This window comes from Chaetodon auriga, chromosome 17, assembly GCF_051107435.1.
Source record: "Chaetodon auriga isolate fChaAug3 chromosome 17, fChaAug3.hap1, whole genome shotgun sequence".
Classification (NCBI taxonomy): domain Eukaryota; kingdom Metazoa; phylum Chordata; class Actinopteri; order Chaetodontiformes; family Chaetodontidae; genus Chaetodon; species Chaetodon auriga.
The window spans coordinates 22,281,235-22,420,823 of record NC_135090.1 but is presented as its reverse complement, the minus strand read 5'-3'; the positions used below and the strand labels follow the sequence as shown (position 1 = coordinate 22,420,823).

Sequence of the window (139,589 nt, the reverse complement as noted above, 5' to 3'; positions counted from 1 at the left end):
ACCGGTTCAATATCTGGGTCGAATCCAGTTTCCACAAGATGAATGCAAACCTTGTATGTCGGCAGATTTAAAGTATTAAGGTTTGCTGGTGAAGCAGTTAATGGTTTACAGGTGAAGGTGAAGGTTCTGTGAATATGGTCAAAGTTATTGAACGGTGCTTTAACCAACTAAAAACTGTTGATGTCAGTTGAGCAGATTTTGTACACTTCTGAAATAATGAGGAAAAAGTTCATCATTGGGTTTAATGAGAAACTTAATTGTAAAATCTTTGCTGAGGAGTTCTGCAGAGCTGCAGGACGAAGGTCACCGCCTGCAAGACGATGCAGTGGGTCTCACTCTGCGGGCTGCAGTCAAAACAAGGGTCGTTCGTTTTTTAATTAATGAATGAATCAGGTGAGCTTAAGTACTTGTGCAGAAGTGTTCTTCATGTTTTGTCACTTCATGTATTATTTTCCCACTTTTCCTTTCCTCATACCTCTGATGTTCCTGCCTTCATCTTTGACTTTTCACACCTCCAAGTTCTCTTCAACATACCTGAAGTCCTTCAGCACTGTGGGTCATAACCATGACGACAGCAGCAGACTGATGCTGCCATCTCGACATAAACATCACAGTAACCTTCTCAACCGTCACTATGGTTTGTTGTGTTTACAGATGAGGAGTTGTGACAGTCAGGGGTGACGCGTCACTCCCAGTAAACACGTTTTAATCCTCCAGGTAAACACAGAACACGCAGCCAGTTTGTGAACAAAAACAATGGCGTGACAGCTGCTGGTCGATGTGACGCGTGTACATCCTAAACATACCATATTCCAACTGAAACTATGGTGACGGTCTCGTATTTATTTTGTGTGCTCCTCCTCTTCATCGCTCAATTTTGTTTTCTTATTGTTTTCGGTGTCTTAAGCATCTGTGAAATGTGCTGTATGTTACTCATCTGTCCTCTAGTTCTGTCTTATCACAACATGTGGTACTGCATCAGTAAACTGACGACTTCATCAGGTATAACTGGCCATGAACGCACCTTCATCACATCATCGTCATCATCAGTCTTCATTAATGTTTCATTGAGTGGATGAAACCACTCAATGAAACACATTTACACACAAGCTCACACATCTAGACGCCACCAGAGAGCAGCAGCAGCAGCTGATGAGACAGACGATAATCAGGCGATCACAGAAAATGAAGCTTTGATGCAAATCAAACTGAATCAAATCCAGTTTCTAGAAGATCATAACTGCAGCTGGTGTGTCAGCGGATTTAATTATTCATTTATAATCAATAAATGGTTTAAAGCTGAAATATCTGATCTGCTTCCTCTAAGCCTGTCAGATCTGAGGGTTAGAACAAAAACAGTGGAGCAGCTTTAATCCTCCCAACACTTCTTATCTGAAACGTTAAAGGATCCGAAGTGTCCGTTTAAATCACAGCTAAGTTAAATTAAATTCATTAAATCTGACATATTTGTTTCTGCACATCTTAAATTTCGAATCTTTGAATGATTTCTTGCTGTGCAATTTCAAGCCATCCGCTTCATCATCTGACATCTGAACCAATCAATTAGAATAATCCTAATTATAACGATCATTTGGAGCATTGTGAACGTTGGACGACGGCAGCTGAAGAGAAAGCGTCTCATACGGGCTCCAAATGGAAGCTCGTGCATCTGTTTGAGACGCTGAGGGTGTGACAGAGCGTCGGCCTTTGATGCTCTGGGAGTGAAAGGCTGGCTTATCTGTCACACTTGTGTGCGCTCTGCATTGTGTGATGAGATTACAGCCTGAAGTTTTAAATGATGATTGACACTGAATGAAGCACATATTTGGGCGTGTTCCCATTTTCCTTTGCTTGTTTATTTTTGGAAGAGATGATTGTTTGGAGCACCTTTGTAGACTGGAAGTGCTTCTGGTGAAAAGTGCAGCAGGTGTGCTTTAAATTGCGTTGTCCTCTTCATCCCATCATTCACTGTGCATGTGTCAGTCATTAATGGTGTATTCAGGGGTCAGCTCACACAGTTTGGAAAAATCAATGCCAGGTTTTAACTTTGATTTGGTTATGAATCACTGTTCAATACCTAATTTAAACTAGACAGATGGAAAAGTGTTTTATTCATATATTTACTGTTAAACTGTGAATTATTTGCCAGCTGTCCGTCGGGTCCTCTACAATCTTTGAAGGATCCAAGACTGAGTTGAAGAAACGTGCGGCCACAGCGCAGTATTTCCACCTGAAGAAAGAAAACTTCCAACAATTTGCATGTCGCAAAACCGCTTTGGTTACAAAACACATCTCATATGGTCATTAAAGAGGCCCTGAAGTCGCATTATCTCGCACAGCAGGTGTGTGTGTGTTCCAGTTACTTGCCAGAAGACAAAGGAGACATTTTCACGTTATTCAGGCGCGATTTATGACACAAAACAAAAAGGACAAAAACTGCAGTGAACGGACATTTGAGTGCTTCCAGGCTGAGGGTTGCTAATTTTATTCCTCAAAAGATCTGATGGCTGTTAGTTAGACTGTTTCCTCCCTTATGAACACAGCAAAGCTGGCAGCCACCTCCAGTCCCAGGACCTACAGAGGTCCCTCAGGTTAACTCCATATCAGCTGGTAATTTGTTTAACTGCAGATGTTAACATTGAATTTTAATGGTTCTCTCATTATAAGCTAATGTTGTTGGCCCAGCGTCAAATGTAAAGAGAACTTCAGGTGAAGTCACAATGACTGTCACCCTGCAGGATGACTGTGGTCATGGAGGCGTAGAAGCAAATTAGGGCTGAATATTTTCAAAACCACAGTGTGGCTGGGTTTTTTCCCACCCCGTGAGTCAAGAAGTGTTCCTGCAGACGCTTCCTGTCTGTCTGTGGTTAGACTTTTGTCACCTTGACACATGCGACAGGATGTAGTCACAGTTCTTCATAGGTGTGAAGTTGGGTGCCCTTCGAGGGTCTCTGTACCCCAGTTCAATCATTCCTGTCCACTCGAAGATGCTAGATAAAACCATCATGCTCTGGGATCACACCAGCAATGAAAGCTGACATTTCTCAGGTGAAATATAATGCTTCACATGTGATTAAACACCCTGTACCTAAAATAATAATGATAATAATGATAACAATAAACTTTATTTGTGTACAACCTTTCGTACGGGAGCTGCAGCTCAAAGTGCTTCACAAGAAAGAAGTCACAGGCGCCAAGTGAGTGCTTGATGTAGAACAGACAGAATGGACATAAAACAGCTAAAAAATGAATGAGAAATAAGAATAAAACCCTTTGATCATGATAGTAAAATGACTGAAAGTACAAAGATGTCGTCCGGGAATAACATTCACCTGTTTAACCAGAAAAGAAGAAGAACACCTTTCTCTTCCGATGTGTCTTGATCCATGACTGCTGATGAGACACTTGTAAGCACTTATTTGGAAAGATGTGTAATTACACGTTGAACGTAACGTTGATGTGGTTATATATAACTGTGCAGAGTCACGTGAGAGATGCCTCTGAATGAGGCTCAATGACTGCTGATCAGGACGAATCGTCTGGGTAAAAATCACCAGCATGCTTTTTCTTATCACCTCATTAACCCTTTGAGGCCACAGTGTTCACGGTTTTAGGATTTGTTTTAAAAAACTTGTTTTCTGTATTTGAAAAAAGGTACATTTTCTATTTATGTTGCATGGAAGCAATTACATGTGACAGCACATTTGTAATATCACCAACTGTAACTTCCAGGTTGAAAACTGAGGTGTGGCCTCACAGGTTCAGGTTCAGGGACCACAGCTGTCCGAAAAGATCAGCCTGGTTTCCTTTTCACTGTTCACCTGCAGCCACACACTCGTTTCTAAGTGGGCGTTGCCATTTGATGACGGTCTGAACGAGATCGTGATTCGGCCGTCATGATGATGGCATCTGGATGTGGATGAAACACATCATGTTCAGAGCGGCGTTACCTACACGGGAACGGTCAAGCAATGTGAGCACATCTGTGACAGAAACATGGATGAAAACAGACGCCTGCCCAAGTGAGTAGAAGCTTTCTAATTGAAAACATGACACATCTCTATTGTTTTATACGCTAAAATAAAGAATTTAGTAGTTTAAACTCAAAGGAGGAATCAATTATGTAGCACAGCGTGAAGTCAGTACGAACCTTCCTTCTAAAGTAGGATTTCAGGTCATATTTGTCAAGTATTTCAAACTGATAAACTCCTGAAGTACTAACATTTTTCTTCTTCTGTTATGAAATGATTGCTGGTACGGAAGAAAATACATTTTTAGTAATTTTATCATTTGCAAATAAACTGTGTTCCTGAGTTCATGTGTTCATCTCCTTCATCCTGTCATGTGTTCACAAAGAGGTGAACTCGCTCCGTCCTCTGTGATCGACTGATTCTTTCCAGGACGCCCCTTTCATACCCAATCATGATCCTCTCACCTGTGACCAATCAGCCTGTTCACCTGTGGAATGATCCAAACAGGTGTTTTTGGAGCGTTCCACATCTTTCAGTCTGTGAACGTGTTGCTGCATCAGATTCACAATAAGCAGATATTTACAGAAATCAATGAAGCCGATGAGCTCAAACATGAAATAATTTGACTCTGAGCTGTTTTGAAAAGGATTTGGCACATTAACAGCGTTCCTTCTTTTTTGGCATCAGAGCTGCACAAAGCAAACACCTGAACATTTCTGTGTGATCCAGTCCAGCAAGTCCGACCTCGTCCTTTTCTCCTCTGTCAGAGAGATGTTGATTGAAGATATAAGTCACTTCTGAGGCTTTGGTTTGTTGTTCATGTTGTGATCCTGTACATAGCTGTTGATGTTTCAATGTGTTTGACTGATAAGTTAATATTGACATTCGTGCTCATGTTTAATTACAGGAACGAGTGCAGTTAGAAAACACAGCGAGCAGTGCAGACGTGAGAGAAAATGAAAATCGATGTATTAATCATGATAGATATGTTTATACTTCCATATGTCAAAATACTGATGGAAATATATACATACTGTATGTTTTATATGTGTCTCCTATCTTCGTCCCTCCTGCCTCCTTCTTACCTACGTCTGCCTCCTTACTTCCTACCAGCACAATCTTCCAGCTGCTGTCTCCTCAGACTTTGACATTTTGGTGTCTTTAACCAGGAGGTCGTGGGACACCTGCCGAGAGGTCCCCATCATTGAAGATGAACTGACACTATGGAAGATGATCAAACTGCTGAAGATCATTACCCTGTCTGTCGTCGCTGTGATCGTGTTTGGATTGGCTCTGTGCAGCAAGGTTTGTTAAATATACGTGTGTATTTATTAACACACATTTTGAGTTACAAAAATCAACTATTGGTCCTGTGTGGCTCCTCCATCTCGTCCATCGCGGTTTTCACTTCCTGCCCTCCATCTGAATTTAACGTCACGTGACTGCAAACAACCTGTTGGTAATCTCACGAATTCGGGGATGGAAAATAGGGGTAAAAGTGAACTGATCATAAAAGTTCTCGGTAATCTGCACTGATGCTCTGTGACTCTCTTTCTCATTACATGCTTAAATCTCTCTGTGACACTTCGACGTTGATCTCTGTTCAGGCTTCTTTCCTCCTCCTCATCACCTTGTCCAACGAAGGCACCAAGACCCTCCCGGCTGAGCAGAAACCCGTCGCTCTGCTTTCGCTCTGCTGCTCTGTTTTCATCCACTTAAACTGCATTTATGATCAGTTGTGGGGGGTTTGATGCAAGTTGATGTTGATCACCATGTTTAAGGAAAAGTCAAACGGAGACCGATGTGCCAAGTTTAAGCAAAGTTCATCAGTGAACAAAAGTTCAGGACTGCATTGTGCAATGAAATAACTCTGTCCCAGATCAATGCCTGCAGTACCTTTGCAGTGCCTCTTATCCTTTCATTCATCTCTCCTCAGGTTCAGCAGTGTCCTGGTGGCTCGGCCTTGTGTTGGCCACTGTCCACCTCTGGTACCTCAGTTTGTATCGCATCCAGAGGACTCAGGACCTGTTCATCAGGAGGCTGTATGAGGGAGGATTTATAGAGCAGGCGCTGCTTCTAAACACTCGATTTGACATCCAGAAGACTGAAAAGCGGAAGCAGTAAGTATAGATTTCTGTCTCTGGTTAGTTTAAGACTGGGATTAGACCAGAGTAAATGTAACTGGATTGAAAAAACCTTCCACATGGATAGAAAAATACCTTTAAGCAGTGTAAAATTGTTTCCAAGCCTTCCTTTTCTCCCGTGGCGCACTCATGTGTATACTTATAAATATAATCAGAATCAGAATCAGATGCCTTTATTAGTCTCCCGAAGGAGAAATTCCATTTCAGTTACATCCCGTCCAAGAAACATAAAAAAAAGACAGTGACACAACAGGGGAGGACAGGAGCGGGAGAACTGTGGGTCGCACACATGGAGAGCGCCCCGTTATATTAGTTATATAATATAAATAATATCTGTTTAAAAACTACAATCTTATGTTTGAAAAGGTCCTCCTGAAAACAAAATGAGACAAAGGATGCGGTTAAAATCCTGTCACCTGTATCACCACGTCTAAACTTCAAACACACCTGTTGGAAACATTCAACAGCAGATCAATAAAAACATGGAGGTAGTCATACATTTCTGAAGAGCCATTATGAGCGTCACCATTTCGGCAACTCCCGGCTGATCCAAAAATAAGCAGAGGTGGAGCGTGGGTGGATCCGAGGCCGAGACCAGGCTGTAAACATGTTTATTTCTACTGTTAAGTTTGGCATGTTAATGTGGGGGTCTATGGGGATTGACTTGCTTTGGAAACCAGCCTCAAGAGGCCATTGGAGGAACTGAAGTTTGTGCACTGAAAAAACGAACTTTGAGGTTCAGTAAAATATATTAAGAAAACTGTTAAGGCTGTGGTCCTGAGTTGTCCTTTCCCCTGTTCACATGCCCTCTTTTCCTTTTCCTTCTCTCAGCAGGTCGGAGCGAGAGAGAGAGGCGGAGCCAGGTCATTCAGGTTGCGAGCACCACAAGACGCACCTGCACCTCATCAGTAATTACGGGGCTTCTTAAGCCAGCTCATGCTCTGCCCAGGTGCCGGACTATTCCTAGCTCCAGGTCGAACACAGCTCGCTCTGAGTCTCTTGCACGCCTCTCATCTCGCTCCTCCTGCCTCCTGTGAATTGGTTATCGCTGTGGTTGTTTTTTCACAGTCGCCTTTTGTTCTGCGTTTCGATTGCTTGTTCCAGCCCAGCTGAGTTTTGAGTTATTTATTTGTTACTTTGGTGCTTGTTTAGTTTTGTTATCACTTTCTTTTAGTACCTTTTTCCCCGTAGCGGGTATTTCAGTTTTGCTTGTAGCATTGATTCCCTGGTTCAGGTGATTTTTTGTTGGACTTCCTTCATTAAACTTTGTCTGTCCTCCAGCCGTAACAAAAACGGTCATAATATCTACATTGTAATATTAAGTTTCAGTGACAGCTTAATTAAATTGTGAGTATATACACATGTTTTCCGTGCAATAAATGAAGTGCAAGACAAGATTGGTTTTACTCGAAAATGCAGCCTTTATTTCAGGAGGCAACTAATTCGGGTTGCTGCTCTCAGTTTGGATTTGTTATTTTTAATGACACCAACAAAAAAGGTTTGGGACGTTGACTCGCGCTATTTACAGCTATTTCTGTCCCTCAAAAATACATCTGGTCCACTTGGGAGGCCTCCTGTTGAACTCTTTGATACGATCCAGCGAGGCCTTGACGATGGCGGCGTCCACAGCTGGACTGTGTTCCTTGATTAAGGAGCCGACCTGAAACCGTTTGTCGAACTGCTTCTCCAGGTCTTTGATGACAGCTTTGGACACTCTCCTGGCCTCCTTGGGGTCCGGGCAGCTTTCAGTTGAAAGCTCCTCCAGCGTCTGTGAGACCAGGCGCTTGATGTGGTCCGACCAGTCCTCCTGGCTGCGGCCGTCGAAAGCGAAGCACTTCGTGAACACCCTCACCGTCAGCATGGTAACAAAGACATGGGCCTCCTTCTTACCTGCTTCAGGTGTGGGCTCACTGCTCGTGGTGGTCTTTGATGACTCCATCTGAACTGTTGTCGTTATCTTTCTCTGGAGAATTGGATTCAAGTGTGTTTCCAGCTGCAGGGACTCGATGCGGTTTGTCTGTGATCTCTCGGTTCTCAATGTGCAGTATGTTCTGCTGTGAGCTCTGAGGCTTGATATAGGCACCCTGTGCGCCTTTGATCCTTTGCTGCTGTCATAGAATGCGTCAAATGGAATGTTTTTTTTGTTTTTTTTTAAATTTTGTGTTTATTGCTTTCAAATCATAACACTGCAGTTTAAAGCCAAACGATCAGAATGTTCTGTATGTGGCCTTCAGGTGTGTTTTATGATCTGAATGCAGCTGAAGTCTGAAATAACTGATCTGACATGAATTAAAACTGCATCCAAAGTGTTTGCTGCAGCCAATCTGAATCGACAGAGAAACCGTTTATTGTCACCAAAATCACCTCAAACCCCACAATTCAGGTAGTGACCCCTGGGAGGAGCTCCGAAACCAGACTTTCATCCCTCTCAGAAACAGCATTTTAGCAATGATTCTGATATTTATCCCACAGCAGGGAACTTTGCAGTTATAGACATTTTTCTATGAACAGGAATATATATTTAAATGTGGATTATGACTGGTCCAGTTAAATGCACCCGTGCAGTAGGGACTTCCACGTTGGCTCACTTTTCAGTGTCATTTCAGTGTCATCTTGTCATTTCTAGATTCAGACTCGACCCGGTGAAAGTGTTCCTTTGTGCGACCATGTGGCACGAAACCTACGACGAGATGATGAAGATAATAATTTCACAATTTTCATCAACCTTTCAGGTAGCAGGTAGTGCAGTTCTCTTTCATCTCTTGAGTTCTCTTTTAGAGCTTCAAAATCCTGAAATTCGTGGAAAACATCAGTGTTCTTGAGGGATTTCAGCCACAAATATGCCTGGAAGAATTCCTCTTTGATTATCAACATCAGCACAGCAGCTTTATGTGATTCTTGTAACTCCTCAGACTGGACAAGTACAGGCTGAGGGAGAAAGGAGACCCAAATGACGTGACTTTCGAAGGCCACGTCTACTTCGATGACGCCTTCAGAGATGTGCCTGGTAGTCGGGGGCGCCACGTCAACGAATATGCAGAGATGCTTGTGGAAATTATCAGAGAAGTTTACAGGTAAAAATGTGAATCCCAAGTTTGATTTATATGAAAGTCAAGGACACAGTTTGACAGCTGGTGATCTTTAGAGTCCACAAATAATGATGAAGATCTCACAGATCACTTAAAATGGAACTGAAGTATCTTCCATCCTCTGTCATCAGCATCTTCCTGAACATCGATACAGACATCTTCAGAAAGCAGCAGCAGGTCCCTGATCAGAAGCTCCTGAGGACGCCGTACGGAGGCCGTTTGGTGGTCACGCTGCCTCATGGAAACATTCTGGTGGTTCACTTCAAGGACAAGGAACTCATTCGCCACAAGAGGTCTGGTCCCAGGTCGGAAAACATGATGCAGCAGAGTTAGATTTGAATAAATAGGTTTAAAATGTCAGTCAGTGCTTAGTTTCACACTGCTAGGATATTAGTGTAAGTTTTAGGAGATGGATTTGCTGAAAGATGTGACTCCACCAGAGGTGTTTGCTGAATAGTATTTAATATTTTTCAGGTCATGTACTTGTACTATCGCCTGGGCTGGAAAGTTGCGTCCAAGTAAGCATTTCCTCCTGAGCTAACATTTGCATGTGATCTCGTCTGTCCGTCTGACTAATCGAGCAGCCGAGGGTTACGTAACCGTACGTCATAATTACGTCAAATTAAAATATAATAACATTTGGCATTCGGGCACTTTTTGTCCTTATTCGCTGTGTTGATATTCATCATCAAAAATCCATCAAACTGTCTCTGACGATGGTATTTTTTTTCAACCCTACCCTGACTTTTAGGCATGAAGTGTAACTTTACTGAAGGACTTTCTGAATGTCTCTGCAGGATGAGGAGCAGTTCTTCAGAGACCTGACAGCCAGATATCTGGAGCCTCTACCTGAGAACAAACAGAAGCAGATGAGAATGGCCGATAATCTCAGAGACTTGAGAAACAAGGTAGACTGTTTGTCTATGAGCGCTGATTTCAATTAAATGTTCGCTCTGATGATGATGTTTGTGCATGACGTGTGTTTTCCCTCCTCGTGTGCAGATCACCTTCGTCTACTTCATTTTAAACGCCTTCTGGCTCGTAACGACGTTCTGTCTCCAGCTGCTGGACATGTCCGTCTTCATCCGGGTGCCGAAGGTCGACATCAACCTGCAGTTCACTGGAGAGTACATGTACATCGACCCTCTGGGCTTCATGTTCATCCTGGCCTTCGCCTTGCTGGTTGTCGTCCAGTTCGTAGCCATGCTGTACCACAGGTAACCTGTCAGACCAGATCCAGGGAGAAACACCTCTGTCTGACGTTCCTGACTGACTTTTAACTGTCTCGCTTGGTGTTTTTTCAGAATCTGCACCCTGATCCACTTCGTGGCCTTTCTGGATACAGAGTCCAAGTCTGAAAAACAAAAGCAAAAACAGCAACAGGTACGTACAACTGCAGTACTACTACTGTCCCTACTACTACTACTACTACTACTACTACTACTGCTGCTGCTACCACTGCCTGTACCACTGCTGACAGTCTTACTGTATTACTGCTACTATCACTACTGCTGCACTACTACAATTACTACTATTACTTTCAGTACTATGTCTACTGCACTTGTTGTGTCATGCTGCGTTCTACCCAGTGCTGTGAGCCCCAACCAAAGCTGAAGGCTTTCAGAGGACAGAAGATGATGAGAGCAAACTAAGATATTAAAAACCCTCCGTTTGGAGCGTAGCCATTGGCTGTTGTGTAAATCTAAAAGCATTTAAAGTCATAAATCACAATAAATCTATCTATGTGACAGGGCAGATTTTACAGTGCTGTTATCCTGCAACTCCCACTTCGTATTAGCGGTTGTTTTTATTGCTGCACAGTGAGTGGCAGCAGGGCCAATTAGTTTGTCAGCTGAAGAAGTGGCCTGTTCAAATAGAAGATACGTCTTTATTAATTTCAGCGTAGCATGACCACCCCACCCTCCGATGCTACGGTAAGACTGGAAAATTTGTTGGCAAGTCATTAATACAGTCTTGTTGTGGGTGTGGCTGCGCTGCATTCATGTGTGCTCATCGCCTTCATTCCTTATAGGTCAACGATGCTGGACTTGATGACATCGACGACTTCCTGTTTCCAGGTCTGCTCAGCGCAGGCCAAGGAACTCTGGTGTGAACAAAACTGAACCGAAACTGAACCGAAACCTGATTTTAGCACTTTGAGATGACCGTGTACTGTATGCACTTCAAAGACCTTTAATGCTATCTTATTTAAATTCATGTAGTTTATAGAGAGACTGACAGAGAGGACTCATTAGATTCAGTTTTTAATTGAATGAACATCTGGAAGCTGATTGGTAGGAATATATGAGTGTAGATTGGCTTAATTGGTAGAATTCGGATGAATTTCATGAGGAAGTTGAACACAATGAGTCCTTCTGGTGTCTCACTGTCACGTTATCTGAACTTATGTTTTACTTGAAATCTCAGGTCTCTTTTGATGTTATAACTCTTAATTTATCCAACACAATATGAAGATTTAACTACAAGTTTAAGAAGGCCGAAAGGAACAATGTGAAGACAAGCTGATGACATTTTTATGACAAATTATTAAAATGAAAATTGGTGCAATTTCCATTTTAATGATTTTGTAGTTTATTGTGACTGTGAGTGTTTTGGTCTGGTCTGAAAGACGTCACGCAGGACAAACATAAGCTGACCGTGATTTACAGCGATGAAGCCGCCTTTTTTTAACATGTTTCTGACTCATTCTTTTTACCTGTTTTTATAATAATCAGTAATGATGGTTTGTGATCATTACAGACTGTCAGTAACGTTTTATATATGAGCTGTTTGTACTTAAAGCACTTTGTGACGAACTTCTATGATGGTGTATTGAACATTAAATATTGCTTCAAAATGAATATAAAATCTAATTAAGACAGTTGACAGTGAATAATGTTCTTTAATATTTATTGTGTTAGCAACAAAAACTAAATCTGCACAAATTATTCTGATAATGTTTCCTACATCAGACTCTGTGATGTGAAACTAACGATGACTAAAATAATTCTAAGAAAAATAAACGTTCTGTGCAGCCTCAGTGGACAGATGTGAGTTCAGAGTCGTCTCGTTGGATGTGGTTGCAGGCTTGAGGTGTGAACGTGTGTTACCTTGTACAGAAACTGTAATCTGCTCCTTCACACACAGGTGGCAGTATGTGCACATGCATCTGATAAGGACGGAAGGTATCTGACAATGTGATACACATTTTATTTAAGTCTCAATGCATGAAGTAATGTCATCCCAAATAACTGCAGTACTGAAGTGAGGACTGCCATAAAAGGCAGAGGGTGACTTTCTGACATTTCAGCCTTCAGTGTGTCTGCAGCAAAGCGATTCTGCTATTGAATTGTGGTTCCCCACATTTTGGAACAGGTCCGGTTACCACGGATTCACATCTTCTTTTTTATCTGTTTATACCGTCTCACATTTCAGCTTCTCTGAAGAGGAACCAAAGGTTGAACGCTGATGTTACCAAATGTTGGGAGGCCAAATGCTCTCTTCAAAACAAAATGCAGAATTTAGGTGAAATGTGTGATTAGCTGAGTTGAGCCTCAGCCGGCAGAGACGTCTTTGTCCCAGTGTTTGTTTTGGAGGGCAGTTTAAGGCTGTGGAATAGACCTTTATTGTCTTCCAACCACAGGAAAACACTCTTTATTATCCTCGACCACCAGTGCTACTAAATTCAGAGCAGCTTTTGGTAGTTGAGTCGGCACTTTTGCACAAATCTTTTAAGGTCACATTATAGTTCTCTTTAATCTCTACACAGTTATATTATTACGTGTTACAGAAATGCTACAACAAAAAACATAGAACCAACCGTACATGTTATCATCACAGTGACTAACACTGAGTTTACACTGTTAACATCCATCATGATGCTGCTGCCACAGTAAACAGCAGAACTCATATTAAACCTAATGAGCTGTAGAGCTGAAACGTATCCTGGTGATGTTGGAGTCATGTGCAGAGCAGGACCTGCTGTGGTTTATGGGCTGGTTGCTAAGGACTGATGACCGTCCGAGAAAAGCCATAAAGCTCTTCTGCACTGAGGCTGGAGCTTCTCCACAGTTTCGATTCATCTACCCTCCAGTGTGACCCCTGAACACCAGTCAGTGGGGACTTAAGTCACCACTGACTTTCCTTTTAATAGTCTCACTTCCCTCTGCCTTCTTTCCTTCCCTCCAGACTCATCGCAGTTCCACTTTTCACGTGTGGCTTCAATCACATGCAGCAAAGAACAACTGTACAGGAACATTTGAATCTGACCTCCGTCCATCATGTGGACCAGGTTCATTCTGAGAACATTTATCCAGTCGGCCTCTTCAGTGTGACATCAGCACTTTGGAAAATAAAAAAATGGATTGTGACACATACAACAAACCAGAGAACAGCAGAAAGTCTCAGCTCTTAAAGGACCACAGCAGTCGTCCTGCACCTCTTTGTCCATTAAAGACAGAAGTCTCAGAGACATGTTCACACTCAACAAGTCACCGTCCTGCATTCTTATGAAAAGCAGAGACGTCTCTCTAAACTCTCAAATACTTATTCCTTTTTCTGTTTCCTGCAGTAAACGATTCTTTTGATGAGTTAAATTATGATAAAAATCTAATGAATCCAGAGGAGAAACTACAAGAAGCATGATAAGAAGGTGGCTTTTGACACAAAAATAAAGACATCTTGACATTTGTGGTGATGGAGAATGTATCTCAAGCAAGTTTCAGATGTCTGCTTTCACACCTTATTGAAATGAATAGAAATCAATGGATACCTGGAAGGAAATCAGATAACCTTTACACAGTAACTACTAATATGATCACACAATTTCTTCACCAATAGGTCAAATGTACAGCAGTGTATTCACCTAACACCTTAACATCTGCAGGTACGATCCAGAAAATGTTCAGCAGTGCTTAAAGATTGTTCCGTTATCGCTTGTTTTTTTTTTTTTTGCCAAATATCTCTCATTTTTGAGTGTTTTTATGTCAACATGTCTCTTTTTTAACAAGGAGACGAACCAACTTCCATTTCGCTTGGACTTCAATGGGTTAAAACCTGAAAAAGACACCAGTGTGGCCCTTTAATGCTCACGATGTGTTCAGGAACTGTGGGAGAGACTCAAACTTTAGCTACATCCACGGCTGTCTGGCTCCTTCCAGACACCACCACGGTGCTGGGTTTGGACCCCGTGCTGTCATCCACAGAGCGTTCGTTGGACTGAGTGGTCTGTCCGTCCACGTCGTCCGCCAGAGCCCTCCTGTACACCCCCGCCAGACTCTGCCTGAACCGCCCCCTCACGTCCAGCCCCATGCAGAAGTACAACAGCGGGTTCACGCAGCTGTTAAAGTAGGCGAAGCCTGACGCCATGGGGTGCCAGATTTTCACCACCGGGTTCTTACTATCCACCATCTTCACCAGCAGGAGGCAGTGGTACGGCGCCCAGCACAGGAAGAACGCGACCACTAAGGATGCTAGTATGCGTAGGGGGCGGGACTTCCCGGACAGGCGGGTCCTTCGGATTCCAATCCCAGCCAGGATGTAACAGGTGAGAATGACCATGAAAGGCAGCATGAAGCCACACAGGAAGCGGATGGAGTAGAGCGCCAGTTTAGCGGTGTTGTCCCCCTGCGCCGCCTCCTTCACGTCCAAAGAGCACTTACTCAGGTTGTTCTTACCCACATAGACTTGGCGGTAGATGAAGTACGGCGTGCTGAAGATGATGGCGGCCGCCCACAGGCACACAGCCACCACCCTCGCCGCCCACAGGGTGCGCCGCCGCTTGGTGAAGATGGGCTGCCAGACGCAGAGCGCTCGGTCCAGACTGATCACAGCCAATAGAAACACAGAGCAGAACATGTTGGCGTATTTGAAGAAGCCGTTGAACTTGCAGAGGAAGACGCCGAAGGGCCAGTGGTCGAAGAAGAGCTTCTTAGTGAGCGAGAAGACGCGTGTGAAGCAGAAGATCAGGTCCGCTGCCGCCAGATTCACCAACCACACGTTGGTGACGTTCGGCTGAGGAGGAAGAGGAAGATGAAAGAGGTGAGACAAGAAGAAAGACAATACAGCAGAAGGAGAAGAGGAGCATCGAAGGACGACTTTTAGTATTTTCCTCTCGTATAGACAGAAACAATAAAAGTTGGCTTTGGATTTTCATGTATGTTGAGTTCAGGTGTGTGCGGCTGTAATAAGAGAGACACTCGACGTCTCTGTGGGAGTCCAGGTGCGATCAGAGTCCAGATAGAGAATCTTAATTTGGATTCAGGTTGTTTACACTCCAGCAAATTCGTGGAGTTTAGACTGCAGACACGCTCAGTTTCATTCCCACATTCCTAATTTTAAAAATCTTTGTTTGTTCCTCTTTTTTATGACCCATTTTCAAACCAGCGTCGGCATACTTCCTTTTTTGTGCCCTTTGGTTTTCACGGCATCAACAATGTCTCATAGATTAGGAAAGGAGGGGAATTTCACAGTGGTTTGAGCAGCAGAAATGCTTGTCGGGCCTTGAACCACATTTTGGTCTAAAACCTTACAGAAAACTGTGATGTGTGATACAGATTTCACTTTCATTTGACCTCTCTAATTACAGATGACAGATAATTATGGAGCAAAATAAACAAATGTGGTGTTTGCAGATGAACAACATGACGATGAGCTTCAGGGAATCATTTCTTTTTGGAGCTCTTTCCACGCTCTGTAAGCACCTTGAGCTTGAATCCAGCCACCCAGATGACCATGGAGTTCCCTGTGATGCCGAGTACCACCGTCAGCGTGTAGAGGACGATGGACACGTTGTCCATGATGGCGTCAACGTCCACCGTTGTCGCTTGCTCATTCTTGGAAGTCTGGAGGATGTGAGGATCCAGAGAGTTATTCTGGAACATTGTGTGGCTGGAAAACAGAGAAGTCAAGAAAAACAAAACATTGACAAAGACGACCTGACACATAAGAGCAGAGCGAGTTGGTCAAAGGCATTAAACCTGAGAGCCTGAAAACAGGTGAAACTTTTCATTATTGGTTTGCACAGTTTCGTCACTTGCTCCCCTGAATCTGTATTCAGCCCAGGCAGCACATTCAGATTTTCCAGGATCAGAAAAATCAGTTCGTACGTTGACATACGTGAGCTAATGCTGCTAATTTGAAGCCAGAAATTTTTGATTGTTAATTTGACTGAAGAAGTTCCCAGTTTGTGCACACAAGTTATTCATTTGTTTTGGTCGGAGAGTTCTCAACATTTTTATCTCCAGCATGAACAAAATGTGCAAATGAAATCCAGTTTTCATCCAGCGGTACTCAGGAAATGCAGCTGAGCTGCAGGGAAAGCAGAGCAGCTGACCCGGTCTGTGGTCCAGTCTCAGCTCTTTGCAGTTCAAGACAACCATCGGACTGAACGTCGCGATTCTGTGGCAAAACACTGAACTTCTCGTCTACTTACAGTGTGTGTCCGTGGATTATGAAGAAGTCTTCTTTAATTGTTCAGCAGCAATGAGGAGACGAAAGACGGTCTCTTATATGTTCATGAATGCAGCGTGAGTCTGGGCAACTTCCTATTTTACTTTCCTGCTAAAAACACGACACCAAGACGTCTTACGGAAGAATGACAAACGATTTGACCCAAACTAAAAACAAAACTCTGCTGCCCGACAGTCGTGATCAGGGAAAAACAGTCTAAGAGGGTCATAAGCTTTAAAAAGGAGCTCGGTGTCTGCTGAAATCTTCATATGATGCTATGAAAATAGACTTTAGTGGACTGTATGAATGAACGTGTGTGTGTGGCTGAGTCAGATTTACCCCGACTGAGTCACAGCGCTTCAGTGTCTGAGAATGTGCCAAGGTGTGTGTGTGTGTGTGTGTGTGTGTGTGTGTGTGTGTGTGTGTGTGTGTGTGTGTGTGTGTGTGCGTGTGCGCTGCATTAAAGTACAGATCTGTGTGTGAGATAGAGAGACGTTCACACTGACATCTCCAATCATGCAAATGAGGGAACTTTTGCATCATAGGTGAGCATCTGAACAAGGTTGACAATGAAAAATAAATGAGCTAATTTGCTGTCCTAACTAAAGTTAGATCAAAAGATTAATAATTTTCATCTCTGTGTCCAGCAGAAGTAGTTGAAGTAGTGCAGAGTTTATTGTATGTTGATGATAATATTGTATTTGTCACACGTTAAAGCAATGCAGCTGCTGATTTCATGGTCAAGAAAGAACTTTGAAAGCCAGGATGCTTCAAGTGCTCAGTAAAAAAATGGACATTTGAACATGTACGCCTGCACAGCTGGGCTGATGAAGACGATCATGCAACATGAACAGAAAGCTCCTCGACAGTGACTAAATCAATGTTGTGGTGAAGCTCAGCATTCACCCCGGAAGCAAGAAGAAGTCAAAACATTGTGATTTAACGTCGACCGTTGCTTCGGTATTTTCTACAATTGGGGAAAAAAACTGATTCTTGAAAGACTATCGCTCGATGTAGAAAAGTCAATCATTGGAAATTTAAAACCAGTTCTGGACATTATGGTGAACTGTAAGGGGGTGAGAAGGCGAAAAGGCCGTCGGCAGAACAGCTGTCACATCAGGTTTAGTCACGTTTCTGCAGCGTTTTCAACTGTACAATCTGACCTGAAAGCATCAAACCAACGTGGCCAATGCAGTGCAGAGAAAAGCTCAGCCAAGCGAGATATCCCGAAACTCGGTGTTAGCAAAGAGCCGAGCTTCACAGGAAAAGACAACAGTCCATCTGACAAGAACAGAGGCTGTTTCTGCAGGCAGAGGGAAGGCTGCAGCCCTCAAAAGGGGAAATGAAGAGTGCAGCAACTGTACAGCTTCAACCCCAAAAGACAAAAAACAAGAAACATCCTTTGGCCCACAGCAGCTGGTGGAGTTAATGAGGTCGCTGATAGCACCACCTGTCCCCAAATCTGATCCGCTGAAGAGAACAAAAGATGAGAGCATCAGCTAAAGTATCCATAACACGAACACTGGACGTAACACCAGGCCGAGACCACCTCCTCTGAAGGGCCTCGGCTCAGCTGCTGGGTCTGCTCACCTCTGCAGAAGCTGTTTACAAAAATATCTGCTGTGGCACTTTCCCACATCCCATCGTGACATCGAATTTCGAACATGCAGAGTCAATTAAAGCAAAGTTTAGCTTAATGAACAACGCTTTAGGTTGTGGTTTTGTTAGAGAAGGTGAACGGTGCGACAACACTCTGCAGGATGTGAGGCATCATTAAATACCAAGTTTATCAGCTCACCACAAAACCAGCTTCAACTCCCAGTCCTGCTCTATCATGAACAACCACAAACCTCCGACCGCTGAGCGAGCTGCATTAAGCCGACTTCTCACATATGAGTGAGCTGTGGTGGGAGCCAATCTGACTACAATAACTCTGAAAGCAGGTCAACTTACCCACTGTTTGCCAGCAAGACAAATACATTACAATTAAACACATCAGCAGGAGAATGTGTTCAAGTACCGACGTGTAATCCTGACACACGGTTCATGGCGAAAAAACTCAGAAAATAGATGCTGACGTTCACCTGCAACAAACACAATGCAGCAGCTGCAGCCTGCAGCCAGAAATGACCTGAGCCCAATAAAGACTTCCTGTACTGAAACATCTGAAGTTCATCACAGCAACAGACGAACCTTCAGCAACAGACGAACCTTCAGCAACAGACGAACCTTCAACAACAGACGAACCTTCAGCAACAGATGAACCTTCAGCAACAGACGAACCTTCAACAACAGACGAACCTTCAGCAACAGACGAACCTTCAACAACAGACGAACCTTCAGCAACAGACGAACCTTCAGCAACAGACGAACCTTCAACAACAGACGAACCTTCAACAACAGACGAACCTTCAGCAACAAATGAACCTTCAACAACAGACGAACCTTCAGCAACAGACGAACCTTCAACAACAGACGAACCTTCAGCAACAAATGAACCTTCAACAACAGACGAACCTTCAGCAACAGACGAACCTTCAACAACAAACGAACCTTCAGCAACAAACAGCTTGAAACATCTATTTTTTTTAACGTGTCCAAGTTAAAACTGGGCTAAATTAAAGTATTTTTAGTGGTCTTTGTTACATACAGCTGCTATTTTTTTTTTTCAATTCCAGTAACTTAAATGTGAAGCAGCTCTTCATGACAGTCATCTAAATGCTGTTGAGTTACATGTAACCAACAACTGTGATGTCTCTGATGTCCAAATCACCAAATTAGTGCCTCATGAAGTGACGCCTTCAGGTTCACTTCATGAGGTAAAAACCGTGATTTCATCAATCAACATCAACGTTTTTACGGTGTGAAATTCAGCATCAGTAACACAGCGATCAGTGTTCGTCAGCGAACGTGAGAAACAGCAAAATGTGCTGATTTCTTACCTGCAGATGTTGAGCTGGTGTCACAGCACTGAGGTCGGCTGCTTCACTGTCAGCGGTCAGAGGCAGAACTGAAGAGGCATCTTCGTCAGCTGTGTGTGTGTGTGTGTGTGTGTGTGTGTGTGTGTGTGTGTGTGTGTGGGTGGGTGTGTGTGGGTGGGTGTGTGTTCATGCACAGTGAAGATCCCCTCCTCTAGTGGTTTTGCAAAAAGTTTGATGTTTGTGTGTCCTCCCCCTGTCTGTCTGTCTGTCTGTCTGTCTGTCTCTTGCCCGCCCACACACACACACACACACACACACACACACACACACACACACACACACACACACACACAGATGACCCTCCCCTCCTCTATCTCTCTCTTCTTTTATGTTGTGTCTGTCTCTCCCTTCCTGTCTGTCTGCTTCTCTTTTTCTCATGCAGACTCTCTCTCTCTCTCTCTCTCTCTCTCTCTCTCTCTCTCTCACACACACACACACACACACACACACACACACACATACACACAGATTGATGGCCGTCTGTTAATCAGACAGTTATTACTTTCCCCTCATGTTGACCTCATCTTATTCCAGCAGATCATCGTTATTAGAGATCATCCACATGGAAACATGATGCATCATGGAGCATGTTGGACTTTGAGTTATACAAATGTTCCCACACATTATAAACTCGTCGCTGTTTATGGTAAACAGGGTTCACTTCTGCTCAGTCGGCCGAGTAATAGAAAGCAAAGAGAGGCAGAAAGAGAAAGAAACCGAGTGGCTGGTGACACTCTGAGGTAAGAATCATAAAAAAGACAAATAAATGGTCACAGTGGTATTTCAGACTGTGTTTTCCATGCTGTTTGTATTATTGAACAGAAATGCAGATAAATTCACTGATTTACATTTCTCACAGTTACAAAGGCTCATTTGCACAAACCTTTTCTCAAACCTGGAAAAACAAAACCAAATCTTCAAATCACCACCGACTCTTCTGGCAAAGATCACCTCAAAACCGTTTTATGTGATTCAAACCGTGCTTTCAGGTCAAACAGGTCAGTGAGCAGCGCTGAGCAACCACGAGAAAAAAAAAAAAAAAAAGGAACACGGTATTACATCATTACAGAGCATGTTGTGTACTGTAAGTACTGCAAGTAATACAGTACAGTAATACGTCTTTGTGCTGGTGAAGGCAACACATCGTCACTCCCAACTCGTCACATGTGGACATTTTTTAAATGTGCAGGGTTTCGCGGTCAAGTTAGAACTAATTAACACGTAACGTGTGGTTATTCTCTCAAAATAAATCTTGCTGAGAACAATAACAAATATGTGGTTAATGTTGTCGATCGCAGAGCCACGTACGTGAGGTTAAGTCCTTCACTTTTGGTTTAACTCAGGACATGAACCTCCTGTGTTTAACCCATCCAAGCACCCAGACCTCCTCCCTGTTTGGACTGCTCTCATTCTTCATCCAAATGACAGCTACCTGTCCTCTTCTCTTCTCCATGAACACGAACCTGCTCTGTCACAGCTGCTCTTCCTCATCCTCGTCCACCACCTCTTCCTCCTCTGGTTATGTCCATCCATTGTTGGTATTTTTGAGTTGTTATGTGCAAACGATGACAGCTGTGTTGAATTTTGCAACCACGTCACAATGAGGAACGTGTTTCATCAAGTGAGTGTTCGAGTTCTGCAAAAAGAGTGAATGATTGAATAAACGGGTTCATTTTTCACTCAGCCTTCAGTTCAGATCATGCGGTTTGGCATTTGAGCAACTGTGTGGCTTCTGTCCTCCTTTCCTCTCCTTCTGACAAATGTCGCAATGCACAATCACTTCCTTCTTTTGTTGTCCCTTCAGTCAGCCGGGCCACTCTAAACATGGATCGTGACCTTCTGAAGTTGCAAAAGGTCACGACAGAAATATCATCGTCACATGGAGAGAAGTCATTGAATAACAGACTGTAATTCAGATTTCTTTTTAACACAGTATGAAGAAAAGGCTGCAGTTATTTGTGTGTGTGTAGGAGTGTGTTTAGTCCTCATTTCACATGCATGTATTTATGTGCCAAACCTTGTATTTTAAAATTTGTGGTTAAATCTCAAGTAATTTAAGTAGTGAATTCATGGTATGGACTGAAAATTAAATGCTTTCATTAAGGGATGTTTAATGTTAAATTACACATGTGTGCATATTATAGTAAGCAGAAGTTTGTGTGTGCTCTCGTTCTATCTTTGTGAGGACCAACCAGAGTTTTAGATGTGGGGACATTTTTCATGAGATGTTTGGGGATTAAAGCTTGGTTTTAGGATTAAAGTGTTATTTAAGATTATAGTAAAGATATGTAGTTGTGATGGTTGAGGTTTACTGGAGAAAGTGTCAACACACCCAGCATTCATTGCATCGAAGAGGGTCGTGTGATCTCGTGTGCTCATTAACTTTCCACCTCCATGATGAAAAGAAGTCCTCTGTGAGGCTGAAGAAAGGACAGTAAGCTGAAAGGAAAAGTGGCTGTAAACCAAACTGTGACACACCGTCCCCTGCAATTACAAAACCTCACCTGTCCCCTGTCCTCACCTGCCACAGTCTCATAGAGGCATGTTGGATGATGTGGTCAGTGAAACGTTTGATCCAGTCAGAAGGTCTCCTGGTGCTGCCCCCTGCTGGCTCAGATGAGTGGTGTGTGTTTTTTCTGTGTCTGCATCTGGTTCTCCTGCTTATGCTGCCCTCTGGTGGCACTGATTTCCCAGACCTTGAAGCCTTGTTAAATCTGTGTGTGTGTGTGTGTGTGTGTGTGTGTGTGCAGAAACACACTCTGTGTATCATCCAGAGACGCAACCACAGTTACAAAACAACACTAACGAACTCAGAGACGCAGGAATCTCAAAGACTGATACTCGGTGGAAAACAGTGATGCAGATTTTACTGTATTTTTTATTTTGTTTTATTTTTCATATTGTATCACTGAGCTGACTGTGGTTGAGTACATTTAAGGACTCTTATTAAACATTTTGCCTCTCATCCTTCAGTCTGATTGGTGGGGAGGTCCAGGTGTTTGACCTCTGTGGGGTCGTTATCAAGGTCACTGGTACTGCCTGGTTTGTTAGTGCTGCTGTAACACTGAATACATTTACTCAAAAACTGTACTGAAGTACAATTTTCAGGTACACTTGAGTATTTCCAATTCATTCTGCTTAATACTTCTACATAACAGCACTTCAGCAGGAAACGTTGTACTTGTTACTGCATCTCTCAGATTCGGAGTGAAAAATTTGAGAAGCAGAACCTTCCCATTAATCATCTCAGGACCCCTCAGGTTTATCTTGTGACCTGTTGGAGGGGCCCGATCCCTAGTTTGAGAACCACTGGTCTAAACTTCTTATGAAGTAGTTAAAACTAGCTCCTCACTAAATACTGCTTGTACATTCATGCATCAGTGAGTACTTTTTATACTGTAAGTGCTGATAATTCCAGGCTTTTGAATGCACAACTTATACTTGTAATGGAGTATTTGAAACTGTGGTAACTTGTTGTACTTTTACTTATGTAAAGCATGTGAGTATCTCGTCCACTGCCGCTACCTGTCTGTTTAACGAAGCCTCTGTTTAGTTTTTGTCTAGAAGTCAGTCTGACTTCAGACGCTCGTGAAGCTTAGCATTAGCATACGCGTTAGCTTGTAAGCTAGCATTAGCTAACAATTGAATCGTTTGAGCTTCCCGCGCTGTGCAGATTAACATTAATCACAACTGAGTGTAAGAAACGCCATCAAGAAACAACGCGTTTAACTCCAAATCGTTTTATTGAAATATTCTTGACGTAAAAATCGTTTGTTTGTTTGTTTGTTTCGGCTGAATTGTCGCGTTTCCTCAGTCTGACTGTCAACCCGGAAGCGGGAGAGCCCAAAGTCATTTACTGAGGGGGAAGTCAGAATGTACCACATGGAGCCAGAACAGAGGGGTGTTTCGAATGATGTGCAGAAATGCACTTCTGGGGACCTTTACGGTGGCCCTGAAGTGCAAAACGCAAACGCAAAAGAGAAAACACGAACGCAAAAAAGAAAACACAAACGCAAAAGAGAAAACACGAACACAAATGAGAAAACACGAACGCAAAAGAGGAAACACGAACGCAAAAAAGAAAACACAAACGCAAAAGAGAAAACACGAACACAAATGAGAAAACACGAACGCAAAAAAGAAAACAAAAACGCAAAAAAGAAAACACAAACGCAAAAGAGGAAACACGAACGCAAAAGAGAAAACACGAACGCAAAAGAGAAAACACGAACGCAAATGAGGAAACACGAACGCAAAAGAGGAAACACGAACGCAAAAGAGGAAACACGAACACAAAAGAGGAAACACGAACGCAAAAGAGGAAACACGAACGCAAATGAGAAAACACAACAACATTAACTCTAACGGAAGAGGTAGGTACCTTCGGGTGGCATGACTTGACGCTGATTGGACGACGTCTCCTGAACAATCCAGCTTCCTTTAAACGACTCTTCAGTGTACGCAAACTTATTTTAATGTTGTGAAAAGTTGACAGCATATCTAGTATGACGTCATATGTATGCCCGGCATCAAAGTACTCTTTGATAATACCAACTAAGTCTGAATCACCAATCGCGCTCATGTTTTGAAACCGATGCGTTGAGGTAGGTTTACTTCCTGGTAAAGAGACGGGCAGTGACGTCGTCCAATCAGCGTCAAGTCATGCCACCCGAAGGTACCTACCTCTTCCGTTAGAGTTAATGTTGTTGTGTTTTCTCATTTGCGTTCGTGTTTTCTTTTTTGCGTTCGTGTTTTCTCATTTGCGTTCGTGTTTTCTCTTTTGCGTTCGTGTTTTCTCATTTGTGTTCGTGTTTTCTCTTTTGCGTTTGTGTTTTCTTTTTTGCGTTCGTGTTTTCTCTTTTGCGTTTGCGTTTTGCACTTCAGGGCCACCGTAGACCTTAAATGAGAATGTGATTATGATGTTTGTGTGTCAGGATACATTGAGCGATGTGTTGATGTGCATGAAAACGTTTTTCTATGTCAATGTTGCACATGGGGGTTGATTGATTTCAAAGAATGGTGGTTTGTCTCTCTGCACTCAGCTGGTGGCATCAATAAAACAAGAAGCACAAGGTGAAGATTTTTGAGTCCATGCCTCCTTCTTCAACCACTGGGCCAAATCCTACAAGGATTATAGTACATTCACACCGATTCAAATAAATAAATAATGCCACTAAAAATTCTGATTTTGGTGAAGCAATGCTTTAAACTGTGACAACATCCACTGCAGAATATGTCCTTTCACATTTCATGTCATGTTTGACGGACAAATGAATGAGGCATTATTTCTTTAATGTGACACCCACAGTCAAGATTTCACCACAGACAGCAAATCTCACTGTTTGGACACAAACACCAACTCCATCACTTCCTTCTTTAGATTAATTCCTCCTTCACTGCACAAACGTACACAAACACACAGAAGTCTTCAGACTTTGGATGAACTGATCAATCATTCGACAGGTAAGGATACAGTTTATGAACGTGTGTAGTATTAAATCACAGAACGGCATTTGGACCAGTAAGAAGTGGGAATTAGGTTTTTCTAAATCACTATTTAAAATGCTGTTTCTCGTGGAAATGAAACCCGCCACTCTTCAAAATGTTCTTATACAGTAACATCGGCCTGACTTTTATATTTCACTCCTTAAGGTTAAATACACAAAGCAGAGTTTCAGGATCAGTTTCTAAGTGTTCTTGAGTTTATTTGCTCATCTGACTGATTTCTTTTTGACTCTATTTGGGTAAGTTAAGTGTAAATTTGGGCAGAAATAATTGTGTTTCATGACTTTACATAGTTATTATTGTTTAAATGTTGTTGCTCAGATTGAAACTCTTCCTCTCATCCAGCTGAGATGGGTGTTGGTCTGGTGGTTGTCGCTTTGCTCATTGCTCTGATGCAAGGTCAGTAGTTCCCTGATTGCACATGTAACACATATTTCTAAAGTGTGGTTTCTGTTTGCTTGTTTGTTTCAAGTCAAATCAAAGCTTCTTTATTAGTCTGGGAGAAAAAACTGTTAACATGAGGTTGAGTTAATGTTTGTCCCTTCATCGCCTCATCTAGATTAATCTGTGTTTTAGACACTTACATTTTGCCCCTCCAGGTGTCTTTGGTAAAACCTGGAATGTGATGATGCCCCAAACCATCAGGGGCATCAGTGGCTCCTGTGTCACCATCCCATGTCGCTTCGAGGTCCCCGACAGTGAGGAAGGAGACGTCCTGAACTGCTCAGATAGAGGCGTTTGGAGGAGAGGAAGCCCTTCCGGTCCTCCTGTCTCTAAGAGCCTACAAGTAGGTCGACCGTGAAGCAGCACTCGATCATATCATCACGTTAAAGCTGCCGTGTCGCTGTTCGAAAGTCTGACATTGCTGACACCTAGTGGTGGCATGAAGACAGTCTCATTTTCTGTTAGCACACACAGGTGCTTTAAACAAATCATAAATGGATAAACCTGCATAAAACATGACGAAACAAGCAGACACACAGCAGAACAGGCTGTAAAAACCTGGACTAGCCTTCAACCCTGTTTGCAGGGGACTGGTATTACCTGAGGATCTGTAGTGATCTGGAATAATGCAGAGTTTCACCACAAATTACCTGCACAGGTCATGTGATCGTCTCTGTGATTTAGGTTTTTTTTAAAATCTCTTTTCCTGATGTTGATCTCCCCGTTCCTCCTCTCCAGCAGCACCATCCCCCATCACCTGACAACCACACACCTGTTCTCACTTCCCTCATCTGCTCTGCAGTTGCCTGAACCTGCGGCCCGCCTCCTCACCTGCAGCTCATTCCATCGTCAGCCACTCGCTGTGTGAGCTGCTCTGCTTCCTTTGTTCCTGTGTCAGATTAAGTCAGTGCATGTGCTGTTTGTCTTCAGCCTCTGAGCTTCAAGCCTTTGTCAGTTAGCTGTATTTGCTTGTCCAACTTCCATGTTTGACCTTTTACCTGTTTAGTGGACTTCCTGCAACTTTTGCAGCCCCCCATTAAATGACTGAACTGATCCCGTCCACCACCTGTTACACAGTCAGCAGTCACACATCAAAATGAGCTGCAAATGTCTGAATGTTTGTAGCAGAAAGTGGGCAGAACACTTCTAAACTATGTTTTTAATGTGGCTGCTGAAGAACAGACGCTTCTCCTCTGAAACTCTGATGTTGTGCAGATCCTTGACATCGTGTGTGTGTGTGTGTGTGGGGGGGGGGGGGGGTAATATCAGTAAACTCAAGTAATATCGTGAGAAATGCACTGCATGAAACACAGACAGGTGATCATTCCTGAATCACAGGAGGTCCCCTGGTACTTAAAACAATCTTTTTTGTTTGTGAAAATTAAGCAAAGTTACTCAGCTTCTCTGGATTTGGATTTAGTTTGGTTTTTTGAGATGCCTAAAGCAGGAAAATTGTCCCAAATTTAACCACAAAAAAAAGTTTTCAGCCAAAAATAACTTTGTGTGGAATATTTTCTTTCTCATCCTCGAACCTTTTCTGACCCTGTAGATGCATCTTCACGCAATTAAATGATTAATTGAACATTTCGGTGGATACACTCCCTGCAGTGGGTTCCTGCTGGGAGATATTTATGTCGCTGCTTGTTATACATTGTGAGCTGCAGGCTTGAAGTGTTTAAACAGAAAATGAGCAGTGTCATGAGTCTGAGGTCTTCATCATCTTCATCACTCAGTGCTTCATTCTCCGCTCATTTCTTTATCTTCTGGAACTTCTGATCTTCACAGGAATTGAAACTTTTGTACTAATCGCTGTTAAAACTCTTTCAGCTGAGAGCGACCGGGGACTTGACGAAGAAGAACTGCACCACCACCTTCCACGGCTTCCCAGAGGACTACAGCGACACGCTCTTCTACAGGCTGGAGTGTACGGAAAACCTCAAGTTCACTTTCAGGAGCGGAGTCAACATTGTTATCCGCTCAGGTACGAGTGGATGAACATGGTAATGTGGTCTTCAGTTTCAAATCCAGCTGTGCGAACATTAACCTCAGTGGGGTGTTTGGTGCCGGAAAATGTTCCTCTTGAATTAAATTTGAATTAATTCACATCAGCTTCAATTGTACTTTGTGTTGAGTGCCCATTGGCAAATATTAGCATGCTAGCCAGCTGGCATGGTGGTGAACATGCTAACCATACTTGCATATTAGCATGCTGACTTTAGCATTTAGCTCAAAGCTCCGCTGTTAGCCTTGTTAAAAAGTATGTTTCTTTGTCTGTTCTTCAACAAAGTGAAGCAAACTTCAAAGAGCTGGCAAATTGATCTTGAGATGAGTATTGAACCCTCGGGGCCACCCTATTTTTCCCAATTTGTCAATGTCACTGTGGATCTGCTGGATGTGTAAAAGGCTTTATTTTGTTCCTGCTCGACAGGTGTGCCTCTTCCCCAGGTGACCTCTGAAGGTATGGTGGTGAGGGAGGGAGCTCTGGCGGTGCTGCACTGCTCAGTCCAGGTTCCCTGCACCACACTGCCCCCCTCCATCACCTGGCTACCCCGAGACAGCTCCAGGGAGGAGCAGACACACATGCAGCAGGTGATGCATCACTCTTTCACTCGTCCACTCACACTGGTGGACACTCGAGCGCTCTTCTTAAGAGATAAGGCTGAGGTAATTCAACAAAGAGTTTGAGATGACTGAACCAAACGACATGTTCCAGCTTCTCCGTGCCGCCTGTGGCTCTCAGCACTCCGCCCACTGTTTGCCGCTGAGGTCGTAAAGCTTTGAAAACATATTTTATTCGATTCTAAAAGAAATGAATAGTTTCCCAAAACAGCTCATCACTGTACTTATTTGCAAATGTCACCTGAGGAAATGCTGCACTTGTTGGAGACTATTTTCAGCTGCGGATTAATAATGAAATGAAGGACAGTGTGCATCGCTCTCGTACAAAAAGACATTTTTGTGGAAAAGAAAAATGGCTCAGAGGAACAAAATATATCAGACTTTATAGACACACATGAACTCATGTCAGATTATGACATTCAAAAAGGAAAATTACTGTTTTGTTTCGTGAATGTTTCAGCAGTTTAAGTGTTTTCTTCTTTCTTTTGCAAAAGCAGAATGCGGACAGGCAGATGATCATGAAATCCACGCTGACCTTCGTCGCCTCGGCCGACCATCACACCCAGAGCGTCGCCTGCTCTGTCTCCTACCCGCTGACAAAAGGGGGCAGCATCGAGTCGTCCATAGCGAGGCACAGAGTCGACGTCCTGTGTGAGACGCTCAGTGTTTGTGTGCATTCAAATGAACCGTGCACAGGTGGACAGAGTGACCTCTGCTGAGGTAGAAGCATTAGATGTTTCACTCGTGGAAATAAGAGCCCTGATATCACAGTCTGTTGACGAGAAGAGAGCAAAACTTCTTTAAAATGTCCGAAAGGAAAAGAAATCCACTCATCAGTATTAAAAATGACAGAGAGAATAATAATAATGATAATACATCAGTCACAGGTGCCATTTTTGACAGAACAACTACTTTTTGTGTTGTTACTTGAAGAATTAGCTGATGACACTCGTTACTTTTTCACCTTTTCAGTGGGATTTTGAATGAGTGATCAGTGACAGATCTTAATACTTCTTCTATCACCGATCATGAGATGATTAATTAATTAACAGACACTCAAAAACACATTCTGCCACACAAAACTTTTCAGACTATTCTTCAACAATTGCTGTTTTTGTGAAATGATCAACAGATTTCTCTTCAGGATTGTAAAATTACTCAAATTGAACAGTCTGAGAAGAGAAAATCAGTCTGAAAATCAGACATTATTTCAGTTTAATGGGACACAAAGAGCTGTGCAAAGAGTGAATCCAGTGGTGCATCACTGGAAGTAAACAGAACAAACAGAGTGTGGTTGTTTTCTGTCTACACAGCTTAAAACCCAGATATCAGCGACTGATTGGAGGATTTACGTTCTTCCTTCATTGTTTCAGTGACACGTGTTCTTCTGCCTTCCTTCCTCCTTCATTATGAAGGATGCACTAATGCTGATTTATCGCCCTTTAAGCTCTTGACTGTTAGACACAGCAGAATGTAGTCTGAGAAACACTTGGCTTGTTTCAACATGACTTTGTCTGAATGACTGAAGGGAATTTTTCTCCACAGACGGAAACGTTTCTCTAAGCAGTCAGTGTTTGAAGAGCTGAACTTGTCTTAACTTGGTGTTGAAGGAAGTATTATGAGCCACTGCAGCGAACGGCTGCACGCATGACACAAGGTGCCATTGTTACCGCGCTGCAGACAGTGGACCTGTGTTTGTGATGGTCGTGGAAGAAGTGCTCTGATGTTCTACTTAAGTAAAAGTACAAATATCACAGTGTAGTACTGTATACCCCAGCTAGCCAAAATTGGTTCCCAAAACATAATGTTCCCAGAACGTTCTGAGAAGGTTAGTTAAATGTTTGTTTGTGCTCTACATCACATCACTTCTAAAAGGTCTTGAAATACCTTGTGTACACGTTTTTTTTTTCAGGTCAGACAACATGACATATCATTAAAAGTCTGTTATATTTTAACACCAGACATCACTGTGGCTTTTCCCAAAGATGCTCCCAGATCCACTGTGGCGACGCTCAGCACGCCTGGTCCCGTTTCTGAGGGACACATTGTGACGATTACATGTTCGAGTGATGCCAACCCCCCCGTGGTCTCCTACACCTGGTACAGAGTCGAGACTGGACAGGTAAAACCGAATCTACTGTGCTTTGGCTTCTGTTTATTGGTTTTATGTGTGTAACTACTTATTTTTTACACGTGTTTGACATCTCAGGAAAATAGAAATGTGTATTTCATCTACTCTACTTGCGTTACTTTAACTGCAGAATTTACTGTATCATCTCTCCTCGTCACAGCTGACTAAGAGGGGTGAAGGAGAGATACTGGTCCTGAAGGTCAAGAAAGAGGACAGTGGGGCGTATCTGTGTGAAGCTTTGGCCAAGATGGGCTCTCAGAGGTCCAACCCGGTGTCTCTGCAGGTCACCACCACAACAACAGGTAAACTAACACAACATATATGAATTATTTCCTCTTGACTCTTGACTGTAATACTCTGTCATGCTGTACTGTCGTAGAACTGTCTTATGATTCATGAACAGTAACAGTGATTCAGAAGTGAAATCCAATTCACTGGATTATGATTCACTGCCAGCTGATGAGGGAATGTAAACAATGGAAAATCTACAGAAAAATGTATCAGCATTTGTTGTCAATAACAGAGGATGTGACATAAAGCTAAAGCTAGTGAGCGAAGTGAAGTAAATAAAGTATGAAAAGAGAAGTAAGAGGAAAGGTGACAAAAAGCCCGAGTGAGCTTAAGTGAAGTAAAGCTAGATTTAAATTTGAGTTAAGTACAGTGAAATGAGGTAAAGCCAAAAAGCGAAGGGGGTGAAGTGAAGCTGTGAGGTGAAGTGACGTGTAGTGAGGAGAGGAAAGGTGAAGTAAAGGCAAAAAGCAGAACAATGTTAAATGAAGGGAAGTAAAGCTGCAAAGTAAAGTTAAAGCAAGAGAAAAATCTCAGAAAAAAGACATTTTACATCATGCAGGGAAAACCAATACTGTTATAAAACCCACAGAAGCTGGCTGACGTCCACTAGTTTTCACATTCTCTGAAAAAAAGAAAGGAATTCTGGGAAATGGCTGACTGTAGTAAACAATACAAGCTGATGGAAATACACTGATAAAAAGTACTTGATTGCAAAATAACTTCTGGGATGCATCACAGATTGAAGATATCCGACACCAGAAAGTGGAAAAACCAACAAATAACTGCGTCTGGTTGTAATTTGTGTTAAATTTGCTGACTCTAAACCTGTTCTGTCACGTTTTAATTCTGTTTTTCAGACAGCAGCAGTTTAGCTGGCGGGATTCTCTACAGCATGTGTGGAGTGATGCTGCTGCTCTACATCCTGACTGTGGGTGTGAGTGTGTACAAGTATCACAGGTAAGAATTAGCTGGTTTCCCTCCTCCACATCTCCCCGACATGCATTAAAGGCATCACTGTATATTCATAGAAAGCCTGTGTACTTTAATTAATAATCTGTCAGTGTCCCTCAGACAGTGTATCTACATCTGCCAATAAATCCTTCCCATCGTTCCTTCTCTGTTTGTTTTGCTTCTCCTGCCAAGTCTTTCCAGGAGGCTGAAGGTAAGAGGAAATTTTTCACTTCAGAGTCACTGACAAGCTGGCAGACAAGAGACTGAGAAATGATTACCAGTACAGTACTGGTGCAGTCGATCTGATAAGGAGTTTTGACATCCTCGGCACGTCACAGTCTAGTCAGAGCGTCGTCTCGCGGACATCCTCATCCTCGCTGCTTCACTGAAGCAAGAAGACGGGATGACTAATCTCTGGATGTTGTGTGATGTCACTGGTGTGAACAAGTCTCTCTCCTGCATCCGTCACAAAATAAGCAAATTAGGTGGAATTCATTTTCAAAACCTACAGGAGTACAACATCTGAAATATACATGTACTGCATGTGCTCTGTGCACGATAAGTGTCCCTCACATCAGCTCCACTGATTGGGTGAAGACCATGAGACGCAGCTGAAAGCTCTGGAAAAGGTTTTCAGCTCACGTTTGTGTTGTTTTCATACAGCACAGCAATGCAACCATGTGAAATGACTCCTGTCCACAAGTCCTACATTCAAAACTTGATTAAAGTAAAAGTACAAAAGTATATTCAGAAACATGTACTTTAAGTATTGACAATAACTAATAGTACTACAATGCAGCAGAACGGTCCCTGTCAGAGTTTTATGTCGTACTTTGAAGAAAAGAGAAAACTCAATTGTTACAGCGACGGACTCATTTTTGGATTATTATCACTGCTAGTGGAAGAAGTACTGCGATTCCTGAAGAAGAAGAAGAAGAAGAAGAAGAAGAAGAAGCTGTTTCCGCCGTCATTGGTCGATATAATGCGTGAAAACATGTCTATGTCGCACCAGCAACATGAAGGAACAATGATGACTTCCCCAAATGAAACTAATCCCTGCAGACGTCTCCTGGGTGTTTCAGGCGACGTGTTGTTTCCAGTTTTCAACGTCCTTCTTCTTCTTCTTCTTCTACTCTGTTTATTGTAGCCATACGTAACATAGATTATACCACCAACGTCTGATGAAACTAGCCCAGTTTATTCGCTCCAAACCAGTTTATGGAACACGGCTAATTGGTATTTTGTTTTCTGCTTCGCAATATTTCACAATTTCGCCTAAAATTTGCTTAACAATGGATGGAAACATGGCCGCCGATGCCTCACATGTCCGTCTGTACAAGGCTTTCCTCTCTGCTCACTAACAATGAGGACGTTGACGTGTGTGTGTGGTCAGCCAGTCATGAATTGATAAGAACTTTGCTGTTTTTCTTACTTTTCTCAGCAGATTGAGCTGAAGGGGGAGCACACCTACGCTGGCCTGAGGACCTGCAACGTTTCCTCCGACTACGACCAGCTCCAGGTATCACAAACCAGCGCTTCAGGTCACATGTAAGAAATCAGATGAATACTGAAGATTAACTGAGAGGCAGCAAGAAGAGAAGGGTGATGTGACCGATTTTGATGAGTGTTTTTCTTGTTCAGACATGTTGGAACGTGTTTGAGTGTGTCTGAACATGCTCCATTTACAGGAATCTGGATAAATAATGTAACACAACAGCACAACTCTGAGACCAGGCTGGTAAAAGGTTTGAGTTCAGTCGAAAAGAGGCAAAGTGAGACAAAGCAGCGGGTCATGACAGGCAGGAAGAGGCAGGAGGCTGATGGGCACAGGTGTGCAGGTGGGCGGGGAAGGTCAGGTGATGGGGAAGGGATCACTGCAGGGCAGGTGGGAGTGTCAGGATGTGAAATGACAGAAGAGTTGATGTATGGAGGGAAAGAGCAGACGAGGAAAAGGTGAGAGAAGGAACTGAGCGACGTTCACTGAGAGGAAACTCAAAGAAAACTGGAACTGCTGCAAAAGGCTTTGATGTTTGGAAGAGGATTATTATCATTATGATCATTATTATTATGTTAAGTGATCAAAAAAGAAGGATGTGTGTAAGAGCAGAGAAGCATCCTGATATCACAAAACTTCAATGTTTTTCCTTTTTATTAACTTCTTTAACATCAAGCACCACGAGCAGAGCTGAAGTCCAGCGTGTTTCATCAAACATTGTCCTTTAGAAACACACTGAAATCAGGCAGCAGTGTCTGTGATCATCTGTGTTCCTGTGTCATTGTAGTACTTTAATGAGTTTGTGTTTTTTAAATCTCATCAAGCCTCAGCAGCCTAAGACGACGCCCCCTGAGACGACGCCCCCTGAGACGACGCCCCCTAAAACGACGCCCCCCGAATCGACGCCCCTTCCTGATGATCCCAACTATGAAAACCTGCAAACATTGTCCTTCAAGTCCAAAACCGGCAGCAGCTCCAGTGGACCTGAAGGAATGAGTTGAAGTTTTCTTCTCCATGTTGTTTATCCACCTGTTTCCAGTGTCTGTGAGGCCGTGTCATCTTTATATGTGTAATACACATTTCCTGTTACTCATCGCATGTTTGAAAAATGTCTGGAAGCTGGAATTGTTGATAAAGTTTGAAGTGTGAATAAGCTGCACTGAGTCTCTGCTGATGAGAAATAAAGAGTGAGAGGTTAAAGATGAACTCCTTCATTTTGAAAAGCCACAGATTCTCCTTTCAGCTCACTGATGCTCTGAAGCTTGAAGTTCTGAGCGTTTCGGGGCTCGATGGACGGCGTCGTGTTAACTTTCCGCTGACTTCCACACATGACCTCAGCCACGCCGCTTCAAAGGCTCGTGTGTAGGACACAGAAAACGGTGACGTCGCCTCGGCCTCCTTACTTTCCACTGAAACAAAAACAAAACGCTGAGAGCTGCAGGAGCTTTGATCTGGAAGGTGACACGTAATCTTAATAATGTGATTTACTGGTGCACATGAACACGCAGGCTTTTTTTTTTTTTTTAGCTTGCAGGCAACTGTCAACCAACCAGCAGAGGCTAAACTGATGGACCATTGAGATGTTACCAGTTATGAAGTGATTATTACAAAACAAACATGCACAAACAATGCAATTTATGATGTAATTAGCTGTTTTTAATTATGTATTCCTACATGTATATATATGACAACCAGGTGTCAAAACACCTGCTGTGCGATGCAGCATCTCCTGGGTCAGCAGATTTCTGCCTATTTTTGACCTCCATCACCAGATGTGTGTCTGAGACCATAAGGAGCGTGCAGCAGCTCTGCTGTGGCGTTTGGAGCGAACGCGGTGACGAGCAGACTCAGACAGTTGTGAAAACATAACATACTTCAGTCCTGGTAGGAAAAAGTAACCTCTGCATACATAATGATACATGTGTGATGATACAAGCCCCCTGGAACCGAACCCAGAGTGAGATCAGAGTCGTGTCGGGGTCTCAGACAGAACACCAAACTCCCACATCCTCGAGAAATTCCACAGGAAGCGCAGACACGCCAGTTGCTTCAATTTCTGCTTTGATTTCACGCTTCAGTTGTTGTCAATGGGGAGATCAGGCTGCTGTCGGGCTGTCATGCTGAATTCCTGCCTAATGCGATGCTGCAAATTGGTGGCAGTTTAGTCTGTGTGTTTGAAACCGTGCTGCAGCGTTTGATCCCTCAAAATAGTCCATCTGTGTCAGAGCGTCCAGGGGCAAAACGCCAAAATGCGTCTTTTCACGCCTGAGCTGAAGGCTTTGGCGCAGGTGTCGGCTTGCATCATGTTTGGGCTGTTTGCTCTTCTTTTTTTTTTAGCATGCTGTCTTGTTACCAGTAATAAATGTCCTAATAAACTCCTTCAGCTAGTTTTCAGTACTTTCTATGTATTCATGTCTGTTCTGTGAGCAAAAAAAAGGAAGGAAAAGCTGCATCTGTCAGTCATTTGCGTGCCGCCTCCCCCACTCGCCCATTCACTGCTGCATTCTTCACATTCCTCCACTGAACAGAGGTCAGAAAGGAGAGAGTAAGAGAGGAACAGATAAAACGTAGAAGATATCCGGAGCGTGGGCGGCTGGGGAAATGATTAGTGGGTTTGTGAAAACCGCTATTGAGGGCAAGCCCCCCCCTCCTGACAGACGCACTGTCTCTACATTACCCCATATGGGTATCTTTGATGACAAAAGGAGGCCGAGCGAGTCAGCGCTGCAGCCGTTATGACGTGCTTCCCTCTGTGTCGATGCATCACGTTCGCTGGCACAAAGTGCAGCAGGTCAGCGTCGGACGCCATCTGTGATCCGGCTCGGTCCGATGGCAGGAACGTTTAAAAGAGGTGGAGAGGCACAGCGTTTGCGTACTTCAGGATGCAGCTCTCATGAGGTGTGCTCCATCCTGGTGGGTGGAGAATTATTATCAGAAACATTTCATAAGAAGCAGGAAACTTGCAGCTTCTTGGAAACTCTGCAACGTCATTCCTCAGATTCAGTTTTAACCCACAAGACAAACCACTGTTTAATGAGGTGAGCAAGACAATGATGCTCCATTTACTTTCATCATCCAGAGTGACTTAAACTCAGTGGGTAAGTCGTGACTTATTGGAGGGAAGTTCGACCTGCTCCTGCTCCAAAAAAGTTCCATTCATGCAAACGTTTGCAGAAGTGAAAGTTGGATTTTGACATGAAAAGAAACCATGACACTAAATGTTTCTGCAAACTGTTGACTTCCATTCAAAATGTACATATGAGACATACATACCTGCAAAATATCGAAGCATTTTATTAGTTTTTTCTACAATATGGCAACGGAACCACATCAACATGTTTATTGTCATGTTCATGGAATTCGAAGCACTCGGTGAAGGCTCGTGGTTTTATTGAAAGAGTCAACTCTGAAGCACGAGACGATAAGACCGACTGTTTAACCAAAACCACGAGTGTTTCACTCGCCTCGCACTAACACGATGTGGTCTCCTGAATCCAAACATCCACCCCAACATCCACATGTTTTTACACATATTTTCAATTTTTGCATAAAAAAAAAAACAAGTGGAAATACTTCAAAATATCATTCAAAAAACCTCTTAAGGCTTGGCTCAGGACGAAAAATGAGTTTTGATAAAAGCAAAAAGGCAACAGAAACAAAATCATGAATCATGTGAGATTTGACTTAAATGTCCACCGAAGTTTCTGAAAAACTGCAAAAATCTGGACGGAAACTTGACTTCTATGCAGCGTACGCAATCCAGACATTAGTTTAATCTGAAATGCATCTGGCACAGCAAATTAGCAGCATATTAAAATACACTCAGTTGCCAGTTTATTAGGTACACTGAGCTAAAATGTTCTCTGATAGGACAGCTGTGTCACTGAGGGACAGTATAGTAGAAACTTGTCATTATAACTGAGTGCAGCTCACCACAAACCACATCAGCAGCTCTCCGAAACAGATTCAGCAAAAACATTAAAACCTTCCTGAAGGTAGAATTTATTGCAGGACTGTTGAATCTGACTCACTTAACTTCAGCTCGATGTGCTTAATGAATGTAGCAGCTGGAGTGGAAGAAGCAGCGTTACCTGCTGAACTGCTGAACTTCTGGCTTTGGGACAATTCATGTAAAAACTAAATTTCTGTGGAAAATAACGTTTGTGAGGACAGAAATTTAACATTAAATCCATCCTGTAACACATTTTAAAAGAAACCCCTGAGAGCAATCTTCCAAACAGTCTTTGCAGAGTGAATACGAGACTCACATTTATCAGATGCACCAACTTCAAAGCAAACTAATTTGCTAATACGTTAACGACTTTGTAGCGTCACTGAACGCGTCCTCAGCAGATAAACCAGCGTATCACCGTCTGTTCAAGAACCTTATCACAGCTCATGTTTAGACCTCTAGAAGTCAGATGTGTGGTTTTGATATGACGATGTGTTCAGGTAACGAGGATATTTCAGCGTCGTGTTCACGGCTCGTTTCTGCTGCCCCCAAGAGGTCAGAAATCAGATGATGAAGGTTTGAACACACACTGTGTCATTTCTGCCACTGGGGGTCTCTAAATCAAACAATGATAAAAGGCGGAAATTCACGTGAAAAATAGAATATCAGAGGAGTTTTAAACCAGCAAACCTTCCACACCAACAGAACCGATTTATTTAACAAGCCACGAACACAACATTGACGTATCGTCGCCTTTTAAGTCGATATTAGCAGACAGCTGCTTATTCACACATCCAGCAGTTGTGGAGCAACATGATCGTTCAGAATGGATCATTTATCAGCTCTGTGTTTGTTCTCCACCAGCTCCTGAGGGAAATATCTGACTCTTTCACCAGACAGCCTCTAACTGCTGCTTGGTGTCTGAAAACAACGCGATGAGAGCGCAGAGAAGCAACTGAAACAGTGAACTTGTGACCTGACGGTTAAAAAATGAGCTGAAACTCAGTGTAAAGCTCCGTAAAGCCGAGCTGCAGATCTTTATTTTAATCAGACTGAAATCATTCATGACTGAAGTTGAAAGTTTCGCTGCTGCTACGGAGATGACTTTCACTGAGGAACTGATGTGACCCTGAAGTTGCATCACCCAAAAATCCTTTGAAGAGTAAAACCTGAAACTCGGCAGAATTTCACAGCAACACCTCAATTTCCAGCAAACAAGGGTCAAATCTCTCGATGACGCTTCTTCCTCTCTCTTTGGAAAGCGTCTCATCAGGACAGGAAGCTCTAAAATTTGAAAACCGCTATTTGACCAAACTGGAGAAATTCCACAAAAGCAAACACAGAGTGAGCGAAAGGGAAGTGAGTGAAATGTTATTAAACCACTGAATTTCCCTCTTTTTGAGTTTTAGTTTCTGTTTTTTGAGGTTGATTCATTAATTGATAACCTGCAGGAAGCCACACTGGGCGCTGTAGCAGCACTTTGTTTACTCCACTTTATCATCTTTCCTGCATTTATTATTAATAGACTGAGCTGCTGGGATGTCTTCAGTTCATTTGCACGCTTGACTTCTTCCTTTATTCCTTCTGGTTTCATGATTATCTGAAAAATAAATACAGAAGAAGAAACAATGTTTCCAAAAAATTCACTTTTTGTCACTTTTCTCCTTGTGGAGGCTTCATTTTATTCACCTTTTCTGCGCTCGTCTTTGTTTTCTGTGCAAATACGAGACAGAAAACTAAATTATTAAAGTGAACCCAAAATTTGGTGAAGTAAAAGGAGAAAGTGAGGTGATGCCATGAAGCCTCAGAGAGGAGGAGGAGGAGGCGGAGAGTTGCTCAATTTGGTGTTTTCTGATTGTTCTGTCTCATATTTTTTATCTTTTGCTGCATTTTCAATCACCTCAACAAGCAAAGAAATTTGAAGCTCTGTCAGATCAGGGGGGTTAGAGTGTGTGTGTGTGTGTGTGTGTGTGTGTGTGTGTGGTGGGGGGGTGTCCAGCGTGGGCGTTGACGCTTGAATGGCGACGATGGCTGATGACTCAGGTGATGTGTCATACTCAATGCTATAAAAGGGAACTTTTACATTTTGTCCACACACACACAAACACACACGTACGGTACACACACTGGACGCAGAGAGAGGTTTGTTTACTTCAGCGGCAGCACAAAGATGAAATGTAAGTTTGTCCACTGCGGAGAGCGAGTGAAGATGAGTGTGTGTGTGTGTGTGTGTGTGTGTGTGTGTGTGTGTGTGTGTGTGTGGAGGGGGGGGGGGCTCGACTGCACGTGGTCGTGTTACTTTTACTTTTAGCCTGAGTGAGCTGGAGAGAGTCAATGAGTGAGTGAATGAGTGAGTGAGTGAATGAATGAATGAATGAATGAATGAATGAATGAATGAATGAATGAATGAACGAGGCGCTGCATGACGTCTGTGTGAGCTGAGAAAGTGTTGAAAGTGTTTTAATGTGACTGTTTCTTTTGAATCTGACGGTTTGTTTGCCGTCAGGGTGGGCTGTGATTGGCTGATCCTGTGTGTGTGTCTGTGTGTGTGTGTGTGTGTGTGTGTGTGTGTGTGTGTGTGTGTGTGTTAGGGGTTTCCCCGAGTAGTTTGAATCAGTCAGCAACACGATTGTGTCCAGCAGCATCAGACTTATTGTAGTAAAACTTCTTTGCTTGAATATTCGTATTTTTTTTTCTTGTTAATATTAGAAGTATATAATCATCCAAATATGGGTGAATTCAAGTCGTGTCACGCCAGGATCAGACTTTAGAATATTTTTGTCTCCTGTGAGTCTTTAGGAGTCGTAAATGCTGATCCAGACCAATCAGAGCTTTGGCAGTGATGGATGTTTGAGTATGTAAACAGGGTTTTATGAATGAAAGTGAAGCTGGAACCAGCTGTGGTGACTGGGCAGTGAAAGCGGGCTCTGGCTATTTCCTGAAGGGTGAATGTGTGCCTGGTGATGTCACCCCCACAGGTGTTTTTACGGAGCTGTGACCTGACTCCTATCAGGTCACAGACAACTAGTTGATTACTAATTACTTACTAACTTACAATCTGGTGACTAGTAGCAAAAACCAGAGGCCGTTAAAAAAGTGTGTGTGTCTGAGAGCTGAAGCATGAGTCAGGTGGGCAGACGGTGATGTCATCATTGCACATCATCGGAGCACTTACTGTAATGTAATCTGCACACTCACTGTATGCAGATGGATGACGGATGTCAGTGTGGCCCAGTGGCCAACAGCTGAACTTCAGCAAAAAAAAAAAAAAATCATCACTGTCAGTCGTCATCGTTTTAATGGCGGTGCAGGCAGCTTCCTGCGTTTCTGTGTGACAGTAATGTAATTTAAAAGTGCATGAAATCACATGTACAGTATAATCACTGCATGTGCCGACAAGCCAAAACACGACGACGGTTTGACGGTTCACACATGTCTTCTCTCTTGTTGTTGCCAGGCAAAAAAAAAAAAGTGGAAAAAGCAGAAACAAAGACATATTTATCATGAATTATTGATAATTATTGATTAAGTGTTGTCTCAGCTGCCATGTGGAGGAAATGATTCCTTCACTTTGAAAGCGTGTGATGGAGGTGGTTTGCCGGTTCCTTGGCAGTTAACAGTTTCTTGGTGAACTTGCTGGCTTTGGAGGAAGCTGACAGGCCATGTGCAGGGCACTTCCTGCCAGACGCTGCCCAGGTCAGGAGTTCACTGCGAGTCGTTGAAAGTAAGAGTTCTGGCTGAAGACACGAGGCATTCACTGTGTCAGAGAGCACAGGAAACTCCAGCGTTTCTGAGCGGAAACTGTGGAAGTGAGCGAGAGGCTGCGTGCGTGCGTGCGTCAACGTTTCGTGAGTGAGCGAGGGAGTTCGTGCTGACGAAAACGAGCCGCTGAACGCATCAAAGACGGTCAGTCCACTCTGCCTCTGAAGCACTTCTGCTCTGAGTTGTAATGCTGTCACAGCTGTTTACGCTGCCAAATACATGACTGCACACAACACTGCCGGGGGATGTTTTTCTAGCATGACAGAGGAGTTCTGCTGATGTCTCCTTCTGTAATTTTCCAATAGCCTTAAGATTTTTTTTTTTTTCCTGTTTGTGTCTTTGGCTGACTGAGAACTCATGAAGCTTCTTATTGGATGTAGATGAACTGTTGTGCAACAGCTGATATTTAATGGGGTGTATTGGCAGAAAGCTGAGTGAACATCTGTTTGCTGTCATTTAGGGCTCTAATGGGACTCAGTGTTTAAACAGTGCTTACAGGAATCATCTCAGGGCTGCAGTTAAACCACAGCTTTTCATGTTGTCAGGCAGAATTCAGGAGAAGCGAAAGGTCTCACTTCCAGATGTTACCTGACATCAGCTGACCTGAGCTCATCACAGCTGCCTGCTGTGGGAATGCTGTCAAACAAACTGGAGGAAGTGAATGTCTGACTCACAGATGGACTGCACGATATGATATTTTGTCTTTTAAGAGGATTTTTCTGCTGTGTGCTCGACTGCGAGGCACCAAAACGCAGCCTGTGCAAAGATGTTAAAGTCATAATCCTTCATATTTCCATTTTTTATTTTACTCACAGTCAGCGTTTTTTCCGCAGCAGCCAGTCAACATATTTAGATCCTGTCTTTACGTCTCTGCTTATCGGGATTCATTGTCAGTGGCGGAGTCCGCCTTCACTTCACTCGATCCAGATTACTTGGAAAGAGCTTTCCTCCATCGCAGGTTGCTTCTTCAGACAGCTGTCTTTGTTGAAAGGTCACAACAAACGAGGTCAAAGCTCTGCTTCATTTTCCTGGTCGTGATTCTGCCGCTGTTCATTTGAGGAAGGCCGTACTGACTTATTCATGAAAAGATGTAAAGAAGCAGTGTATGTGGACTTTTTTGGCTTTCCTTGATCTGACAAAGAGGGACGAGGGGGGACGAGCTGCAGGTCGGATGTGAACCCAGGCTGCTGCCATGTCTGAGCTTTTTAATACAATCTGCACAACTGTGACATGTTTCTGACACGTGAATAACTGATCAAATAATAACTAACAGATAATCAAATCACAACAATTCTAAACTTTCTTTCAAAGTTGTTTTTAAAGTATAATTAAAAATCTTTAATACATATTTAAAAAGCATAAAATCATATATCTATAAGCACAAAGAGGAGGTACGATTGGACAATGAAGGATTATGACGTAAAATAAAGACTTGACTCATTCATTAAATGCTTTCTGTTACTGAACGAATAGTTTTTAGCTCATAAAGTCAAAAACAGATAAAAACTACAAGAAAACTTCTAAGGCGGGCCGGACTTTCCGCTCAGTGACCTTTGACCTTTACAAAATAAACCAAAGTAATTATCGCCGTGAGTGTGTGGACGACAGTAAAAGTGTTTAAGTGTGAGGCGCTCTCAGTGAAGTGGATGTTTTCTCTGCAAAGATCGCAGCCGGAGGCGCCTGCTGTGATGTCACCACGCAAATCGATCTGACTCACGGCGCTCTGCCAGCTCCCCTCTCCTTCTCCAACAGGAGGCCCAGAGCAGGCTGGGAAAAAAAAAAAACCCACAGCATACCTCCCATTCCTTCACGGTGACCTCACACCAGCACACAGTTCTCTTCTTTGTTGGCCTGGGTGATGGGTGCTTACAGACGTGAAATAATGTTGATTCAAGTTTTATTTCCTTGAACGGAGACGATGATTGGTTCAGAAAGCCCAAGAGATCAACACAAAGCAAACCGCAGAGGTTGAAAGAGTTCTGGATTAAAAGACAAAGAGACGACTGTCACGACTCTTTCCCTGCTTTTATACAACACGAGGAGTTGGAGCACCTTTCAGGCAGTCTCCAATAAACCAGCAGCACATGGTCGAGGTAGTGAACAGGGGAGTTAGCGGTTAGCTTTATGCTAGCCCATTAAAGGCCTTGTAGACTAGCAGGAGGGCTCTCTCTGCCTGGTTCTGGTCACTTCTGCAGAGTTTTGTATGAGCTCAGTGCTTCTCTTTAGTGCTTACAGTCAGCATTCATTATACTGTAGCTGTGTTTTAAGGTTAGAAAATGAAGTTTTCGTCACCTTGTTGATGCAGGAATGAAGTAAAATCTGAGACAAAAGCTTGCAACCTCAGATTTAAGTTAATTTCCCCACTTTATTAATAATTGTCATAATAATAATAATGCAAGTAAAGGAACCTGTAACGGACGTTTACAACACACAGTTTGATCAGTCGTACATCCATCCACTCTGGACCTCCTCAGTAAGAACATGACTTCCATATTTGATGCTGAGCTGTTTAAACAAGCAGCAAACACTCAGCTTTTTTCTGCTGAGACGATAATAAAGGACCGCGGTTTGTCTGTTATCAGGAAAACAAACACGAGTTGCCAACCAAAACAAGTTGATACATGAAGGATATCTGCACCAACAGAAGATAATAGATTATGTTGCAACTGACCTGTTAGTCTTACACGCCTCCATGAAACAAAAGAAATTTTCAGTCTGCAGAAATCTGTTTCCTCCCATCACATTCACACACACTCAGCCGCTGATATGCTCACAGTAAACAAGCGTCTGACCTATTTCGGTCTCTGAGCCCTCATTCACACCACAGACCTTTCATGTCAAGCCTGGTCGGCTGCTAATCTGATTCTTTGAACGACTGCTCATGTCTGGATAACAGGATGCAGCTTCTATCTGATGCTGCAGTGACAGACAGAGGTGCAGAATAAAAGGCATTTTTATCAGGGTTTACAGCCTGAACCTTTGAATCTCCTCCTCCGCGGTGTTAATCGTTGTCGTGGTTTGATCTTGTTTTGCTTGCTTTGCTTCTCATTAATCACTCACATAAACGGTTTATTATTTCCTCACTTGCACACTGAAGCATTTATAAAAGCAGAGCACAGCTGCCTCTGGGTTACTGCTGGACGACATGTGCACGCTGAAAAATGTGTGTCCATGCAGCTCTGTGGTTTTCTTACTGATTCACACACAGCAGGTCGGGGTCAGTGGGAGGGAGAACAGTGGGAGCTGCTGCAGAGTCGACGTGAAGGCCGGCCGGCAGCCACCTGCTACCGAGTGCAGCTGTAGACTCAGCTGAGGCTTCATCACACTCTTTGAAATGATGTGCACGAGGTTATAAGAGGACAGGTTACAGACGGGTTACCAGAAGCTTAGAACTACGGTGGCCCTGAGAGCTCAACATGCTGCAGCTTCAGGTTCAGACAGCAGAACGCTTCAATTACAGAGAAGACGAGCAAACACAAAAACGCCCTTTTATCTTCTCTCTCCAGTCATTCATGACTCCACCCGCTGTCTGATCCGCCTGCTGCTATTGGCCGAGCTGTTCGCCCACTCGTCGTCTCGTCCCGCCAGCAGTCCGTCCCTCTGTGGCATGTTCGGAGCGATGGTGCCTCAGGTGGAGAGGCTGATGACCTTATCCAAAACGCTCCACGACTTGGTAAGAGCAAACCAAGCTCGTTTCCTCAGTCACACATTTCCTTTGTCTTTTCAGCTTAAATCTGAGCAGTTTTCTGGACGTTGCATCAAACGTTTCCCATCAGTTAGACAGAAGTAACGGAACAGACCAAACTGAACATTCACTCTTGCAATAAATAGACGTTTATTACCTGTTTGGTAACATTTTATGTTTCATTGTCTGCATATGAATTTTAGTCCATATAAATACCTTAAAAACAAGCTTGAGACAGACAGATGATAAACAGGAGAAAACTACATGTTTTGTTTTTTTTTTGTGGTCCCTGTGTGTTCGAGACTCCAGTTGTATCTTTGAAATGTAGTTTTGTCTTCTCGTCCCAACAGACGGACGATGAGCTCTTAAACTTCTCCGGAGTGGAACATGCACTCAGCAGTCTTCCTCACATACAACAGGACGCTGGATACTTCAACTCTCTGAAGGTAAAGTTCCTTCAAACACTCTGTTACTGCAGTATGTCGACTTGAACAGTGGGTTCGTGTATGTTTGACCTCCTGTAATGTCTCCACAGGTGAACGCGTCCCTCTCTCAGCTCTACGTGTACGTCCAGTCCTTCAGACTTCACGTTGACTGGTTGAAAACAGCCAAAGAAAACGCCGGCTTGCCCTGGTCAGCTGAGGGCGTCTGCACTCGCCTCCCGCAGCTTTCCAACCTCCTTAATGCATCTCTTCACCAGGTGAGAAGACTTCCTTTCATTCTAGTACAAAGAATCAGTGAAAAGCGGCATAAAAAAGGAAATCTGATACTGAAATTATATAAAGTATGAACCCTTCATCATCATCATCATCATATGTGGAAAAGATTAAACAGAAATGCTTGAAAGGAGAGCTGAAGATGAGAAGGCTGAAACTGAAGTTTGACGTTAATTAAGCAGCATCTCACCTCATCTGGTGCAGCTCAGCGTCCTTTGGTCCAGCTGAGTTTAAAAAGAATGAAGGTCATCGTTGGAAAGGAGAATATAAAGAAAGCCAAAGTTAAAACGCTGATTTGTTGCTAAAAGTTCAAACTTAGCATGTTTGAGCTGTGAGCGCTGCTTCCTGAGTCCAGATGTGAAGTTCCCATTCGACTCAGTTAAAGGGAAATTAATCAGACTTCCTGCCGCCGCCTTGTTGTCTAAACCTCGTCCATCCCTTCTGTCTCCAGATCGGCGAGGAGGTTCCTCAGTCGCCGTCTCCCTCCTTCCCTACCGTCTCCACCACCTTTGACGTGGTCCAGTCCTCCGTCGAGATCTCTGAGCGGTTGCAAGCCTTTTGTGATTGGTCGAAACGAGTGTTACGGCTCCTCCAGAGACAATCCAGCTGCCCTAAACATTAAAAACTGATGCTGATGCTGCACAGGGGAAGCATTCGAATGACTGTGGCGACCCCCTGACTTTCCCTGTAGCGCCACACACTGGTCAAAGTTTCAACGTCTAGACACAAAATTTTTACAGACGTTCATTTTCTCCTCAGAATCATTTGTAATCACTTTGCTGATCCTCCGGTCAAAATTAGTCCAAAACTTTTCTGGTTTATGATCAAAAACCTGCAAAACTTTTCACATCAGGTTGACGTTTTGTGCTGCGTAGCAAATGTTAGAACTGCTAAACTAACATGGTGAACATCTCGCCTGCTTCATCACTATGGTAGCATGTTAGCCAGCTGCTGTTAGCATTTAGCTCAAAGCGCCGTTGTGCCTAAATACAGCCTCCCAGAGCTGCTAACGTTCACTGATCTGACGCACATTCAACATCAAAAAAAGGAGAATTTCAGGAGTTTAATGGCAGAGTTGAAGCTGTTTTGACAGCCAGATGTTGAGTTCTTCTTTCACTGTATGGCCGTTTAGTTTACAAAGTTTTCAAACCCTGCGATGGCCGACACGTTAACATCTGTTCAGGAGTAAAACAGAATGTAAGTTCATCTCAAGTGTTCGAGGAAATATCACATGTAGCTTTTAATACTGTACTGATGCACTGTGCAGGTACTCCCACCTGTGACCTTCACTCCTGTGAGACTGTTTACATTCACAGTGCCTGCTGGGAGTCGATCCACTCAGTGAGCTAAACGACAAGCAAATGTGGAACGTTTAATATTTTTCGACTGTTTTTTTACCTATTTAGATGCTATTTATGGGCTTTTTATAATATGTATGGGACAGTGTATAGAGTGAGATGCAGGCATCTCACCTTTTTTATGGGTAATCTATTATGTAATATTTAATAATATTAATAATATTAATAATAAAGTATTGTCATAGTGACCTTTATAGTGCTATTTATATATTTTGTATGTTTTGTTTCACATGAAGTCATTAATAAAATGTTGCAGCTGAATCTGAGATCTGACTGCTTTATGATGATGTGTTTTACACTTTACACTGAATCAGCTGATCCAAACCCTGAAACACTGTGCAGGTGGAAATAATCTCACGGGCTGAGCTGAACCTAAGTGGGTAAACAGCAGTTGGTGCCATTTTTCAGGTGCCGGCCTCTCTTTTTTGAGGTCAGTCGTTAGCCCAACTAGCTAACGCAGTTAGCCACAGCTTACATGATGACAGCTTTAATGGAAATAGAGTTCTATTTGTACACTTTCAATAGGTTGTTTGCAGATGGCGTCACATCACTCTTTTTTTTTGTGGCACCAACTGCAGATGGAGGCCAGGAAGTGATTTTCTGCATAGGAAGCACTGTTTTGCATCGTTTATGGTCTCGCAAATCAATCGAACTGAGAAACTGCGAGGAGCTTTTATCGAGCACCAAAGTTGTTCATAGAGGTGAAAAATGCAGGAAATTTAGAAAAACAATAATAAATGATGAGTTTGTTTTTATTTGACTTTAATGGAGAAGAAAAGTCATCTGGAAGACATTAACTGCCTTTAAAGCCAACACATCTGACTAAGTTTGTTTCTAATTACCCCATGCTTAGAACCAAATTATAGGGTTCTTTCAGGAGATTGTTGGGAAATAACAGAACCGCAAAACAAAGCCACGCTGACACTTTCTCATCTGTTGCTTTTGTGTGCCGTTATATTCTACTTATGTTAAAACGCCGCTGTTCAGCTGCGAGGGACTTGAAGTCCCACGCAGTGACTTGCATAATGTCAGTGTGTTGATGTGGCCGCAGACAGATGATCTCACACACAGACAGACTTACCCTGTAACTAATGCCGGCCTCCAGGAAACGTCCGAGCGCTCCCGCGGTTCTATGTGTGGACTGTGGTCAGTGGTAGCAGCTGAGAGCTACAACCCCCCGGGGGGTCTGGGCTTAAGAGGAAAATCCTTTGGCTGGAAATAGAGAGGGAAGGAGGGAGGCGGGGGGGAAAGAAAGAAAAAGAAATGTTTTGCATGATATTTGAGTGACAGGCGATAATTTGCTGACTTACAGATCAACAGCTGTTTATTTGGATGTCACAACAGGACAGAAAGAGAACAACAAATAATAAAAGATCTTATGTTTCAGACTTTAATACGCTAAAGAACTCGATGCATTTCCACTAATACAGTTCATATAAAAGTTGCACAACAGTGTGAGCGACACCTCGTCTTCAGCAGGTCAGGTGCAGATGAAGACTTGTCACCACCAAGTCTTCCTCCTCCGAGGAACAACAGCTTCGGTCGTCTCAGGTCCCTGAAGAGACATCAGCTCACACTCAAAGCCCTCTAGTGGCCAAAGTAGCATTAACATCTGTCTTTAACCTGTGAAGACCATTAACTATGTGATGCTAACATGCTAACATGCTTGCATTCTTATATAGAAGTACAAGAGCATGCACGCAGACACACACACACACACACACACACTCATACACAAGCATGCAGATAAACACACACTCTTTGTCTTTGTCCCTCACACAGAGTTAAAGTACGAAGGAAGGAAGAAGTTAATGTCCAAATGAGGAACACACACTTTCTCTCATTCACACACACACACACACACACACACACACACACACACACACACACACATCCAGAGGGAGGACGGGGGAGGAGTGGACATGAGGACATATCACTTTGGGATAAAAGTTGCAGCTGCAGCAGACATGAGACCCGGCGGACAGCGTGGACAGTTTCTCCTCTGACTGCACAAAGCAGCCGTCTCTGCAGCAGACTGAGGTCTTCACGGTTCGAGCTGCAGGTGGACAGAAGACTCAGCAGAGGAGGCTCCTGACAGGTGCACCTCCTAAATGAAGAGCAGGACGGACATTTACGTCGGACAGATTTCTTACTGAAGCTCGCTGAACCGAAGCACAGCTGCAAAATGACAGTAAGTGAAAGCTGGAGCAGGGATTCCCTCACTGCTCCGAAACCAGCAGGAGGAAAGTTTTCACACTGTAAAGGGTCACTTCAGTCAGTCTGGGAGAAAAATTATGCTCTCAATTGTATAATTCTGCTAGTTTTGGAGATATTTGTGCAGCTCCTTCTGGCTTCGCTGAGTACACTGGAGGTGGAGAGTCTTCATGGGAACTACTTTCTTTAAAAAAATAATGCGATAACCTGGACAAATAAAAACAAACCATGTGCACGGAGAGCTACTAAAGGAGGTAAATGAAATAAAATATCTGTATTTGTATTTTGGGTGAACTGACCCTTTAAAACAGAGTTTATTATCAAATGCATATATTCGATCATTTCCTGAGCATATTCAATGCAAAGAGACGTGCGTATATTTATTTGATTTTAACTCTAAATGAACACATTTTAGAGGATTCGTAATGTCTGATTTCAGCTGAAGTGACTGTGAAGCAGGTTTTAAACTTGTTTTAGAGGCATAAACATATTTCAGTGTGATTTTTACACAAATGACAGAAACTTCTCTTTAATATCATGTCAGTCATATATGTTGTTATTTATTTTATGACATTCTTGTTACAACATCATGATTGTTATCGTTACGGTCCATAATGGGCTTTATTTCCTGTCGGCAGCTTGTGAAGTCTCTTATCTAGAAGCTACTGCTCTCATTGTCATGTGCTCTAACTTTGTGTAAGTTTAAGGATCAAAATCTAATCAAAATAAGTCATCCAAAGAAAATATTCATTAAGCATTTTCGGCATGCATAGCGAGGCTTTGATGTCTCATTTAACATACTGTATGTGCACATGTATGAACTGGAAATTGTTGAAAATCTACATCAACTAATTCTTCACGTTAACTCAAACGCTTAAATATTTCATCAGTAATGTCAGAAAACGATATCTAATAATACTGAAACCTGTTGAAAATGGATTACAGAACATTTGTAAAACATGCACAAAGACTGAGTGGAAAACCAGGCTCCTGTGAAGCCCAGATATTGATTAATGCATGTGATTGATTGATTAGACATCACAGAACGTTCACACACGTCTGTTCGTGTCGTTTCATATGGTCAAACACAGTTTAGCTGTAAGCTGAGCTGACGTCTGGCTGTGTGCCAGTGCTGACAGAGGTGTGTGTTTCCTAACACACACACACACACACAAGATCTTGTCATTCATCACACTGGTGTTTGTGATCCAGAGATCCATTTCCATGTAGAGGACATCACCACGACATTTATCTCTGAAACACACACACACACACACACACACACACACACACACACACACACACTACAGGTCCAGCCCTGTGTGTGTGTCTTACGTAACCTTGACGCCGTCTCACTGTGAGGCTGTTGGAGTTGTCCTTTGCTGGCTCAGACCGGCGTCACCTCCTCTTACACTCTTTAAACCCGACCAGCTCGGAGCTCGTCAGCTATGCTGCTCACTGAATACCCTCCTAACCCCCGATCCTCCACACGGGTTTGTTTTATTCACACCATCAGCAAATCTGAATTTTTCCACCTACGCATCTGAGCAGGAATCTGAGTTTAAGCTCCCACTAAAAAACCACATATTTCTAAAGTAATTGTTCCTTTATGCGTTGAGAAACTTTCATCGTTATCACATCAAAAGCTCCTCAGGGGACAAACAAAATGTGATGCAGGATATATGTCATCATATCACATCAGAAACTCTGACTCAGTTTGATCCATTTCTTTGAATACTTCAAAAAAGTTATGAGAAACACCTAACAAACAATTCAAGTGACCTTGTAACCTCACAATAACCTCATGTTCCAAGTTGCCATTTAAGCTGCCGGCAGCCCATAAACAGAGTTTAAAGGTGAGAAATCATTTCGAGAACATTTGTGTCAGACGAACCTGCTCAGGACAAACACTGAGGGTCAGAGTTCAGTTTCCACTGAGACCACCCACACTGATGATCGATCAGACGTCACATCATTTGACACCATTTGATTCTCTGTCAGAAATCAGTCAGAAGGGGTTTTTTATGTTGCATCTTCCTCATGAGACAGACGCAGATAACGAAAGTCTTGGCAGCTGTTGCTGTTTGATACTGATTTTTAGAAACCCTTGATGATTCAGTTTAATCTGTACTTGGATCAAAAACACTCCTGCTTGTCGGTTTTATCTCCTCGTTTGATCGCAGAATCCATCCAGTGAGTCTTTGTTGGTGTGAATGAAGCCTCGGCAGGAATTCACAGTTTCTGTGTGCAGCACTTCAGCGGCTCTAATGAGCTGTAATGAGCATGTCTGGATGCACAGTGACACCAAATCCCAGCCTGGACCCACCGGAGCCAGCTGTGGTGGAAACATCAACGCTCCACCAGACAAAACAACCGTCTGTGTGTGTGTGTGTGCGCGCGTGTGTGTGTGTGTGTCAAAGGATTTCATGAAGCTATTAACAGACATGTTTATACCCGAGGATCAGGGCTGCCAGCATCACAATGACGACAATCATCAAGGCAACATTTGCGCCACATTCCAAACAACTACAAGCAATTCCTCCCTGAAAAGAAGCACCTAAAGTCCTCAAATGATCATAACTAATAAATAGTAACATTAGAAATAGTTGCCTCTCATTTAGTTATAGTGTCGGGGTCCTAATTTTGTGAACGGTGGCTCAGTTAACAGCGTGAAGTCAGACTGAATTCCACCTGGTGAAAAGTACTCGCATGACGTGGCCTAAAGCAGAAGGGGACAGGAAATAGCAAGGGTGGCGTTGCAAACGCAACCTGCAGGAGCTAAAACGGCTCGTGGGCCAACAACAGCAAAGGCCTCACACTCACTACAGCCAAACAACATCCTTTGGAGCCACTTGCTTCCAGAGCAACAAGCATTGGGTTAGCTAGTTCCTGCATTAAGTGACTGCAAAGAGATGGTCAGCTGTGAATGTCTCTGCATGAGAGCAATGAAAACACCAAAGAGCAGATAAAGTCAGCACTTAGTTTATTTAAGTTTGACCTGAAGGACATGGACACATCACTTACACATGCTAGTGTTCTACTGAACTTTACTGAACCGAAAACTGCTGCATCGAAAGAAAAAGCAATGAGAATGACCCATATTACATACGTTTTGCTTGCTTAGCTGGTTTGCTATGTTTACGTTAGCATTTCAATATGCTGTGCAAGCCTGTAGCTTTTCAACCAGAGAGTAAAGCATGGCAGAAACGACATCTTCACAAGTTATTTGCAGCAGTAAATTATAAAGCCAATCAAAATGTTAACAATGAGACTCAATCAACTGTGTGTCCAGGCTGCCACAAAGCTTCTGGACGAGATGTGCTACCTGACGGCTCAGTCTCTGACACCGATGGACACGTCGGAGCACTTCAAGGTCCTGAAGCTCCTGGGTGAAGGCTCGTATGGCAAAGTCATGCTGGTCGTGCACAGGAAGAGAGGTGAGGGGGGAAACTCATCACTGTTCTTCATCACCTCGACAAAAAAAGAGACCTCCATCGTTATCTTTCCCTTGCATCCGTCAGGTACTCCGATGGCTCTGAAGTTCTTCCCCCGTGAGTCCACCTCAATGTTCTCTTTCCTGAGGGAGTACAACCTCTCGCTGTCCTTCTGCACCCACCCGTCCCTGACCAGAGCTCTGGGAATCGCCTACTCCACACCTTCACACTACGTCTTCGCCCAGCAAGCAGGCCTGTTTGGAGATCTGTACGACGTCATCCTGCCCGAGGTACACGCTTATTTCAACAGTGTTCTGAATACTACAGCACATACTGGATTTAGACTTCTACAGTTTGGTGAAATGTAAAGTCAGACAGTAAAGGGTTGCATCGGCAGAGTAAACACACTCATGCTTCTCCTGCCGTCTCCCTGCAGGTCGGTATGGAGGAGGACTGCTGTCAGCGGGTGGTGTCCCAGCTGTGCGGCGCTCTGGCCCATCTTCACTCCCTTGGTTTCGTCCACAGAGACGTCAAACCAGAGAACGTCTTCTTGTGTGACTCCGCCTGCCGCTGGGTCAAACTGGGAGACTTCGGCATGGTCAGTATGAACCAACGGCCAAACGATGGCATTCCTTAGCAGCTGTAATAATCATGACAGCAGCCGAGGAGGAAGTCAGGTGACCTTATCATAGAGCAACAAAGGGATGGGTGTGTGTATTTATCACTGCAGCCTATTTCTACATGTGTCCTTGCTGTATACGTGTGACTGATAAATGAATATTCTTCACCAGGTGAAGGCCCGGGGCACCAGGGTCCCAGAGGTCTGGTACAGCTCTCCTTACTGCACCCCTGAGGCCGAGGTCGCTCGCGGAAACGAGGACAGCGGGAGAAGCATGGGCGACGGCTTGAAAGAGGATGAGGAGCAGAAGAAGAAGAAGCAGAGAGTTTGGGTTTCTGTGGAGTCCAGCACGGACAGCTGGGCTCTGGGGATCCTGACCTACGCCATGCTCACCGGCACTCACCCGTGGCCTGAAACCGCCAGCGACTGCCACTCATACCTCAAATATCAGGAATGGTTCGACCGGGCGAAAGGCCCTGAGGACAAGCTGGACGTGTGGGCAGAGCCACGGGCTGAGAGCGCCCAGGATGTCATCACGGAGGCGCAGCTCGGAAAGAAAGACCGCCCTCCTGTCGCGCCTCAGTTTGCATGTTTCACCCCGCTGGCCTGCTCCTTCTTCCTGTCGCTGCTCGACCTGAGGCCGCGGCTTCGCGGGAGGCCCGAGGACGGACTGAGTTACCTCGGAGGAGACTGGGTGATGGAGAAGGAGAGGGTGAAGCTGGAGGAGAAGAGGAAGAAGAGTGGAGGGAAAGGAGCCATCAGGAACATGAAGGAGATGGAGGGGAGAGGAGAGCGATGAGGAGACTCATGAACTGATGAAGAAGAATATGTGTCATGTGACATTGTGGTCACATGGTCACATGTAATTAGTTAATAATGAATTAATCTTTTTAATTGATTCAAATATTTACTGTAGCACTTACTGTACTTTTTATATCACATTGAAAATGAAACCAGCCGCATTTCTGGGGATTATTTATGTTTAATAGTGCTGTAATGTTAGCTTGTCCCTGTAAAAGATACCGTCTTTAGTGCTCTGCATCTATATTTGGGTCAAGAGTTTTGGCTCTATACATCATAGTATACAGCCAAAATACAGTCTATATACAGCTATGACCTGTACATCGACTGCAGAGGCCTTTTAACGGCCATAAACGCGTCTGCTAGCTGACTGAGAGCTGCAACACGCTTTAAATAGTGTTTCAAAGGCCAGAAATATTACGTTTATTATATTAAATCAACCGATTCAGAGGCACGGTCTCCAGTTAAATACGTATATGATGCATATTTTAGTAGCACTCGTGTACATAGCACTGGAAACGTAGTTGGCAGCTAGCAACGTTTAGCTACACGAGTTTGGTATTTTAGCATGTTAGCACTTGAACGAAGCTGTTTGCTGTTGCCATAGCACTTTTTACAAAACTACATCTTCTCTTATTTTGTTAAATAAATGTACACTTTACCAAATGTATTAAATGAAGTGTTTTAAATGAGGATTTAGTGTATTAAATTCACTATTAGCATCGACACTGCAATGCTTTTCAAATCACAATTTAAGTGCACAATGTGAAGTGCCTGTTTATTGATGTAACTGTATCTACAATTGTACTTAAATGTAACTCAAATGCAATAAACTGATTGTTTTTTAATGTCTATAAAAGTTTGACAGCTCAATGAATCATCTCATGTTTCACTTCACATCTTGAGTTCTGCAAATACATCAATTTTTAAACCAATTTTAAGCATGTTGACCTTAAAAAGTGTGGCTAAGCATGCTCATACCTCAATAACGTCCTTGTAAGATTATACACTAATACAAATAGATCACATGCACACATGAACAACGTGCACAGACACACACGGTGAAGTCCATCTGGAGAGCTTCCCCAGATGTTTTCAAAAATAGACCCACGCTCGTAAATTTGACACTACAACTTTTCAGCTCCATGTATGTGCTGCAGCCACGGCCTTGACCCTCCAGCCTCACAGCCCGGCCAAGTCACGCACTGTTTCCCACGCCAGCACCATCAGCTGCACACCTCCCGCCTGCTGCACAGGTGGATTTCAGCAGGTGAACCCCACTCAGGTCAGGTACCAATGAGAGCTTTGTACATGGATGAATTACACACAAGCCTGCAGTGTTGTACATGAGTGCACTAAAAGAGCATGTTCACTGATCATGCCCATGTTTTTGGTGGTGAACTGATTCGTGCAACTGGAGACTCAGACACAGCTGTGAGTATTTGAGGAACTTTTATAAACAACTCATTCAGATTCCAACAGGTAAAGTCTCATTTTATGCATATTGTGGCCGCCGGGTCTGAGAAAACAAAGCTGACATTCAGCTACATCAGCCATGATTTTGAAACAACAAAGATGATGAAAGTTGACGCAGCAAAACATCTGTGACTGGTTACCTTCAGTTCCCAGTAACAAGCAGACAGACTTGTACTGGACTGTATGAGGTCTGCAGCCTTTTCATGTGTGTGAACTGAACTTTGAGCTTGTGAAGTGTGAACTTGCACAGCACTGCTCGCCCAAAAATCTTAGTATCCATGATGTGTAGAGCTTTACTTGCTAACAAGGAAACTCTTCAGATCATGAACGTCAGGCTCAGAACGTCCTCAATCTTTGAACAGATTTTGCCACTTTGCAAACAAGCAATGACACTATTTGAGACTTCCTCTTCTTCTTTGTACATAGATATTTAACTGCATGCTAGTTAGTTTGTTTATTCACAGTCATACTTCAGGTCTCTCTTTCCCAGGCCGCGACGCTGGCAGGGACGGCTACCGTGCGATTTGTCTGCCAGAAAACACTTGATCTTCGACACTCGTGTGGAAAAGGCAGCGTCGGCAGCATGCACAGAGCGAGAGGACGGTGAGGTCAGAGGGAGAGAAGGAGCAGTGACAGACCGCAGAATGCAGAGCCGCTGCCCAGCTAATAAAAACCGCAGGAGTCGTAAATAAGCCGAGGTGAAAACAAAAACAAAAAACTGCTTCAGCGTACATCTACTGCCGGGTTCAGCCTCACCTGCAGATCACCTTCAAGGTAGAAATATGAGACAGAATGATAGAGGAAGCGTGAACCCAGCTGGACCTTATGTCCTGTTAAACGTCCTCAGAACGTCACAGGAAGCTGAAGTGTGGCTGAAAATAAGAAAACCTCATTAAAAATTCATGTTCACAGTTACACCTGCGCAGACATATACTATATACAAGCATAAGTATATGAGCTAACACACACACACACACACACACACACACACACACACACCTCCTCCTAAATCATGCCATCAAGCTGTTGGTTCGTGTTTCTCTGAAAGCTTCAAAGCAAAAAAGTGGCCGTGAGTGACTCTAACCTTTGACCTTTGAACTCTCTGCTCCCTCCCTGCTTATCCTAACAGCCCCAGACTCAAACAGCATCAGAGCGAGTCTCCGCTGGCTCGAGCAGCAGCAGCTTCTCTGTGTTATTAAAGAGTCGAGATAAAGAGATCATCTGCGAGTTATCTCACAGACCGTCCGCAGCCAAAACTCATGAATTAGCGAGCTTGTTAAAGGGAGACGTCTGTGATGCGAGGCGTCTGTTAAAGGGAGACAGTTTGATTACCGGATCACATTTGGGAAGCAGGTCTGAGGGTCCAGGCGTGGGGGGGGGGGGGGGGGGGGGGGGGCGCTGGCCGGTGGACTGTGAACTATTCTGATCCAAAGTCCTCTCCTGACATTTCACCTGATATGTTGCATCAACGCTGCGTGTCTGAAGTGTGCCAGGGTTGTGTAATGGTGTGTGTGTGTGTGTGTGTGTGTGTGTGAGAGAGAGAGAGAGAGAGAGAGAGAGAGAGAGAGACTGAGACTAAATCTACACAATTTTAATAGAGTAATAAAAAATAGCACAAGGAGTTAATGTAAATGTATTTTTTTCACCTGGTGAAGATGAGGAGTGTGACAGGACACGCAGACTAAATCCATATTAATCTGTATTAATGTTAATATTCACATTACATTTTACGTGTCCTGCTGCAGGTACCAGAGTCCTGAAAAGATGCAGAGAAGGAGACTCATACTGAAGAGGTTCAGGTGTTGAGTGTGCCCATCAGATGGTCAAACAGTGTGTAACCTGCTCAGATTAACACCTTCTGATGCTGGATTGCAGCTGCTGCATCAACGCTGTCTTTGCCTTTCTGAGACAGTCTGACATCCACGGTCACAGTTGACGGGAAAAACTTTGGAAGTAAGATCGAAGTTTAACAAGAATTAGTTTTAAAGTTTCTGCTGTTTGGTCCATGACAGTGAATTCACGCCTTTGTGGACCTTCTAACCATGGCGGTCTTCTTCTTTCAGGGATTCATCCTCTGGGGATGTCTGCACCAAATTTCATGGCAATCCAATCAAACCATTCAATCTGTACCGAAGCTGACCGGCCGCGTCCAGCGTTTCCGTCCTTAAAAAGCTCATCGCTGCAGTGTCGTTCAGCGCCTGACTGGAAAAGAACTTGGAGTTCTGCTGGCGTCGTAGCTTCAGAGCAGCACACAAACACATGCTGGTACCTCATTTGGACGTGAAGGAGGCAAACAGATCTCCCGTAACGGGAACGTGTCGTTTTCTGTGCCCACCTGCTCTGAGCTCCTCTCATCACGGCCTCGAGCCCAATGAAAAATGACTTGTCTATTTATTTTATCAAGTGCTGCCGTGTGTAGTTTTGAAAGCGATGCTGAGCTAAGATTAGACTCAGTGAGCTAAGTCCTCTAAAAGCGTGCTGGCCTCAGGTCTGTCTGTATGTTGGACCCCTACCCGAGTGGTCAGACAGACTGACACAATCCTGAACTCTGCAGCCGCCATCATCAGGTCAAAATGACCAAATACCTGCAAAACAACAAAGTGCTAATTAGCAAATGTTAGCATGCTAACAGGCTAAAATAAGATGGTGAACGTGGTCATACCTGCATAACATCATGTTAGCATTGTTACTGTGAGCATGTTAGCGTGCTGGAGTTAGCAGCACTGCTGTAATCTCGTCTGTTTACACTGAAAACAAAGGAGGTGGCAGAGATTAAAAACCACATCCTGGTGCTTAATGAAAAATCAGGTTATACTTGAGCTTATAGTGATGGGAGTTTTGTCCAGTTTGCGTTTGGGTTACATGTTGAACTTTGAAATCTGAGGCCTCATCACAGTGATGATGATGGGAAAGTTCTCTGCAAAGGAAAGCAAAATCCTCAGCGAGCACGCAGCGATATCAAGTGTATCAAAAGTCCTGAATTACGCTGCAATTGATGTTTGGCTGCAACACAGATCCGAATGAATCCATCAAAATGACACGATGGTGCTATGGAGAGACGGGCTGCTCGGTGTGGGTTACAGAGCAGGAGGTGACCGAATCCAAAGTGGCATGAGAGTCACACACAAATAACACAGCACACATGAAGTCCACATTCAGAAAACACGCAGCTCTGTCTCACATGCACAAACATGCAGAGTCCAGCCCTGCAGACAGAGATCAGACACGATCAGAGCTGCTAGCTGAGACCAGAAATACCTAAAATGGCCTCAGAGCGGTGACAACAAAATCAGAGGAAGACGAATCGAGTTCTTGATGAAGCTCCGGAGGGGCCAGAGAGATCTGAACCCGCCACTGGTCTCCTCTTCTCGTCCTCGGCGTGTCTGTCCAGCTGTCCGTCGCTCTTTTTCTGTCTGTCAGCAGAGCTAAAAGCTGCTGCTGAATGAGTTCATGTCCTGACCTTTCACATTATTTCTCACTTCTACGGTGACCATGTCTCTGCCCTGCAATCAACATCAAGTGTCAATCAATTCATCAATTCAGAGCTGGAGGAAGACAGATGTGACATGTTATCAAGTTTCAGAGTTTGTGGAATCTTAATCCGAGGTTTGCTGCACACGGTCGAATGTTTTAGCCATTTATCCTTTAATATCATGCAGACAGTTAGAGGCTGGAGGAGCTAATTGGTTCTGCACTGATTGATAAATGTTCACCACATCAGAGGTTTGGGATCACCCTCAGGATTATTAAATATGATAACAGAAGAGAAATAATCCAGATTATACTTCCTGAAAGGAATACCTTTTTCTCATTTATCATTCATGTGTGATCTTGATATAAAAGCTTTTAAGTATTTAAAATAAGAACAAGACATCACTCGTCCTTTGAAAGGATTTATTGCCTCTTTCTCATGAAACTGGTCATAAATCAAAAGTGTTAGTCCAGTGACTTTACAGCCAGAGTGGAATGAGTGAGAAATGGGAGACATTTTTAGATTTTAGCCAGCAATACGAGCAATGTAAACACAACACACAAATCAACATATCGTACCAGTCAGCCCGACATCTTAGTGCCAATCAAATACAGCTCATATGATTTCATCACAGCAAACCTTAAAAATCTGCGCAAAGTCGAGAAACGTTGATGGCGATTCATACGTCAACGTCCTGTGAACACCATCCAGCTTCACCGCCTGCCGAAGCCTTTTCAGTACAAAAATGAACATTTCATTTGCTGCCGTGGAGACATTCATCAGATGAAATAAGACAATCATTTGTTTCCCTCGCCTTCAGTCCTGAGACTGGTGTGTTCACATTTTTAGCATTACACATGGGTTCAGTAAGAGAGTGACTGGATTTTAGTCTGAAATAAGCCACGTGGGGATAAAAGCGTCGGGTAGCTTCTTTCCTCTGTCATTGAGCATTAAAGTCAGGGAACAGTTCGACAGTTGGGAAATAAAAACAAACGGGGTTAATTATCGGCTCATTTTGTTTCCTGTGGACGGAGCCAGGCCAGCTGTTTTTAAGCTAAACTAAGCTAAAACACGCCGCTGCTTTCTCCAGCTTCAGATGAAATGCACACACATCAGAGTCGTATCGATCTTCTCATCTAACTCTCAGCAAGGAGGCCAATAAGAGACTTTCCCAAAATGTCAAACTACTCCTTTAAATTCCAAATAATCTCCTCAGATTGTCTTAATCTGCGGTCGAAGCTCAGCACAGTGTTTCACACTCATGTCAGACAGCTTCTGCATCCCGAACTGTGTTTAATTAAATAATCCCTGCACTCGATATGGAGATCTGCTCTGACTGATAAAACAAACAGCATTCAGCTTCGCTCCCTCAACGTCAAAAAAAAAAAAAAAAAAGCCTCGTGGTCGCTTCACAAACACCAACAAGCAGGTAAACTGAGTGTATGTGCTCCTGTAACAATCGCACTCCTTCCACTGTGTGCTGTGAACATGAATGAGGTGAGGAGGCGTCTCATTCTCAGCCTGTTTAAAGGAGCACTGGGGGGTGCAGGAGGTGTTTCATGCAAAAACTGAAGATTTACGTGTACTGGCTAAACATTAGATTTCCCCTCTGATCATCTTCAGTCCTGCTCAGGTTGGCTTTATTCATCCAATTCAACTGGATTTTGGAAATGGGTAAGTTAAACACCAAAATCAAGCAAACATGATACATTTCTCACCTTATCTTTAGAACTCTCGACAAAAAAGCAGCAAAAGAATGAAAATAACTGAGCGTAACGAATGCACGTCTGGATTTGGCTGATTTCAGTGACGCCACACAATAAACCTGCTGATAACAAGTAGTAAACACAAATATTATTTTACACTGTAAACATAAATTTATAGATTTAGTACGCCGCACAGGAATGTTACGGTTCTCCGTATATTTCCACGAATATATTTTAAGATATTTTATCTCCAGTTTCTCATCCCACTCCAAGTTTAGTTTCTTCTATAAACTCTAAATACTTTACAATGGATTTCTGTGGTCATGAATACCAGTAGATGGCATGAAAAAGGCGGTTTAATCTGCTAATCCAGAGAATGAATTTGGACGATTTAGTTTTCATACCCCGTGAAGCAAATTTCATCTGAATGCTCTGAAGTTGCATCTTTAAATCCGCTTCCATTATCTTTATGCAATCAAACCACACGTTACACCGACAGCAGGGGGTTTAAATACAGACGTTTTGAGACGAGTCCACAGTTCACAGTGTGAGGGTGGGAACGAGCCATTTAATCCCTGTTCAGTCTGAAAATCAGACTTTCCTTCGTGGAGACAAACTCTGGCAAATGAGGTAAAAGCGTGTTATGTGTCTTAAACTGCTCTTTTTTCTGGATTTATATTCAAATCAGTTGGACAGACTGCAGCTATAATATGAACATTATTCAGGAAGAAATTTCTGGCTCATTACAAACAATAAAGGCTTAAGAATAAGATTTAAGTGCCAGTTTTTGGAACAACACGGAAAAAGCCTTAATTTTGGTCTGTGATTTGTGTCTCAGCTCTGCAGGTTTTCACCCACAGCGGCCTCGTCTGGAGACGCAGCACCCAGCAGGGCCTGCAGGGGGAGCTGCTGCAGCGCCAAAAACATGCCAGATCAGAGTTTAAGCTCTGCTCAGAGAGCCATCTACTGGGGAGGCTACGCAGACACACAAAGAGGAGCTCAGGACATCACACATAGCCCTTAAATATCACTGGAAATGGCTCATATCATGTGATGGCTTTGACAGACGAATGCTTCATTTCCTACCAAGAATATCTGAGAGAACTATGATTCCTTCTGAACCAAGTGATGCCATGAGGACAGCTCGGCGGTGTTTCACGTCTCTGCTTTGGGATCAGTGTGGGGGGGTTAATCTCAGTGTGACGCACAGGAAGCTACAGACACAGATGCAGGTGAGATGGAAATCACGACCGACGTAGCAGCCGACGACTCAGAACTGGATCCAGTTTCCGGCGTCCTGTGGTCGTGACGGCGGAGGGACGGAGCTGAAGACACGGAAAGAAAAGTTAAGAACGACATGTGTCCGAAAACATATTACAACACACACACTTAGCCGCAGAGTGCATATTAGAAGAAGTGAGCTTTCTACCTCGCAGGTGCAGAGAAGTCTCCCCAGAGATCTGAAGTGGGGTTTGACTGAACCACTGTGTTCGAGTTGCTGCTGTCCAGGTCCAACAGGCAGCCTGACAGACACGCAGACGGAAATCCAGAACTCATCAAAAGTAGCTCACAAACTGACACACATTTCACTCATTTTCTGAGCCTGAAGCTCTAAAAACTCTGTGACTCATTTAACAGAAGCTAATTAACACAGCGATTAAGAAAAGAGGTCGTTCCTGCAGGTTAAAGCTGCACAGACGCACAACCAAAAACCCGAAGACAGACACGACGCACAGAGTCTGCCTGTCTGTCTACCTGTCGCTGTGCCACCCGTCTGCGGGACGATGTTGTGATTGGACGAGCCCGACGAAGGAGGAGGGGCTATCTTGCCTCCAGGTGGCGGTGGGAGGAGTCCAAAGCCACCTGAGCCTTGTGGGCGGGGCTTGTCCCTCTTTTTACCTTGCTAGAGACAGAAAGAAAAAGCATTTTTGAGACGAAATAACATTTATTTTCATTTCTTTGTGTTTTATTCTTTGTTTTTGTTTCAGTGCTGCAAAACCTTTTGGGGAAAAAATGAAGTAAGTGAATTTTGATCTTTAAGAGCCGTGTGATCATTATTTATTGACAGGGAACATGTGGAACAGAACCGGAAACTTTATGACTTGATTGGTTTGTGGACTACAAATGATCTTCGACGCTTTAGAACCACTTGAGCTCCAATTTAAGTTTAAAGGCAGCATGAAGTTATTTCAGACTAATTCATAATAATTGATAACTGATAATGTAGAAATTGGACATTTTGATGCTGGCTGGTTCTCACCCCGATGTTGAGTGTGATGGTTTGTCCCTCTTTAAAGCCCAGGTCCAGCTTTGGTCCTGAATCCCCGAGCTGGGCGCTTTTACTGATTTCATTCTCCTGTTTGACCCATCTGCAGGGAGGCACACACACATCACAACATCAGCACAGATACGGAAATAAACTCCACATCTCAGCAGTTTCCAGGAAACTGCAGCAGGCAGCAGCTTCTTTTCAATCAGCATTTTACACTTAAACCCCCCGTCGCTGCTCACTTGAAGTGGTCCTGCAAAGCCACGTTGAAGTCAAAAGCGTCCCCTCGGTCCCCGAAGCCAACTCCTATGAAAGCACTGCGACCTGCAGACGAGAGAAGACGTCACAGCGACTGACAGGAACAACAGACAGCAGCGGGTTCTTCACATCCACCTGCTTAAACGACATTCACATCCTCACCGTTGTCATCCTGTATCCGCAGAACAAAGTATCGGCTGGAATCACTGACCGTTTCCACTGCAATGCCGGGATACTCCTTCACTGGCGCCTGAGCAAACAGCTCCCCTGCAGGACAGGAGGGAGAATGACAAGAGATGAATGCAAAACAGTGAACCATCCAGGCATTTAGCAGCTGTTTTCTAAACTGTTTGTCCTGAGATACGCCTGTCACTGAGCTAGCAGACCTTAACACCTTGTGCGAGCTGTAATGCTGTAATGACTGTCCTACCTGAGACCTTGTCCTCCAGTTTGATGTACGCCACTTGGCCCTTGGCTGTGATCCTCATCCGACCAGACCAGTCCGGAGTATCCAGCTTCCAGTCAGCCGCCCTGTCGACAAGCAGGGAGTTAAACTAACACTTTACTCACACAAAGGGATGAATTTACACCTGTTCCAATAAGAATATGTTCGGATTTCTAGAATCAATGTAGCATAACTGCAACGATTAATCAATTAAATGAATCACCAACTATTTTGATAATAACTTCAGTGATTCTGAGTTAAAATTCTCTGATTTCAGATTGTTAAATGTGAATATTTCTGGTTTCTTTACGACAATAAACTGAATATCTTTGGATTGTGGACAAAACAAGACACTTGAGGACGTCCTCTCAGGCTTTGGGAAACATTTTCCAGATCAGTCAACAATGAAAATAATCGTCACAGCCCTGCGAAGCAGTCTTTGACCCGACAGACTGAAACCGATCAACCACAACAGTGTTTTGCAGTATTACCTTGATGAGAGAATGTGTGAGGCTATTGATTAGTCAAGTGACAGAACATTAAAATCAATATTCTTTCAGTCCAGAGACAATGATGTGTTTTGCATCGTTCACACTGATCCAAACTTTTCAGGAAAAGTATGACTACACATTTGATTCCTCACCTGTTTGGCTGGTGACGCCTTAATGTCTACCTGTGAGCTATGAAGAAAAAAGATGTATATACATAATATTTCTTTAATTTTTCATCCCTTTAATCATTTTGGGTCCACTCACATTTATGCATTGGAAGTTGGAAACCATTAACTTAAACTAGATGTGCAATACCTGCTTATTAATTCATATATTGTCGTTTAGGCTTGAATATAAATATTCACACTAAGTGGAACACTCGTGTCTGAAGTCCTACGGCATCTCAAAGGGGACAAAAATCTGTCACATTAGGGCGCTGGTGGTCATATGGATCTACGTAAAGGATCTAAATGGAAATGTAATGATTCTTCGTCCTTATCTTTGGCTGCACGGTGATCCAGACCGTTTCCACGTCTGACACACAAAGTTTTCATCCGTAACGACAAGCAGAAAGTATCCGGACAGAAAAGCCTGAAAACGGCGGTTTCACTGCGCAAAGAGCAGCTGTCACACCGAGCGGGACTGTCCTGGCACATCGCCCGTATCGACCCGGCATGACGGCAAACAGCGCCGGTCACATCTGTGACAGCGACACGGAAAACCAGCCGATGAATTCAGCCGTTTCCTCACACCTGGACACGTTCATCTCACCCCCGCTCCTCTAAAACCACAACATCAAGCTAGTGCCCTTTATTCGTGGTTAGGAAGCATGAACCGGCGGCGGGCAGGGAAAGTGAGATGCCCACACCGAGCGACGCCAAACACCGATAAAGCACATTTTGCTGCGCCGTAAACGCCCCACGGTGATTTGTTTACCTGTACGAGCGGTTTGAGGCTCGCGGTGGGATGCGATAAACGTTGACATCGGGTTTCACACACAGGATCGACTCGTACTCGCCCTCGGCCGCCATCTTGATTCTACTGTTATTGATGTGGGAGTTGTGGTTGTGACTCATTTATTCAGTTTTTTTTCTGAGGGGGGTTCGTGTGTGTGTGTGTGTGTGTGTGTGTGTGTGTGTGGTTTGAACGTGCTAACCGCTAGACGGCGTGAGCTTAGTCTCACCAACTAGCTAACCTTTCCACTAGAGCCGTTATAAACGGTACTTTACTGTCATGAAACGGCTTGATATTGATAAAAATCCACTTCCGGAAAACTATTTTTCAAATTCAGAACAACAGACGAGTCGCAGGTTAACAGATATGTGTATTTAAGTGAGGAAAAAAACGCACATATATTTATTTATATCGTAAGGGGGCGTGGTTTGCAGGTGCTGAAATCTGCGGAAGCGGAAACCGTCCTGTCGTCTCCTCGAAGATTCCTGAAGATCGTGACACGGTTAGTGCTTCATTTTGCTGCAAATATAGCTCACAAAATAACGCGCAACCAGTGAGTAACATCGTGATCTATAACAGCAACCGTCTCTCAAAATATAAGCCTCAATTTTATCGCTGAAGTCTGATATTTAAGCTGCTTGTTGCTGCTGTAACTACATCGCTCGACCGTTAGCCATATTGACGGCAGCTGGTCGTCTTCAGTCGCTCTCCGAGGTCCTGAAAACACGACGTGTGACTCCTGACAGACACGTTACTGACAAGAACGTTTGTTTACAGTCGATGAGGCTCAGAATAATCACCCAGCTGCACAATAAATGAGGTTTTAGCGTATATTTTCCCACACCAACCCCAGGATGCTTCCGGCTAACTACCTAGCTTGTAGCTTAGCCAGTCAGCTAAGCTAGACGGGGATCTGTGTTTGTCGCAGTGATTATGACAAACCGGTGGAGGCTCATTTCTGGTCTAGTTTTGCCGTCACACAGCCATTATAGTCTGCTTTCCATTGTCACTGAGTGCCAACCCATGCCTCAGCTCTTTTTTTTTGTTGACCGGTTCTTCCCTGCAGCTGTAGGATCTGGTTTCTGACATCCTGAGACAAACCAATGCAGTCAGGGGGAAGAGAGACCAGCAGGATGAACACTCACTGATCCAGGAACTGCACTCAAGCAACATAAAACAAGTCTAAGACAGCACAGACAGCCTTTATAAAGGTATTTGAGCATGTTTGTGTTTGTTTATGTACATCTGTGGATCCGTCTTTTTTCAGGTCTCTGTAAGCATTCATCAGTGTTAACAAGTTTTCTCTGAATCAGATCACGGTGGTTTGATTCCCCACCTCCCCTCAGACACCATGACGTCCTCTATGCTCCGCCGACAGCTGAAGAACCTGGTCCAGAACTACTCTGAGGCTGAGGTCAAGGTGAGACGAACTGAAATCAAGGCATGAAGAACTATGTGAATATTCCCATTGTTCCAGCTAAATTTCCCAAATGCTTTGTTTCTGTTTTCTGTAAATCTGGTTTCACATGCATTTTTAAAATGATCTTTGGAGCATTTTTGCTTTTATTAGATACTAGATGTCCCTAATTTTATACACATTGTTACTGAACATCATAGATGACGTATATGGCTTTCACAGTTCTGTGGTTTGGAAGGACCTTGAAATCCATTCATTGAAACTTTCTGTAACTGTTCAGTCATAACCTCCAGGTTTTTAATGTCAGGGAAATATGGGGATGTGTTTCTTGCTTAAATCCTGATCTGATGAAACACGATCAGTCAATACTTGGCAGATTGCTTACCATTTTTGTAAACATGATAAAATGAGATGATGGCAAGGAAGACTTGCTGTGCAGTACCCAATGCCACACTTTCTAAATGAGTCTTTTTGTCACAAGCTGGCATATCTGACCTTTTGGCTGCTGCCACATAATATTTCCTGCACACTGACATTTCTTGCTTTGCTTCTTTTGCAGGTAAGAGAGGCGACGTCGAATGACCCATGGGGCCCATCCAGCTCTCAGATGGCGGACATCTCCGATCTGACCTACAATGTGGTGGCCTGCAACGAGATCATGACGATGCTCTGGAAACGCCTGAAAGATGACAAGAACTGGAGACACATCCATAAGGTAACAATGACAATGCACAGCAAGCCCCCTGCTTTGTGTTTAGGCTGTGCTCAAGCAGCTGGTTCACTGTCATTATTGTGGATGTTGTGTCAACCTTTAAGTGTCAGGATATATATAGAAACAGGAAAGAGACTGACGGGTACCTGGTGTGTCAGACCCTCTGTGGGTGTCTCAGGTGGATGAGTCAGAGAAGAAAATTAATTAAAGCTAAAAAGGTAAAAATTCACTTGTAGCTTTCTTTTTTCAAAGTATTTTTCTGGTCTCAGACGATGAAAATCTATCTTTTTTTTATTACCTGGTAGTAGTAGAAAGTCAACTGTGACACTTCTACACTGAGGATGTCCATGTCCATGTTTTTATTCTGACTTTCAGTATATTTCAGTATTACTGTTTTTTGAACAAACCAGTTCACATATCTTTCTAAAATCTTGTTGCTTGTGAGTTTATATCATCGGACACAAACACTCTGTTCTCAATCCCAGACAAAGAGCCAAATGTCAGTCTGCTGTGTCCCTGACATCTTTAACAACCATCATATTTGTTACATTACTTATAACTACTTACAACTCGTCATGTGACTTTGTCTTGTCATATCAGTTACCCAGGTGTCCACCACAGGCATGGTGTGTTTTGAAGCCTGTGCATTGTTTATCTTTACCTGACAAATCTGTGATTTCATTTTACACAGATTTTGTTTTGGTCCTTTCATTCTTGCTTTGTCCTATGAAATCCACAATTTTATAGAAAACAAACAAAAAAAACTTAAAAACTGTCTGGATTGTCAGTTTATTTTTGTTTCAGTCATGTACACTTTTGCTTCACATTTTTATTCGTTGTCATGCTTTTTCATACCAGTCCCTGACACTGCTGGAGTACCTGTTAAAGACCGGGGACGACCGCGTGCTTCTGAAAATGAAAGACAACATCTACATCGTCAAAGCTCTCACAGAGTATCGCTTTGTAGAAAAGGATGGCAAAGATCAGGTGATACATGCTTCCTGATAATGTCCAAAGCATGCTACTCTTAAGTATCCATTAAAGGTTGCATGCTGTGCATTGAGGTTATCCATTACTGGCACTCTAATGTCCATATCAGCATACTGCTTTTAACCTCAAGGCCAGGTTCACAATTAAAGAGTAAAAACAGATTCAGTCTCGCTTTGATGTCTCAAACAGATCCTAAGAATCAAAAGCTTGACACTTTCAGACTTGACTAGATCCAGAGTGCTTAAGTCAGAGTTTATTGATTTATTTATTGGTAAAATTTAGACCTTAGTTTGGTTTGGTCTTGTTTTACATGACCTGTACCATTCGTATTTCGTTTCAGGTTTAGTTTTTTCAGGCATCAGATGGTCAGAGGCAAATCAATATCTAATCTAAGTATATGTCTTCCAGGGTGGAAATGTGAGAGAGAAAGCCAAGGTTGTCCTTGTTCTTATGGAGGACGATGACAAACTGAAGGAGGAAAGAGACTTTGCTGTCAAGACCAGAGAGAAGACGTCCAAAGGTTCTGCCGGTGAGCCCGTCTGTCCTACGTGTCACTGCTAAATATTCATGTCCTTTCCATTCTGGTGAACTCGATATCTCAAGAACGCCTTTGGCACCAGCGTCCTCTTGGATTCAAGGATGAACTCATTAGGTTTTGGTGGTCAAAGGTCACCGTCACCACAGAAAACCCAAGAATTCACATGCTATTTAAAGCAAAATTTCACACAAATGTCTCATAGGATAAAATGATCAAGTGATGACATTTTAGAGCCAAAAGGTCAAAGGTCAGCTTCACTGCGACGTCATAATGTTGAAACTGTGCTGATTGTATAGATTTTCTGTGCTGCTGGGTTGAAGATGTGTGTGAAGCATCCTAACCCTTCAATACCTTTTCCATCCTCTCTAATCAGCCTCATCTGCGGACACCATCAAGGATCCCAACTATAAGCCATGCTACGTTGCCGGGTCCACAGGGCTGCCATCCTTGGACAACATACCCTCAGTGGCCGACTTGACTGCTTCCTTTGCTGCCCGCAAAGAGGAGCGTCTTAAACAGGAAGCTGAGAAGAAAGAATCAGAGAGGAGGGTAAGTGTATAGGAACCACAGTGCTTGGCTACAGCAAGTGGACAGCACTATGTCCCATAGCCTCAAAAATAACTATGGAGTTCTATCAACATACCTTTGACAACACACAACATTACATTGTTTATCGACCTACACAGAGTAGGGGTTCATATTTTTGTGTCCACCCCCTGTATATTCATTTGTCATTCAGCTTCAGTTCAATATTTATATTTCATATTTATTAAAGAAGCTTATTTTGTAGGGGTATTGTAAGAGACTGTCATATAAACGATGGGTAGGAAACTCAATACTCACAACTTTCACTATGTCCACTGACACATTAAACCTTTTTCTGCTTGATCATTGTATTCTTCGATAGATAAGATCGATTTATCACCCAATATATACAATAAATCATAAAGGGTCAAACAAAACTGATACACCGGGAAGATGTGTGGTTGCTTGCGAGTACCAAATCCTGTTGTCAATACCAGTGGCAACTGAAACTTGACTTAATCAGTTTGAGCTCATGTAAACAGGAGGGGTTTATTTACAACACTAATTAAACCATTAATCAGTGTTTTTTGTTCACTTTTCTAACCGTGCAATTTTAACATTCTAGGCCAAGATGACTGATGACGAGCTGAAATGGGAGGATGCAGGCAAAGACAGCAACGTTAAAGATGATGCTTGGGGAGGAGAGACGGAGGAGGAGGTGAAGGTAGACGCATGGGGAGCCCCCAAAGAACCTAAAGTGGCCACAGATTCATGGGGCACACCTTCACCACCTGACACAGCAGCCAGCAGTGATCCTTGGGGGGCTCCAACTAAAACTGATGAAGATCCATTCGCAGCACCAAAAACTGATGAAGATCCATTCGCAGCACCAAAAACTGATGAAGATCCATTTGCTGCACCAAAGAATGGAGAAGATGCTGATCCATTTAGTGCATCAAAAGATGACCCTTTCAAAGCACCAAAAGATAGTTCAGACCCCTTCAGTGCACCCAAAGGTGAGGCAGATCCATTTGCTGCTCCAAAAGACAAACCAGATCCCTTCAGTTCGTCTAACAATGATCCATTCAATGCACCCAAAGATGATCCATTCAATGCTCCGAAAGATGATCCGTTTAATGCTCCGAAAGATGATCCGTTTAATGCTCCAAAAGATGATCCATTCAGTGCTCCGAAAGATGATCCTTTTAACACCCCAAAAGATGACCCATTTAATGCCCCAAAAGATGATCCTTTCAGTGCTCAAAAAGACGACCCATTCAACACCCCAAAAGATGATCCTTTTAATGCCCCAAAAGACGACCCATTCAGTACCCCAAAAGATGACCCCTTCACTGCACCAGCATCAACAACCCCTAAAGAAGATCCATTTGCAGCACCAGCATCAACTAAAGACGACCCCTTCACTGCCTCCACAACACCCCCGAAAGAGGATCCTTTCTCTGAAGCATCCAAACCTACAAAAGAAGATCCTTTCGCTGCACCAACAACACCCCCTAAAGAGGATCCTTTCTCTGCGCCATCCAAGCCTACGAAAGAAGATCCTTTCGCTGCACCAACAACACCCCCTAAAGAGGACCCATTCGCAGTGCCATCAAGCCCACCAAAAGATGATGCCTCAGATCCCTTCAATGCCCCTCCAGTGAGCTCTCCCCAAGGCAGTGCAGATGCATGGGGAGCTCCTGCAAGCTCTCCACCTGCCACCGGGTCAGATCCTTGGGGGGCGCCATCTGCTCCAAATGAAACAAAGGGTGGAGATCCTTGGGGGGATGGGACAAGCGCCTCCTCACCTGTTGATAATTCTGATGCATTTGGGGATGCATCCAAACCAGACAATGACCCATGGGGAGCCCCAGGTAAGAAACAAACCAATAAATGCTTGAGTATGAGGACTGATTCTTAAAACTTGGGAAAACATTCATCTGATAAAATACACTAAAGTCAAAGTCTACTTAGTAGCCTTTTTTCCAGAGCTTCCTATGTATACCATGGCCGTCTTAAGCAAATGGAACTTGCTCATATGTTATCAGAACTTCAGTCACATGATAACAAGTGGTCACATATTAGGGGGTTGTAACCCCTGTGTCACCAGAATCATCCCAATGGGACTTTATGACAGGGTTGGGCTGTTGGAGTCTTGAAGGTGTCATGAGCGAATCGTGTTGTGAACACTTCATTGGTGAAATGGCAAAGACCCTGAGTAAGAGGTAGAAAGGGTACCAGAAGCAGACATGAGCTGTCTGTGAACATCAAAACCAGCCATAGCACCGACTGGAAAGAGCTCAAAGTCATTGACCAGGAGTCAGTGGACAAGTAGGGGCTTACAACTTCCCCCATATACAACCATTTATTACGTACATTTAGGACCAAAGTTTCTTTCTTAGGTAGCATGATGATACCTGAGTTCCAGTTGCTGAAGACGGCCGTGTTATGTGGGCGAAAGCTCTGGAAAACAATCATAAGTGAACCTCATCTTTTACAGAAAGCCATTAGACTGAAGTATTTGACTTCTCTTTATGGTTCCCTGTCCAGCTGCAGCTCCTGTTAGCACAGATGATGCATGGGGTTCACCTGCTCCGCCCTCAGACTCCTCCCCATCTGGTGACCCCTTTGGAGACGGAGCGTCTAAAAAAGGTGATCCCTGGGGTGCACCAAGCAGCGCACCTAGCAATGGGACAGGTAAGTGGCACTTTCCGCTCTGTCTGAATGCAAATTTCTGCGATCCATCCATTATTCATAAGATCAAACCCTCATTGTCTGCAATAAAATTCCTTGCTCTGATTAAATCAATGTAATCTTTATTCTGAACAGTCTGCTGAAATTTTCTGCTTGTTTTTAATCGATAACAGTCTTTGCCAGCTGGCTCAGAGCTCAGCTGAGAATGGCGACTAACACCTTAACTGTTTGTGTGCCTGTGTCTCTGTTTCCTGTTTGTGTTTATGCGTGACTTTACCCATTTGTCGTCTCCACTTAATGGTCATTTGCATGTGTGACCATTGTCTTCTGTTTCACCTCCATCCTCCCATCGGTCAGCAGTTGGCTAACGGTCATAATCAATTAAACTTCTCTCCGCTTTGCTCTCTCTTCCTCCCTGACCTGTCCCCAAAAGAAAACACCTTTTAGAGTAGAACTGGACCTTTATTTTATTGCAGGACAGCGAACAGTGCAGGAAAAGGACACGCAGAGACAGACTGCTTCGTTTCTGGGCTCCGCGGGGGCGTCGCTTGTTGACCTGGACGATCTCTTTTCTTCTAACCCCAAAGCCAAACAGCTCCCCCTCGTCAACACGCTCGCCGCCCACACACGAGCGACTGGTAAGGACAGAAAAAACGCTTCACTCTGGGAGAAAAATGCCGTTTTTGACGAAGGCTTCTTGTGGAATTATTTGTGCTGCGCTTGATTCGGATGGATGCATGATCAACCTCAAAGACTGGAAAATCACTAACATGCTAATAATCAATAATTCCCCGGTGATGGTTTCAAATGCATTCCACTGCTGTTCGGCTGAAGTCTTCAGTCCACAGAGACGGACAGAGAGAGGGGGAGACAGTATGACTGACAAATAGATATTTACTATAGGTTTGTGTGGAAAAGCTTGTTGTGATGATGTGTTTTGGCTAACCGTCCCTCCCCCGTGGTCTCGCTGTGGTGTATAGATGTTGTGCGTGTGTGTGTGTGTGTGTGTGAGCAGTGACCTACTGAAGTGTACTTTAGAGACTAGCGTATATTAACCAGCAGATATTAACTTCTCTCACCCTTTTCTCTGCTTTGGTGCATTTTCTCTTTGCTGGAATACTTCAAACTGTGTACCGCTCCCTCCTTGCCCTCATCCCTCCATCCTCCTCTTACTCCTCCTGATTTCCCAGGCGCTCTTAAAGCCGGGGGCATGACATTTGGTGGCCCTGTGGTCAGAGCAGGGGTGCCCCCTCCTGAAACGTCAGCCTCATACTGCACCCCTTTCGGTTCCACCCTCCGTCCATCCTTTGGCGCCGTTAATCTTTCCAGTGAAACTCCCAGATTTCAGCTTCCGTCCAGCACCATGGGAGTGTCTCATCCTGGTTTAAACATGCATCAGGTGGCTCCTCCATATTCAGGAACTGGAATGGTACCATCTGTTTCTGTGGGAGGGAGTCCTCAAGTGGGATTTAACATGAACCTCCCCTGTGGAGGAGCTGGAATGGTGCGGCCTTTGGCAGACCCCTTCGTACTGGGAGCAGGAAGAGGTCAGTCCAGTTTCTTTGGAGGGAATCTTCAAGCAGGAGGGGGTTGCTTGGGAGGATCTGCTCCACAGGCCGGGGGTGGAGTCCCCGTCCAGCCGCCGTCGCTCTCAGGCAGCAAAAACAACAATCCATTCCTGCTCTGACAGCTTGACATGTAATCCATCAGATATATGTATTAAATGAACACACTGTGTAGTTTTACACGTTTCAGCCCTCTATATGCTTCCAAAGAGATGCAGGAATTTAGATTTTGTCCTCTGTACCGTCCGGCAGCCACTTGTTTCAGTTACTCGTGTCATCGTGTTGTGAATTTCCCTTGATGATCATCAAGTCTCAGTTTGCAGACAGCAACTGTGAAGGAAGCAAATAACACAACTGAGACAAACAATAAGCTAACATTAGCGTGAAAACGATTCTGTGAATCCGACCACTTCCTGCATCAAAGGTTCGTTTGAGCAGCCGACTCTCAAAGCCAAGAGGTCCGAATGTTGTTGCACCAAAAAAGAAAAGTTTCCAAACTCTTGATGAGACTGAATCAGCTGTGAAGCAGCACCAGTTTGACTGAAATCAGTGGCAGCCTTTACTTTTGGGAAGTGGACAGTAGTAGTCGCAGACGGGCTGAAACATGCAAAACCACATGTCTGATCATTTAAGTAAACCCCTCCTCAGCTTACACTCGCCTCCCTCTACACATTCGTATGTTTTAAGAGTCTGCAGTGTGAGAACCACACACACAGCACATGTGTGAATCTGCCGGAGGAGCCAGTCTTGTTCTTCTTCATGCACAATCTGAGCAGCAGGGAGCACCTGAGTGTGGAAACACTGCAGAGTTACTGTGTCTTTGAGCGTCGTTTGAATCTGTGACGGACCTGAAAACATCAACCGAACTGATGTGAGAAAACGTCTCTGTGGAGTGTTTGTACGAGGCACAGTGTGTGTGCGTGTACGTGTGTGTGTGCGTGTCGTGCTGATGTAAATAGTGGAAGTAATCACAGATAAACCTTGAGATATACTGTATATTAGAGTGTTACAATCATGAGTAACTATTTATTGATCTATTTATTGATTGATTTACTGCTCGATTATTTATTGATGCAACAATGCAGCAACAAAGGTGAGTTCAGGTGAACTTTGGTGGCGGTGTCGCCATCACGCAGGCTCACCCGATGGTATCGATCACACGTGACGTCAAGCTCTGATCAGACTGCATTATCAATCACGTCAGTAACCGATGGTGGCTTTCTCATCCCTGTTTAGATCCGTAGTCGTTCTGGGTTCATTGTGTAGTTGAAAATGTCTTCGCTGTCTGTATCTCCTGGCATTAGACAGACTCACAGATGTATTATTGTATGTTTAGCTGCAGTGTCGGCTAAATAAAAACCGAATTTGAACATATCAACCTCTTTAATGTGCATGCTGTCTGAGTGGATCCTCCTCTGTGTGTGTGTGTGTGTGAGTGTGTGAGTGATTAATGAAGTATTTCAGCACACGCCTGCGAACAGCCACATCCACATGTACACATGTAACGGCTTCACTTTACCGTTTCTGCCTCTCGATGCAGCTTCCTGCAGACGATATGTTCTGACTCAGAAAACATGCACAGCTCCGGATTAATCGTAGTTTATGAGATGAGAAAACATCCCAGTTCAGCAAATCGCGGCCACCTTGAAAACACACAGGAGCAGCAGGATTTGTCAGAGGCCGCTCGGTTTTGGATCGCTGGCTCTCTTTGTGTTTCATGCGTCTGTGCACGTCCTTCATGTTTTCTGACTCCTTTAAACGTGAACTCTGGTGGAAAACCTGACGGGGGGACAGTTCAGCTTCAAGGAGTTACAGCCGAGGTTGAAAAACGAGTTCATTACACGATTATCGTTACTCCTCAAATTTAATTTTGTATGAAATGAATTTATTTTGCTGTGTATTTAAATTCAAGCTGTGTTGTAAACTGTGATGGTATACAGTACATTTGAGAAATAAAATGAATCAGTAAGTGAAGACTGCGTCTTTTAGATCTGATTTTCTGTAACAGATGCTCTTAATCTCATTTTCTAAACTGGATCTTTGGCTGCTTTTTGGGGAATTTTTTTGAGTTCAGCTTTGTCATTAAAAACTTCCCACTGTCACCACAAGAGGGCGACACGCTCACAGACAGGCCTGTGAAACGCCTCGTGCTGGGCTGTGATCTGCATACTGACAGCAAGATAAATTAGGACACATTAACGTTTGATCTTTAAGCATTTCCAGCATTAAAATCATTGAGAATAAAAGGAAGTAAATTCTACTTCTGTATTAAAGTTTTTCAGTGTTTTTTTGCTCAAAAATGGATTTTGTTTGTTGTTATTTCGCTTGAAAGTTCAACCTTCACTTTGCAGAATGATGCCCTTAAAACACATGTTTTTAAAGCCAGTTGAGGTCCAATAAGCAACAAGTGTGACGTGGAGTCATGAAGCCGTCAGTGCACAAACACCGAGGACGGACTTCTGATATCCTGTAGTTCAACTTCTGGAACGATTCGGGATTTTTTCAGAGGGAAGTAAATGTGCTTTTTAAACATTTCTAAGGAGTTAATTTTTAGCTTTTTGATGGGAAAAAATTTATGAAACAATATTATTATTCAAAGTAAAAGAGCTTTGTACTTCACAGTTGATTGCACTTTCATTCATTGATTTCTTCCTTCACTGTGTCCCCAGTTTAATTTGGGAGAGTCGGGGGAGTGGAGTCAGTTCAGGCCATTACAGAATTTGTCGAGGAGGAAATGTGGGATTGACTGTTCAGCCGGAGCTGAGCCTCCCCATTCATGAGGAGGGAGCTTAGAGTCCAGAAACAGACGGGGGGACATTGGGGATTTGACGGTCAGTCAGCGTGTGTCACACTGGGACACCAGATCACATGACACAAACCGGAACGTTCTTCTTCACTGCAGAATAACGGCTGCAAATCGTGTGGCCTTCAAGTACACTGAAGTGTACTCAGTTAGTCCTTGAGTACCACTTGAATATACTTGAAGTGTAAATAACATGCAAACTTTAAGCTTTACAAACTTTAAGTGACTGAAGTGCACCAGCGACTCATGAGTACGCACTCGCAGTACAATTGTATTATATCACCAATGTGTGGGAAATATACTTCATTAGACTTCAAATGAAGTGCCATTTAAGTACTCTTTGAGTAATCATGCTAAAAGTGTATTGCAAAGGACTCGAAAAGAAGTATACTTTTCACAAGTACACTTTATTACTATTAAAAGTATTTGTAATTTAGTAGACTTTTTAAAAATACACTCAGTAAAGTACACTTTTATAAGTACTTTGAAATATGGCGTCGCCTGCTCTCCCCTTTCTCCTTTTTAACTTGTGTCTTGTCTGTTTCTCCCTGTTGATTGTGCAGGTGTGTTCTGCAGGTAGCAGCTCACCTGCTCACCTCCTGAACTCACCTGACTTCAATCTCCAATCGAGACTCATCTGTGGGCGGCGGCATATCAGCTCCAGCCCGCTCTGCAGTACTTGTTGAATCCTCCTTTATGCCACGTGGTGACGAGTCCGTCAGTTTGAGTGTTAGCTCAGTTCGTTTGGTACCTGTCGCTTACCTGTTTGTGTCTGCGTCCGTCCAGCTTTACCCGCCACCTGTCTGTAATCACCTGTTGCGCATTCTTTAACTGATCTTGCTCCACCTCTGTCTCCATGTCTGACTGCTGCATTTGAGTCCTCACTCTTGCAGACATGATAATAGTAGTAGCAGAATTAGTACATTCATTTTTAATATGTTTAAGCAACTTAATGACATCAATTTACAAGTGTGATTTTTAAACAGAAAACGCCAAATATACTTTAAATTAACCTCAAAAAGTAAAAGTACTATACTTAAATTACATTTCCAATGCAGCAAACTTCTGTTAGACCTGTAGTAGAAGAATATAATGAAATAAAGCAGCGCTGCAGTTTGTTGCTTGAAAATCAAACTGTAAAAAGATGCAAAAAGGATTCACATGACACAAAAATCAGCTGCAAGGAAACGAGTGCAAAAACATCAAAGAATTGAATTACATGAAGGACAAACTGTGCCAAACGTGCTGTTCCTGGATTTCCAATCAGAGATTCACACCAAAGAGTTTCAAGTGATTTCCTAAAGCCTGCAGCTGCGTATGTGCTGCTCAGCTGGACTGCTTCGTGTTAAGAAAGGTCGCAGTTTAGAGAGCGGCACCGACCGTGAGACCCCGACACTGACACACTCATCCCGGCATAAGCTGCTCCATACCATACGGTCACATTAATCAGTATAGGAGCAGAGGTCAGGGGGGTCAGGAGCGAGAGGAGGAGAGATGAAGAAATCCAGAGACAGAGGCAGAGAGCGGGGATGGATGAGTGGAGACGGTATAGAGAGCAAAGGGGAGGGAAAGCAGCAGATGGACTTGTGGGGATTAGAGTGAAATCTGGGTGGGTTTCTGACAGAAACTCACCCAAGACGAGTGACGATGGAGCGCAGAGGAAGGTGAAGGATGTTGGGGGAGAGGTGAGAAAAACGAGTCTCTGCCGGCGTCCAAACACGGTGAGTCAAGCTGCTTTTCCACTTTTATTTGATGGAAAGTTGAGCTGGATTTTTCTGACCGGGCAGCCGACATGAGGGAAGGTTCAGCTCGTCGTGATGAGACGACGCAGAGAAAAACCTTCAATGATGTTTTCTGGTTTGAACAGCTCAGAGTCTGAACTGTGAATCTGTGCTGTTTGTTTGTAATCAGCATTTACGCACCAAACTCCATTCTGAAATCACTAAAAATAACGTTCTGTTCGCCGGGATGGACCGAGTTCACGTCTCAGAGCTGGTTTGTTTAATCTGTGAGCCTCAGCTGTTGATGGCATGAACAGGTGTGTGGAGACGTTACCTCTGCGTGTACAGTCGGTCAAAGTCAGTGTCCCGTATGGATTACAGCCTCACACCCTCAATACAGCTCCAGTTGATTAAAGGGATGTGCATGTCACAGAGGGGGCGTCACCTGGTCACACATCTTAAATCTCATCAGTCATTATGAAGCCAAGCTGCCAATCATTGTTCAAACCCACTGAACTTCATTTATAAGTCGACAGCTGAGCGTTTGTGAAGAGTGTCAGGCTGAATTTGGGGGAAGTGTGTCCAACATGGTGCAGCGTAACACCTGGAACAAGCTAAAGCAGAGAGTGAGAGACTCTGCCAGACGGTGTGGAATCAGATGATTTTTGCTGCTTTAAAGCTAAGAAAGCTGCATGTTAACGGGTTTGAATTACGCCATTGACGAACGTCATGTTAAACTGCATAAAAACAGCCTTCATTGGTTCATTCAGTTGTCTGTACATGATATGTATTAATTTGTCTTATGGCCTCATCAAAATCTTGTTTCTGTTGACCTGCTGTGGTTCGACTGCAGTGACGTACAGGTGTGCTCCAAGACGTCTGTGGTTACAGGTGCAGCAAAGCATGCAGAAGTGTGATCAGCTTCACACTTTCAGGACCAACTTTGACATTTTTGGGGAGGAATTTTATGCCTTGTGAGGTAGCAATAGGGGACAGATGATGGGAAATAGAGGAGCGAGATGCAACAAGAGCTGAGAACCTGCAGTTTACGGTTGTGTTTTCCACCGTTTCTGCACAGCAGGTGTAGGATGAGCAGCTCGTTAGCAGAGCAGCAGCAGCATCAGTGCTCCACCTGTCCACACACGATGCATTCAGGCACTGCATTGAGTGTAGGTTTTGGCAGCACACAGAGCTGAACACAGTCAGTGTGTTACTCCAAAGAAAGAAGGAAGGAAAGAAAATTGACCTGAGGTGTAAAAATCCACTTTGTGTCACATTTGAGCACTTTGAGTCGATCGAAATGATGCAGACGTGCTGTTAAACATCACAGACAGCTAACATGACTCAGCTGTTCCAAACTGCTCTTCATCCAGATGTTTGCCTCTGTCTCCCGTCTTTACTTTTAGGTGGTCGTCCAGACAAAGACATCATGAGAGTCAGTTGACTTAATCTCATCCACCTAACCCTGCAAGATTACCACAGATTACCAGGCCATGAGGTAGGCCTGAGATACAGGACTAATCACTCCCCTGCCAGCTCAATCCCTCCCGGCGAGGTGGAGGAACAGGTTGAGGAGCGGGATGTGCCCTGAGAGCCGGACCGATTAGTTTCAAATCCCCGGGATAAGATTTAGACGTTTATCTTCATCCGAGGGCGAACCGTCAGAGAAGGATGCGAGAGGTGATGGCGGCGGGAACATGGGGTGGAGCTCGGTGAGAGGAAATGCGTGGAGTCGCACGTCTCGCTTGGCTCGTGCCGTAACGAGGAGAAGAAACCAGTTTAATTTCAATCTGGAGAACTGCTTTCTGGAGGGTTCCTCCTCAACCTCTGGCCTGCACATCTGTCTCCTTCCGTACTGGCTGGGAGTGATTAAATCCCCGCGCTTCATCTTCCTCCACTCCCCTGTCCTCTGACCTCCGCTCATCGACCCATCTCCTTCCTCGAACCCCGCCCTCCCTCCATCTCTGCACCCGACCTCTTTTCAGATTCCCCTCTGACCTTTGTTCCACTTCTCAAACATCCCTAATCCCTTTTCCCTGCTTCCTCTCACTTTCCCTTCCACCATCCTCCACCAATCAGTCTCACCACAGCAACCCGCCACACCCAGCTCATTTTACTTCATCTGGGCTCATCAGTGTGTTGACGGAAGCCGCCTCCCTCCTCTGATCCTCGCTCACCTGGCCGTCGGGCCGCAGCGCTCTCTTTGCTCGTACCCGTCTCATTTCTCGCTGGGGTTCTTCTAGAGGAACGGCCACCATGTTGGAGAACATGTCCAGACGTAACCGCTCCCTGCTGTCTCTTTCCCTCACCTCATTGGCTCTCACCCTGTCCGTCTCGGCTTTCTGCACCTCCTATTGGTGCGAGGGAACGCACAAGGTGGTGAAGCCTCTCTGCCTGTCACCTGTCAAGATGAAGAACTGCGGGCAGAACAACAGCCAGCCGTACACGACAGGTGAGGGCGGGAAGGGGAAGTGAAATACTGATGTTAGCACGGTTAGCATGGTTAGCCCTGGTGCACACATGCAGATGTTTGTCTCTACACTGTGAAGTAATCAACCAGGTGCTGACCAAACCGAACAGGCATGGATTTAGAGAGATAGAAACCTGCAACTTCAGTTAAAACTGGGCTGAATTTAGAAGAAAAGATAAAGATTTTTAGACATCCAGCATCTAAACTGCTTCAGCAGCTTTTCAGAGTTCATGTTCTAACATGGAATCAGCAGCTGCTTCACATTAAAACTGTGCATTTTCATTGAGGTTGATTTCTCAGCATTTATACCAAAAAATGAAAGTGAACACATTTACTAACATAATAAATATGTCTGTGGCTCTAAATCAGCTTTTAATTGGTGCATAACAACAACCCAAAAGCCTCATCACGTTAGTTTAATTACTGTTTTTTCATGGTAAAGCAGATAAATTTAGGCCCTTTCTGAACTACACTGACTGACTTTCCCAGCAGCACATTTGGATGATTAATGTCACTGTGGATAGAAATCTGATCTTTTTAGGTTTTCACCAGGAAATAAGCCGAAATGGTCCGATCACCTGTTTAAGCAGCCAGCTCAGATCCATTGTTCGACTTTATCTTTTTATTTCATCCTTTAAAAAAAAGGGGGTCGAGGCTAAAATCATCATCTTTTAAACAAACCTGCTGTAAGAAAAGCTGCATAAATGCAAAACTTTTAAATTTTAGACACATGTAGAATATAGATATGTACAGTTACTGCATGTTTGGTTCTGTATGTGAAGGCCTGTCGTCATTATTCACCATGAAAAGTGTTGATATTTCACCTCTGAGAATATCTGTCGTATTGGGAACATATTGATAATGTAAGAATATATGAATATTTCCAGAAGTACTTCTTAAATACTGACTTGCAGCAGGATTTTATGGCATCCACAATATTTGTCTTGCACCCAATATTGCAGTATTTTACACTTGACCGGCAGAGATTCACGTAATCCCGGCTTTGTTGCTAATCTCAGAACTTTGTATCTGCGGCTGCATGTTATCTGGATTCGCTCACCCGCTGTCTTATCTTCCAGCGCTAAGCCTGTTTGTTTCCATGTAGTATTCAATTTTCACGACACAGAAAATGACAGATTACCTAAAGAACAGTGTTTCAGGGCTGGATTGTGTTACGCACCGTGACCCACAGGAGACCCCTTCCAGGATTTATGTCGGTTTCTTGGCACGGGGGCTTTAAATTAGGATCCCAAATTGTAATGTTGAGGAAAACACGTCTCTTTCCTGTTGTTTCTGCACCTCTGCTCTCTTTACCTCTGCACGCATGTACTCCAGAGTCCGCTCTTCCTCTCTTTAAACCTCTTATCTTTACCCATTCCTATTACTCTTTGTGTGCCATCCTTCACCCAGAGGCCCCCACCCCGGACCCCAGGAACCCGGTCTCCAACGTGACGCTGTCCCCGCTGCAGAAGGAGGAGCTGGCCAGGATAAAGAGGAAGCAGCTGGCCAACGCCGTCCATTACATCTGGGAGACGGGCGAGGACAAGTACATGCTGCGCTACTTCCACACCGGCTTCTGGCTCTCCTGTGAGAAGCACAACGAAGGTTTGTGATGCAGCAGAAAACATGAACTATGACCGAAGCCTAAAGGTTAAACAGCTGAGTTTGTGCCCAAAGCTTCAAGACGGTGGCTCTAAATCTCCCCCATCGCCTCACTAATCACTCCCCCCGACACGAAGGAGACGCATGGACGAAACTATGAATGCTAAATCTGTTAGCAGCAGATCAGCAGTCAGACAGAACTGATTTTTTGTTACAGTGATGTAAAAATAGCATTCAAAAGTACACAAGTGTTATCAGCAAATGTATCAAAGCTGCTCATTCTGCAGCTGTGACTGAAATGTTATGATTATTACATATTAGATTATTGATTGTGTGAACGGCGCTTCACTGGTGTTTGCTGGTTCAGGCCCCTCAAAGGGTCACAAGGCTAATTTTGGGGGTCATGAGATGATTAATGGAGTAATAAACTTAAACTGCTCAGACAGGAAACACAGGCCAAAAATGTGAGAAGCCTCTGTTTTAATCTACTAATTCAAATATATTTTCTATGTTTTTTTAATGTATAATCTTATTCTGTAATCTAACTAGAAGCTATATCTGACAGTTTAATGTAGTGGAGTAAGATGTCGAATATTACAATCTGAAATGTTTAAAGTAGCATCAAATTAAAACTCTCAAATAAAGTACAAGTACCTCTGAAGCGCAGTACTTGAATAATGTCACTGAATACTGCTGTGTTTATATTTTATACATCAAATCAGTTATCTATAGTGACTTTCTGTTAACACAAGATTTAACACTTTAAGTGTGTTGATCAAAAACTTCTGTGGAAAAATTAAAATTCAGCACTTAGTCATCTTAAACTTGTTTTAAATGCACATAAAACTGACTTTATGTTGTTCTCTACCGCTGCAGATAATGGAGATACACAACATAAACACATTTAAACATCACACAGACAACAAACTACAACACAAAAACTGTTTCCTTTCTGTTTCCTGTGCTTTACGTCTCTACTCTGAAGCCTTTGGATGCTGTTTATCATTCTGCTCTGAGGTTTATCATTACTGATTAACTGATGTATTTGTATATCTATAAGTCCCTCATCATCACATCTGTGCTGCTTTTGGTGCTCTAATGATTCGAGTTTTCACTGATCGATCTGCTGTTAGTTCACTGTGTCTCTACTCTTCATATACTTATTCTTATTTTTTCATATTTCATCAGCGTCATTGTAAACGGGGGCCATCCTCAGTGATTTTCATGTTTAAATAAAAGGATTACAAAAATGTTTTGTTCCCCTGTAACTATTGTTGCTGCCAATAAGAAAGTGTTTTAGTCAACATAGATGATTTACAGTTAAGCCTCTCTTCAATCCTCGCTAAGCAGGATAATTTGCACAAGTCTGGATTATTGCAGCCGCAGAATTAACAGTCAGCTGTCTGTCACTGGTTCAGAGGCGGCGGAGAAACAGTCTGAATATCTTATCAGTGTCGTTACTGAACGGCAGGTGAGATACGCAGAGAAGACGAAGCTTCGCTGAAAATTAGATGACAAAAAGCATCCACTGGCATGCCTTCATCCGCTGAGAGACGCTGTGATTGGTCGATGGTCAGCAGCTCAAAGCAAAGTTCAGCTGTTTAAATGTTTCCTCCCACAGGAAGGCGAACTGCTGGGCTTAAAGCAGCTCTTTCTATTACGTTTTCAGGATTTATGATGATTACAGATGTCGATTCTCAGCATTCAGCATTGACTCATTCTGAAGCTACATAGTGCAGAATGCACACTGACGACAGAGGCTACGAGGCCAACACACACTTTGACTTAATCCCCTGAAATTAAAGACAGAAATGAAGTGTTTCTCTACACTCTCCATAACTCCATCTGTGGTTGTTCTTCCAGGTGAAGATCAGGAAGAAAAGTGTCGCAGCTTCATTGAGTTGACTCCAGGAGAAACGCAAGGTCGGTGCAAACCAAACCAGGAAATGCAGAAAACACAATCTGTGTTCCTGTTTTTCCCCCCAAAACAGCCAAACGTGACTGAACAGCAAATATGATCTTAAAAACGAACTTACTGTCAAGTCCTCGTTGTCGTTGTCGTTATTTTCCCGCTTCCAGGCGTCCTCTGGCTGTCAGTCATCAGCGAGTTCATGTACATCGGGCTTCTGGCCATGGGCTTCCTGCTGATGTGCGTGGAAGTGATTTGCCTCTGTGCCAAGAGGGAGATGAACGCCCTCAAGATCAACGCCTTCGCCGCCATGTGCACTGTCCTCTCAGGTGAGGACGCTTTGTCGCTCTTGTTTGTTTGAGCTTACACCCTGACACTGATGGGACGTCACTGAGCTGCACACACTGATTCCTTCTTGCCCACCTGTCTCCTTTCTTGCTCTGCAGGTATGATGGGGATGGTCGCACACATGATGTACACCACCGTGTTCCAGATGACTGTGAGCATCGGGCCCAAAGACTGGAGGCCACAGACGTGGGACTACGGATGGTCCTTTGCGTAAGTGTGTTTCAGTTCAAACCACCACAAAGATCTGCCTCACGGCTCGGTCACACCAGCCTTTAAAACTATGAGACTTGCAGCGAGGGCAATTTTTTCCCGTAAGTTTGAGCCTTTGACCAACAGAAACCGTCTTGACATGGATGAATTCGTGGTGTGCTGTATCAGCCTGTGGTCTGATCAGAGGTCAAATCTGTCCTCCCTGTGCTCACCAGCATGGCGTGGCTGTCGTTCAGCTGCTGCATGGCGGCCGCCGTGGCCACGCTCAACTCCTACACCAAGACCATCATCGAGATGAAGCATCGGGCCCGGGTGAGGCTGGAGGAGGTTCGTGCTGCTGCCCGTGCCCCCTCGTATGAGGAGGTTGTCCGAGCCGGTGGCGGTGGGGTTTACTCCGTCAGTCAGCTGATTCAGCTCGGCCAACAGGGGGCGCTCATGGACCCTCTGTGGCCCAGAGGAGTTGGACCAGCTGTTGGACATCTGGCCTGTGGCGCTGGGGGAGCGCTGATCGTTGGTGGAGGAGGAATTGGAGTCGGGGGGATGGGAGGTGTCGGCATGGGAATGGGAGGTGTTGGAGTGGGAGGAATGGGAGTCGGAGGTGTTGGCATTGGAGGAAATGGAGTTGGAATGGGAGGAATGGGAAAGGGAGCAGTAGGAGTTGGAGGAATGGGGGTAGGAGGACTTGGCATTGGAGGAAATGGAGTTGGATTGGGAGGAATGGGAGGAGTTGGGGGGATGGGTTTGGGAGCAGCGGGAGCTTTGGTTGCAGGGGGACGGCTGGTGGACCATCACGGTGTGGTGGTGGTGGAGGGATGCGGCGCTGAAGGATGTGAAGACTGCGAACGGGAGATGGACGAGATAGATTACACTCTGCACGAGGACAGAGAGGACTCACTCTGCTGAGATGCTGCGGGACGGAGGACAAACCTGCTTCGACTCAGCAGATCTGATCTGAAATGTTCCCGGACGTGAACGCACACCTTCAAAAACCTGTAGCAGTTTCAGTAGCACGGTGCGTTTCAGGACTGTTGAGAGACGACTGAGAGGTGATAATAATTTAACTGTGATGACGACTGTGGAATAAGACGGTATTTACAGTTTTTAAAATCTTTGTTTGCATGAATACATTAAATCTCCTCCAGTACGGTGATACATAAAAACAAACTGCATTGTCTGATGATGTCTTATCAAAAACTACATTTAGTCAGAGAAATGTCAAAATGCACAGAAAACCTAAAACTACCTTCAAAGACAAGTTTTATATATATTTTATTACATTATTAAGTTTTGTTATATTTTAAAACTTTTGAGCAGGAAGTCATTCTGCTATGAAAAGAGTAAAAACTGCAGCTTTGTTAATGTTAATGTGGTTGTTCGCCTCCACCGATCAGTCGAGCTGCAGGTCACATCTGCCTGTGCAGACTCATATCTGTGCTGAAGGACTGAGCTCAGTCAAACGTACTCAGCGTACTTGTTGGTGAAATTGAAGTTTTTGTCTTCACTTAGAGACTATTTGTCCAGAGGAGGTCAGAGGGCTGATAGACTGATAGAGACAATCACCGGAAGATCAACATCAGCTCAGCCAATCAGCTCGTGGTGGACGACAGTGATTCAAATATGGACGCTGCACAGTGAAGCTGACCTTTGACCTTTTGGATATCAAATGTCATCACTACATTTCATCCTGTGAGACGTTTGTGTGAAATTTTGTCACAATTAACTGATGAATTCTTGAGTTTTGCTCAAACAATAGAAGAAGAAATTCCCTGAAGGTGTCCTGAGGATGGGATGGACAGACGGATGGACAACCCAAAAACACGATGTCTCACCACAGCTTTCAGGTCCTGTTTCATACACAAGATTTTGGGATCGGCTCCAAAAGAGCAACATGTTATAAAATTCCTTGTTTATATCTGTTGGCATTAAAGCTTCACCTCATTCCTAACTCTCCATTTTACCTGCAGCCTAAACACCTGGTCTGCACGCGGCCTGAGCGACCTGACCGTTTGTGTGTTTTTCCTTTTTTTTTTTATATTTGCGTGCTTATGTTCATCAACAAAAGAAAGAAAAGAAGAAAAGCGAGAATCAAAGATTACAGCAACAGAGAGATTTAGACATTAAAGCAGATGCTTTCAAATGCTGCACAGAAGCTTATGTCAATAATCTCCCCTGTCAGGGAATAAGACTGAGAGGGAGAGATTGACATAATATATGCAGTGAAGCGGAGATAAACAGGGTTGTCGGGTCACTGGGCAGTATGTGGAAAGTAATTAAAAATGTAAATTAAAAGGTTGAATTATACAACAGTTTATGTAAGATGAGCCTCTCGTCACTGAGGTGCTTTCAGACGAGTTTTCCCCTCAAAAATGTGACACCAAGGACTTCATTCATTTATTGATTCACTGTAAACTGACTGTGTACTAACTGCAGCAACAAAATAAGTTATGATGAGCTCACACACGATGAAGAGGATCTGAGGATGTTAAAGCTTAGCGTCTGATTCCCAGTTCGGACTCATTCAAGTTTAATTTAAATGCTTTTTATTCGTTTAATACAGTAAAGCGCAGCGTGTAGAGGGAAGAGAAATCCCTCCATGAGAAAGAGGTGATTGTTTTATTTTGAAAGGAACTCTCCTGAACTGATTTCCTCTTTGATGAACCTCCATGAAGAGACGCTTTGAAACTTGTTTGGCTCCATCATGAAATAAACATTTGTGCTTTAAAAAAATGCTGCAGATGTCTCCCAGAAAGTGGAGCAAGAAAGTAAAGTAGGTCTTCTCATTATGAAACAATATTAATCTTTTATTCGGAGTCACTGAAGAACGTGAAACAGGCCGGCTGTGACCATCTGGAGAGTCTGGGAGGAACTTTTATTTTTAGGACCACAGTCTTTGCCGACGCTAAAATATTTCAGTTTCGGATGAATCTGAAATGCCGACTGTGGCGGAGCGTTCCTGATTCAACTCATTTTACTCAGTTCACGAGTGTCCTGGTTCTGGATAATCCACAGGCTACACTGTAAACAGGGAGAATTGCTCACAATCAGAGCTGTGGGGTATGTGGATTATCCTGTGGACAACAGTTTTTAAATGTAATTTCTCTGCTGTTTGCTAAAAATGAAAGTACAGTGCAGACAATTAGAGATTAACCTGTGACAGCAGTCTTACGCTGTATAAAGGGATCAGAAAGTGGGTTGATCGCATGTGGACCTGCGTCATTCACACCTGTGTGAAGCAGGTTGAGCTAAAAAGTGTGACGAGCTCAGAAAAACAGCCCGTTTTCAGCTTTGTGACGATGCACTTTCAGCTGATCCAAGAGGCTTTTTAAAGGAGAAGTTAGAAGGTTTTCAGTGACCTAAAACTGTGTTTGTGTGTTTGACAAAAGGCCAAAACTCACCTGTGTTCATGTGGACTGTGTGTAAGATGGTAAATATGCTAAACATTACCTGATGAACAGCATGTTAGGATGGTCACTGTCAGCGCCTCCACACACTCCCACATCCCCGCTTTTATCAACAATAACATGACAGACTGAAAAAGAAGAAGAAAGACTCCTGACGCCTTGAATTCTATTACAATTTCATGGTTATTGAATTTATTGTGAAGGGAAATCCAGGACCAACACTTAGTTTTACATGTCGTGATACATGAACAAACCTATTCTCCAATATGCAGCACTTAACTAGAACATCAAACATGCAGGATGGAGCCACATGCAAGAATTCAACACTGTAAAAGACACAAAATTAGACAGCAACAAGGGCCCGGCTACAGACACACCTTTCTGCACTTACATGTGGATTTAAGGGTTTTAAAAAACATCCCAGGGTAAAATGAGAGACTACAGAGACCAGTGTGGGCGACCCGGTCGAGAAAAAACAACATATTAGGTGGGAATGATACTGGAGCTAAAGCACGTGACGTGTTATCGTATTAAAATCTGTGCTTGAGTTGCTAAAACACACTTTCATAATTTGATGTCTCAAGAAATGTAAGATAAATACAGTCAGTTTCAGAAATACTGTATGTGCTTCATCTATTACAACATCAATGGAGAGGCTAATCCAGCGGTTCTCAAAACTTTCTGTCAGGCCCCCCTTCAGAAGCCGAAAAAAGGTTAAGCCCCCCCACCCCATAATTCTGATCTATTCAACAAAGACAGGGGAAGCATCTGACATAAAGCTCTGCAGTCGTGTTTATTTCCCATGAATCACGTTCATTCACTCTCTTTATTTTCCCCTGGTCCTCCCAACTCCTCCCTCCCCTCCCCCCTCCCCCTGCAGAGGCTCTATGCCCCCCCCAGTTTGAGAACCACTGGGCTAATCTTAAAGGATGTTCACATTTTATTTAGCTGTAGGTCGTTCAGTTCACTTGTGTGAAGGAACACAGATGGCAGTGACGTCTTGTCAAGGAATTTGGATTTGGTTGCTATATTAACCGCAATCTAGGTAACGTGGGGGCTCCTGTTTTCCAGTTTTTTTACTTTGACATTTGTCTTATGTGCTGTGCGATGAAGAAAAGGGTTCAGACAGCGCAGATAACTTGGTGACAGATGTTCCGAAAACCCCGGCGGAGCTTCGGCGTCAGTGTTTAATTTCGGGGGCGTTTATCGTCACACCTGCTGCGTGTTCACACTTTGTGAAGGTGCGCTCAGGTGTCATTACGTTAGCAGAGTGGAGGGTGAAGCTGGGTGAAGCTGAGAAGACGGGACTGGACAGAGATGCTGCAGAAGAGTTACTTTGAAGGCTGATACTGGATCAAACGAAGGGCGTCGTCATTGTCCAACACTCCCTGGATAAACTCTCCTTCTGCCACTCGGTCTGCAGGGAGAACAGCCAAAGCAAAGACGTTCACTTCAGGTTACTGAAATTCAATTCAATTAAAAACAGGTTTTAAAAGCGGGGAAGTGACTGGAGCGCACTTAATCTGCAGCTTTTAATCATGCAATAATGCAAAGTAGTGACTTCCTGGGTGGCATTACGTGTCTTTCTGTCCACTGATGCAACCAGTCAATATTCACGACTGTGGATTTCCTGTTTTCAGTGTTAGCTTGGGTTGACTTCAGCACAGGTCAGAGTTTACTTTAGTTTTTATATCCAGGTTAACTTGATGCATTTTTTGTTCTGAAGGCTTTCTTCAGTCATTCTGTAACATCTACACTGTACAAATGCTCACTCCTGCTCATAGACCATCGTCTGACTCACAGGAAGTAGACTGTTGGTATAACAGCCGTTGGTCGACTATTTGCAGCTGCCTGAAACCTGATTTGTTCTTCACATGTAGCTCTACAACGTAGGTGGTTGGGGATCGGTTAGGGTGAGGGTCTGACCTACGCATATGCATGTACTGTGTCTGCGTGTTGCTGTTTTCAAAGTCCTTGTCATTATGTGGACCAACAAGCCTCCGAGCTAACAACAAAAAAGGTTTTAGATGCTGGAATAAGGCAGAGCTCCTTTTAGCACGCCGCTAAACAACGTATTCTGTGAATACGTCTGTAAGGCTACAAAGACCTCATCGCCTCGACCTCTCTGGTCTGCTTTAATGTGATCACCCTGACTCACAGTCAGTAGCCGAGACAGAGCTGTTTAGAAAGACGATGAATAACTTCAGTGGCTGACAGAGTTCAAAACCAGTCAGAAACAAGAGCACCAGTTATTACAAATCTGATATTTATTCCCTCATGTCTCCATCTACGCTGTGTTGTCTCACCATTTTCGCCCTTCTCAAAGTAGTTCCAGAGTTTATCTGCCCTCTTGTCAGCTGTGTTTTCATCGTCAGGCAGTTCAGGCACTTCATCTTTAGGAATCAGCTTGAAAATCGCCTGTTAGAAGACAGAAAACAGAAGATGGGGACCGGTCAAAGACAGTTCTTTTTTAACTTTAAAATGACTTCACACCAACAGATTAGATCAATATCTGAAGCATTTTACATTTCAGCAAAGATACTGAATGATCTCATCACATATGGAAAAGACAGTGTCATGCACACTGAAACTACGAGCTCGCATTTCACTGCAACGGCAGGACTTAAAGAAAAGCTTACTGGCAAAAATAAAGCCAGACTGTCAAATCAGTGAAAAACTGTCTTGTTCAAACCTTATTCTTCAGCCTCACACAGTCTTTTCTGGTTATTTGCTGTGCACAAGAAATGAAGAAATACTTGGCGGTTGAAAAGATTTGAAGATGAAAAATTCAGGTTTGAGGTTATAATTTCTAAATTTCTGTGTATTGTAAAGTTCTGCAAACCTGCCAAATTTGACTTTTGCCTGCCACCAAAAGATGCTAACATGGTATACACAGATGACACCGCTGTATATTTTTATATATTTATTTATTTGTATATATCCTCCCATCCTCGCTCCAAAGCTGTGTGGGCTTATCCCTTAATTCATCCTAAACTGTTGATCAGCATCAATTAAAGTCTTATCCTGTGTTTAAAAAACACCGGCTGAGCCCATGTGATGCAGAGCAGCTTTTTCAGTGCTGCAGTTAAATTTGGTGCCACCATGAGTGAGTGGGTGCTGATGGAGATGTGACCAGAAATGTTAAAAAAAAAAAAAAAAAAGGGAATCTGCATTTCAAATGAGGAAGATCACTGGAAAAGTATGAAGTAAAACTTATGAAAATAAGGAAATAAACGTTTGCTGATGATGTCGTGCTGACCTTTATTTCACTCCTTTTCTTCCACTTTTCATCAGTGTCTTTATTTACCAATCAACTTGACCATCCATGCCACCAAATTTTTAAAAGTATTCTCCATTTAAAAAGTATGAAGAGGAACCTAAAACCCACTAAATTCAGTTTTACCTGCAAAACCCTGCAGCGTCTGACCTTTGTCACTAAGTACAGTACAGTTTAATATCAGCTTCTATGCAGATGATACTGTCACCTCTGAGCAAGAGGTTTCATTACTCAAAGAACTCAGCTGTTCTTTTGGAAATTCCCCGAACATCTGGAAGCCAAACAGTTAGCGAACTACAAGAACCGGTTCTTCTCTCTGCAACTATTTCACTTTCTCCAAAACTCACCGTACAGATTTCCTTGACCTCTGACTTGGTAATGTATCCGTTCTTGTCCACGTCAAACAGCGAGAAGGCCCACTCCAGTTTCCTGTTGGTCTTTCCTGTTGATGTCATGTGGAGAGCGATGATGTACTCCTTGAAGTCCAGTGTGCCGTCGTCGTTTGTGTCGAAGGAGCGGAAGACGTGCTGGGCGTACGTTTGGGCATCGCTATCTGGGAAGAACTTGCTGTAGATGGCCTGAAACTCCTGTTTCGTGATGCGCCCTGATGGACACTGCTTCTTGAAGTTTTCGTACCACTGGACAATCTCAGTCTCTGAGAACTTTGTGTTGAGTTTCAGGTCCTCCAGGATCTCCTTGGACACAGCACCGCTCTTGGAGTTTCCCATTGTTGGTGGTGTTGTTGATGTTTTAGAGCTATATCAAAGTGTGAATCTGTGGCCCTTGAGCTCTTGTAGGGCAGTTGACACACAGCTTCAGCCTAGAGAGTGTCCTCCTCTACTCTGCCAAAGTAGTAAACAGAAGACTTTTCCTGAGGTATGGCTGCAGTATCCCCTTGATCCAGGTCCTGGCCTACAATTCAGCCCAGAGAAGCATATGCTGTGAAAATAGCAGAAGCCGCTTGGTAAGCTCATTAAGCCAATCAACTATCAGTAATACCAACAAGAGGTGTCACGGACAAGGTTCAACCCAGGCCAAGGCTGAAGAACTGATTTATCAACATTTGAAGTGTGGTGTCTCAGACAGCTTCTCAAATCCTCCACCCCTCCTCTGTTTTAAAATCAACAGAAAGCCAATTTGTAATTGGTAGAAGAAAGAAGTTCGACTGCAGTCATACGACAACGTCAATGTCAGCTTGTACGGAGAGTTTTACATGACATGATACCATCCCATACAGCTCGTACTATGGAATCAGCAAATTAAATTCCTATAACCCATTAAATCATGTCACCTGACACATTTGTGAAGAATATAATCTGTGGTAACTGATGCACACTGCAGTGTGACAAGCACTGATCCACCCCCATTATCAGAGTGAAATTCAGTGGAAAGCTGAGATGTCCTGAAGATCCACAGTTCTGAGTGACATTAAAGGCTTTTTCTTGACCACAGTTGAACCTGCTTTCTATGCACCAGCCAAGCGTGGATCACTGTTAGCCTCGTGACTTCACTGATCTCTCCACTGATCACCCATTTTTCATATCTTAATAGATTTGCAAGGCCTTGATTTTTAGCTGAGGTGACCCAGTAGTTGAGGAGGTCTCACAGCTTCACAGGTTTAATTGTGTCTGTAGGTGGCAGCAAGTGTCCACCAACATCTGCAAGACTCAGGGTCTTCAATGGGTTCAGCCTCCAGCTCAGCTGTTAGTGCAGGGAAACTTAGGATATTTTGAGTCCTTCTATCAAAACCAGTCCAATACAGTGGATGTTTTCCCAGAATGCACCATAATAATCAGGCAGTGCTCTGGTTTGTTATCCCCAATGACTGCATGGGCGAGTGAACTCTGGGACAACCAGGATGAAATAATGTCATTTTCAGGAGAGCAAGTGAAGCGATCTGGTGACCATTAGAGATAAAACACCAGTTCAATATGAACTGTCCCATACATTATGCGTTGGCATAAATAAATATTAATGAAAGTCATCATTCTGATAAAAAAACATTTCAGAAGTTATGGTTAAAAAGGACCTCAGGTAATTCAGATTATCAAAGCATTCTCGTCTCTTCTTCAGCATGGCATCATCATCTGATTAATGAAAAGCTCCGCATGGTATAATGCTGTGGATGGAGAACAATGACAACAAAAAACACCAAAAAAAGATTTTCCTGGGAGAGAATCTCACATAATAAACCTCATTTAAGATAAATGCACCAATAAGAATCAAGTCAGAGGGTCAGATGGTCAGTGACAGTGTTCAGTCATAAGGATCTTCATATATCAAGGTGTCAGCTCTGTTTCCTACCTGTGTGACCAGCTGAGGAGTCCAGGACCAACAGTGACGCTCTGTCTGCGAGCAGCACGAGAAATCAGCCTCCACTTGCTGAGATAAGTCAATTAAACTGGATCTCTGCGAGGCGGAGCCACATCAGCAGCCATGTGAACACCTGAGCTCGCTGAGCTGCTGCTGCTGCTGCTGCCGCTTTCTGTTTTTTCTACATGAGGTCGAGCGTTCAGGTCACATTTATTTAGACGGGACAGACAAACACAAGAAGCACATCACAGACGACCTCAACTCAGCAGCACACAAACCAATCAAATGTGAGCAAGAAAAAGAAAAAGATTAAACACCAATGAACAAACACCTCATGTACTCATTTGGTCCTGTGGCGACTGGTTTTATCAATCAATATCAATTTTCCGCAGAGTTAGTGTCTTTTTTATGCTATTTGAAGGCATTTCAGCTTCATCCTGACTCTGTTATGACGTGATCACTTCTGAGCTGAGAGGAAAATACATCAACAGGTACATTTTCTCTTTGAGTCGAGGCCAGAAACACCAAAAACTTTGTTGTGTGCTGATATTCTACACAATTTTTTCATATTTACAGAGAGTGACCACGAAAACAAACCCCCTGAATCTGTTGAAATCCAGCACAGTAGTCCTGTGATACAGTGTATTGTGCTGCACAGTATTTGTACTGTATATGTACACATATGAGGCAGGATGGAGGCTTGACCCAGGTCACCGGTCAGACTCGGCTCTTCCCTGCAGATGAAAACAAGTCATCTGACTGAACCTGGCACTGACGTGGCGCCCGATTACGATGCTGCAGGTTTTATCCGCTGCAAAAATAAACCTGATCAAGTGAAGTGACAAAGTAAAAGTGAGTCCTTTCCAAAACTCCCTTGGACTGTCACGCAGGCAGCGACTTAACAGTTTAAATCCAGCGAGCGGCGGCTCTGCAGCGGGGGATGTTGTGTGTGCTTAGCCGAGCGCCGACCGCTGATCCTCCATCTGCTCGGCTGTAAACCAGCCTGCATGAAGATGCGTCGGCTTCCATTACGGTGCACCTGCTGTACTGGGAAGCGTGGTGCCTGGAAAGGTGTGAACTACCTGAGTGAAGCGTGGAGGGCAGGCAGCAGGAAGTCATGACTGAACCCTCTGCCCTCTTTCAGCTCTACCAGCTCACTGTAATGACTTTCATGCTCGTAGGAGGAGAAGTAACCACAGTGACTGTCACACTCGGCCTCCAGCCACATTTCCACTTCCAAACGCCCCTTTATTGGCATTTTATTCTCTACCAGCCCAGTGTCTCTCATCAGCCCTGTCAGTACCTGCCAGCTGAGCCCTCTACCCTGAACCTGCCTGCCTGATCCATGGACTGATGGTTCTCTGCCTGACCCTTTGAATACGTTTGGTAGGAAACTAGTAATCTTGGTACTAAACTGGTAAACAGAGCGTAAGTTTAGTTCTAGAGATTTCACAGTTTCAATGATATTTCTTGAATTCCTGCTGCATACTGATTTGACGATTTGCACACGTTACTATAAATCTCCTTTTCGGTTTTGTCTCGGCAGCTTCAGATGCACGCTCGGTGTGTTTCCTCAGAGTTTCACGATCGTTCAGTTACCTGCGTCACCTGAGCCAACAGGAAACACAATGTCGGCTGAACTCTGGATGGCTGCTGTGGATCGAGGTGTAAGCTCAGAAACTTAGCCCCATTAGATAATATCACTAAGCACAGTCATGACGACAACAACAACTGACTCTGGGCACGTCGATGTGCCTTCGACATGACCAACATGACATAACTGCCTGAAGACATCCTCCACACCCACGGCTTTCGTGGCTGCGTCGCTTCTTCATCGCAGGACGAGGATAGAGCAGCGTCGACGGAAAGTCTCTCTTGGCAAACCTCTGATCGCGCTCCTGTTTTAAATAAAACAACTTAATTCCTCCGCTGACGTGCTGAGGCCTAACTTCAGCAACCCTGACTCCCTTTTTGGCAGCATCAGCCTTGGCTCCACAGGTGATTTGGATTTTGCCATCTGGCTGCAGAGGCTTTGGAGAGATCTGCCAGGGGACATGCAAAACCAAAGTCACCTCTGAAGTAAAATGGCTTCTTAAAGCGAGACGATGTGAAACAAACACAATCTTAGCCTGCGCAACAGCTAATGCAGGCTAATGTTAGTTAGCTTCAGTTAGCACAGACATTATAAAGGCAGTTCTCTGCATGTTAGCAAGTCGCAGAGAAACATTTCACTTTTCTCATTAATGATCAGCCTAACTTTAGCTTTTTTTTCTTTTTCTAACTCAGTCAGAAGTGAGACGTCATGACAACGTGGACGGACGTCCCGTCTCTGCAGCTGATTTAAGAGAGTTCTGGAAAAGAGACGAAAGAGACATTCAGTCTGCCGTCATCCTGTAATTGCTCCTTGTGGCCACAGAGGCCGCTGTTTCCAAAGGTTTCAGATCTCATTCAAATGTTTAGCTTATTGACAGACTTTTGATAGCGACTTCTGTAACTTAGCAAAAAATGACACAGGAGCAAACTGACTGTTTGGTGTGTAAAGATTTTAAAGTCCAGTCCCAAAAGTTTTCATGTTTTTGGAGCTTTTCTCAAAATACAGGCTCAAATCTCCATTTCGGTCACTTTTTGAGCTGACATGTAAAAAGTTTGGGAAGCATCCAGGTCGATGGCTGTGCTTCATCTTCCATCTATCATCCAGATCTTTCTTCTTTTAGAACGGGGATTTTCCCCTCAGGCTACAAGTACTAAAGAGTCTGGATTTACTGGATTAGGAGTTTTTGTCCCTTGGCTCTTGGGACAAACCTTTCCTTGTCACAATCTCACCTTTAACACACAGCCTGGTTTACTCTGAGTTCTTGGAAAGGGAATCCTTTGATGGAGGGGAGAGGGGGATTAAAATAGAGGGACAGAAGGAGATAGAGAAAGAGAGGAGCGGTGAAGGTGGTGATTTTAGGCGGTGTAAGGAGGATTTGGCAGCGATACAAAGCAGACAGAGAGTTGATGGAAAGAACACAGCTGATTATCAAAGCTCTTTGGCAAGACTTTGAGGAATCTATTCTGAGAGGATGAAGGATCTGGACGCCCGAATGGGCATCATGGCCTCCAGTGTGGAGGCTAGTGGAGGGAGCCGCGGAAGGTCGGATCAACCGTCAGCCAGAAGTCAAGCTTCTGTCAACTTTATAAGTCCTGTATTCTGTCTGCTTTGAGCTCCGCTGGGATCTCCAGAAACTCTCGAGATCCGACTCTGTAGCTGCTAAACGTTCAGCAGCTGATCGCTTACAGTCAGAGTGCCACCTGGTGTCGGGCAGGTGGTTTAAAGCAGCTCTGAAAACAGCTGCCTGCTGCTGGAGAGAGAACAACAACCAAAACAAGGAGCTGAAAGAGGCTAAAATGCTCAGTTTAACCGAGAGAAGCTGCACAGTCTGTTTGTCTTTAGCATTCGTCATTTGATCCAGTGTTGATAAAATCTTGATCTTAGCTGCTTTAAACAAGCCTTTCAGTGTATATACGGCTCAGTTTTCAGTCAATCGAGGTCATTTGACGTCCACACAGACCCATGTTATTGTTCTGAGTGCCTTCTAATCTGCCTGCTCTGTGGTTTGAACTAAAACTGGTTAGAATCAAACTTTGATCATCATCTGCAGTGGTGGAAGAAGTACTCAGATCATAAAGTAAAAGTAGCAATATCATAGTATAAGCATTATATATAATGAGTATTAGCATCAAAATATACTTAAGGTGCCAAAAAAAAAAAAAATCTGAAAAATGTCCCGTTTCAGAATCATATTTATTATATCACTGGATTATAATTAGTGAGTTACATGTTATCACTAATGTTGCTGTGTACCGCTGAGGAGCTTAACTCACAACAATACAGTATTTATTCTTTGGTTCATTTTCTGTATTAATAATCTGAATCTGCAAAGTAACTCAAGCTATCAAATAAATAATGATAAGATAATAAATAATATGAGTGAAAAGTTGAATATTGGCTTAAGTGTAGCAGAGTATAAAGTACCATAAAATGGAAATACTCAAGGAAAGTACAAGCACTTCAAAACTGTACTTGAGTAAATGTACTCTGCTCCATTGTGGCACTGGAGTCTTTGTGGGCGTCACCCAGTCTGACCTCCGCTCTGTATCATCACACTGATTCTTACCACGAGTGTAAGACGTGAACTGCGAGGAAAACATGAAGATTTCAAGTCATTTCAGTTCCTGGTGAGTTCAGTTTGTCATCGTCAACTAGTCACACCTGAGATTTAGGATCTGAGACATCTCTGAGGTGAACCTGCGAGCATTCAAAACAAGGCTGGAGAACACCTGCTCAGTGTCCTCATAATCCCATTACAGGCTGTGCACAGACTGTCTGCAGGGAACACCCTCCTCACGATGCCTTCATTCAGAGCTGAGCGGGGGGGGGTTTACGACCCGAAGGTCACGGAGCTGTCGAGGAACGCCGACCACGCCGGGGTCTTCACGACCGGCAGCTTGTCAATAATCTGATGTGAGTTCAGATCACACCTGAGTCGAGTGAGCGTAAATAAGAGACTGTTTGCCGTCATCCAGATTTAATCCACTTGGTGAACCACATGGTTTGGGGTTTAACATAACAGGGCAGTTCAGGTAAAGCGGGCTGTCAGACCCAGAACAACAAATCAAACGAGCCTCAGGCAGAGATTAGATCTGATCATTTTAAATTAGATCTAATCCAGCACTTTAATACACTGAGGTAAACTGTGCACAAGCATCGAATCAACTCACAGAATTATCATATGTTTGTGTGCAGATAAAGACAAATTCAGAGTTTAAGAAGTCTCAACACTTAAAATCTGGTCTTAAAATGCATTTTTTGGTGGTTACTTAACAAATTTAAGATACTATGACTGTGATATATTTTCTGATTCACATAAAAAATGACATTAAGTTTATGTTGGTGAAAGTTTCTAACTTTTCATTATCATGTACAACAGTCATTTTATAATGAGTTTATTTTCAGATTAATCCAAACAAACTGATGAAACTACAACAGAACAGTTTCCTGATGTGTTTAATCATCATTTTTCTCTCTGATCGCTTCACTCTTTGTTTCACAGCTACCATGATCAATGTAACGACTTGTTTTATGGATTAACTGATCTGTCACTGCCGAGGGGCGGGTTACGATAATCCCACAGTGAGTAATCCATTACTCTGTAACCCCGGACGTGTCCGGTGTTTGACGTGTTTGCAGCCATGAGGTGAGAGGTGACTCAGATTAGCTGAGCTGTCAAATTTCCTTCTTGGTGGAGGTGAAGTTCATGAATCAGCCTAAAATCTGACACTGAGCTTTCTGCTGCCCTCAGGTGGACGACAGGTGTTTGTGCCGCTTCACATTTAAATCATAAACAGCTCACCTGTTCACCTGACAGTAATATCTGCTCTCATCCTGCTTCATCAGGATGGAGAGACGGCCCACTGATGCTGTAGTTGCCACTGGTCACCAGTAGAGGTCAGTACAGGTTATTGTTTCTCCTTTAACTCTGATTATAAGACAAGAAAAAGAACGGCTGACCCCCAGCAGGAGGAAACAAACCAGGCGAAGATACAAATAAAAGATGAAGAGGAGAGTAAAACACATGGAATGAAGCTTATTTAACTGTGGTGTCTTTGTCCTTTTTTTATCTTTTTCACCTCATTGTTCTTCATCTTTTGTTCCTTTACTGTGTTTAAATGTTGCTTTGATGCATTTCCACCTCACAGATTTTAGGACACTCCTGATGTTTCTGAAGTACAGAATATAAAGTACACAGATATGTATGTGTTTCTGTTTGAAAGGGATGTTGCAGCTGGTTGTGAATAGATTTGATTTAAAAAAAGACATTTTTATAATATATAAAAAGGTTTTTAATTGAAATGCATCATGAGACCACTGCTTTACTGAATGAGTCACATCTGAACACTGTAACAAATAAAAACATTAATAAGAAAACATTAGTAACACAAATATGTACCAGATCAGCAGGAGCACATCTGTAACTGAGTGTTTCTGTGTCCTGACAGTGTTCAGTGTACTTCAGTCGTACGTGTAAGTAAACCTTTAGGAGCTTGATTCTGTGACATATTAATACTGACGAACAAAAGCATCACCAGGCGCTGAAACGCAGACCTCCTCCTCCTCCTGCTCCTCCTCCTGCTCCTCCTCCCCCTCCTCCTCCTCCTCCTGCTCCTCCTCAGCGCTGGCTCCTGTATGTGCGGATCTTGCGGCTGAGGTTGCGAGCCAGCCGGTCGACGGCGCTGCCGATGTGTCCCGGCTCCTTCCTGGACGTCAGGCCGTCGATGTTCCCGCTGTACCACAGCACCCATCCAGCCAGAGAGACGAGCACGAACAGAGCTCCTGCAGGGAGGTCGGTCACCGGTGTGAGGCCACGCAAACAGGAAATATCAGCACGATAAGCAAACCACTGAGAATCCACATTCATACAAACGTGTATTTAACTTGACTTACTCGACCAGTTCTGGTCTTGTTGTTTCTTCTTTTATACCCTGATTGTTTTAACCACATTAAATGTATATATATTTGTGTTTTAGAGCATTTTTTCCATAAAAACAGAATTCATCAGCCTCCAAAGACTGAATGTGATCCTCTTTTCTACTTTATGCTTTTCATCATATTTCACATCATCCCGCCACTCGTGTTGATCACTAGTCCAGACTGGGACAGTTGTTTCATACCAGTATAGACCAGTAAGTCTCCAAAGTCCCGCCCTTTGATCTCCAGTGGGGCGAAGACTCCCACCAGCAGGGCGGCTCCTCCCAGTAAATCCATGAACACAGCGAAGGCCAGAGCCAGTTTACAGTGGGAGAGGCCGTCACACAGGGCCATGACCGAACTGTGGACGAGAGAAGAAGAAGAAGAAGAAGAAGAAGAAGAAGAAGAAGAAGAAGAAGAAGAACACATGAGCTCATCATCAAACACTGATCATGTCAGCGATCAGCAGTGAAACCTGATCAGCCTGATTCAGAGGGCGGCTCACACGTGTTTCAGGGTCCATCATATCTGAACCTGCCTGTTCAGCCTGATGCAGAATAAAATGTTTGGAGAAACACGCAACTTCTACTTATTTCAGCATGAAAATGGTCATATTTCAGTGAGGAGAGACGAGCAGGAAGAACCAAGTTTCATTAAACTGGTTCAGTATAGATCAGAAGCATCTCGGTCAATAACCTGATGGATTGATCGACTGTCAGCTGTGATTGGTGTTAGAAGCATCACGCTGACGGTGTTCTGTCCATCTGAGGTGGAGGACGTGTTCAGCACATGTGCATACTTTAAGGAAAAAGTAGAATCAGGCAAATGTACTTAAAGTACTCAAAGTAAAAGTACTCAATGCAGAAAAATTCTTATTCAGATAAAATATGATTATTGAGACTCACGCCTTCGTGTAGAAGAAGGATTTGACTGCTGGTTGAGGTGAAGCTCATTTATCTCCATTAATGAATCAAAACGATTAAAAATACATCTAAAATATTTAAGCAATTAAAAGGAAAAGCAGCAAATCTTCACCTTTGAGGAGCTGGAAGTATTAAATGTTTGACATGAAAAATGAGAATTATCGAAATAATTATTATATACATATGACATGAAAATCAAATCAAATATCCAGTCGTAAATTAACTAAGAAGTCCAATATTTATCTCGGGAATGTAACAGAGTAAAAGTTTAAAGCTGCATGAAAAGAAAAGCTCGAGTAAGTACAAGTACCCCTCATGTGTACTGAAATGCAGTAAATGTACTTCGCTTCGTCCCATCAGGGAGGTGAGACGGTTTCCGGGCGCGATGTGATCTGACATTCAGAACTAAACCAGATCCAGTTCTGGAGTTTCAGACGCGTCATGGTCTGAGCTTCAGCTCGAGGAGCCGCTGCAGAGCCTCCTCACTCAGGTGAGACTGTTACCGACCAAAACTTCAAAAACACCTGATTCTGGAAAAAAAACTCAGAGAAAACTTCTCACCTGACACAGACAGCTGGTTCGCTTTGACTCACTCGTTCCCGATGTTCCTCCAGCTGCACAGAATCTTCATCTATCGTCTTCCTCGTCTTTCTCCGCGGAGTTTTCCCTTACTTCCGAGTTTACCTGCGCCCCGCCCTCAGGTGACACGTTTCCGGTGGATGTTTGAACGCGCTCCAACATGTTCATGAGAGTCAGCTGAACACCTGAGCTCAGCTCAGCGGCCTAAAAAGCGTGATTTTGTTTTTCTGCGCGGTTGCAGCAGCGCCACTGTTGTGCGCATGCGCGACCCGCTCGAACGCACGCGGTGCACCTGTTGAGGCCACCTATAATCAGGTAATTGCGGCTGAAAATGTCGGTCAGCAGCTGCGGGTCGTTTCAGGCCGTATTACAGAAGTATAACCGAACAGAGACGCGCTGAGGACAAATAATAACGAGCTCATCCAAACCTCTGAGTTATTACTCATCAGTAGCTCACCTGAGCCATGAATCCTCCAACCAGCAGAGACGATGCGAGCCCGCCAGGTAACAGCAACGTTTAAATGGCGAATCGCGGCTGAGCAGCGAGCCGAGCCTCCGCCGTGATTCAGGCCGTTCAGAGGCTTTACATGAAATGTTTGATTGATCTGCTCTGAGGGAGGTGACGCTCTCAGCTTCATCAATACCTGCAGATCATAAGATGAAGAGGTGAAAGGCTGTGGAGGTCGGACTCATCAGTCACTTCCTGCTTTAAAAATGCCTCTTGATAATCTTTATTATTGATAAACGAATCCATTTAGTTTCTGTGTTATGACTGTTTTACTGATGTTCTTCTTCGTTGATTTATTGCTTTTTACTCAGTTTTTATTGTCTAAGCTACAACTTTATTACCTTTATCATTAGCTGTTATTAGAGCTGAAGCACTGATCAGCTCTTTGGGTATTGATTTATTGTTTAAGTCACTGATTAATCAAGAAAACATTCTCTGGTTCCAGCTTCTCAAATGTGTTGATTTTCCATTTTATTTGAAATTCTTTAAATATTCTTGATTTTTGGGCCGTTAGTGGGAGAAAAGGAGGCTTTTGTTCGGCCTCCTGGGAGCACACGTCGCCTTATGATGAGTTTAATGAGCCTAAGGAGGAGCTGGTCTTTCTTACATGCTGAAAATCACTGTGGGAAACCCCGTTTTATTGATCTAAATCAATAAAAACAGATTAAAAACAATGTCAAGTCTTCACCTCATCTCTGTGGTCTTCTGTGTGATTGTCAGAGCACTACATGCCCCAGCCTTCATCATCATCATCAGCAGCAGTAGCAGGAGGAGGAGGAGGAGGAGGAGGTTTGTACCTGGATGCCTACGAGGTCTCTTTCCCGCTGGAGGAGAGCATTGAGAGACCACCTGTGTATCACCTGAACCCGGGTCAGCAGATGATGGACGGTACGCCACGTCTACGACACATGACCGCCGCTGATGATCAGTTTTATGATGAAATCCCCTCTTCTCTCCTCTCCCCTCTTCTCTTCTTCCCTCCTCTCCTCCTCTCCTCCTGCAGAGCCTGTGGTGCAGGAGCCTCCTCACTCTCAGTACAGCCCTTTCATCCTGGTCTCTAACCTGCGGGCTCACCTGTACGTCGCTCTGGAGAAGAACGCCTGGCTGCAGAAGCGCATCGAGGAGCTGGAGGAGGAGCGCAACTTCCTGCGCTGTCAGCTGGACCGCTTCATCGTCAGCATGAGGAGTCCGGAGGGTGAGGAGTCGCCTGTCACGTTTGACTTTGTTTAGGAGAAAAGAAAGAGGAGGAGAAAACACACAAAGTCATAACCAAACAGAACAACATCATTTCTCTGCAGTGAATACAAACAGCACGGAGAAATATTACTGTAGTATTTAGATTCTTCACTGAAATCAACAGACGATCAGAATAATGTCCAATTACCTCTTTATTTAAACTGAAAGTCCTGCAGATTTACTTATTTAACAGTCAAATTTAACGAAGCTTCAGAGGTGAAACCATCATTTTGAGTTATTGATCATTTCATGTTGCAGACTGAAAAACAGGCTTTAAATGCATTAAACATGTTCACTTCAGCTGAGTTTAAGTAAGATTTGAACCTAAAACATTTCTATATTTCTAAAGTTAGAAGCCAAACATTTGACCACCAGTTTTTTTAAATCCCAAAAAACTCTAAAGTGTGTTTATTTAAAGTTTCTATCATTTAAATAAAGTCTGTTATTGGTCCGTTTGTGGCCCCTCACAGCAGTGTGCTTTTCATCCCTCACAGTGGCAGAGTGGTGTGGAGACCCCCAGCGTGGGGTGAAGGTCCAGCCCGCCAGCTCTCCCTCGCCTCCCTCCCCCATGACCACCAGGTCCGGCATGACCCTCAAACGCCTTCAGGGACCAGGACCCCGGACCCGCCGCAGCGCCACCATCCCTGGTCAGAAGTGTTTAACTTTGACACAGACCGAGCTTGAAGTTTCTTGACGTCGTTTGAAGAGCACGTTCCTGCTGGCTTTTCTGAGTTAGTCTTTATTGTGATTGGAGTGTTTTCAGATGAAGACATGTGGGACTCTCTGATATTATCCAGGTGTTAGGAGCATTCTTTGGACTCGTGTGCAGAGCTCATTAGGGGTTTGCGACACACAGCTTCTTCGTTGTTTACTGTCAGCTCTGTGTGTTTCCTAACCAGCACTTTGCAAGGCTGCAAATGCACAAAGAAAAGAAGGAACACGCCTACTGTTAAACATTATGAAAGACATTAACGGCTCTTAGAGATGTGCAAATATCGCAGTGCTGCAGGAAGGTGGATGAAGGAATGAAAGAGGGAGGCTGTGCTCGTTAATCAGAGGATGCAGGCTGCATGTAAACAGAGACATCGGTGGAATAAAGACAAAAACTGGAATATTTCGTTCATGTAAAAGTTTATTGTGGCTTGGATGATTCACTTGTCTTCATTCCTGTTCCACTCTTCACGGCTGCAGTCAAGCAGGAGTTCCACCTGGAGGAGGATAAATACTACACCGAGGACGAGTACGTGGAGGAAGAGGAGGAGGAGGACGACGAGGACTCGTCGGTGGAGAAGGGGTCAAAGAAGAAGGGCAGAGGGCGGTCGGGCGGGGAACCGAGGATGAAGATGAGGAGGATCTTCAGGATCACCCACGGGAGGGAGAGGCAGAGAGGTGAGGGCCAGAAAACACAACCACACCTCCTCCAGCTGAGCAGGGATAAGAGACCGTGCACCACTCTGACTGTGGGTGAAGGCCTGCTTCAGCAGGTCTGTCTGTTATGCTAATGCTAACCTGGTCGCTAATGATGCAAATAGAAACAAGCTAGCAGCTGTTACCTTTTCTTCTGCAGGGGCTTTTAATGCCCGGACTCACCTCCCCACAAGCTCCAAAACAAGCCCCTCCCGCCTAGACACATTTTGTAAGGGTGCTGTTGCTGCATCCTGAGCTTTGCACCACCCAAGGAGATTAGTTGGTGTTTAGTGTAAATAAATACAAACAAGCCAGAGTATTTGAGCAGGGTGATAATGGGTGCAGCCAGACCTTTAAGATCTTCTTAAGGTGGCATGAACATCTCAAACAGCTAAATTCATGTGCAGAAGAGCTCGAGCTGAAGGCAGTCCTCCACCCTCCTCTCTCTCCCCTCTCGTTACTCCTCCGCAGTTAAAGACCCAGACGGGGTTTTGATTCGTTATAAGAAGATCCTGTCCACCTACCAGCGGGTGAGGAGCATGTCCCGAGCCTTCCAGATCCACGGGGTTGACAGGAACACCATGGCCTCCACCTCCCCAATCGCCGAGCTGCTGCTGGTGGCTCCAGAGAAGGTCTGAACTGTTTCTGCTGCTCGTTAAACGGTGAAAGTAAAGATTAAGTTTGGAGCGGTCGCATCGATGCAGAACGCTGTTAGTCAACCAAAGAATGAGAGATGTAACTTTGTTGACCTCCACCTGTCCAGCGCAGGGTTGTAGGTCCCACTAACAGCCTGGTCTCCTGCAGGTGGCGGAGGTCGGCGAGTTTGAGGCGTCGAAGGAGAAGCTTCTGGATTACGCCCGGCGGTGCTACAAGACCATGGACGAGCAGACGCACGCCAAAGTCCAGGCCATGAAGAAGACTCACAAGCTGCTGCCGATCTCCTACAGGTTCAGAAACTGACCAGCAGGAGGGAGGAGGAGGAGGAGGAGGAGGAGGAGGGAGGACTGGACAAGACTTATCTCCTCTTTTTTTGTTTGCACTTTTTCAACTTTTATTTGAAGCTTAAGAACTGTGACGATGAAACAGGATCCACTTAAATTTGATTTCTGCCAACAAGCTGCTGTCTTGATTGAACTCTGTGTGTTTAGTTTTGTTTCCTGTGCAGCCGTCATGGTTGGCACCATGTTCCCTGGAGTTCAGCAGTGATTTTCGTTGGCAGCTGAAGTTACTTGAAGTTACTTTTTGCTTTACCTCAGGTGTGAACTGATGTTACACATGAACGAGAAGATTCAGTACGTTGTGAATTATTAAGGCGGTCAACGTGAATTATTTTGTGAATTACTTGAGCACAAAATGACCGGCCTTGAGTTTCACCTTTGTTCTGCATCGAAAGAGAGAAATATTTATTTTCTTTAATATGTTCCAGCATTTTTGTAGTTTATTTTGTAAAATATGTGCATTTAATATGTATGACTGAAAAAGAAGATTTATTTTGTCATATATCTCATGCTTGAGTTATATATTTTATTTGTCCTGATGGTGTTTTTTTCTTTGTTTTTTGAAAGCTTGAAACGTCGTCTCATGCAACAAAGTAAATGACCTTAAATCTGTGATTGTTTTGTTTTTTTTAAAGTCAGGACTCGATTCATCAGATGCTGAAACTGAAGGGTGTAAATAAAAGCATTAATTCAACCATTTGAGCCAGGCATGATGTAAACACGGCAATATGATCCAATGACATTGAACTGAAGTGACCATCTCATGTCTCAGAGTAACACTGGTGGAGTTTTCCTGCTGCCCTCTCGAGCAGCTTGCAGGCTGCAGTGCCCCCCAGTGGAAGAAATGAGTACTGCACAGGCTCAGCTTCAGCTTCAAATTCAGCGTCACTATAGCTCCTGACACCAAGTTCAACACACTGTAGTGAGTCCTGAAGAGGCTGGAGTGTGTTCATAAATCATAAACAGGAGACCTGATCCAGAAACAGTCAACATTTCACTCCATTCATGGTGGCAGGCAGAGCTCAATGACCCTCTTTATGGAAGGAAATCCCTCCCAGGTTAAAACAGATCAGTCTGTCATTTACAGCCTTTTGTAATCATTTAGAAACAAATTCATGGAAGTATTCTTTTCTGTACACTGTGGGCCAACACTGGACTGTGTGACCTTGATGATACGGAAATGTTCTATCATCTACTCCAAAGAAAGAAAGAGCTGGAGGTGCAGCAGCCTCGGAGGGTGAAGGGGGTCAGAGGAGAAACTGTCATCACAGTGAAACCTTTAAAGTCTGATCAATAACTGGCTGTTTTCATCAATCTCAGTAACATCCACCTGACAGCCAGAGTGCACAGGTCAGCTGTGAAGATGAGCTTCAGGAATCATAATGAGGGTCAGAGACTGCAGCTTCAACAAAACAGTCAATTATGAAGCTTATTTTCCTAAATGACTTGATGATGTCTCACTGTGGACAGCAGGACGAGAGGAACTGAGGCATGAGGAGTCAAAGTCTCTGCAGGGCGGCTCCTCGTGCCTCCACTCATTACAAACGTGAGCAGTTTTAAAGCAGGCGGGGTGAAATTAATGAGTAACGACTAGTAATGAAACAACTTAAGTCTCTAAAATTAAGGTAAAGAAATAAAAAACCTCATACAAAACAATCAGAATAGTCTCAACACAAGGTCCACAAGCTTCATCTGGAGCTTTCAACTGCACCTTATTGTCTTCAACAGCAGAGTCAATGCCAAAATATAAATTGAACTGTGATACCAGACTAATGACATAAAACAGAACCAGACTGAGTGATTTACGTTACAAGGATTCATTTGACATTTTTAAAATAAATTTATTTGTCAACACTTTGAATGTAAGTGTGTTTCTATGACAGCTGTGTTATTGTCTTTGTCCTCCGTTGAAGTCTTTCTTCTTTCTCGTTTCGTTTTTGCCTTCTTAATAATATCATGTTAATAAATATTTTTCAGCATTGTGACTAATGTTTTGAAAAAACAGAATAAAAAGAGACGATAACCTCCAAATAATCAGATTCTTTAATGATAAACGAATCCTTCGAGTTATTTAGCCGTTAGGATAAAGCAGAGGTGAACTCAATTTCCCAGAATACCCTGCGACCAACAGGAGGGGGGGGGAGTGGTGGAGGGGGTGTAACACACATTCAGTTTACCCTTTCACCTTTCAGGCAGTCCAATCATAGCGCGACTTATCCCGGAAGTTGTAAAATTAGCGTCTTTTGACAGACAGTCTTTTTAGTCGAATAGAAGTACGGGAGCTGCCGCAGCGGACCAATCACAAGCGAGGTAGGCGGGACTCCTGTCCAACAGGGCATCCGAGGAGGAGGTGTTCCTGGTAGCCATCTTGGATGTGCGGAGTGATTGTTTAGCGAGAAGAATTGACATTTTTTTTTTAGAGAAACAGCCTTTATACTGAATCACTGAAGATTTACCGAAGTGGGGCGACTGAGAGAAGAAATCGGAACTCGGAAAAATCCAGGTAAACTGGTTTTCAGACCCAAAAGTGATGAATTTCTGTGCCTCCCCCCTCCCTTTCTCTCTCTGCCTCTCTCCCCTTTCCAAATTGTGTCTTCCACATCAAATAGCGCAGCCGGTGGGAAACTGAAGCTCTCCACACTGACAACAGACCAACTTGTACTCTGCGTGTTAGCTTAAAACGGAAAAGCGTAACTTCTCGCGCGGAGCCGCGGTGTGGAACTTGCGTCCGGAGTTTGTTTGGAAGTGGATCCGCTCGGATGTTTGAGCCCACAGGCTGTTGCTGGCACTCATGACGCCCGCATTGTTTATAAACATCCCGGCTAACAAATGTTTGTGCCTCGGTGTGAAGGCGCCGCGTGGCTGTTCGGTTTCTCGGCCGGTCCGGCGCTCAGGTTCCAGCAGAAAATGCTCCAGAAACACCGTCAAAGTGTCCTCACTTGGTCCAAACTCAGGGGTTCAACGTGAACGCGTGTTAGCAGGAAAACGGGGGCCTGAGTCCAGATGTGTGCACCTGTCCGGAAAAGTAATGCTAAAGCTAATTTAAGCTAATTAAAGTGGCGTTGATGAACCTGTGATGCATGTTGAGCTCTGCGTTCAGTCACTCTGACTGAAGTTCAGGTTCAGTTTACCTGTGAAAAAATTTGGTTAGAATAATGTTTCTCCAGTGACCGAAATAAACAAAACACCAGACAAACTTTGAATAATCAAGACAAAAACATAAAATATCTCAAGTGTGTGAGTGCAATTGTAGTGTGATACGCTCCTTAATGATATAACTGAATGTTATCAATCACATTGATACCAGGATCAAACGGGGGTGAGTGATATATGAATGAGGTTTTTCACGTTTCTATATATCTTGAAGTATATTTTTAACTTTATTTGGCAGCGACTGTAGAGCAGTGTCGTCCCGGCTGGATTTGACCTGTAGGTGCTGACCAGGCGCCTGGTCCATCAGGACGTCTTGGACAAATTAGTGCATGAAGTTGACAATGTTTGATAATTTTCTTTCCAACAAATCCTACGGCAGAACTAAACTCAGCAACTATTTTGTCCTCCCTCTGTCCTGGTTTTTAACAGTCTGTGTTTTTTTTTTGAGGATTTTCTTTGTCTTTTAACACCAAACAGGGGACAAAAAAAATTAGTTGCTTGTGAAGAAATAAATCCACGTCTTAAAGTCATCTTACTGAACATTAATACTCTACCCGTGTATTTTTATTTGTCTTACTGTTAGCAGAGGCAGAAATCAGTGAGTGATTTCACACCGTGCATCCTGAATCTCAGAAAACAAAGAAAGAGCTTATAGAACATTTTGAAATCAGTGTAAATATACACAGCATCAGCACACTGTAATATTAAACTATTCTATTTCATTTTAAGGTATTTTAAGGACACTAAAGAATATGCAGATTAGACACTGGATTGTCATTTGATGTAGGTTTTATCCATCAAAGAGTAGTGGCTGTCGTCATCTCCTCTTTATGACTGATTGTTGTTTTATCCTCCAGGCAGCAAAATGAAAAGTGAAATTAAACTTAAATTGAAACTCCGTCAAGGACCCCTGATGTTACCGAGGCCGCACAAAGGAAAGATAATGACAACGCTGCGAGCGCGATGGCTGAACGGAGGCTTTTCACTGATGCTTCTGTGACAGATTTCCTTTCGGTCGAAGTCAGAAAAACGTCACTTTCTGCTGCTCCGGTGCGTGTCTGAACTCGATAAGCGGCCCTCCGTTGACCTGCTGCCTGAACGAGGACTCGGCTTTTCATGCTGACCTCCGTCTGATCCAACAAGCATCATTTTAAACTGCTGCTTGTTGGATCAGACTCGCGGTGGAAGGAAAAGTTGAGCTGACCTCCTTCAGAAAAGGTCGTTATTCACGTTTACTGTGAAGAACTTAACCGTTAAACCACCTCAGTGACTGCGTTTACATGCTCACTGATATTCATCTGTTATTCCAGATGCAAACACTGCCCGTTTACAATCAGCTCTGTGACCGACAGTTTGCGAGGCTGCTGTAGAGATGCACACACACAAAGAAAAGCTCATTTCTGGTGGGAAGGAGAAACATCATGAAAGACTTGAATATCAACGGGGTTTTACAGATGTGCAAATATCGCAGCGCCGACCTTTTCAAGACGGTGGTTGGATGAATGAAAGAGGGAGGCTGTGTTTGTTAATCGCAGTATGCACGGCTGCATGTACGTGGGAATAATCACCTTCATTATCCATGAACAACAGCTCAGTGGGAATATTGTCTTTGTTGGAATAATCACAAAGAAAACTAAAGATTTCATGCGTGTAAACATGGTCACTGGTGCATTCAAACAACATGCTGTTAGATGCTGTGAGCCTTACAATTGAAGAAGCTGTTGATCAGGTTCAGTATTGACATGTTGTGGTCGTAGCATCTGCCCTGGTGCATCGAATCAAGCGCTCCCTTTATATTTGGAGGCAAGCTGTCTCTGCTGCACAGACATGTTGGTTCAGGTGAAGCCTCATTACCTGCACCTGTTGGCGGTCTGCAGCTTTAATGGGACTGCATGTAGGAATAGATGCTTTATATTCGGTTACAGCCTCAGTTTGGATTTATTTTAAAGAAGACACTGATTAAATGTGAAGCTCCACTTTGGTTTATTCAGCACAGTGTGAAAACCTGCAGACTCAAGCTTTGGTTATTTATGAAGTATTTAAAGACACCATGAAAATCAAAAATATTTCCAGAAAAAACACTGTTGTCACACATTTCCCACCTGCTCACCTGATTAAAACCTGCTCTGGATTGGAGCATCAGTTAACAGCATCACTGTCACGTCAGGCTAAATGGAAACCTCCACCCTAAAACAATCATTGGGCGGTCAGCGGCCGCTGGCAGCAGGTGATTGATTTCTTGGTCCAGTTTGTTGTTTGGTGACACATATTTGTTATTTCTGTGCTGAACTAGTCAAACATAGTCTGTCACGGTCAGATATTTCCCCCACAGTTTGATTGCAGGACAGGATTCGTCAACTGTAAACGACCATCGAGCTTTGTTGTCAATCCCTAAAAATCAGTGGAAATCATAACGTTGCACGCTAACGTTTAGCTGAGGTGTGAAATCGTCATCGGAGGTCAACCCTGAGCAGGCGGGTGTAGAAAAAGAGGTCACGTTGACAGAGAGGGAGGACGTTTCATTAGTTACAGCTCGTTCCTGCAGGGACGTTTTGGAGGTCAAGCTGCACCTTTGGATCTGGCAGGGATTCAGTGTGTGGCCCAAAGACACTTCAGCAGGGCGGCGAGTTGCTAACGAGGAAGACAACAGCCTTCACGTGTCTCACTGTGTGTCCACAACCCCTCCTCTTTCCCATCATTCACCGCTGCCTCCGTCAGTGCAGTTCAGCAGCGTTTATGGTTTTTAAACATGCACCGTCTCTGTTCAGACAAACCAATAAACACTTTGTTTGCTGTTTTCTGCAGTGAAAGAAGGCATGAAGACATCATCCTAGTCGTCAGTCATGGCCGATAAAAGGAAACTTCAAGGTGAGATTTCTGTGTGTGTGTGTGTGTGTGTGTGTGTGTGTGTGTGTGTGTGTGAGTGAGTGTGTGAGTGAGTGTGTGAGTGTGTGCGTCATCAAACACCTGAGCTGATGCATTTAAGCAGTGGGGTTTCTTGTGGTTTGATCAGGTGCGGCTGGGCGAGGTTTACCAGAGCAGCAGTTCAGAGTAATTTGTGCTGCTGTGATTGGAAAGTCCCCCAGCGGCACCTTTGTGTTAAACTCCACCCGTCTGCCCCACTCAGGGGGTTAAAACAAATGTTAAAAATGGTCATCACACCTGCACTGCCTATGTTCGGTGACATAAAGTGGAAAAAAGCAGCGCGCTGCACTTCACGCCGCTCGGCTAAAAGAGCACCGGGGCTTGTAAACAAAGTCACATGCATCAGAAGTAGCCTGTTTGCCGAGTTGTGTAAGCTGTCATCCTGCCAGGTTAGAGATGTTTGGCTCCAGGGGGAGATAAATCTGATTTTGGTTCCTGTAGCTTCGGCTCAAACGTGGTGGATTTACCTGAGCTCTTCGCCACGTTTCTGCCTTCTCTGCTGCTGGTTGTTGCTTGAACACACAAAGAATCAAAGGAGCAGGATTATTGGTCCAGATTGGCCTCGGTTGATTTTGCTCTATGCTGATTTCTGCTGTCAATCTGTCTTTTTATGCGTTTATGTGGAGCTCCTCCTTATGTGGGGCTGTTTTTGGATTAGTTGTTGTTGCCGCCGGGGTTCACATGTTCTCAAATCAAGTGAACTTTGAGAAATTTTAATGTATTTTTTCTGCTGTTTGCTTCCAGATGATCCAAAATCAAATAATATTCAGTTTAATACAATGTCAGATTGAAGGGAAGCAGCTAGTTCTGACATTGGAGAACCTGGAAGTCCTGACTGAACGATCAGTCGATTATCACAATATTCCTTTTTACTCTTCGATTGATCGACTGACGGATTGATGAATTAATTGTTGCAGACGTGCGGCCTGAAAACATGCAACTACAAACTCTGATTTTCACTGTACATGTGTTTTAGTATTACTCATCATCACAGACAGTGACTGCGGTTTGGATCCTGTTTGACTGGTGTCAGAGAGCTTTGATTGTTCAGCTGGAGAAGCAAACAGTCGTTCCCGTCCAGGTGTTCTTTTACCAGACGATGTCATGTATCGGTACTGCAGTATTGGATGAGAGTTATCCTACCCGTCGCTCTGCTCTGGTTAATGTGGCGCTCTCTTTGTGCACACGGTGACATTGCGTGTTTGCAGACATCTGTGCTGAAGTCTGTTCGTGGTGCTGGCACACTTTCACTCACAGGCTGGATCTGCTGCTCGCTCAGCTTTTCTTTTAGCATTTACACGGCGTGATTGGACCAGTGAAGCTGACGCTGGCTGATGTCTGAACAGCTCACGGTGCTCGAGCGCCGTAACCTGACCCGGACCTTTGTGTGAAGACAGAAACCCGGAGGCTCCGCTGTCCCACAGAAACTTTCCTCGCCATTCGTCACCGCGGCTGAAAACAGTTTTTGGTGATCCTCTGGCAGCGTCGCTTATTCCTTCACGTGCGGCCGTCATCCTAAAAACTAAACCCACACACACCCAAAAACGTCTTCACGGAGAAGAACAGATGAAGCACAAGCAGCAGCTCGGCTTGTCAAATCGTAATGTATTATTACAGAGGAGGTAGACTTTCATCTAAAAATAACGCTCCCGCAGCACTGTCTTAACGTCAAGGCTGCTTAAGGTCAAACTGCAACCAGAGTTTGATCACACAGCTCGGTGGAAGCAAAGTCTGCCCCTCGTCTTCCTCCTCGGCTCTTCATTGGCGATGAAGATGATATCAGAAAGAGCTGCTGCTGTCTTAATGAGACGGGAAGGTTTTCTCACGTCACGGCAGATAAAACAAGCGTCCCCAGTCCTCCCCGTCTCTGCTGCCCACAGCTCCCAGTTCTCCCAGACTTCCTTCACCCTCCTCCTGTATGCTCCATCTCTCCGTCTCTTTTTAGCCCATCAGTCTAAAAACAAATGATATCAAGGACGGCAGCAGCAATAAATAAGATTTTGAGTCAGCACAACTGGTAAAAATTTGACATAATAACTACGAATGAAAACTCAGATCTGAAGCCTGTGAGACGCCGATCTGCAGCCTGATAAACGTCTCCTGATGATCAGTCTCGTGATTCGTTGCTCGTCTGTCTCCCGTCACCAGCAGCTCTTTCCGGGCCGTCGGATTATGAGCTCAGAGGCCCCGAGAGGCAGAACAAGTCGGGATCTTCTGTGATAAACAAGTTTAGGAGGTGTGATGTTGACGTTCTGTTGTTAGCCTCCATGTTTTTCCCATCAAATGTGCAGCAGTTCCTTCAGATTTGACCGAAACCAGCAGGACAAGGACAGAAACTCGCCTTGATGTGGTCCAGTCAGAAATAACAAAAAGACACTAAAAGGAGCTTTTTCCTGTTTACGTTGAATAGAGAACAACTAATCTGTGTCACATGACGAGGGGAAACATAAATCTGGGACATGTTGGTGATAACGAAGCCTAAAGCTCGCCGTGTTTATCTCCTCCCGTCACTCCCTCGTCTGTCCGGCTCTCAGCAGTTTATTAGCACAACGAGCTCTAAAACCAATGCAGTCTGAACTGCAGTAAACTCCACATGAGGGATCTGATGTTCAGCCTCTGCTGAGCGGATCGTCTCACACCTCTGCTCACCTTTTTATGAGATGCATGTTTCATGAGCTGTCTGTGTTTGAGCCTTTGTGTCGTATAGAACAGGATCAGTCCAGCGACACGTGTCACCTTTAAAAAGGTGTGTTCCTGATTTTCACTCCAGATAATCTGCCTCTTCTAACTGGCTCTGCGTGTTCGGACATGTTTCTGCTCATTTTCACACCATTGGTATCGTTTCCTTGTTTCTTTCGTCTCTTCCAGGTGAAATAGATCGATGTCTGAAAAAAGTAGCGGAGGGAGTGGAACAGTTTGAAGACATCTGGCAAAAGGTGAGGACGCGCCGTCGCTGGGACTGCAGCAAACCATTATTCTCATCATCCACTCAGAGATTATCGTTAAAAAATATTCAGTTTTCTGTAAATTTTGTCTGAAAAATGTCAGAAATTAGCTGAAAATTTTCCAGAAAACAGACCAGCAAACATCCACACATGAGCAGCTGGAACCAGAGAATCCCAGCATCAAAGTGATTCAACCATTATGAATTTTGGTGATTGATTCTCAGCTGTTTCCGCCCTAATTGCTGTTATTTGTGTTCTGATTGGAGTAAATTTGGCGGTGGATGATCCGTTTATCTGCCAACATACAGATCCAGATTTGGAGGACGTTAAACTTCTCGCTCTTAACGTCTGCGAGGTTCTTCTTCTGCGGTCCTCGAGAGAAAGCGCAAACATCACGATACAGACAATAAGTGAAGGCAGCGGTTATTAAAACGCTGACAGCAGTGCAGAGGCCCAGAGTGTCGACCTGAAGGGTGTCAGCAAACATCCCAGCTGCCCTTTTCCTCCACTGTATCCTGGATTTATGTCCTGAGTTTGTGGTATTTGCTGGAGTTCAGAGGCTTGTTTAACTGCATCAATCTTCATCTTCTGTCTGTATTATTTTCATTGTGTTTATGCTTATTTTATAACCCATTTTGTCTCATGTTTTCTGTCTTAATGGCGTTCCTTTTGCTGCAGCTACAAACCAAATGTCCCCACAGAGATCATTACTGTCGTCCTCACATGGATTGAGAGCACAAAGCTGAAAGAAGTCGAGCAAACACTTTATCGACTCTCAGACTTCTCACAGGCGACGTTATCGATGCGAACGGTTTATTTTCCAGAGTACGTGTTGAATTCTGAACTTGTCTGTTTCCTCCTCAGCTTCACAATGCAGCCAACGCCAACCAGAAGGAGAAATATGAAGCAGACCTCAAGAAAGAGATTAAAAAGCTACAGGTGAGAGCTGACCCATGTCATCCCATCCCAAAGTCTCATCGCCTGTAAAGCTGCTGCCGCTCTTTTAACGCGCTCCTGCAGCAGCATTAGCAAAATGAGGCCGCTGGTTATCTGTAAATGTAAATGTCCGCCTCACTGCATTGTTGTTTTATTTTCACACGTCCTGTGTTTGCATATCGAGAGCTGATGAGCCTCAGAGAGACTCGGCCAGCTGTCGAAGCGGCTACCTTTACCTCCTACGCGCTGTTGTCGAGAAAACAGAAAGCAGAGCGCGTCCAAAAAGCTGCAGCTCTGTGTGCAAACACCAGCAGCGACCAGAGGACGGTGCAGATGTTCTTTATGTTTCTGATTAATCAGAGCGTCCAGTTTAGCCTCAGAGCTTCATACTGGGAGGTCAAACTGGAACCAGAGGGAGAAGCTTGAGAGGAATTTTGGAAACACATCAAGCTGTTGTAATTCTGCAGCGGTGAAGCCAAAATATGTGAGCATAAAACCGACCCCATGACTTTATTGAGCAGCTGCAGGTCCTGCTGACCGGCCTGTGCGCGCTGAGGCATGCAGAGCGTTAGTTAACCCCTGAAAACACGCCTGGAGAGGTTTTTCAGAAGGAGGAAAGCAAAAGAAAGAGGAGAATTTCACATGATGGGTGCTGACCTTCATTAGCATGTTGCGGCTGAGTGGGTTAATTATTCAGAAACAGCTCAGAGGAACACGAGAAACTCAAGTTTAGACGCCGAAGTTGTTCAAAAATCAAAATTCCACAGCAAGACTGCAGCGAGAAGATTAGATGTATGTCCATGTAACCGAAGAATGTACCTGAGTGACGTCGTGTCAGACCCTTTCACACCTGGTTCAAACATGCAGTCTGTATCTGGATGATGTTTCTCAGACTGAGTTCACGCTGCAACGATTCTTTCCATTATCAATCGATCTGTCTGTATCTCTGATGAGTCACTTCATCTAGAAAATGTCAGGAAATAATGAAGGAACTGTGGATGACATTTCCCTAAAGGGACGTCTTCAGGTGTCTCGCAGATCTTCTCCTTGTGATTGGAGCATTCACAGACGAATCGGTTGATCACTTCATTGATCTCAGCTTCAGGTTACAGCTCGAGCTTCACCTCCTCCAGATGATTTGATGACTGTTCTCAGCGCCCTCTGCGTGGATTTACACCTGGATTAACGTGTGTTTTTTCAGAATCCAGTAAAAATATCCAGATGCAGATTACCTGTTAATACCAGGTGCAAATGGGATCTAATTTCTAGCCAATCAGCAAGCAGCAGATGATAGAGAAGCAGCCAGAGCTGAAGGACAGCGACTGTTTGCTGATCTGAAAGAATGTGTGTGTGTGTGTGTGTGTGTGTGTGTGAATATTAAATATCATCACGGTCAGCCAGAGGCAGCGTGTGCTTCGTCTCTGTTACCATGTGGACCAAACTTCAAGCCAAGCCTGTTTGCTGTGTTTAAACTCCATCTTCACCATCCGTGACTGTAAAGACGCGTCTCTGCACGCGCTCACTGATGTCTCTCCCCCTTCCCCTCCCCCTGCCCCGCTCCCTTCCTCTCCCTCTTCTTCTTCCTCTGGTCCCCCAGCGTCTTCGAGACCAGATCAAGACGTGGGTGGCATCCAACGAGATCAAAGACAAAAGGCAGCTAGTAGAGAACCGCAAACTCATAGAGACGGTGAGTAGGAACGAGCAGAGGTAGGACGTTCACGTTGGTTATAACTCCCCGCAGGACGGCTCTGCTCTGGAGGATGGTTTGCTTTCAACTCTGGAAAGTCTTGAAAAGTCTAAAAAATGTATTTGACAAACTCCAGGTGTTAAAAACGACTGGATTCTGTCAGAGAGAGCAGCTCACCTTAATTTATGAAATGAGCTTTAATGATTTACCAGCACTCAATATTCATATTTCTGAAGTTTTGAAGTTCAGGAAACACTGTTATATATAGACTGTCAATTAGATTCGTCTGCAATGCACTAAACAGAGAAATAAAATGTCTACATATGTGAAACATATACTGTATGTCAGCTGATATTGTTTGCTTCAAGCAGCATTTAAGTCGATTAATGATGATACATAGATGCATGGCATAAAAACCACATAACCTTTAAAGGAAAACTATAAATATATCAATATAAAATTCTGCTTTGTCATTTGAATATTACGTAGGATTCAAAGGTGGCTGCAAAAAGTCACAAGTTTTGTTCTCGGTGGAGGAGCTAAACAGTAACTCACAGTTAAAACAAACATGAAGCCTTCCATAGGAAGCTGTGGGAGCTTCACCCACATCCCAGACTCATGGAGAACGGCAATTATTTCGAAGCAGTCTAAAGAAAAGAAGAACTGGGCTGTTAGCATTAGCAGTGAGAAGATCACACATCTACAGAAAGTCACACTTCAGCTGTAAAAAATGCAGTTAAGATGCAGAAATCATGTCTCAGATCGGCCCTTTAAACGGAGCTCCTGGTGGAGAGCTGCTCTCGTATCAAACACTTTCGTTTCGATCCACATGAGCCTTTGATGAGGGTCATTGAGATGGACTGAATGTGAGCCACCTGCCTGCACAATGAGGAACGGCAGCGACTCGCCGGCTCCCTCCGAGCCTGATGAGCTGCTCTCTGTCCCAGAGCTGCTCTTCAGGACTTCCTGTGGTTTTGCTGGTTGACCTGAAATTACACGTTGGGTCCTGCAGGAAGCGGCCGGGGTTTGATGGAAACGTCTTGACCGAAAAAAGGAACATCACGATCTGTTCAGAGATACAGGATGTGACGAGATGAATGAGTGTTAGCGTTCAGAGCCTCGTCCTCGCCGTCTTTCAGGTCTTGGACATGTGTGAACGCAGGCGGGGTGTTAAAATCACTGCTGTGGTTTTCAGTGACAGACAGTATGTGGTCTCGTCCTGAGTCCTCTTCTGCAAAGCTTCCATTTGTTATTGCTCAGTCCTCCATCGTTGTTTAGATCCTTTAAGAACTTCTTCTTTGTGTCTTTTTGTGTGTTTGCTTGCAGCAAATGGAGCGGTTCAAAATAGTGGAAAGAGAAACCAAGACCAAGGCGTACTCGAAAGAAGGCTTGGGTCTGGCCCAAAAGGTGGACCCGGCCCAAAAGGAGAAGGAGGAGGTCGGCACGTGGCTAACGGTCAGTTTACTTATCGAGCGTGTTTAAAGACAACAAACCTAAGTGAACAGAGGCCAGGACCAGGAAGACCTGGTCTCTCGGTTCAGGGAGGACCTGGTCTCTCGGTTCAGGGAGGACCTGGTCTCTCAGTTCAGGGAGGACCTGGTCTCTCGGTTCAGGGAGGACCTGGTCTCTCATGGTAATCTCAAAGATCTGAAGGATTCACTCGTCGTTTTTCATTCTGTCTCCTCCAGAATACGATCGACACGTTGAACATGCAGGTGGACCAGTTTGAGAGTGAAGTGGAGTCTCTTTCAGTCCAGACGAGAAAGAAGAAAGGCGACAAGGAGGTCAGTGTGTTCTGCTCTCCGTCTGGTTTGGTCCTCCCAGTTCTTCTTCTCTGTTTATAGCCGACACAGTTGGGCCGGGCAGTCGGCCCTCGGCCTCGAAGCCGTCCTCTCTTCTTTTATGTCCTCTCGTCTCTCTGGTGGAGAGGTCACGTAGAGTGCCTCCATTTATCTTCTGCATCTGGCTGACGAGGATAACCTCGCTGACCAGCTCTTCCACGTTCTCACTCGCTTCCTCTCCAGGGGCCTCATTTATAGAAAGCGCTCTTTGACTTCGTCCTTTGGCGACCGGGCGGTCGTTTCAGAGAGCGTGAGCTCAGGCAGCTCCTGTGTATCTCGTGCCTGCAGTGCTGGAAAAATTCACCTTTTGTTATGTGACTGCAAACATTTGCAGCCGATTCTTTTTGGCATCACTTTCTCTGTTATCGCTTGTGTTTGTTATAAGGAGCTTTCATAAATGTGACCCAGAGGAGTTTATTTTTGTCTGTTGCCTGTGCGGTTAGCTCCGCTGGCCAAACGCGTAGGACCGCGCTTCTCTGGGGGATCTTCTAAGATATGTAGCTCTGAAGCACTGACATGGCTTTCTGGTGTCCAGGCTCCAAAATGACCAACCGTCAACAGCAAAAACAAGAAGAAGAAAAAAAGACTCTGTGGAAGGAATTTCCTGAGGCGACAGCATTCACAGGCCTGTCACCTTTTAGTTTTAACCAAACCACACGAGTCCTGATTGGTTCCCCGTCTAGGGTGAAATATGCAGCGTGGACACGTTTGCATGAAAAGATGAGGTTTGTGGCTGCGCATGCACAGCGTTTATACCGCACCTCTCTGTGCTGCTGTCACCGCTGAGCGTCACACAAACAGAGGGAGGCACTGAATTTAAAGGTGGAGCGAAAGTCCACAGAGAGCGAAGTCAGAGAACTGCGTCGAACACTTTCTGCTAACAAACCACAGCGCATCATACAGCGGAGCTAACGCGGACACGTATTGTTCACATATGCTGACACGTGCAGTTGCAGTGAGGGAAAAGAGGAAAATTTCCAGTAAAAACAAGCTGACTCTGTTCTCTGTTCTAATAATTTTGGCCAGTAAAATTGTTAATCAGCCTGCAGAGCGTGAAGCAAATAGTGAAATTTGAGATGAGCTTCAAAGGCTTGGAAAAAAAAGAGTAAAACTGTTTTTCACAGCAACATATTTTATAAATGAGGAGTTTTTTTCTGTCCCTGGACTCCTGCTGCCATGAGAGGTGTTTCAGCTCCCAGTGTTTTTATTGTTTAACTTTAAAGCAGCATCAGTAAGAGTCGTGGCTGAATGCTTCACCGGCTCGGTCTGGATGAAAAGCTCGTGACTGTGATCGAAAGTCCTGAACCGGTGAGAAACAAACCTGTGGAGTTTGTTTGAGAGGAGCTTTTCTGGATTTGAGCTGCAGTGCCAGGTGTTTTAAATAGATCCTCATAAAACCTTTAAATGGCGTTTGAGCCAGCGTGAGTCCGTACATTGAGTTCCATACTTTCCTTCATGTCTTCACCCGCTGCCTCAGTAAGAGTTCACCTGTAGCCTCTGCAGCCTGGACGCACTCAGCACAGAGCAGCATTAATATGTATTGTGTTGAAACACGTTAATAAGCTCCACTCTGCTGCCTCCACTAATGCAGCCCAACAGCACACATCTTAAGTGTTCTGCCGGCGTGTTTCAGCGACCGTGATGTTTTTAAAAATCACATCCGTCCAGCCGGAGATCCTCAGACTTCCACGTTCGCTCTGTTTCTGTTTATCAGGGTTTTAGCCAAAAGAGACTTCAACACGCGTGTAGTTGTGTCCATTAACCCGCCCGGAACACCTTTTAAAACATGAAAAATAAGTGCTGGAGAACATGCATGAATTAATTGTGGATGAGAAGGATTAAATATTGAAGTGAGATGTGGTGCTGGGCCATAAAGTGCACATACAGCAGCACCTCCTGCCCTCCAGCTGCTCTGCCCTTCATCGGTTTGCTTTTACCTTTAAATGTTAACATGTTTTTCTCTTTACGTTGTTTTAAGGTGTGTTTCCTTGATATTTCAGTGAATAATTGATCAAACTTGTTGTGCTTTGTGTTGGAATAAGGCGGCTATTTCCCCAGCATGTTAAAGATGACCCTATTCAAACCAAATGTGACAATAAAAACGGTGTAAAGCATCTGACTCAACACAGCCTGAGATTCAGGCTGATTACTGTCTTTTACTGGCAGCAGCTCTGAGAAACTTGTGTGAATGGAGTAAAAATTCGCTGAGGCTTAAACAGGATGTTTTCATGTCGCTGTTATTCAAGAGGAACCAAAAGGTTGTCGACTTTGCGGCTTTAATAATACGTCTCGCCGTGTTCTCGCTGTGCAGAAGCAGGACCGCATCGAGGAGCTGAAGAAGTTCATCGAGAAGCATCGGTACCACATCCGGATGCTGGAGACCATTCTGAGGATGCTGGACAACGACTCGGTGCAGGTGGACGCCATCAGGAAGATCAAGGTTCGCTCGTGTCTTCAGGAAACAAAGCGTTCAGAGCTTTCTGGGCCTGACGAGGAGTTAACGTTTCTGTGATGATTCATAATGAATTAACTGCACTGTCACACTTTAATGGATAATCAGAGACACATTGACTGAGTCAGGGGGGAAGAAGGACATCCAGCATTTCTTTGCAGTGTAACATGTTCATGTGCTGTATAAGTGAATGCACCTGTTGTCTCTCTTTCATGTGTTCCGTCCTCGTGAAGGACGACGTGGAGTATTATCTCGACTCGTCACAGGATCCAGACTTTGAGGAGAACGAGTTTCTGTACGATGACCTGGACCTGGAAGACATCCGTAAGTACACAGGCAGCTGGGGTCTGCAGGGAGGGGAAATATCGCCTCACACGAGGCTCGTCTCCCGGCTCCTGCTGAGGAGGAAGCAGTTCATCGCTGAGTCTGCAGTACAGTTAAAGATGTAGCCAGCGTACATTTTTAAAAAGCCTCCGAAAAAATGAACAGTTTCAGGAAGTGGTAGGAAGTCAGCGGAGCAGTAACCCGCCGAACCAGCCGTCAGTACTCTGACACGTTAATGCTGTTCCTCCGCTGAACTCCTCTCCCTCTGTCTCTGCTCCCTGCAGCTCAGACGCTGGTCGCCACCTCCCCGCCGGGACACTCGCACCTGGAGGACGAGATCTTCCAGCACTCCAGTAGCACACCCACCTCCACCACCTCGTCCTCACCCATCCCCCCCTCGCCTGCCACTTGCACTACGGTAAAAATAACTAAAACCGAACCCAGAAGTCCTTAAAACCTGTTTCCAGGTCACAACATTTAGGCAACGTGTTAAATTTGGTGTCACAAGACTTTTCTTGCAGTTATAATCATTTGGACTCGACTGGTTTCGCTGTTTGATCTGAAAAAGTAGGAATGCCTTTGATTTTCCACTGAAAACAAACAATCTTCCTGGTTATTTTATCTCTTGGCTGATGGTGGTAATGATGTCATTTTGGTAATTCTGGAGAAGTAAGCCTTCACATCCAGTCAAGTCAGGTCGGTATCTAAAATGTAAATGTGAGATAATTGCCTGTGGATCTGCTTTGTGGCGCCCTGCTATCTGCTCTTATTGTTCTGCTCTATTGTCATTATATCATCTGTTCCCTCCACCCACATGCAGTTTGTAGTGAGAGTAGTTATTATAGGTCTGATGTGTCTGAATAGGAGGCGTGCTTCTGTTAAACGCTGCTGACATCAAGTCCTACTCGAGCATGAAAGGAAATGTAAAGGATGGGATGGAGGAGGCGCTGATTCCTCTTTAACTTTTAATTGTCATGGGGAAGTTTCTGGAAATGGTTTCACTGGTGAGGGGAGCTGGTCAGCCTTCCCAAACTGGCAGAAGTTCAGGTTCAGTCCCCGAAACAAGCACCTCTGAAGATTTGTGAGTTCAATGGGAATTCTGCTTGTCTTTCAGGAGAACTCAGAGGACGACAAGAAGAGGGGACGTTCGACGGACAGCGAAGTCAGTCAGGTGAGGCTGAAGACGCTCTCGACGTCAGGGAAGTCTCTGCCCGATGAGTCCTGTGATCAAGTCCTGACACTCATTTATTATTAGTTACCAACATTTCTCAGTCACGTGCTTCAGCGCCTCCGTTCAGGGGACGGCTGAGACCTTTTGTTCTGGGCTGTTCGTCCATCCGTCTGTCCGTCACGCTGACACAGACGTCCACTCAGACTCAAGGATGAACTGATTACATTTGGTGATCAAAAGTTTTTAATCCGTCAGTTATGACAAACTTTCAAATGTCTCACAGGATGAATGAAGTGATTTTATATGCAAAGTCTGTTTTTTAGTAGAATAATTTTTTTTGGACAGTTTTATACTAACAGAGTTTTCTCATGTCTTCTCACTTCTTTCCAGTCACCTGTGAAGAACGGAAACCCCTCCTCCTCGTTATCCTCTTCCTCCTCCTCCTCTTCCTCCTCCTCCTCCTCCTCCTCCTCTTCTTCTTCCTCCGTCTCGGGACTGACCTCATCCTCACTGGTCTCTATGGCGACCATCGCTGGGGGAGGAGGCAGCGGCTCTGGGGGCAACAGTCATCACGGCAGCTCGGGGGGTCTCCTCTCCAACACTTCGGCTGGCAGCTACAGCAACGTCACCCAGCAGCAGCCACACCCGTCAGCACAGCAACAGCAGGCCAAAAACTTAGTTAGCTCCCCCTCCTCTGCTCCCATCTCCAACTCCATCACCTCCACCATCAGCCACCTGGTCTCCTCCACCTCTTCTCCCCCCAACGCCAGCACACAGGGGCTCTTCACTTCAAACGCTCAGCCCCAGGTTCTGTCGGCGCCCCCGCCCACCTCCAACAGCCTGGGCCTCAGCCTGGGCCTCTCGCTGGGGAAAGGCGGCATGTCCGGCTCCATCACCACCAGCCCGATGTCCGGGAGCCTGGGCCTGTCAGGGATGCCGGCGTCCCTGAGCACCATGGCGAGCCTCCTCTCCAGCTCCACCCCGGCACCCTACGCTCAGGCAGCCGCCTCGGGCGCGGTCGGCTCCGGCCTGCCGGGCTCTCTGGGTGGCGTCCTCACCACCACGACCAACAGCGGGCTGGGCTCCATCGGCAGCGGGAGCATCACAGTCGGCGGGCCGACGTCCTCGACCGTAGGTCTCCTGGGCTCGGTGCCGGGGGTGACCAGCATCGGCTCCGGGATTCTGGGTTTGAGTTCTGGCCAGTCGGGGGTGCAGGGGTCTTCCCTGGTGTCCCTGAGCCCAGTCGGAGGTTTAGCGCCGGGTAGCGGAGTAGGAGTCATCGGGAGCAACGGAGGCAGCTCGGGATCAGTGGGGAGCGGAGTGGTGGGAGGAAACTCGTCGCTCTCCATCAGGCCGCCGAGCCAACAGAAGCAGAATGGTAGCACCAGTGAGTATCTGATGTCAGCAACGTCGTCGGCGCCTGAATCGCCGCCTCCTTGACATTTATTTTAGCTGCGTTTCCTCTGTTTGCCCTTTTGACCTCACAGGTTACAGTGCTGTGGTCGCAGACAGCACAACAGACTCCGCCCTGATCAGTGCCAGCCAATCACAAAGCAGCCAACCCCCATCCATGACCTCTACAGCCAATCAGCCGTGAGTATGATGGAGCAGGTTGTGTAGAATTATGGGAACATGGAAGAAAATGTGTGTTTTGGCTTCATTGCAGAGACTCTGTGGCATCAAATCAGTTAAACAAAATAGAAAGAATGGAATTCCCTTGAAGTTTTCCTTGTCCCCTTTCCTTCCCCAGTAAGGACACTGGTCCCAGTTTACTGGGCTCTTTGAGTTTGTCCTCCAGCTCTCCGTCGCCGGCCTTCTACAGCGAAGCTAAAACGGTGAGCGGCAGCAGCCTGCTGAACGGGCCGCTGTCCTACTCGCAGTCCTCCGACGTCATCAAGGTGAGAATAAGACGACGCGCTCGGGCCTGTTTACACCTGGATACTTAATCTGGATTAGGACGTCTGATCTGCGGCCTCTGTTTTGACACCTGGTATCAGAGTTCGACATGAATTGTTACTTGCTCACTCACAGGATCTCAGCTTCCAGCATTATTTCAAAGATGATTACTTTCACCGTCCTCCAAACATTCAGGGACCTCACTCACATGATGCAGCCATATTTCAAAGTTCACAAAACATCACAAAATCCTCCATAAACTCACCAAACACACACCTTACCGGTGGATTCAGGATGTGGCGATCGGCTGTTTTAATCAGAGAGTCTGTAGACACAGTGTGGTGTGATTCTCTTTATAAAGAGAACTTAATATCCTAAATCTCCACAGACTGTTAATTTGCATCCAAACGCACTCAAAACTGTTTCTGCTTCCGCTGTGATTTAATTAACGCTGCCAACAGTGAAGTCCAAGTGGGGATTATTATGGTCTCACTGTGACTGTTTTCTAGTTCAGGCAAATTATCTCAGACGCTGCGAACAGATTTTGACAAACTGAAGAGAATAATGAAAAACGTAGAATGTGGTGTTTGTTCTGCGGCTTCGGTCACCTTCAGCTGACCTCTGAGGAAACATCTGAGATCACACTCAGCGCCTCACTCGTTCAACAGTGAAACCGCTGTGAAATTACACTGAAATCTGCAGCGTTTTTGAGATAAATCCCGACTGTCTGACAGTATTTATGCTGGCTATGGAAAGCATTCAGACCCCATCACTTTGCTGTGTTACAGAATTAATTTAAAATGGATTAAATTGACTTTTTTGGCAATTCATTCCACATATAATCACCCATGAATCACGTCTGATCGGTTCGCCACAGGTGAACTCTCATGGAGATAAATCACGATTGGTCAAGCTGAAGCAGCTCTGACGGTTAATTTTGCTGCTACATGGCCAAAAGTATGCGGACACCTTCGCCTCACAGCCTCGCGTGAGTGTTGAACGCCTCATTGTAAAACCACGAGGCATTCATCTGCCTCCGCTCAGCCAGCATCATGAGGTCCAGCCTGATGCTGCTGACGAGGTCTCGCTCGCAGCCGCTGCTCCAGTTCATCTCTAGGCGGTCGGAGCACGTCTCCTTCATGTCACAGGGGTCTGAAATCCCCCCTCAGCCGCCTGATGTCACGGAGGCGGCGGGTGCAAACAGACAGAAAGTGAAGCCGAAGTCATTTCCATGACAGCGTTATCACTGGTGCGGGAACTGGAGTTGCTCCGTCGGGGCAGGAGCGATAACCACACACACACGTCCGGCAGAATCTGTTTTCCCATGAGTCTCCTTGTCTGTCCTCATCAGCCCCAGGAGCCTCTGAGCAGCCTGAAGTCCATGGCCGAGCGAGCAGCACTCAGCTCAGGGATGGAGGGAGACGTGCCCTCCCTGCACCTCACCCCAGGTAACACACACACACACACACACACACACCTCAGTAAAAGGAGATAGAGGGTTGCCACAGAGCAGAAATAGAAAAGCTGTAGTTTAATGGAACAAAATGTCATCTCACCTCCCACTCTCAGCCTCCTCTGAACAAAAACTGCTGATGATATTATCATCCCTGACTCAACTTCTCTCTCTTTGTCTCTCTGACTTCAAACCCTGAATCCCTCCCCCCTTCTGCGCATCCTCATCCTCGAATTTCCTTCGCCATCACCCGTTCATCTGTCTCTGCCGCTTTCTCGCCCCTCACTTTAATTCTGTCTCCTGTCTCTCTTCAGACATCTTCCCCAGCAGCACTACGGCCCCCTCCGGCCCCCCGTCAGCACCTCAGCCCTCGCTGTCAGAGGTCAGCATCCCCCCGTCGTTGGGGGTCTGCCCACTGGGGCCGGTTCCCCTGTCCAAAGACCAGCTGTACCAACAGGCCATGGAGGAGGCGGCGTGGACGCACATGCCCCACCCGTCCGACTCCGAGAGGATCAGGTGCAGTGAAACTTTGTACTTCCTCCAGTACTTTCTTCCACTACATCTCAGAGGCAAATACTGCACTTTTTACTCCACTACATTTATCTGTCAGCATGAGTGACTCAACTCTTTTCATACATTACGATGTATTATTATGGAGAAACTTACTCAGCACGTCACAGCACACCAGTGAAGTGTTTCTTATTGTCAAAGTTCAACGCAACATCTTGTATGTGGGGATATTTTGGATTTTACACAGATGCCAAAGGTTATCTTAAGGGCATTAACAACTGATCTGCAAGCTGTGTAAGAGACGTGTGCCAGTGGAGGACGTGCAGATTGTCCATTTATGCTTTTACTCCATAAAAAAAAAATCTAGTTCAAAATCAATCACACTGATCTTCTGTGCTAATCTGTGAAAATGAGTAGAAATGAAACAAGACAAAAGAGCCTGAATCACTGATCTAACCAGGCGAAAAAAAGGTTTTTTTTGTATTTGATTGTTGGATTTCCGGCGTTTGTCGAAGCTTTTAGCGTGTTCAGATTTAGAAGAGCTTCAGCAGCTTTTGTTTGTCGTCTCACTTAAATCAAACGTCCACAAAACTAATCAGCCGCAGCACACGCTTATTTATACAAGGAATAATGTGGCATTTTATCAGCATGCAGCGATGTAGCATACCTACACACACACACACACACACACACACACACAGGCACAATTAGAGAACAGATTATACTGGTTTTCTATCTACAGTGCAGTCTGCCCACACAGGTACAATTGACATTTAAATCCAAACACTCAAACCCTCTTGTCCTACAGTACCTGTTGTGTTTTACAGTCAGAGGAGACACACACACACACACACACACACACACACACACACACACCTGCAGGGATTTCTACTGTGTTTAAAACAGCAGTAATAAACATCATCTATGCAGCACTTTGAAAAGCAAAGTTAGATGCTGCATGCAAAGCTACGAGCTTACTGCAACGTTCAAGTGCAGTCAGACAAAATAATACAGAGTGGTGATGGCGTTAAAAAAGGGTTTTTTAAAAAGATAAAGACGGGTTTTAAGAAGTGATTCAGTAGATCTCAGATCCTCAGGCTGGGAGCTCTGGAGCCGAGCCCCGTCTGCAGATCTGAGGCGGCTCGGGGGGAAGCAGAAGTTCAGCCGTATCACTGGGAGCTGAACCGTGAGGTGCTTTCAAGGTAATCAGTAAAATCTCGAAATCGATTCTAAAACTGAAGAGAGGCTGAAACCGAGCCGAGACGATCGTCTTCTGCTGTTTGTTCAACAAGAGCGTGACCTCAACAGCTGAGTGAAACACACCAGAGGAAAGTCTGTTTCTTAATAATTCATCTACAGCGTGCGCGCGCACACACACACACACACACACACACACACACACACACACGAGTTATTACACAGCCACAGTGAGCAGTAACAGGAGGAGTGTGTTAGTCAGACACTAACTCACCAGGAGTGTCCTCAGTCTCAAACTTCCTGCCTGTTAGTGGGACATGATGAGTATTTTTGGTACTCACTGACCCGGCTAACATCGAAACAGCCTGATGGAAACAGAAAGGACAAACTGGGTTTGTCTAAAAATACATGGTTTGGATGGAAAAGTACGTCTGGACTGATTTTCCTATTTTTCCTGCCATCAGGGAGGCAGATCGGTCAATTGATCAGACTAATGGATGAGTTAATTAGTCTGAAAAGAGGTTAATCAAAAGCCTTTTTGTCTGTCACGATGCAGAGCTGCTGCAGTTCACCTGGCTGATGTTCAGGAGTGGCTTCAGATGAGCAGATTGTTCTGTTTTACTTCAGATCAGAGCCAGTGTGTCGACTCTGCTTCTCTGTAGGCTTTATCATTTTTAAATCATGTAGTTTTAATGATCTGTTTCTGTTTCCTCATGATAAATCTGTAAGGTCACACCTTGATCACTCTTGAATCCAGCAGATACAGAATGTTCAAGTGGAACTCGAGTTTGCAAATCCCGTGTGAAGAAGACGTGAAAAGATGTAAAAAGCGTTTGGAGCTCCAGAGGGAGCTGTGTGAAAACTGCCTCGAGTGATGTCACTTGAGTCAGCGCCAATCAGGGCTGAAGACGACAAGTTTGAAATCTGATAGATCTGCTCCGTGTCTCTGCTACAGGCTAGCTTAGCTGCTATTAGCATAGCACGCACACATCTCCGACCAAACTGTTGGTGGTTGTGTTGCATTGTGGGTAATCTAGGAGCCAGGTTTTCACTTAGAAGAAGAATATGTGGAACGAAAAAGACGATATCTCTGGTTCTGCTGCATCTAATTTGATCCTTTTAAGTGTCCAGCGTGTCGGACAGCGTTACAGGATGAAAATGCTAAGAACTCTTTTAATGTTTGACGCGTCAGTGTTAGCCAGCGTTTTCAGTGGTGTAACTAATCAAAGAGTTAATTAACTCTTTATTTATCCCACTAACGCTCCCTCCGTGTGGTCCTTACAGGCAGTACCTGATGAGGAACCCGTGCCCCACCCTGCCTTTCCACCACCAGGTGCCACCACCCCACTCCGACACTGTAGAGTTTTACCAGAGGCTTTCCACAGAAACGCTCTTCTTCATCTTTTACTACCTGGAGGTAGGCTGCTGTCGAGGGTCTGATCACGACACGAAAACACAACTTTCTGTGTTGTGCAGGAAACTGGTCAAACGTGGCTCATCGTCTTAGCTGATGTGTTCCTTCTAATGAAACTCTTCTCTCGCTCGTCTCCTCTGCAGGGCACTAAGGCCCAGTATCTGGCAGCCAAAGCCCTGAAGAAGCAGTCGTGGCGGTTCCACACAAAGTACATGATGTGGTTCCAGAGGCACGAAGAACCCAAGACCATCACTGATGAGTTTGAGCAGGTCGGCGTCGCGTCTTCAACCTCTTGTGGAGAATATTTGATGTGACGTTATGCTACAAATCCATCATGCTCATCTTTAAATCTGTCCCACTTTGTCTTGAAACAACGCTTTTAATTCTTCTTTTTCAGGGAACCTACATTTACTTCGACTATGAGAAATGGGGCCAGCGGAAGAAGGAAGGTTTCACGTTTGAGTACCGGTACCTAGAAGACCGAGACCTCCAGTGACCTGCGGCAAGACAGACAGACAGACAGACGAATGGACATTCGAGGAAGTGAGAGAGAGGGACAGACGGACGAGAGAGCAAGCAAATGAGGAACGGTGGTCCACCTGCTGACATTCCTGGGTTTGATCTCAGCTCGTTGGGGAAAGGAGATGTTCGGGCTGGAGGGGGGCCTGACCGCCCACCCTCGCCTCATCGTCCTCACCTCGGCAGTGATTACGCCTCCCACCCTGTCATCCCTCTTCCTCCTCCTCCTCCTCCTCCTCCTCCATCATCAGACCTCTCACTTCCATCTTTTCCTGAACTGGAACTCTCTCTAAAACAACAGCAGATAAGACACAAAAATCTCACCTAATCTTCAGACTATCATGTGTTTCCCCTCTGTGTTATCTGTTATGTTGGCTTTAAAAACTTTTGCTTATATTTGCCCCTAACGAACCAAAGATAATTGGTTGATCCCACAGTGCAGCCTCTGTCCCCTTTCTCAACAGATGTAAGGAAAATCTAAAGAGGGTGCAAGTCAGAAGCCTCAACAACCAACCACACGCTAAATCTGTGTCGCGTCAGTGCTAGAACACCTCCTACGACCTGTGGTACGCAGCAGGGATGCAGCAGCAGAGCAGGAATCAGGTGAAACGTGTCACTTTAGTGACCTGTAACCTGCAGCCGACCAGTAAGAACCTGCAGGGTTTATTTCTAAGTGTGTGTCAGGTACAGAAGAGGAGCAATAAATCCTCCGTTCATGAAGGTCATAATGTTCAGTCTAACTAAAATAACATTAACACGTGTCCACAATGATCATGCAGGTCGGTCAGCAGCTCACTGAGCAGCAGCACCTTCATGACGGGAGGATTTATTGTATTAGACCAGGTTAGTTTTACCAAGGTAAACAGAACGTAAACAGTCGGTTTATACAAATACACGACGAGGCAGCAAAACACCTGAGCACCTTTAAAGGCACAGGTCGTTAACCTCTAAACGAATCGGCCACAAGCTGAATGAGGTTTCATGTGAGACTCAGGTGAAAAAACCTTCGCTGTGACGCCTCTGTTGGCTGGTTAATATGAACTCATCTGCCAGAAAACAGGAGCTAAGTAATGTTCTCCTGCCCTGCTGCTGCTGCTGCTGCTACAACAAGGGCTTGTTGAGCTTCATGGCCTCTCAAACTGACCCCTGAACAGTAAACCTGCCTCAGGTGTGCAGAGGCTCTGCTTCGACCTGACCTGACGGCTGTGGACGTTAACACCACCCAGCCGTCTGTTCACCGGGGTGGAAAACAACACCTGCCCAGTGTGGGTAAACGCTGGTCGTAGGTGGCACCACAGGCCTCTCTCGCACTTAACCGTCTTTCAGAGGTCCTGGTGTTGTATTCTTGTTCATTTTGTGAATCCACCAGCCGCTGTGGTCTAAAAATATCCTGCCCTGCCTACTCCCATCTAGCCACAGTGGAGGAGTGTGACAGCGCACCCAGTGAGGTGTTGGTAGTAGCTGTCTTTTACCTGGTGGGCAGTGTTATATCACAGTTTGCTTTGGAAACACTTTTAGAGGAAAGGGACCATCAGAATACATTTCCGAATTTCATTTAACATTCTCCGTTTGGCCTCCGAGCGTTCACGTGTGGCTCGGTGGTTCACCTTGTCTCTCTGAATTAAAGGGTCAGTTCACTGAAATCAGAGAAAAAACAAACCTGTTCCTAATTCTTCCCTCGTGGCATCGAGTCATTCATGTAGTTTGGTTTTATTTGCACGTTTTGGAGGTGTTGGAGATTTCACGGACTTTCATATCTGGTGCTCGCAACATTAAAAAACAGCAACTCGTTACTCTGGAAAACCCACAGGTCTCACTTTTTGACAGTTTTCACTGAATCTAAAAATAGAAAACTGCTCCCACTGATGTCTGTGGATCATTCAGAGACGTAGCTTTTAATGTGTTTTCAGTGTTTTATGGAGCACAAACTGAACTCCATTTACCTCCACTGTGCTGAGGTTGATATCCAGACAGTCCTCGAGCTCGAGCTCCCACCAAAAGAGCCAAATAAACTCACCCTGGATGGTTTATTTGATATCCAGATGTCCAAAGTCTGTTGTAGTTTGGAGTGAAACCATCTAAAATCAGTCATCAGCTGAACTGGACGTCACCTTATTATTTACGCCGCTCTCGTGCTGTGGAGGATTGTTAGCTTTATTAGCATTTCCATGCTTCCATAAATACACATTTAAAGCAACAGCTTGACATTTTGGAAAATGCGATTTTTTTCTTGTGAGTTAGAGGAGTAGATCGATTCCACTCACATGACCTCCAGCCAGCAGCCGTTAGCTTAGCTTAGCATAAAGCGTGGAAACATGGAAACAGCTAGCCTGGCAGAATTAGCTCCACAAATTAACCAGGCAGACTGATGTGTAAAGACAACAGCTTGAGGTTTCACTGGAGGTTATGTGTCGGACTGTTTCTTGATTGGGAGCAGTCACTTCCTGGTTGCTGGTTGCCCGGTAACCTGATGGAGACTGCTCGCAGACAAAACTCCCTGTAAAGCCACAAATTGTTGTTGTAACAGTTTGGAGCCAACATTTCCAGTCTTTGTGCTAAGCTAAGCTAACCAGCTGCTGGCTGTGGCATCAGTGTTCACGTTTGTTAATTAATTGGTAAAATGACGCCTCATCCACTGAGAGTCTCAGACCTGGACCAATCAGAGCAGAGCTGTCTGCGTGAAAGAAGCCATCAGAGTACGACCGTTAGCGGAACATTAGCGGGAAAACGTGGTTTCAGTGAACTGATCGCCGAACACAGAACGCTCCAGCAGGGATCGTTGTGAGTGTCGTGGGTGTTGGATGCTACCAGCAGCTGGATGGACAGTTTGTTAGTCTCCCACCAGCCTCCCTCCTCCTCTTCCTCCTCCTCCTCTTCCTCCTCCTCTTCTCTGTGCTGAAGAGCACAAACTGAGCAACACCAGCACTGCTGCCCACATCTCCTCTGTCCTCCAGCTCTCTGCTCCATGTTTACACACTGCAGGGTTCGAATGAGCCGACTGGGCCCACAGTAAACACTCACACTGCCCAGTTCTTACTACCAACAAGTCCTGGTTTTAGCTTTTCCCACAGCCTGCATCCTGAACTCTGCCGCCAACACACAGCAGCTTCTTCTGTCCTTCTTTTTTATAACCCAAACACTCGGCTTCCCTCTGCTCCTCTCTCTCAGCCGGCCAGCTCCCCCCTCCTCTCTTCATGCCAGGTAGATATTTCCTTTATTTCTCAGGAAGTATTTGATAGATCATTTTATGAGGAAATGTATCCGCCAGCAGCTCCCGTCACCACAGCACAACGACGACGAAATAATCCTCCCCGACAGATTCGTACCAAAATTGGAATTTTTATTTGTTTGATTTGGGAAGCTCACGAGCGTTTCCCCTCGCTTTACCCGCCAGTGGCCCTTTTCATTTCACTAAAAAGCTTTTTTAAAATACCAATATTGTCCTCCAATGTTTGGAGCAGCACCTGGAAGAGAGACCATCTTTATATTTTGTATTTGTTGGATTAATCGTAGTAGATTGTATATTATTTCTTCTTTTGTCGGAGATGGGGAAAACATTTTAAAACCCAGAGGAGAACGAGGACCCCTGTTCTTTTTAAAGATCAGACACTTCTCAACAGGAGTGCGGGGTGTTTTTATAGCCAAACGACCGACTGACCGACCGACTGATCGACAGACAGACAGACAAACAACTCTACACGTATTCACTTGACTGACAGTCCTGCTTTTAACCTTTTGTTTACTTTGTTTTGACAAGAGGAAGAGATGAGAGGTCAATCCACGAGCCCAAATGTGAAACTCTCTCTGCCCCTTGACAAAGTGTTGTACAGACTGTCACTCTTCAAACCTCTCCTTTGTTTTTTGTTTATTTGTTGTTGTTGTCGTCAGACAGCATGGAGTAATGACACTTGCAAAGTGGCGCTGAAAAAGTAAATAATGACATAACCATGAATAAAGGATTGTAAAATATTAATAAAAGAGTTACTTTTCAGAAAACTGGACTTTGTGTGGTGGTTTGTATTTTGAACAGTTTCACATTAACACAATAAAAACATATAAACAACATAAAAACAGAGGCAGCGTTCATGGATTAGAAACAAGAGACACCTGGAAACATCAGATTTGTATCAGATATGAGGCATCTGTAGCTGCAAAGAGTCATTAATATGAGGATGAGTCAAAAATGAAAGCTTGTGCATCTTCTGAAAGAAGAGGAATTCAATTTTGTCCAAATGTTTCACGACTAAAACATAACGTGTTATCGAGGACCAGAGCAGCTGGCTTTGCACGTGTCAAACTTTATGTAACTCCCAGTGTTTTCAGAAAATCCTCAAATGTCTGGACTGACGGCAGCTGTTGTGGGTTTCAGATCAGTAAACTCTGAAGGGAGAAGCTTGGTATTAACCCTGAGATGTGGGTGCTAAGAAGCGCTGCGTCGGTGACCCGCAGAGTCTAAAGACGTGAAAGTGTCTGAACGCTCAGACAAACATCTGCATTAATGTGACCACAACAAAACTGAGAAACAAAGGCAGCAGGATGTTCACTGCGATGAACGACGGCGGTCTCTGAAAACTGACTTTCATCACGTTCAGGAGTCAATTAAAACCAAAGGCTGCCTGGAAATCAACTCCTCACTCATTCACAGCTGCTCTGCTTTAAAGGGCAGCAGCGACGTGAACTATGTGATGCACCAGTGAGGTTTTTTCAGGCCTTTATCGTCGTCCATCAGCAGACAAACACAGCAGCCTGTTTATGGACAGCAGCGGTCCTAATGCTGCTCCACCTCTGCGGCAGCCATTACTGCTGCGCCTGTCACTTCGCCGGTGAACAGCGTGGCGACATTATGTGCCACTGTATGGAACAATAAAGCTTTAATGAAGCTGTAGAGGGAGAGGCTGGGATGTACCCATTAGCCGCAGCTGTGCTTGGATCAAGGTTGATGTTCCTCTTATTCACAGTCTCCGTCTTTGTTGCTCTTTGGCTCTTTTCTGCAGCCTGACATCACCTGTCAGCAGAGGTGGAAATTTACATTCGATTTTCATTGATTAAATATCGAACAGTTTGGACGAATTTGAATTTCACGGAAAGCTTCTCCAATAAAAGACATGTTAACTTCATCAATTATGTACCCATCCGACACCTTAAAGTAACCTGGACCTGCTCCAGCAGTAAAAGGCTGTTATGAATTAGTCATGTGAGACTCATTAAAAAACCTTTTTTCATACTGACTGCTCTTACTTTGGAAAGTTCAAGCACACGTCTGTGATACGTGTTGACACACTTCACTTAAAGCAGCAGTAAAAGAAGAACTCACAGATTTCACCTGAGAAAAGTCAAAGTCACGCACTCAAAATCTTACTTCAGTAATAGTAATAATATAAACTTCATGTCTATCCTGAAGTATTTGATCCTTCAGAGGCGCGTGGAGGTCAAACTATTTCCTGGCATGTACGGAAGCCTGCATGGCGTTTTCTCCTGGAGGGCAGAGCATCACGTTGTCTCTCTGATTATTTTCTAACCTTCATCATCACAGAGATGTTACTCTTCCTCACACGGTGACACATTCACACCTGCCATTTTTCCCCAGAACACTCAGCACTTTCCTCTGTTGTCCTCTGTGTGGCCTCTTCACAGCTACCAGGAGTTAACGGTGTTGCTAAAGGGCACCTCGGTGGTATGTGTTGCCCCCCTCCAACACCACTGCACACACACACACACACACACACACACACACACACACACACACACACACACACACGCAGTGCCCCCATCCACCCCCTCACCTCTGGGCTACCACCGCCCCACTTATTAACACTCTCCCTGCTTTCATGTGTGTGCGCCTGAGCGATGCTTGTTTACTCCTCGCTCAGTTTTACCTCATGTAAACCGTAGAGCGACATATGGAGATGTGCTGCCATATGGCCGTGTTTTGCTGTTTGGCAGCGTGACGGCTGCAGAGACTCTCGCTCTCTTTCTTGGATGACTGACTGAATGTATGCCACATCAAAACTGGGGGTGTGGAAAGTTCTCGATTCTAAGACGCGTCGCGATGCGGACGAAAAAATGTTCAATCTGGTGACACAATGAACCGACATTTTCACTCTGAGCTAAACCTTGATCTACGTCCTTATTCGGTGGGAGAGAACCTCAAGTTTCACCACCTGCTGAAGACCCTGGAGCCACAGCTTCAGCTCCCATCACAAAGTCGCTTCACAGAAACGACTGTATGTACGCACACACAGCGAAACCAAAGCCCAGCGAAAGGAGTCGATGAGCAAAGCGAGTCCAACGGCCATTACATTGGATTCCTGCACTTCTCGCATGTTACAATAACAGCAGATTATATTAACGAGGTGGACTGGCAGCTTTTATCAAATGTTTATTCCAGCCACACTGGCTCCCATCTGGTGGAATTACTGTTTAATGTAGTGGAAGAACGACAGCAAACAGATGAAGATGTAGTGATGGAGATGGACGACGCGTTCAACTTTCAAGAAGTGACTTCAGTTTAGTTTATTTGTCCTATGAAACCAACAGGATGAACTCAAACTTCACAAAACTTGCAGGAAACAAAGCAGCATTTTGGTTTCACACGTTTTGGAGATGAAGAGTTTTCACTGGGCAGCATTGGTACCTTTGCATACGGGTTGTACATGCTTGTGTGTGTGTGTGTGTGTGTGTGTGTGTGTGTCCATGTGTTTGCTCATGTGTATGAGTGACGCACTCTCTGCTGGCCAGAGGACACTTTGACTCATCCCTGTCTGTTGACTGTACTGAGGTCTGGCAGGTCCACCACTGAGAGCAGCGCTGCGCCGACTGCAGCGTCAAACGCACCCCCCCTCCCTCCCTCCTGCCCCGGAGGAAGTGATGTAAAGGCTGAACACGATGAGAAAAAGAGGAGAAAACAAGAGGAACGGAAACAAAGACTCATTTTCTTCCTCCCTCTCCTCATGCTTTATAAAACACAGTGACGAACGTACTGTACACCAACAGGAACACATCGATATCACCGTGAGAGGAAACAGGTGATGCTGCTGAAAGGTGATGATCACATGTTGGAACTGTCCAAAGAAATCTCATTTTTAAAGGCACTCCTCTCAGGCTCCTGAGCGTGCATACCTTACAGCTAGCATTCAAGCGAACGCCATCTTTACTTTGACCTACATTCAAAGGCCTTGACGCTTATCTGTTCATACATGTTACTATAGAGATGAGTGCCGGCGATGGCGGTGGCGGTGCTGGAGCAGACATCGGAAAACGCCCTGAGAAAGTTTCCCAGCTATCACACACCGAACTGCCGCCGGCTCTGCACAGCTGCTCTCCCTCTGAGAGGTCAAACAAAGACTCTTAATGCAGTTTTAGCTTCATGACACAGTACACTGCCTCATGAAGATAAGAGGAAGTGTGAGCTGCGACGCAGGTCGAGAGTCAGTCTGCACCTCGGCTTACGCCGTGTTATTCCAGTCTCTGCCCTCTGATTGGAGGGTGACATGAGAACAGCCTGTAGGGGAAACTAAGCTATGACTCAATGACAGAACATCACATCAGAGCAGGACGGCAGAGGAGAGCAACAAGCTGTCCCACAGTCAGCAGTCAGGACCGAACACCTCCAGGAACATGAACAACTGTATTTGTCTGTACTGGTGAGTACATGTACGACGCGTTCTGTGATGGGATGATGGCCTCCATACACCTCGATTCATTCAGGGAGGAATTCACTCAGTTTCATGTTCAGCTCAGCACAAGCACAGTGTGATCTGCTGACCACAGGTGGGGCCAGGGGCCGACGTCCTGAACCTTCAGGTCACCGCTTCGTCTCCAAAATAAAGACATCCAGCGTATGAAGAGCACCTGCTCTGACGGAGGTATACTTCAGCATTTTTGGAAGTAAAGATATGGTAAAGACAAAGCTTGCTTTGCTCTGTGGACTCCTTCACAGCTCGTATTCCTGAGGGACTTCTTGTGGTTTCGGGGGAGTTATGTGCTTTAACTGTTTCTTAATGATCAGCAGCAGGGTGCAGCGACTTCCTACAGCAACTATAAGGTTACCAAGCAACAGGCAGAGACACTGCACAGAAGAACTGTTGTTTTTACATTTCTGCTGGTTGGGTGGATGCTATGGATTGGTTGGTATGGATTCAACAAACCCAGCGTGATAATTAATGAGCTTTAGAGGTGCTGGTAGGTGTATTTTTGAACTCTGGGCAGAGCCAGGCTGTTACATATCCAGCTGTTATGCTAAGCTAAGGTTAGCGTCTCATGGCTCTGGCTTCATACATTCAGAAAACTCTCTGTGACAAAGGGAATAACTGTACTTCCCTAGTACTACTGTATTAGTGCGGGTTTAACATAACTTTATTAAGACGCTGATATCAACATGAAAACCCTGCTAAAAACACAGAATCTGATGTGACGTGTTTGTGTCTATGCCTCCGTCATGACTGACATGTGGTATCTAATGTGCCTCTCACAGTCTGGATCACATCCTTGTATCTTTAAACTTCATCTTGCAGAGGACACACTCCTTCTCCCACTCACCGACAGCAGCCATATTGAGTGCAGAAACCCTCCGGGGAGCTCTACTGATTTCCTGTCCAGAGGAGAGAGTGGGGGAGGCGGTGGGGGTGGAGAAAGGCCATAGAAAACAAATCAGGTGTCCACTAATGCCATGTTGTCGGCTGCATGAGACCTAAGAGTTTGACCTTCCTCGTCTAATCAGAACAGTGGAGTCCCTCCTCATCCTCTGCTGACGGTCGGATTGAATCCCCAAGGGGATCATTAAAGGTTCATTTCTTCAAGAAGTACCTCACATCACGCTGCCCCCTCTGAATCATATCTGCTCGGCCATATCTTCCTCCTCCACATGCTCTAATTTTGCTCTTGAAAAAAAAAGAAAATCTCTCTGTTGAGCTTTTTCTCTCTTTTCCAGGTTTGTGTTGTTGCATTTTCATCCAGAGCTCACAGAAACATCTTTTTCAACCTCAGCTCTTTACTGATGACCATCTATAAACTCAAGCTCGCCCTGTTGTTGTGTTTTCTTTAATGTGCTCTATGACAAGCTAACAGACACCTGCAGCTCACACCTGTCGATGCACTCAGTACTGAGTCACTGGTTACTGATTACCTGCTTGAAACGGAGCATTTTCTGGTGATGACACTTGGAGATTTGAGCTCCTCTTCTGATCTGATGAAAAATGAAAACACAAGAATTAAGCCGGGATGCTAATTATTCTCCTCCAGTGATCACACAAAGGAAAACAAGACATCACATCTTTGGGATTAACAGTATTTCTTAAAAGATTTTCACACTCACTTTAAACCGCAAGACATATTTTAAATACATATAACCTGTATTTTATCAGGTGATCTCACTGAAATCAATATTCTTTTGCAAGAGGACAGCTGGGCAGCAGGGGCAGCTGAGGCTCAGGAGGCAGAGCGGTCATCTGCCAATCAGGCAAGATACTGAACCCCAAAACTGCCCCAATCCTGAGCCATGTACGTCACTTCGGATAAAAGCGTCTGCACATGGTTTCTGCAAAACCAACGACAGTAATGGAGCGCTGGACGCAGGATATTGTTCAGAAACTGGGCTGTCGTTGAAATAAATCTCTGATTTAATTGTGTCATCGCTGACATTTTGTGGCTGTGCATGCGATTTTCTTTGTAATCTTATCAAAAGCAGCCAAAGAGGAAGCTAAAACAACTCTATGGATGATGTATTGATGTGACACATGAGTGAAGGGGAGTACTGAGAAAACGCTCCGTCATGTTGCCAGGTATGACTACATCCTCAACCTGCTGCCAGTCTGTAAGTCAGTCAGTCT

The 139,589-nt window shown here is 44.5% G+C and overlaps 11 protein-coding genes across 21 annotated transcripts; 7 read left to right on the top strand and 4 right to left on the bottom strand.

The window, feature by feature from the left end:
* Positions 1–12,153: 12,153 nt before the first annotated feature.
* On the bottom strand, positions 12,154–19,851 carry LOC143334794 (formyl peptide receptor 2-like). 4 transcript variants are annotated; one of them, XM_076753705.1, is made up of 4 exons: positions 19,596–19,851; positions 16,637–16,764; positions 15,906–16,092; positions 12,154–15,216 (listed from the first exon to the last, which is right to left on the bottom strand). In XM_076753705.1, exons 3-4 carry the CDS (start codon positions 16,083–16,085, stop codon positions 14,323–14,325), a joined length of 1,074 nt encoding a protein of 357 aa, XP_076609820.1. In that variant the 5' UTR covers positions 16,086–16,092; positions 16,637–16,764; positions 19,596–19,851; the 3' UTR covers positions 12,154–14,322. The 4 variants fall into 4 exon arrangements, with proteins under 4 accessions (XP_076609820.1, XP_076609818.1, XP_076609819.1 ...); XM_076753703.1 differs by lacking the exon at positions 16,637–16,764; XM_076753704.1 differs by lacking the exon at positions 19,596–19,851 and having other exon boundaries at positions 16,637–17,327.
* Positions 19,852–25,025: 5,174 nt separating this feature from the next.
* Positions 25,026–34,222, top strand: LOC143335449 (myelin-associated glycoprotein). Of its 3 annotated transcripts, none has more exons than XM_076754883.1 (12): positions 25,026–25,097; positions 25,461–25,538; positions 25,739–25,926; positions 27,411–27,564; positions 28,012–28,172; positions 28,700–28,853; positions 30,188–30,324; positions 30,494–30,635; positions 31,482–31,581; positions 31,768–31,786; positions 33,017–33,094; positions 33,895–34,222. In XM_076754883.1, exons 2-12 carry the CDS (start codon positions 25,490–25,492, stop codon positions 34,069–34,071), a joined length of 1,359 nt encoding a protein of 452 aa, XP_076610998.1. In that variant the 5' UTR covers positions 25,026–25,097; positions 25,461–25,489; the 3' UTR covers positions 34,072–34,222. The 3 variants fall into 3 exon arrangements, with proteins under 3 accessions (XP_076610998.1, XP_076611001.1, XP_076611000.1); XM_076754885.1 differs by having other exon boundaries at positions 25,030–25,097; positions 25,485–25,538; XM_076754886.1 differs by lacking the exons at positions 31,768–31,786; positions 33,895–34,222.
* A 4,926-nt stretch (positions 34,223–39,148) lies between these two features.
* Positions 39,149–45,850, top strand: il11b (interleukin 11b). The gene is made up of 5 exons (XM_076755350.1): positions 39,149–39,199; positions 44,291–44,457; positions 44,820–44,915; positions 45,005–45,169; positions 45,637–45,850. Exons 1-5 carry the CDS (start codon positions 39,193–39,195, stop codon positions 45,805–45,807), a joined length of 606 nt encoding a protein of 201 aa, XP_076611465.1. The 5' UTR covers positions 39,149–39,192; the 3' UTR covers positions 45,808–45,850.
* A 2,838-nt stretch (positions 45,851–48,688) lies between these two features.
* LOC143335773 (serine/threonine-protein kinase SBK1-like) lies at positions 48,689–53,609 on the top strand. The gene is made up of 5 exons (XM_076755394.1): positions 48,689–48,734; positions 52,050–52,194; positions 52,279–52,481; positions 52,628–52,789; positions 52,983–53,609. The coding sequence occupies exons 1-5, from the start codon at positions 48,729–48,731 to the stop codon at positions 53,607–53,609; spliced, it is 1,143 nt and encodes a 380-aa protein (XP_076611509.1). The 5' UTR covers positions 48,689–48,728.
* Positions 53,610–58,967: 5,358 nt separating this feature from the next.
* Positions 58,968–64,804, bottom strand: necap1 (NECAP endocytosis associated 1). The gene is made up of 8 exons (XM_076753911.1): positions 64,665–64,804; positions 63,223–63,323; positions 62,955–63,059; positions 62,777–62,858; positions 62,526–62,634; positions 62,021–62,168; positions 61,695–61,788; positions 58,968–61,590 (listed from the first exon to the last, which is right to left on the bottom strand). The coding sequence occupies exons 1-8, from the start codon at positions 64,802–64,804 to the stop codon at positions 61,536–61,538; spliced, it is 834 nt and encodes a 277-aa protein (XP_076610026.1). The 3' UTR covers positions 58,968–61,535.
* A 239-nt stretch (positions 64,805–65,043) lies between these two features.
* epn1b (epsin 1b) lies at positions 65,044–75,097 on the top strand. Of its 4 annotated transcripts, none has more exons than XM_076753906.1 (10): positions 65,044–65,184; positions 65,749–65,893; positions 65,996–66,102; positions 66,659–66,814; positions 67,670–67,798; positions 68,210–68,330; positions 68,713–68,888; positions 69,490–70,738; positions 71,415–71,561; positions 72,035–75,097. In XM_076753906.1, the coding sequence occupies exons 3-10, from the start codon at positions 66,034–66,036 to the stop codon at positions 72,280–72,282; spliced, it is 2,295 nt and encodes a 764-aa protein (XP_076610021.1). In that variant the 5' UTR covers positions 65,044–65,184; positions 65,749–65,893; positions 65,996–66,033; the 3' UTR covers positions 72,283–75,097. The 4 variants fall into 4 exon arrangements, with proteins under 4 accessions (XP_076610021.1, XP_076610025.1, XP_076610024.1 ...); XM_076753910.1 differs by having other exon boundaries at positions 71,992–75,097; XM_076753909.1 differs by lacking the exon at positions 65,044–65,184 and having other exon boundaries at positions 65,757–65,893; positions 69,490–69,694; positions 69,725–70,738.
* A 2,360-nt stretch (positions 75,098–77,457) lies between these two features.
* On the top strand, positions 77,458–86,120 carry LOC143335371 (germ cell-specific gene 1-like protein). 2 transcript variants are annotated; one of them, XR_013078413.1, is made up of 8 exons: positions 77,458–77,647; positions 79,054–80,099; positions 81,528–81,722; positions 83,583–83,642; positions 83,799–83,957; positions 84,075–84,186; positions 84,402–85,552; positions 85,753–86,120. XR_013078413.1 is itself a non-coding variant. In XM_076754755.1 (7 exons), the coding sequence occupies exons 2-7, from the start codon at positions 79,904–79,906 to the stop codon at positions 85,087–85,089; spliced, it is 1,410 nt and encodes a 469-aa protein (XP_076610870.1). In that variant the 5' UTR covers positions 77,458–77,647; positions 79,054–79,903; the 3' UTR covers positions 85,090–86,120. The 2 variants fall into 2 exon arrangements, 1 of the variants encoding a protein (XP_076610870.1); XM_076754755.1 differs by having other exon boundaries at positions 84,402–86,120.
* Positions 86,121–87,751: 1,631 nt separating this feature from the next.
* On the bottom strand, positions 87,752–93,278 carry LOC143335763 (recoverin-like). Of its 2 annotated transcripts, none has more exons than XM_076755379.1 (4): positions 93,169–93,278; positions 91,212–91,803; positions 89,894–90,005; positions 87,752–89,004 (listed from the first exon to the last, which is right to left on the bottom strand). In XM_076755379.1, exons 2-4 carry the CDS (start codon positions 91,590–91,592, stop codon positions 88,919–88,921), a joined length of 579 nt encoding a protein of 192 aa, XP_076611494.1. In that variant the 5' UTR covers positions 91,593–91,803; positions 93,169–93,278; the 3' UTR covers positions 87,752–88,918. The 2 variants fall into 2 exon arrangements, with proteins under 2 accessions (XP_076611494.1, XP_076611495.1); XM_076755380.1 differs by having other exon boundaries at positions 91,212–91,776; positions 93,169–93,262.
* Positions 93,279–99,379: 6,101 nt separating this feature from the next.
* tmem238a (transmembrane protein 238a) lies at positions 99,380–101,218 on the bottom strand. The gene is made up of 3 exons (XM_076753773.1): positions 101,173–101,218; positions 99,892–100,049; positions 99,380–99,553 (listed from the first exon to the last, which is right to left on the bottom strand). The coding sequence occupies exons 2-3, from the start codon at positions 100,040–100,042 to the stop codon at positions 99,390–99,392; spliced, it is 315 nt and encodes a 104-aa protein (XP_076609888.1). The 5' UTR covers positions 100,043–100,049; positions 101,173–101,218; the 3' UTR covers positions 99,380–99,389.
* Positions 101,219–101,654: 436 nt separating this feature from the next.
* On the top strand, positions 101,655–105,301 carry LOC143335731 (coiled-coil domain-containing protein 106-like). The gene is made up of 7 exons (XM_076755335.1): positions 101,655–101,694; positions 102,419–102,586; positions 102,702–102,893; positions 103,429–103,581; positions 104,126–104,323; positions 104,813–104,973; positions 105,146–105,301. The coding sequence occupies exons 1-7, from the start codon at positions 101,655–101,657 to the stop codon at positions 105,299–105,301; spliced, it is 1,068 nt and encodes a 355-aa protein (XP_076611450.1).
* A 2,397-nt stretch (positions 105,302–107,698) lies between these two features.
* On the top strand, positions 107,699–133,750 carry LOC143335220 (CCR4-NOT transcription complex subunit 3-like). The gene is made up of 19 exons (XM_076754485.1): positions 107,699–107,842; positions 111,298–111,360; positions 114,286–114,353; positions 115,227–115,301; positions 116,896–116,985; positions 118,312–118,440; positions 118,674–118,769; positions 121,138–121,266; positions 121,512–121,602; positions 121,887–122,020; positions 122,717–122,773; positions 123,164–124,160; positions 124,261–124,366; positions 124,524–124,671; positions 126,021–126,117; positions 126,437–126,638; positions 129,114–129,246; positions 129,387–129,512; positions 129,641–133,750. Exons 2-19 carry the CDS (start codon positions 111,336–111,338, stop codon positions 129,737–129,739), a joined length of 2,802 nt encoding a protein of 933 aa, XP_076610600.1. The 5' UTR covers positions 107,699–107,842; positions 111,298–111,335; the 3' UTR covers positions 129,740–133,750.
* Positions 133,751–139,589: the final 5,839 nt, after the last annotated feature.

Bases quoted from the DNA above. Each gene is read 5' to 3' on its own strand.
- epn1b (XM_076753906.1), top strand. From the start codon at position 66,034: ATGACGTCCTCTATGCTCCGCCGACAGCTGAAGAACCTGGTCCAGAAC. The intron at 66,815-67,669 runs GTAACAATGACA...TTTTCATACCAG, and splicing joins ACTGGAGACACATCCATAAG to TCCCTGACACTGCTGGAGTA. The intron at 70,739-71,414 runs GTAAGAAACAAA...TTCCCTGTCCAG, and splicing joins TGACCCATGGGGAGCCCCAG to CTGCAGCTCCTGTTAGCACA.
- LOC143335220 (XM_076754485.1), top strand. From the start codon at position 111,336: ATGGCCGATAAAAGGAAACTTCAAG. The intron at 115,302-116,895 runs GTGAGAGCTGAC...CTGGTCCCCCAG, and splicing joins AAGAGATTAAAAAGCTACAG to CGTCTTCGAGACCAGATCAA. The intron at 124,672-126,020 runs GTGAGAATAAGA...TGTCCTCATCAG, and splicing joins AGTCCTCCGACGTCATCAAG to CCCCAGGAGCCTCTGAGCAG.
- LOC143335773 (XM_076755394.1), top strand. The intron at 52,482-52,627 runs GTACACGCTTAT...GTCTCCCTGCAG, and splicing joins ACGACGTCATCCTGCCCGAG to GTCGGTATGGAGGAGGACTG. The intron at 52,790-52,982 runs GTCAGTATGAAC...ATTCTTCACCAG, and splicing joins AACTGGGAGACTTCGGCATG to GTGAAGGCCCGGGGCACCAG.
- LOC143335371 (XM_076754755.1), top strand. From the start codon at position 79,904: ATGTTGGAGAACATGTCCAGACGTAACCGCTCCCTGCTGTCTCTTTCC. The intron at 80,100-81,527 runs GTGAGGGCGGGA...TCCTTCACCCAG, and splicing joins CAGCCAGCCGTACACGACAG to AGGCCCCCACCCCGGACCCC. The intron at 83,958-84,074 runs GTGAGGACGCTT...CTTGCTCTGCAG, and splicing joins CATGTGCACTGTCCTCTCAG to GTATGATGGGGATGGTCGCA.
- LOC143334794 (XM_076753702.1), bottom strand. From the start codon at position 16,148: ATGTGTCAGGTCGTCTTTGTCAATGTTTTGTTTTTCTTGACTTCTCTG. The intron at 15,217-15,905 runs GTGCTTACAGAG...CTTCCTCCTCAG, and splicing joins TGGCTGGATTCAAGCTCAAG to CCGAACGTCACCAACGTGTG.
- LOC143335763 (XM_076755379.1), bottom strand. From the start codon at position 91,592: ATGGGAAACTCCAAGAGCGGTGCTGTGTCCAAGGAGATCCTGGAGGAC. The intron at 90,006-91,211 runs GTGAGTTTTGGA...GTCTTCTAACAG, and splicing joins AGGTCAAGGAAATCTGTACG to GCGATTTTCAAGCTGATTCC. The intron at 89,005-89,893 runs GTGAGACAACAC...TTCTCCCTGCAG, and splicing joins CTTTGAGAAGGGCGAAAATG to ACCGAGTGGCAGAAGGAGAG.
- tmem238a (XM_076753773.1), bottom strand. From the start codon at position 100,042: ATGGCCCTGTGTGACGGCCTCTCCCACTGTAAACTGGCTCTGGCCTTC. The intron at 99,554-99,891 runs GTATGAAACAAC...ACCTCCCTGCAG, and splicing joins AGACTTACTGGTCTATACTG to GAGCTCTGTTCGTGCTCGTC.
- necap1 (XM_076753911.1), bottom strand. From the start codon at position 64,804: ATGAGTCACAACCACAACTCCCACATCAATAACAGTAGAATCAAGATG. The intron at 62,169-62,525 runs GTGAGAACCAGC...TTCTGTCTCTAG, and splicing joins CCATCACACTCAACATCGGG to CAAGGTAAAAAGAGGGACAA. The intron at 61,789-62,020 runs GTAGACAGACAG...CGTGTCTGTCAG, and splicing joins GACGGGTGGCACAGCGACAG to GCTGCCTGTTGGACCTGGAC.
- LOC143335449 (XM_076754883.1), top strand. From the start codon at position 25,490: ATGGGTGTTGGTCTGGTGGTTGTCGCTTTGCTCATTGCTCTGATGCAA. The intron at 30,636-31,481 runs GTAAACTAACAC...TCTGTTTTTCAG, and splicing joins GGTCACCACCACAACAACAG to ACAGCAGCAGTTTAGCTGGC. The intron at 33,095-33,894 runs GTATCACAAACC...AATCTCATCAAG, and splicing joins CCGACTACGACCAGCTCCAG to CCTCAGCAGCCTAAGACGAC.
- LOC143335731 (XM_076755335.1), top strand. From the start codon at position 101,655: ATGAATCCTCCAACCAGCAGAGACGATGCGAGCCCGCCAG. The intron at 102,894-103,428 runs GTGAGGAGTCGC...CATCCCTCACAG, and splicing joins CAGCATGAGGAGTCCGGAGG to TGGCAGAGTGGTGTGGAGAC. The intron at 104,974-105,145 runs GTCTGAACTGTT...GGTCTCCTGCAG, and splicing joins TGCTGGTGGCTCCAGAGAAG to GTGGCGGAGGTCGGCGAGTT.
- il11b (XM_076755350.1), top strand. The intron at 44,458-44,819 runs GTAAGAGCAAAC...TCGTCCCAACAG, and splicing joins CCAAAACGCTCCACGACTTG to ACGGACGATGAGCTCTTAAA. The intron at 44,916-45,004 runs GTAAAGTTCCTT...ATGTCTCCACAG, and splicing joins GATACTTCAACTCTCTGAAG to GTGAACGCGTCCCTCTCTCA.